This window comes from Anabas testudineus, chromosome 18 (genome assembly GCF_900324465.2).
Source record: "Anabas testudineus chromosome 18, fAnaTes1.2, whole genome shotgun sequence".
NCBI lineage: Eukaryota > Metazoa > Chordata > Actinopteri > Anabantiformes > Anabantidae > Anabas > Anabas testudineus.
The window spans coordinates 28,798,017-28,942,195 of NC_046627.1; the positions used below are offsets into that span (position 1 = coordinate 28,798,017).

Consider the following 144,179-nt stretch of genomic DNA (forward strand, 5'->3'; position numbering starts at 1 on the left):
GCAGCTGTCCATGAGCTGAGCTTTATCATCCTCCTCATCCTCCTCTATATGACTGCTTTATACTGGATATCTCATCAGCTAAACTGGGCTGGGCTGGAGCCCACTTTGCGTCCAGGGGTCATATTTACAAACATTCTTAAAAAACTCGAAGAGAGCTCCTAATTTAGCCTACAAAGTCCAAGCTGGTCCTAGTCCTATAGCCTAAGAGGGATTTATGAAACTTTGCAGTGTTATCTCAGTGAGGTGTATAATTACATTCTCTTTATGATAAAAGTTCAAATTAAAAACGTTTTGTTAAAATATATTTTTCTACTTCTTCTGTTCTACATTTTCTTTTTCTTTTCTTTTTTTTTTTTTTTTTTTTTTTTTTTTTTTTGTCTCGTCTTGTGAGGATCCAGACACTGAGCAATTAAAATCTGCACTTAACAAAAGGGGGTGCTGCTGCACTGTAAAACACACATGTAGATTTCAATAAAAATGAATAAAAGCATCACATGAATAATTCACAAAGCAATATTGAACATTGAAGATACATTTTTAGTGTATATTCACATATATCTACATGATTAGAATATAACTACAAGAAAATGAACTGTGTATATCGGGAGATGTCAACTCAAAATTCATCATGAGCTTTTCTCTCCTTGAGGAAAACTTTCCCATCAGGCTGTTCTCTCCACTTCAGGGTGACTCCACTTATTCCTTTCTCCTTCAGTCTGTCCTGGAGCTGAGGAACACAACTGGTTATTCTATAATCTCAGAGCAAATGAAACCAAAGAAAGGATTTCTGTAAAGTAAAACTTTCATCTCATCTAATAAAAGAGAAAACAGCTCTGTAATGTAGCAGCACTAGAAAAAGCTGCATATATTTTTATTAGGATTTCACTGTGAAATAGTTCAGAATTTAAATGATCACTGTCTTAATGAGTAGTTGACAGAACACTGAAAATTGAATTAAAACAACCAGTGTGTCAATGTTCACCTACCAATGGGAGACCAACCTTTTAAAGTACAGGATTTACAGACTGGATTTTGATGAGTTACCTTTGTCAGGAGGTTTAGTTTTACCACAGGATCATTCAGATCCACAGAGGAGTTCATCCTCAGCTGCAGCACTAAGACACACAGAGAGGAAAAACCCAACATTAGCTTGTTGTAGTCTTCATCCAGTGTCTCTAAACTGTAACTAAATACCTTTTTTACTCTTCAGCTGCACTTGAGTGTTTGCCTGACTGGGAACCTCAGATATGTTGTAACAGATAAATGGTAATTTCAGGTCGTTAAGCACAAATCGCCATTTTCCTGACTTCTGCAAGTTTGCAACACCGTACATGCGAGGCGCCCAGGCAGACGGGGCTTGAAGGTCGTCCCAGTATCTGAAGGAGGAGGCGCTGCCATCAGACCAGAAACTGAAAGGATATTTGTACATGCCGATCCACGCCTGGCATCCACTTGGTACAATGTTCTGCACATCAGTGGTCCATGTAGTATTCAGGGAGCTGTTCCAGGGTGGGTACAACGGGCTGGTTAGGTCTGTGAAGTTCTCTCTGCAGTACTTCCAGGCACTGAACCAATCCACTGTTTCATTCACAAAAACCAGCTGTGTTCCTGCAGGTGTTGGGGTAGGCGGGGTGGGAGGTGTGGGGTAAAGCACAGTTTTATATATGCATGTCATTATTTCACAGTAAAATGTTTTGCTGCCTGCTCACCATTATGACAAATAAAGGGATGATTTACTGGACACTGTTCATACTCAAATCCATCCTTTGAAACACTTCCACAGTAAAGATAAGGAAACAGAGGGTCATTTCTTGCTTGGGTCTCCCAGTTCAAAATGGAATCTTGGATTGCATCTGACCACGACTCTTTAAAATCACAAATCAAGCCAATCCAGACATCAGAGATGTTAAACGTAGATGACACCGTGCTGCTAATAAGGTTAATTTCTTCAGTGTTTTCAAAGGTGACCAGGTCTTTGTATTTCTGTCTGCAGAATATCTGAGCATCGCCCCAAGTTTGTAAAGAAGAAAAAGTGAAGTACTGATAGACGATGCATGTGGAGATGGTCAGCCACCCTGTGAGGAAAAAAAATATTCATTAAGCTCATAATATTAATGAACAGTGAAACGTTACCAAAGATGTCACTGACCTGTGAGATACAAGACGATCAGTAAGATCCTGGCCATCATCGTGGGGCTGTAGTCGACAGGGGAAGAAAACTCTGTACATATGATTGAATGTGTTTCTACAGCTGCTGTAAATCTGTTTGTGACAAAGTTCATAGGTGAGTTTTTCTCTTTATGCAAAACGCCTCACAATGATTTTATGAAAATGTTTGGATGGAACACATCATGCAGGTTTGACACTTTTGGCCCGGCCTCACGCTGTTTAAACAAATGTCACATTTAAAATAATGACCCACACATACTCCTTAATGACACATGGAAATATGAGGGAAGGGAAAGGATTCTGCTGTTTTTAGACACTTTGTCTACTGTGGTCCTCAGTCAGCACAATCTTTTATTTGGAAGACCACGCCATGACTAGCACAACAGTAATCTAAGAAAAAGAGAAATTGTGCTCGCTACATTAACCAATTCCATCTCACTACCAACACCTCCATGATGCCAACACACCCTGATGCAGCAAAGCAGGCCCAAATCATGATGTTTCCTCCACCATACTTTATGACTGGGATGATGTTTTCATGATTATATTTTTAGTATTAACATGACAGCATGACAATTTCTCATGCAGTACATAGAGGTGTTTATACAGCGGTGTACACTGATGGTGAAAGATCCTCATTGTTTGAACCTGTTGATAGTTCTCTCATATCGTTTGAAGTGAGCCTTTCGTAGACTCTCTGTTTATATCCAATCACTACACCCTCACCTGTTGTCACTTAACCTGCTTACTTTGGAATTACTCAGTACAATGTTACAGTGAATATTGTATAACTCACACTTTTAATCATGTTTGTACTTTGCTTTTGTTCTCATCACTGGTTTGAACAGTTATTAATGTCTACACAACACATTAAAAAAAAGAAAACTCAAGTTGGGGTGAGGGGCTCTTCTGCAGTTTACATGTATTTGAATACTGCATGTATTGTATATGTATGTGCTGCATTAATGCAAAGTAAATGTAAAGGCAATGTGTAGTTGACTAAATATACAAAAATCATTTTGTAAGTACTTGGTCAACATGTCAAGATAGTAATGGAACAATATGTTGATACAAATTAAGACACAGTGTGGGGTCTAGGAATCCATCATACAATGTAAAGCTGAATGAAAATATTTGACTGCTACATAATTGTATTTCATTCTTCTCCTTTCCTTTGCTGGCTCTAATTTGATTTCATATGTAAGAACACAAACATGATTTGTAAAGTGCAAATACATCTTTCTGAAAAATATGACTTTCTAATAACAAAATGTGAATCAGGCAATGAAACACAGTCCCCTCTGAAAGTATTCAATACGGCGTCTAGTCTATTAGTATGTTTTCTACTATTAGGTTAAAGATGAATGAACCAAAAGTTAAATTTTTTCATTTCAAGCTGTGGACCTCTGACTTCAATCTGTCATCATGAGTTACAGATCGGTCCATATATAATGGAATAATGATAAGTGAAATCAATTTGATGGCTGAACATAATAAATCTAAAATGAAACACTTAACATGTGAGCCAAGTCCAGACTTTTAGCTTAAATTTAAGGGGTTTGAAAAAAGTGCAGCACTGTCCGGAATTGTCGCTATTCTCTATACAGACCTATTTTTTGGAGGCTTATAAATAATAAATAAACTGACATAATTACAACATAATTGAAATGAGCAAATGCTAAGTTCCTTCCCTTAAGATGTTTTGCCACGTTTTACTGCAGCTGCCTTCAGTTGCTGCTTGTTTGTGGGACTTTCTGCCTTCAGTCTTCTCATCAGTACGAGTGAACAATGCCCTACTGCATTGAGAGGAGTTTTGAAGAACTTGGCTAAATCTGAGAAAGGCGAATCTCCTCATTGTGTATTTGAGTGTTACCAGTGTTGCACATTTGTGTGAAGCGTCTGTAGCACCTTTGGACTATAGACAATGACACACCTGCCTCCTCAAGAGTGTTCTTCACTTGACTAGATGTTGAGAAAGAGTTCTTCACTGTTGACAATGATCTGCGATCATCCACTGTTGTGATTAATACAGAAAACTCAGTATATATAAAATAACATCAGTGCAGACAACTCAATAAATATGTACAGAATATATGAGATGAATGAAAATGGGTTAATATTTATTGTCACGTGTAGAATAGAACGACAGTTCAACAGTTATATGACAAGAAATTGTCAGTTACCGCGCCCCTTACAGAGGGGGGGGCTCCTATGGCACTCTGTGGAGCACTTAATGTTGAATAGTCTCTGATGAGCTGAACTTGCTCATCTGTTCAGACTTTTTGTACAGTGCTGCTGAGTTCTTAGTCCAGTTTGCTGTCCAAGTAAACTCCCAGGTATTTGTACTCGGTTACAACCTCCACCTCCTAACCCTGGATAAGGATGATCTGTGTCCATCTCATTCTGTTCTGTCCTCTGTCACACCGACATCTCGCATGTCTTCTATCACTACATCCATAAACCTCCTCTTTGCCCTTCCCCCTCTTCTGTCTGGTAGCTTCATCCGCATCATTCTTCTCCTCCTCTGCCCATGGCCAAACAGTCTAGCTCTCTGACATAAGAACAGGTTATTCCAGAAGAAGGGGACGCGATAAGACACAACAATAATCAACACAACCACACCCTCGATTCTGTTGTCAGGTCTGTTCGAGCATCACCCCGACATTGGCAGGAGGTTCAAGTCTGGGTTGCATACGTCACATGGATTGTCTCAAGGGTTGGATAGGTTTTAGGGTTTCAAGTTATTTACTCCCCTCTACTTAAACCAGCTGTAATTTGGACATCCTGCATTTTCCAAATTGCTGTGGAGTGAAGTTTTTCTAGAAATCAGTAGTGGTGAGGCTGAGACTGGGGAGCCAGACACACTGTCTGCTGCTCACTGACAGCTCAGAAACTGCCTAGGAAAGGTGCACTATAATGATATTTAGTGTATATTTAATGTAACTAAGTGGATATTTTGTAGACCTAATGTAGAAATACTTGTTGTTTCTACCATTGGTCCCATTGACTCAGTTTTTTTCACCACGTTAAAAAAGAGCTGCACTGTAGCGAGAGTGAGGAAACTGAGAATTGCATATTCAAATCAGCTCCCAGGACATTTGCTAACAGAGGTGTCATGTTCCACCTTTATTTAAAACATCTGATGATCTGAATGATACAGACTAACTACTGAAGCTGCTGTAAGATCAGCTCAGCTGTTCGTAGCTTTACTGAGCTTTTTCAGCCTTTAATTCGGGTCTTGTCTGTCATGTTTGTGATTTAATCACAAATCAAGTCCTAATATTTCTCTGCTCTCATAAGAATTGCCCCATTGAAACTACCTTGCATCAGTCACACAGTCAACAAAACATGAACAAACTCCTGTACACTGTCGCTCTCAGGGTCCATTGCTGGATGTAATATTAGACCTTCTTCAGATATCTAGAGGATGCACTACAAGGTTCCATCTGTTTGCCAGGAGCCACTCACAACGTCACACCGACTCACAACACTCATGTTCATGCTGAGGTTTGCTTGTACCTTTTTTTCTGTTAGCTGACACTGAGCAGTAGAATCTGCTTTGAAACACAAGAGGGAGCTGCTGCACTTTAATTCACACAAAACATCTGAATCGCTCAGCTGACAGGTAGATTTAAAAGGAGTTTGCTTTCACCCAGTTATTCTGTTCATGTTCATGTCTTTGAGTCAAACAAAGTGGTCGCACAGTGAGTCATGACTCCCACTAATCAGCTGATCCACGCACAGTGGATCATGAGGTTCTCACAGGTCATCAGTGACAGGTTCACCTCACATCAATGGATTTTACATTTGCAACAACTAATTCTAGATTGTTGTTGTATGAACTGTTGAGTTCTTGTGAGTTTTTGTGTGGACTGTTAGAGGCTGTATGACCATGTGACACATGAACATCCATGAACAGTGACACCAGTTGACAGCCGTTCACTTTCGTAGACGTGATCTTAAGGTTTCTTCTTACTGTTGATCAACTACTCCGGGAGAGGGGATTCCATTCATCCCATTTTTGTGAAAATCTGACCAGGTTTAGTGTCATATGCATGCATCAGTCCATGCACCTTTGTAGTAGGCGAGGTTGACCCAGAAATTTCTGCTTTCATCATCCTCAACGGCCCTGTTGTCAGTACAAATGTAAAAGAACGAATTTCCATTTTGTGAGCTCTGTAACAACTTTAACCGTATTAAACCCATCATGGAGGAGAGGCTCATAATGTGTTTCCCATAACTCCATCAATAAATCCCAACGTCAGTGAGAGCTGTTTGTCAGAAAGTTTATTAATTTATGTACAAGCATGTGTGTCACCGAGGAGGAGACCGTCTGAGATACAGAACAGAAAACGTATAAGGTGCAAAAATAAACACTGATGCTGCATGAGTCCCCTGAACCCCGCCCCACGCTGCCAAGCTATATACAGCAGATTCACATTTACTGACATCAGACATCCTGCAGAGAACCAAGACTAAGTAAATACTTGTACATATACTGGAACTCTTCTACCCCCCTGTCTTCATGCTAACACGCTGGCTGCACTCTCACTCACAGAGCTGTGGATTATTCATCTGAAAGCAGGAGGGAGATAGGAAATATTTACAAGACTGACGAGCACTTGTTGCTCGTGCAGTTTGCAACACTGATTTTCAAACTGTAGCACAGTGCTGCTTCTGCCGGCTATGACAATAAAGCACCTTGTACAAAAGCAAAGTGTAGGCACTGGATCATAAAGCCACCATCAAAAAGCATCATAAATACATACGTGACAGTTGTGTGTGCATGTGTTACAGTCTGAAAATAGAAGTCACAGTCTTTGATTTAGCAGAACACACAGCAAATTGAATTTACAGCAAGTGTCCCTGTTTGAGTCAGTGTATTGTTGACATTTAGACATTCTGCCATATGACTAAATGTTGACAGGTTTGCAATGTGCCTTGGAGACATTTGAGCACACACACACACACACACACACACATACACACACACACACACATGCACAAGTCCTATCTACAGTAGACCAATGGTGGGATTAGAGAAGCCGGACTGTGGAACTAATTCCAGCTACGTCAGCTGAGGTTTTTATGCCTTCTGAGTTTGTGTGTGGCCACATTCAAGTCCACACACGAACACACACTCCGCTAGAGTCCTGCTGCAGCCTAAGGACAGACATCCTTCATCACATTAAGCGACTATTAAGAGAAGCTCAGTCACTCTGTTAGCAAAGCATGAGGGTGAATGGATGTGTAAAGAGAAGTCTCCCATTCATTCCAATGACTTCGAGATGATTCCAGAAGTCGTTCAGGGTTTGGGGTTTATGGAGCTGCACAGAAATAATGAACTACAGACAACTCCTCAAGCTAATAGAGTTCAGGTCTGGCCACTTTAGGGCTTAGGCTAATTCCTATTGTATCCCTCTACAGGTAAACAGACAGTACAGACTACCAGCTTTAATTGAAAGAGTTGCCTGTAAAGGAATTGCATCCATTTTTATTAAATAGAGCCCAAATTTAGGAGCTCAAAGGCATCGGGGTGGTTTCCTACTCAACTGTTCCATGGCCAAGTGTGAGTTATTCTCTCATTAGATCATTTACATGTAAGCAGATAAAATGGTCTAGAGTTCATTGCAAGTGTGGTCTTTTCATTTGGAATCAGCTATTAACGCTCCATATGAAGTCCAAGGAGCCGTCACCAGGCTGAAGCAATGTAAAAACCTTTTGTGTGGCCAAATTTGGTCCATTTTTAAAATGAGAGAACACAGTGGTGAGCTCAGAAACGCTGGAAGACAAGTGGAATGGAAAACAATGCTGGTGGATGACATCAGAGTTCTTTCCCTGGTGAAGAAAAATCCCTTTACAGCTGGCCACAGCAAGTGGCAGTCTACATTTTAATCACATCTTGACTGATTCATTTGTGTGCACACAGCCAAAATCACTGGAAACTAAGTCACTGTCCAAACATACTCCGACTTGAATTGAACTTTTCATAGGTTGGTTGGTAAAGATTCTATGAAATAGTCGATATGATGCCATTCAATTAAGCACGTGAGTGTATTACAGCTTCATTTTCAGTCCTCTTCAGATGAACGTATCAACATATCTGACAGCCACACACATCTGTGTTAATCTGTATTCAGATGACTAAACCCTGCTAAGACAGGAGCGGCATTGTTACTTAGTTGGTGTGTGTTACACTTTGGTTATTGGGACTTTCAAAGATGCTGATGCTGACGCCGTGAATGAGAACCATTAACATTAACAGAAATGGGATCATGTCCATAGAATACAAATCCTTTAAATACATCAACATAAATAAACAAAGGGAAGCTAGTATTTCCTTTTTAAACATTTACAAATAAATATTTGTTTTTGACTTTTGACCTTTTTGACCCAAACTGCTGGAACAGATTTGGAATGTTTAAAGAAAAAAATAAAAAAAGTGGTGTTTGCTTGAAGAGAAAGTACAGCGGACAACACAACTTAACACACTGAGCATGCTCAATAGTATAAAAGTCTAAAAAGTTGCTATGTCTGTATGCGGTGGTACTTACTAAACCCCACACAGTTGTTGTGGTGCCTGTGCATGTTATGCTTGTGTCCTCACCACTCTGACTGTATGAACAGTTTTTAATAAATATTTACACAATTTCTTCAAAAGAAAATACAAAAATAAAAGGCAGATTGACGTGAGGCGTTGAGAGCTTTATGTGCCGTTCTTCTGCTCCCACTCCTGTAAAACAAACACAGAGAGAGAGAAGACACACTGAGTCTGGCTTTTCATACAAGGTTTGCATGTATGTGCATATGCACTACGTATGTGATGTATTTTAAGAGCAGTGTGTATTGGACAAAGTGTTCAAGTCCAATGTTTCCCTCACCAGCTGCTTTGATTTGTCTGAGCGGGAGCTCGTGAGACTTTTTTAAACCTCATGATGTAAAATGATTGGGTGAAAGTCAAATCAGCTTCGTTTGTTCTCAAGTGTAGTTTAATAGAGTCTGTATCAGTATAAACAGATTTTAGTCCAACAAAATGCCTCTGCATTATAAGCTGCTGTCTCTGACCTTGGCCTTTCTGAGGACGTGTCCCCGGGCTGGTGAGGCCTTCTGTCCACTCTGCTGTCGACGGAGCAGCGAGGCGCTGTTCACTGGCAGAGAGCAGGACTCTGTGTCACTAGTGTCGCAGCTGGAGAGAGGAGAGGACTCCTGGGTCCGTCGCAATGTTACCGGGGACTAAACACAGACAGACAAAACAAGTAGACATTAATTATGGCAATTAAACTCTGATGCTATTCAGCTACAGCCAGACAAAAGTCAATCAGGAGTAACGTAAACGTAATACATAAAGCAGAAAGTCAAGGGTATTACCTGACACTCAGAAACAAAACAGCTGATTGTTGTCTACCAGTTTATGGATTATTTATAATGAGTTATTGACACCTTACATAGCTAATGAACAAAGGGTAAAAACTACTAGCTAACTTCTAATCATAACAGAGTCATGATTAGCTAGTGATTCATGTGTTCGTAATGACAAGACTGTACTGTTATGTTTTCAGGCTTCCAGCATACAGTCATTAAAAACCTTCAGATGGCTCTAAATGCTGCTGCATGACTCTGACTAAAACTAAGACATCTGAATATTTCACTTCACATATGAGCTGTTTTTGCCTTTTAAATATAGTCTTGTTTATACACTGCCTGTCCAAGTTTTTAAAGAGTTTAATATTCTGTTGGACCGCTTTTAGCTTTGATTATGAAACACATTCACTGTGGCATCCTTTCAATAGGCTTCTGCAATGGCTCAACGTTTATCATCCCAAAGATTCTCAATAGGGTTAAGGTCTGGACTCTGGTCTCACATTTTTTAAGGTTGTGTTTCTGAACTGCTATGAAGCATTAAAGCATCACAGATGAACCACAGGACATTAGAGTAGCTCTGACCTGGGGACTGGAGGAACCAGCTTTTGGTTCGATGGTGAGGCCTAAGGTGACCCCTCCACTTAGGGCCTTCTTCAAACTCTCCTTGACTTCTGTCAGCTCCAGCTCCAGGTTCACTCGCTCCTCCTCCTTCTGCCTGCAGTCATCCTCCACCTTCTTCAGTCGATCTGACAGGGAAGCGTGTGAACGTTTTCCTAGTGGTTGAAGAAAATGATGACTTTAATTAACCTAGAGTTGGAGAACTTGTTCTAGAGCCTAAGACATGTTCAAAAATGTGTCATAGTGTTTTCATACTCATCAAAACAAAAAACAGAAAACTCATTCTCTTACCAGCAGCAGCCTCCACGGCAGTGCGCAGGTCTCTCCTTTCCTTCTTCAGGTGGGTTAGATGGTTCCTGATCTCTTGCTTTTTCTTCATCAGATCTTCCTCCTTGGCCTGGAGTCGCTTGGCATCAGCCTCTACGCGGTTCTTCCCGTACTTGCATTGGTCCCCATCTGCACAGCAAAGATTAAGATTAATAAGATAATATAAGATCATAATAAAAAAAAAACTAAATGCTGTTTGACCAGTCCAACTTGTTGATGTGTGTTAATAATGATGCTGAGCCAACAATCTCTATTTTCTTTCTTAGGATGGTGAGTGGGACAGGATTCTTCCTGCCACCACTTCAGTCCACCACCAGTTCTTTGGTTTATTTGATGTTGATCTTCAAGCTGTTGTTGCACCACTCAACAAAGATCTCTCTCGGGTGGCTGTACACCTCATTGTTGTGATATATGATGCACTTAGTGACTGAGAAGTCATGAGAGAACTTGAGGAGGTGGCAGGTTCCTGAGTTTTTGAGTAGTGGAAGTGGAGTAGAGTACGTAAATGGTGCAGTCCCGCTTTATTACATAGAAATCTAAGCCCACAAACTGTGGCTGTCCAGTGAGGTAGTCTGTGATCCACAAGTACATGATTCTCAAAGAGCTGCCCTGCCTCTCCAGGTACAAGTACTGTATGCTCTGTGCAATAAGAATCTTACACCCTAGTGTTTGCCTGATTCGCAAACTAAAGGGGGTTCAGGAAGTCCAACACCCGGGACTTCAGAAGCTGCTGGACCAGTTTCTCAAATGTCTTCATGACCAAGTTGGTGTTAGTACTACATGCCTATACCTGGCAGTTACATTGAGTTCCTTTGTCATTTGCATAGGCATTGGATGGTGGAGGAAATTATGTATAAAGTTTCTGGGGCATTAGTTGAGATGCTGGTGGGAGAAGGGATGGTTTGTGTCAACTCAGAATAGTCAGTAGAATACTACTGACTATTAAAGAACAAATCTTTTAAAGAACAAATTTAGCTCATTAGCAAACTCCGGGTTTCCTTCCACAACAAGAAAACCTCTGTAGGTCTGCCACTGTAGGAAACCAGACCTATATATTTATTCCTCTTCTAATTCAGGGATTTAGATTTTGTCACTTAGTCCCATATGATTTTATATACATTACAATAGCACTACTGAAGGTAACGCTACCTTCAGTAGTGCTTTTTCTTGTAGCCAGTCATTGTTTTCATCCCGTTCCACACCTCCTTAATGTTATAATGCATAATTTTGTGCACTAATCCAATCAACACAAGCGCTGTTCTGTTCTGTCAACATGAAAACTCAAAAACTGTCACTGAAATAAAACATACTTTGTCCTCTTTATTGCCGCTCATGCTCATGCACTCTCTACCTTGCATGAACACCACTGAATCACCTCATAGAGGAAAAGAGGTACCACTGCACACTGACCACTAATAAAGGAGACACCAGAGCACACTGTGACACTACTGGGCAAAAACTCCACAATTAATCCACCTATTGTTATTGTTTTATCATCAGGACACTGCTGAGACCTGAACTGCCCAGAAATCCACTAAACTCACAGCCAGAGCCATTAATGCTTTTCCCCTACAGCCAGCCTCTGTACCATGAGCAACCAGATTAGCAAGCTGAAAATCAATCAGTGAAGTCTACCTTAAAGCAGTTGTTTATTACACAAAAATTACATCTTCTTTTATTGGAAATAGAAAGAATAATGTATGTATGTTAACTTACACAACACACTTACAGTATTAGACACTGGAAATATGAAAATTGTGTGGCATGCTCTAAATCTAACATGACACTTGTTTGTTTTTTCCATTCCAACATTTGGAGGAAAGTCAAGCTACACAAGCAGTTCTAACTCCCTATGTTCACACATTAGGCAAAAAAATACTTTTCTCAACCACAAGAATTAACACAACCACACTTCACCCTTTTTCAACCATCTGGGCCTCGATTCTGTTGTCAGGTCTGTCCGAGCATCACCCCTGACATTGGCAGGAGGCTCAAGTCTGGGTTGCATACGTCACATGGATTGTCTCAAAAGTTGGATAGGTTTTAGGGTTTCAAGTTATTTACTCCCCTCTACTTAAACCAGCTGTAATTTGGACATCCTGCATTTTCCAAATTGCTGTGGAGTGAAGTTTTTCTAGAAATCAGTAGTGGTGAGGCTGAGACTGGGGAGCCAGACACACTGTCTGCTGCTCACTGACAGCTCAGAAACTGCCTAGGAAAGGTGCACTACTGAAATGACTACTGCAATGATATTTAGTGTAGATTTAATGTAATTAAGTGGATATTATGTAGACCTAATGTAGAAATACTTGCTGTTGCTACTTACTGGAATTGTTGCGTTTCAGAGATGCTGTTCCATTGGTCCCATTAACTCCATTCTTCTTGGACTGGTTCTTGGGTTCAGTTTTCTGTTTTGATGAGACCCCATTGGCTGCTGTTCCCTTCTTTCCCTTCAGCTGATTGGACAAGAACAAGGAGGAGGAAGAACATTTAAATAACTTCATAAATATCTTACTGTACAGAAAATATCGCATAAAAGATAATCTACATAAATAGGTTATAAGAATATAATGTCCCAGTTGTTCAGCACACTTCACAGTGTATTTCACAATGCTTAATGGTGCTTAATTGGAATTAAAATGGTAAAAGATCTGCTGATTTCACAGCAGCTGGTACTTGGATTGAAATGATTAGAAGTCACACTGAAATCTGGATTTATATAGTGCAGTGTCTAAATCACTGGTAACATTAGATTTTAATTATCAAATATTTTAACATACTGTATGGACTCATTCTTTTTTTTCTACTTTTTATATCCATCTATGCACAGGCTTATTCTTTTTAAACGTATTATAGGATGTAATTTGATCTGAAACAGGTGCAGATAATGTCTAGGCTACAACACGGGTTGCACTGCCCCTAACCTGCTCTGATTGAAATGAGACATACAGAAGTGACACAACATGATTAAACATGCAACTTTAAAAAGTCATATATTAAAATGTTTTGTTCTGAAAGTCTTAAACATCCTTCTAATGGGTAATATATCCAGGAAACAGGGATGTGGAGTTAAAAATAACTTAATATACATTTTCTAAGATCTGTCTGTGCTGTCTGCAGTCTGTTTTACACCTCGCTGGATAAAAATCTACTTCTTACACTGCAGTGGTACTTTGTGGTCGTGGAGGCGATGTTAACACCCCTTGGCCACGGCCACACACAGCACACACTTCAAAAGGGTGGTGGGAAGGAGGTGGAGCTCCATACAACACCATGTGGTGACTTATGTGGCCCTGGTGGCAGAGTGGCACTTAGAGCAGGGCTGTAAAAATATAAATTACACACACAACCGACGTTCATTGTAAAGGAGAGGAAGGAAGTACATTATGTGGGACAACCACACAAGTATGAACGCACACAGCCTACATATACACACAATATAAATATACTGGTATCATACTGTTCACTTTCTACACTCTAAACAAAAGAAATAAATGGTGAACATTTCCAAAACCTGGACAAAGGAATGATTTTGGGCCCAGTCACTGTTATAATCAAATTATCATTAATAACTCCAGCAGAGGGGGACTACGATTTACAGGCTGATGGGAAACAGAGGTGGGTTTGTGGGTGGCCAACATCAACACCTTATCTGGTGAGTCAAACTCTGATCTTGCAGAAAAAATAAACAGCTTTTCTTCTTTACTTAAGCCAAACCTTTCTCTCTTACACATGTTCTCACCACATGTAAAACAGGGAATTTGATATTTATTTGAAGAGGTACACTGTAGTGATGAACCACTTGACAAAAATATCAGCTCCAGGGTTTGGGAAGAGTAGAGTCCACTGTTGTTTATTGAAAAACATTTGTACTTTCTAACATTAACAGTATAATAATAACTACTCTTCATAATAATAGTGAATCAGATGCATATAAGTAATGTGAAAGGTGCTCCTCACAGTGACAAAGAAGAAAGACAGCTCAACTCAGCTGTAGTATCCCGTAGCTTTACTAAACTAAACTACTAAACATACAACTAATACTGTATGTTGTATGTTTTATTTTGAAACGTAACACCAGGAATATTGTGATGGATTAGGATTAGGTATGTTAGCCTAGAGATTAAAGAGTAGCAAGAGTAGCCTTGATACAGTGTTTAATCCTTGTCATGCCAAATTCAGTAATTCAATCAATTAATATTTCAGTGTTTCCTTCAGAATCAAAGCACTGGAGTTTTTTCAGCAAGTTTTCTTCTGTTGAAGAGGCCAACTAGACACAAGATGACAAGTTGAAACTACAAACTTACAAAGTCAGAGTGAGACAAAGGACAGGATACTAGGAACAAAACAAATGAATTATAACATGGAGAATCTTGAAGAATAGAACAGGAAGTGTTAGAGCGAAAGAGCAGAGTGTTAGTCACCTGAGCAGTGTCTTTAGTTTTACAGTCAGCAGTGAGGAACTTAGAAGAGATTTTAAAAGCAGGAGTGTTGTAGTGACTGTTAGAGGTGGAGGAAGAGGAAGCAGAAGAAGAGGGAGGCGTGGGAGTGGCCAGCTTGGGGCAGGGCATGTTTTCATAGAGGTCAGCATTCTCATAGTGCCCCTCCTTAGTCAGCTGACGCCTCCCTGTGCTGGGACTGGAGTACTGCATCTCTGAGTCCTTGGAAAAGACCAGGCAAACATGCAAGCAGAGAGGAGACACGATATAGAACAGAAAAAAAGAGAGCAGAGAACACAGAGGAGAAATTACAGCAACACAAGTTAGTGACACTACATAACATATGTACACACTATAACAGACATTAAACTTTGAATGCTTTGTGGGAAAGTGTAGCCAAGCAAGTGAAATAAGCACAGCTATAGATTATTTACTGTGCACTTTCCTTGACTTTTAGTCTATATATGCCAGCAGTGAACGTGTGCCCTCACCATTCCATTAATAGGGACATCATCATAGTGTAGAGACATTCCAGTGGGACAGGCGTAGCCGTTGACAGGGTTGTCCAGGTAAGGGTTAGGTGAGACAGCACGCTTACTGGTGAAACTGTGAGAAGAATACAGAAAGGTTCATTAAGAAGAATCAATCAAAAAAAAAAAAACAATTCCATAGCATTAACATGTAGCATACAATATATGTTTTCTTCTTCTATCCAAAGTTTGTGATTCTACTGCATATGTCAACCGATCAGAAACCATGCATTACTAAACTGAAAGGAAATGGTTAACATGATAAAAGTGTGTTCCTCACCAGAAGGACTGCTTGGCTAGCTGGATGACGTTGGCAGTGGTTTCGACGTCGATGTAGTCGTAGTGCAGAGTGGCTGGGTCGGTAGTGGAGCCAGTTTCGGCCAATAAAACCCCCAACCAGCGACCCATCTCTTCAGAGGAGGATGCCTGGAGGAATAGGGACCCGTAATCAGTTTACAGCCAGAATGGCTGTTAATTCAATGACTGTGCTACCATTAAAAATGCATCCATTACTTATTAGGTGCATGTTTTAGTTGAGTCAGGGCATAAAACTGCTTCAACAGAGCCCAGGTCGTTTTTTTTATCTTTTGCATTAATATAATTTGAAGCTGTTTTGATTTGTAGGAACTGGCCAAATGCTCACATCCATCAAAGGCTTGCTAATGATATATTTTTACCAGGAGAAGGAGTGGAAGCAAACATCTAGCACAGGATGGCGTGCAGAGGAAATGAAATCAAAACAAAGTGGCAAATGGATGAAGATCACACACAGTAAGAACATCAAACACACCGACACAAGTTACTGTTAGGTGGAGGAGACGTGTCCCCACATGAGAGGAGCACCAAAAATAGAAAGGAAAAAAATGTGTTTGCTTATAGCAATGTGGCTGTGTTTTAACAGGACTGAAAAAGCACTCTTCACACTAATCTCACCTCCAGTACAGCCACTTCTTGGCCATTACGAAGCAGCCTGAAGGCAAAGGGGTGTTTGTGGTCGAGGCCGGGGCTGACCTCACATCCTCGGAGAGGAAGAGAGGCAATGTGGCTCTTCAGGTCATCTCGGTCCTTATGGAGGAGCAGCTGGTTATCTCTCAGGCGACACCAGCGCTCCCGCCATCGGTTATTGGACAACACGTTCAAATAGCCTGACAATAAACGTAAAATCATCAGCATAGAGCTGAGTTGTGACTTTGATAGAGAAATTTATTCGCATTGAGCTGTTGGCCATTCTCTATTTATTACTAAGACATGACTGAGACATTGAAGATGACGTCTTTAATGGCTCCATCTTACCACATGTGGGTACGTCTTCTTCTGCGGACGACGTCTGCTCATCTGTGGATGGCTTCTTCTTTCCCAGCCCTATAATTTTAGTTATCTTCTTCCCTGCACCCTTCCCCACTGTCCCAGTCTTCTGCTCTGACTTTGAGTTCTTCTTTCCTTTTCCTGAGCAACAGATACGGGTGAAGAATTTAATGTGACTTAAAATAAAGGGGAAATTAGTAAGATCACTGTGTAATGCAGAATTTATGTGCTCCACATGGGAAATGAGCAAAAGAGCTGGTACTTTATGTTGTTTCTGTGGTGCTTTTGCAGTACCTTATGAAAGAGAAGAGAAAAAGCAACACAAGTCTCTGCTATAAACAACTGCAATTTTAGAATTAGTTGCATTGGCTTTAATCAGAGCCTTGTGAGTTCAAAAGCTCTTTCTTGGTGAACTAGGTCCAGTCAAAAGCTAGTCTGAGTGTGGTGATTTGACATGGCCTAGTTTCTGTCCAAAGAAAAAGAAAAATAGAGGAGTGACAGTGCACATTCTGCTGCAAGGCTGTGTCTGAGTCCCTGCAGCTGTCTGTTTGCCTAAATGAGAAAAATAGCTTCTACTTGGCTCTCTTCCTTGATACTGTGGTCTGTGATGTGTTTAAATGTGTGTGTGGGTGTGTAAGAATCAAAGTAAGTGAAAGAAAGAAATGAAAAAAAGACGAAAAGAGAAAAAAGAAAGTAGAAGATGTGACTGTGATTTCAACACATAAGGTCAAAAAAAAAAAACATATCGATGAGAAGAACTGGAGGAGGAAAAATATAAAGCATTCCTCTTCACTGATGTCATCATGTTGGGATGGCTAACACCAAGAAGAGTCTGGAGTGATTCTACACGCAGACCTGCATGCACACTAATATACTGTGCGTAATCTCCCCAGTCGGTTTGGACACACACACACTTTCTCATAATAAAAAAAGTATACAAACACGTCACACACGATGCCGGCCTGAGGTGGAAAGCAGACGTGCAGATGTGAAAGCAATTCAAATCTTTTTAAAAAAAGAAGGAAATATATTATTTTTCCCTTCAGGAGAGGAAGAGGAGGAAAACTCTGATCAAGTCAATTTGATTCCAGTAAATCAGCTCTTTTTGTTACCAGCCATGGAAAGAATGTGGCTGATTAAGCTAAAAAGAGGGTTTAAGGGTTGAATGAGGGAATGAAGCTCGTAAGTAAGACCAAGAACTCTAGGAAGATTATTACATTTATTCCACTGATAAAGCAGTTGTACTCACTGAGAGATAATAAAGGGTAGAAGCAGTAAAGTCAATACAAGCAGCTAAGATCTGTCCACAGGCCACAGCTGCAAAGCATGCTGATGCTACTTCAAATCTACACTGGGCTGAAACTCCTCCCTGTTTTAGGTATAATATAGGTAAAATGCTAAAAACAAGTTAAAAAGTCTGCAGTATTTCAGCAAAGGTTTACCAAAATATACCACTGTTGGTGGCATCAATTGTTAATGTGTAAGAACAGACATCATTTATGTGACTTGATTTATTACATGTGTTAAAAGTAAATTAATAAAAAAGTGCTTTTACAGGAGGTTATGTGGTGGATTATTTTTAGACTATGCAGACACTTTAGGGTGCTGTTGTCACAGTTAGCTTTACAGGAAACAAGCTGAAAATGTAAGCTTTTTACACTTTGGGTTTTGCACAGAAATATAAAATTTGATATAACGCCTTAATTAAATAGATTTAATGATACAAAAGTTACCATGATACAAGCTTGTATCAGCCTGTTTCTAGTTATATGCTAAGCTAACTGGCTGAGAGTAAAAGTGGTAATCTGACATCCTAATATACTTATTTCACCATATGGGGAAATGTTTGTAGACATGTTGACATCTGGCTACGAGGTACCAGGAGTGGAACCACTGATGATTGAAAAAACTAATAATAAACTACTAATTTAATATGTAAATTAACACTAAAATTTTTCTAAGTCAACTTAGATCTGATGCAATATACTGTAGGATAATAAACATAAGCAATGGATAAAAGAAGAACTTAATTGAGTGAATTCTGAAGAACAGTAATGATGGTGGTGGTGCAGTATAAGCATATGTAGAAAAAATGACCAATATACAGACAAAAGCAAGAAAGGAACCTGATTTAGTCCCAGCATCAGTGAAGGTGTCTTTAAGCCAAGTACAAGGCATCATTATTACATTTACTAAGGAAACAACCAATTGTAATAAATGTGTACATCACAGATGACTGCTTAGTTAATGAAGCATCTGACTTTCTTGCTCCTTAGAGAGTTCTTAGAGATACTGTATGTACACTCTGAAGAATGTCTACTACTTTGTACTGAATAATGCATCTATTATACATAACCCTTATTATTACCTCTCTGGAGAATGAATCTACAGATATGTAATAAAACCGAATTAAGCTCATGTTATGATGCGATCCTAGTCATGACACACAAACATGACACAACCAAGTCTGTAAATCCCAGTTCTGTGCTAAATCCATAAACTGCGTTGAACATTTGAAATTTCAGACAGAATGTTGGAAAAATTAACCATTCTTAATGAGGAAAAAAAACTGAGTGCTAAGTTTCAGTTGACAATCCCAATAACTGAGCTGACAAGTCAAATGAAATTTCTCTCCCAGTGGAGTTTTGCCTTCTGCAAAAACAAGCAGTAAATAACCACAGACTATTTCACCCGTATCTCTTTGTTTTGGCGTGCAGTTCAGCAGGGGAAGACCATCTCTGTGTAAAAAACATGTTGAATCCAAATGCTCATTTCTCATGCTTCATGCATTATTATTAAAGGCTGACCTTTTCAGACCTCATAGCGATTCTCCTCTGAATTATGAGACAGATTAACAGGAAGGCAGTCACAACATCTCAAGATTTAAAACTGGGTCCAAGGTTCCATGAAATAATAATATTGATAATGTCTTATCCCTCATTTAACTTAACTGTTATTGTTGTATTGTGCTTTTGGGCTACAATTAATGGGGCTGCATGAATGCAGTGTTTTATGATGGGGATTTCACTCTATAAACACCTAACCATTCACAGATGCTGAAACACCACACAAACCTAGCTGGTTCTTCATCAGGTCATAGAGTTTGTTCAGTTGTCATGGAGATGGATCAGTTGACATGCAACATCAGGATCAGTTTCTGATTTTATCCAAATGGTACCTGTTGTGTTGCAATTTTGGTATTGGTATCAGAACTGTTACCAACCTAGACATTACTAGAGCCACATGTATTAGTTTCAGTCCAACCTCATAGTCACTCAGTAAAAGGCAAGAAGTTCTATACTGTTTTTCCTGTACCTTCACAAATTTCCAGGTGAAACAGGCTGTTTCTTTGTTCGTAATGTTTTCTCATAACTCTGGATTTTTCTCCATTGATAGATTTGCAGTCAGCCATGTATCAGAAAAAGTCATATAGGATTTAAATAAACAGAGCAATCAGAAAGGGAGCATGGCTAAACACAGATGATAATATTTTGCAATTAGTATCTCAGTTCTTTTTATATTAGAGCAATTTTATTTATTTCATGAAGGTGTCATAACTTCTTTGGACTGTATTTTGGGCAGTGTGGCCACCTCTGCTATAGAAACACAGCATTTTAACCTTTTTAACTTGACTTGACTTGACTGAATTTCTTTACACCATTGTCAATGAAACAGTGTGGCTGATATTCTGAGATCACTTTCTGTGTTTTTAAATGTTCCATCATACACTGTGAATATTGTACATGCCAATTACCCAGAACTTCTTTTTCTTTTTCCAAGTGAAACAGAGGTCATCTTTTCCTATGCACCAAATAGGGATTTTCCCAGGATGGCCATTTTTTGTTTACCACAAACAGACACAAATATTCTTATAACTGAATGTAAATGAACTACTTCTTGTTAGTAACTGTAGCAGATGTGGTTCATTTCCATTCCAATGTCACTGTTGCTGTGAAGCCTCACCTTGGTCCTTGCAGTCATTGTGTCCATTCTCATGGGCCACCTCACCATCTGAGCTTGGTCTGTCGCATGATGCTTTCTGGCAGTGTGGAGGCCATATGCAGAAAAAAAAGGATGCACAACAAGGTACAAATAAACAAAAGGAAGGGTCGACAAAAGTAATAACACACAAACACTGTACACTGTAAAAAAGCTTTTACTAGCCAGTGTACCACAGCACATTCAAGCCAGGATTATTAGGTCCATAGCCTCTACTTGAGATTAGAGTTGTTTTGCATTTTATCAAATGTGAATCCAGCATCAAGTCTACTTGTATGAATCCTTTTAAACCCCTTACTCCAGTTATTAAGGTTTCACTTTTCACATGTTGTGAGTTAAGTTATACTTACTAATTGATGAAACGCTCATGTGTAATAGAAAGGAGATCTATCTATGTTTTTTTAGCAGCTTTCAAGTCAATATTTTAGTTGTATACAATGCAACATTGCCATTTTATTTCACTCTCAATGTTTTTATAAGTTTTTTTTTTCAGCAGATGCAGACAGCTGTTTTTAGTGAAAATGCTTTCATGAACTTGTTGTACACTTCCTGCTCAGACAAACAAAGTTAGCAAGAAGCTGCGACATGGGTCGGTGGAGGTCAAAAAGAAGAGGTTCTCTCTTCTTTTTGATAAGACAACAACACACTGTTAAATTTTATTGTTAGTCCATTATTCAATTTTTCAGCATCTCACTATATAGGTTTACCTTTTCCAGTTCGGGCTTGTGCACTGGTGACCCAGATCCAGCTCCGTCTATGTCTACACAACCATTAGCGCACACTTCCCTCATCACCTGAAAAACATTGGGTAATATAACATTAGTTTACATGACTGCTGTTCATGTGACACAACTAAAACTATACACTTGCTGATCTATACGTTTTCGTGTCTAACTGGGCTGATGGAATGTTAGGTACCAACCATGATCATACCACATGGGCGGCTCCTGAAAAATTTTCCTCACACCATTGCCACATAATTAAGCAGCTCATTCTTTTAGCCTAGAAAGCATGCCTGGAGTAATGTGGGCCACATGTACGGTGAACTCCCTCCTCTCATATCCCACCATGCTACTAAATGGCAGCCAAGGGATTATAAGGCAAAACAGCCCATACTGTGGAGTAGCTACAGGAGGTAGAGAGCGTGCATGCATATGTGGCAGGAGATACTGGAAGGGTAGGGGTATCTGCTACACACATTAGACACCACAGGGTTTTACTACGTTCATGGAATCCTTATGCAATAAGGTCCACTAGGGGTGAATGAGATCTGCAGGGCTCTGGATGGGGCGCCAGTGTGCATTACACTGACCTCATTGGACTTCAGACCTGGCAAACAATTGTCAGATCTGGCAGACCTAGTCATGTGGCGGTGACAGGGGTGTGTGTAGATGAGCGGTGGGCAGTGGGAAATAAGATTTCAGATTAACCACTGTATGCTCAAGTCAGCTAATGCACTCTCTGACACACACATATTACGCCTCATCTTCTCCACAAGCATTCTGAACCATCTCTGGCGGTGCAGAGCTCCTCAGCTCATTGGTTTTGGCCTGGAGGGAACATAACTGGGTTTCACTGGGGAAATGACAGACTGTGGCTCCATGGGTTTGGCTCACAAAGTGGCTCAGTGGCCAGAGAGCGGGACAGACTGCAACATCATGTCTATCTTCCCTTGGAGAGGTGTTCTGCCAGACTGGGCTACTATGTAAGTCTAATAATGTGCAGTAGTGCAGTAGTTTTGGGTGACAAACTGCACTACTTTCTCCTGCAGGCTGCAGTCTTCATGCACTGAACTATGTTAACAATTTTACCATTTAACCACATCAGTAGTAGAATTCTGGTAATTCCATTATTGTACTATATTAAATATTCAGTTCATTTATCACTACTATTTATCTAGGAAAACATCAACAAGCAATAATTCAGCCTTTATACTGCAATTAACCAATATATTGAGCCTTTACTGTCTTGACAGTATATGATGGGGTTTTTGTTGGAGGAAATTCTGATCCTTTCCATAAAAAAAATAAAATAAAAAATATTCTCCATGCTCTGTCCAAGCCATTTGCCTCTGGCTACACTTACTATACACCCCTGATGCATGAAATCAATGCAGAGGAACTTTCTTTTTTACAGTAATTCTATCTGTATTTGTTTCATTTCATTAAGAATTCTGGGTACATGTGGTTTGTGCTGTAGAATGCAGAAAAGTGCAGAATAGCTGCACTATTTATTATAATTTAGAAGGGAAAGCTATTATGAGTAGCCAGAGATTATACAACCATTTCCAGAAAATGTGTGTTTCAGTATTTTAATTGACTAACTTAATTGCATTTTGTAAATATAATAAAATTCAGAGTTTAATGCTTCTGGGTGATTCCAAAATTAGCAGGTTAACTGATAACAGGTGAGCTTAGAAGCATACCACTAAAGGCTCAGTCTGTGCATTTATGGATGATTCTTCACTTTGTGAAGTTCTGTCAGTCAGCTCAAAAAGAATATTTTTCAGGGCAGGATTGCAACATATACAGATCACTATCACTATCTGCAGTAATAATATTGTGAAAAGTTTCAAGAAATCTGGGGAAATCTGAAACTATTTTGCATTGAGAAAGTCATGCATCAATTCAGCCATCAAACACTGCCAACTTCTCTGGACTCAAGCTCTTGTCAGATGAAGTGAAGGACATTAGAAACATAAACTGTGGTTAGAGTCCATGTTTCAGCTTCTTTTCATTAAAAATGGGCGTTGGATTCAAAGACGAAGAAGATTATCCAGACTGTTTCGAAAGGTGTAATAATTTGTGAAAGATTTGTGATGATGGTGACTCTAAATTTGTTTTTTTTCCAAAATACAATTATGTATGTGATGACTGTATTAGATAACCACAGAGTGGAGCTGACAGAGAATGACCAAAGCAGGCGATGCTCTAAGATGCAATAAAGGTTTTGGCCTCGGAACAAATGAGGCACACTGCAGTCCATGGACAGAACTTGTCATAAAGTTTTAGGATAATTCAGTGTGTCACTGTTTGTGTTTTGTTTGTATTTTGTTGAGGTTTTGTGTATTTTAAATACCCACTGATTCTGTGATGTGTGGGCTACAACTGTTGTAGTATGTGGTCCTGGATATTTCTATACACTTCGTCTTCGTCACACGTCTCTTTACTGTACAGATTACTGTCAAATAAACAAATACTAAGATGATGGAATGCACAGGACAATCATATACTATTTAAATACTATAAATAAATACTATACATATACATATACTATCAGACTATTTGCAGTGTTGCTTTTGTACTGGAGTTTACTGTCAAAGTGGTGTTTGAATGTACACTGTAAAAAAACACAAAAACATAAAACTTACTTTCCCCAAAGTTATTGAGCAAAAAGACAAGAAAAGTGAAGTGATAACATTAGTCAGTGAGACCAAGGACATCAGGGTAAACTATAAGCAACAGGGAAAAGAAGGAAAAAGAAGAGAAGAATATACAATTAAAAAAAGCACTGTAGGGATTTATGAGAATGAAGTAAGGACAGAATATGGACATGTGTGTTCCATAAACACATCGTTAAGCAGACAATGTCTGCGAGAGTCATTACTGTAACTAGTGGACTTTGGAAACCCTTAGGTACTCTCCTAGCTTTTCTTTCACCCTCCCTTTTTCCTCTTCATTTCAGTACTTTTCTTTTCTTCTTCCTTCCTCCTCACAGCTCATTTCCTCTTCTCTCAAACTAAATGCAAATTTGTTACTGCTGGCCATCTCATGTTGTAAGAAACTTTTACTTCCACTATCAAAATTGGTATGTTAAGCAAAAATGTCTCTTACTTTTTTGCCTGTGGGTAGAATGAACGATTTTTCATGCGCACAAAAAATAAAAATGCTGGAGAAAAAGAGGTGAGGCGAATAATGAATAAATGCTGCTGCTACTTAATACCCAGTGGTCCTAGCAACACAATATCCAAACACAGACACAAAACATGCTAATCTTTCTGGCTGGGTGCCACTCTTACACACCCTGAGGCTCAAGGGAATGTATCGTCACTCTATCCATCAATCTACTGCTAATGACTTAAATACAGCACACAGAAATCAAACCAAGAGTTTTGCAAAGGAGGGTGTGAGTACCTCAGCAAACTTACAGTGATGGCTGCTCACTGCAGCAGCATAACAGGGGTGTGTCGATTAAGCAAACAAAAACACGAGCATGATTGCGGGAGTGACAAACTGACTGCTAAAGTATTACTAGATTAACATGTTTTCAGGATCCATGTACCCAATTCAATACATCTGAAGGCCCAGTCTCTGCAAGCAGACATTGGGGCAGTCGTTTGTATATTTTCATAAGTCTGGTTGATGCTGTCTGCGGATACCTGACAAGTGTTACCTGCTCCAGTCAATCAATAAACAACAGCTAAGTACTGTAGGGAATGAGTAACTGAATGAGCAAGAAAACAATTTACTTTTGTCGGCCGATAGTCATAAACATGAAATTGTTTAAACCTCAAGAAAAACATAGAAAGTCAACACTGCAAATAATAAGACTGATGTTTCCATTAAATAGTCTGCAGGGCAGGAATGCTTATTTTTCATTTTTTAACAGGACTTCAGGTGAGGATGGAAGGAGAGGAAGTACACATCTCTGTCTAGATGGTTGGTAACCATCTGTTGGTAAAACTGCAGCTTAGGAGAACAGAGTTGATAGAGGCTAGCGGGTACAAACGATTACAAGGACACCATTGCACAAATGAAAAAGGAGAAATCTTAAAATAGTCCACATTAGGTTGTCAAGGACAAACAGGGAATTCCAGGAGATTCTCAGAAGAGCTGAGGAGAGCAGAAGTGAGAAGGAGGGGGGGCTGGGGCAGTTTCTTTCAAATCCAAAGACCAGATGAGGCCCGTCTTTCCTCCTGTGACTGAAATAGAAAGAGCCAGAGGTGCTGGTACTATGCTAACAACAAGTGGATGCAAAAAACTGGAGCCTTTGTTGATATCAATGGGGAGGGGTTTGGTTTTGCAGACTTGTCGAGCAGCCAGAGGGAAAGATGAGAGATGGAAAAAAGAGACAGAAAGAATGTGTAAGAGAGAGTGATCAGAGGGGGACTACAACCCTGACGTCTTCACAACAGAATGAAACTAACAACATGTTTATTACAAACCAGAACTCCTACAATATCAAGTTATTCTTATACTTTTATTGGTCAATGCTAGCAGCAAAATGGAAGTTAAAGTGTGTCTAATTTTACAACTGTACAAAATAAATAAGCAAAGTAGAACTAAGGATGCATGTTAACATTACCTCTGAGCTATTTTGCTAAAATCGTGTTCAAGTCAACCATCAGTTTTTAATAAAAGTGCCGAAATCAACAAGAGGTTTAACCAGGTTCTCCTAACAGCATCTCCACGGCTTATTAGTACCTAATGGTAAACTTCAAAATGATTACAACAATGAACAAAACAATCTCCTCTCACTTAAAGACTACTTCTTGAACATAGATTAATTTACTGCAAGGTTTAGTCACTTTTAGTAAGCTGACTTATACTGTAGCTCATTGTGTCAGCTGTTGTTTTCCCATTCCTGTACAGACAGCTGCATTAATGCAATATGGTAGGAGAAGTGGAAAATATGTAAAAGCGCTTTTGTGGTTCACTGTGTTACCTTGAGCCACTCTTCGGCCTGTTCCTTGCTCTGAACAGCCAACACCAGAGCATCGGCGCCCTGATGGACGATCTTCAGCTCGTGCTTCTTCTTCTTGCCATCTTTGGGGATGTGAGTGATGCTGCAGCCTGATAGGTTCAACTCCATCTGGGGAGTGTGGTCTTTGGAGGACTTGTAACACTGAAGGACAAGAAAAGGGGACAATTTAAAGAAACATCAACATGATTCTGCTGTAATAACATCCTACCTAGCTGCTCATATTCATACATTCAAGTATATAAATAAATTAAAGACATCCATTAAAATGTCCCTCACCAGCAGTTTGTTGTCCTTAATGACACAGAGGAGTTTGGTCCACTGGCCGAAGCGTTTCTTGCGTAACAGGAATGCACAGATCCGGGCATCCTTCACCAGATCCATGGACGCCTCTTCAGAAGGCCACTGGTGCCGCATCTTCTGGCCCTTACCATCTTCCTCCTCCTCGTCATACGACTCATAGGAGCTGCTCATGGCATCCGAGTCATAGTCTGAGAGTGATGTGAACACACAGTATTTTATTTCATGGTCAATTTTATGCAAGTAAACACACTAACGCTCTGCATTACATGTCTTTATGGCTAGGAGCAAATGCATAACATCAGTGACTACCAGACAGTGTATTTTAAATCAGTATGTCACTCACTGGAGGTGATGTATTCAGGAGCCTTTCCAGGACTTAAAGGAACTGCTTCCTCATAGTATCCTTCTGGTAGAGAGGAGCTGGGCAATGGAGGAGGGCCACTGTTTGGAGGCTGCAGAGAAAACAGTAGTTGCCATTGCTTATCTTAGTTTTTATTGTTTTCCTATAACAGTATCAGAAAACAGTGTGTTTAACAACGTCTTTCATGTCAATCATGTATTCATTGCAGAACTTAATAATTAATGACACATAGTATCAAAAACACTCAAATTATTGTAAACATAACTAAGAGGTTTTCTCTAGTGAGTCTTTGGTGATGGTGACAGCACAGTAATTAGAGGTCGTCAGCCTGATCACCTAATCGGGGCGACTTTTGACAAAGTGATCTTTACTAGTTTTCAACTGTAGATTTTTACACTTGATTTGTTACTGTAAGCGACTATAAAAGCCAATATATGTTTTTACTCAATTTTAACAGTTTACTGTTAAACAAATCCAAACTGTAGACAACTGTACGGAAACTGTTCTAATCTAATTTGATACATAGCTTAAAACTGAGCATATTCTTGTGGATTCTTCTGCTAGCACACTCCCACAGACACAGACCCTCCTTGTATTACGGGAAAGCTAGCTTCCCAGCAGTGAATCATGTCAGCAGTAGAGAAATAGAGAAACTCATCATTGTTTTCAAACTTTGTTTGTTTTCAAACCCAAATCTTTATGTCAGGATGTTGTGTATTTCATTGTAACGTTCCTGAAGTAAGGATTTATTAGACCGGATTACTTTCAGCTATGTGTACCTAATAAACTGCCATAATGTTCAAAAATAATCATTTATCTGACCATCTGCAATTTACCAAAAATCGGGATTGTAAGACAGGAAGCAGTTAGCTGTGAGGTGGGGTTTATGTGGTGTGGGAGTGAAGCCACTTTAAATAGTCATTCTTTTGATCAGAGCAATAAACAGGAAGTCATTACCAATCTTATTGGTGAAGAACTCAGTGTCAACTCAAAACAGGGGCAACCACTGTCTACAGATATTAGAGGCACTTCTCTCTGTTAAATCATTGCAAAGTGTGAAAAGAGGACCCTGAGAAAGAATGCTCGCATGGAAGAAAAGAAAATAATTATAAGGTATGGTTCTCTGTGATAGAGAAAACAAGTGAGAGGCCAAGAGGAGTGTTGGTTTAAGAAACCTCATCTGAAATCGTTGTTAGGGCCATTCAACACTGACTGGTAACTGCCTTCCAACATAATTTATTACACAAAATAAAGAAGCAGAGCTGTGAAACTGTTAATTCTGGACCTACAAAACTTTAGGAAGATGAAGATGCTGTTGAATGATGCATAACAATAAAAAATTTCATGCTGTGTGTTCATGGTATTTTACTGCAGAGATAAAGGCAGGGGGAGAGGTTGGAAGTATTCTCTACACAGTTCTTCAAATTCAGTTGTTAGAAATGGTGATACGTTGTACTACTTAACATGATCAGGCTGGCAATGCCCTTCTTTAAAGTATTCAAACGTTAGCCAGCTACAACATTTAGCTCAAACTGCTGTCAAATCAGGTTTTTTTCCACTAGGTCTCTTTTTTCCTCTCACATTTGAATTTTCCAGTAAGCCACGACAGAGTGATATTGTTAGGTATTTTCTTTGTCTCTACAAGGACAATTTGTGATTCAACTAATTTCAACTGGATGTTCATACAGACTGATGGAAATAAGGGCCTCTGTGGGTGTGCAGCATAACCCATTAAAAACAATGCCTCTTATGACATTTTCATTCCAAATTGCCTATACAGGCTACAAGTACATAAAATGTTGAGAAGCTTTAAAGACCTTATAAGGCCATACTCACCCTGAAAACCATGACCAAGCTGTGATGGTTGCGGGCATTTTTCCTCTTATGGAAAACCCCTCTGATTTGTCTTTTGATTATATTTACTGGTGGCAGAAGAGACTTTCCACTGCCAGGACAGTTATAAACTCTGTAATTGTTAAAAAAAAACCCTGTGTGCTATGGGCCATTGGTTATTGCTGACCCAATCAGACGTCAGCATCCATCGCCCTAGCAACGTGGAACATTCATAAGAGGGTTTGGCTGGCGTGCAGCTTCAATGGCTAACTTCTTCAAAGAGCAGAAAATATGTGTCACTGCACTGTGAATGTGGACAGTCCAACGTTACACTCATTGGCCGTAATTATGGTGTTTCTGTGATGAAAGAGACTGCTGAGTTTTGTTCTAAAAATTATTTTACACAAGATTACACACATTTTTGTATTTGTGATTAATCCTTTTTGGATGTCTTTTATTCTATCTTTCTATCTAGACCTTTTCCAACTATTTCTGCCCTTCCCATTACTGATTAAGTGGATTAGGTGTGTTTAGTCAATCGCTGTCTGTGTAATGTTCACAAATTTCCAAATTTTTCTGGAATTTTCATCTTTCATCTCACCAAAAAAATTATGCTACACATGTTAAATCAAATGTGAAACAATAACCCATTTGGTAATACAGTATTTTAGCCAACTTGGTACTATTCAATAATAAGTTGGAGTCAATCCCTAAAGCAGACAAATCCTAGAGATAAAAGATAAGTGGTGATTATTACCAGACCTGCAACACCATCTGGCCAATAGTCCACTGAAATCTTTGAATCCCCACGATCTCACTTTCTCTCATTCTGTTTTCTCACACTTTCATTCATTCATTCTTTTTCCTTTCTCTGGCCAAGCACAAGTCTTCTTCCCTCGCTCTTTATCAGTCTCTGCAATCATTCTGTTGCACAAAAAAAGAGCCATCAATTAGACTCCTGGTCTTAAAATTGTGGTTGTCTTTACACTAACTAACCAAACTAAAATGGTCTTATAGGGCTGTTGTAGCCCACTGTACAGAATGCAAAGATTGGTTTATTCTTCTGGCTCTTGTCTCAGTCAATACATCCCCTCCCCTCTTCTTATCCTCCACTTTATCCTGCCTGTTTCTCTTTTTTCATCTGTAAGTAGTGAGCCAGGCTCCTAGCAGAAACCTTATCGCATCTCCTCTGGGGGAAACTGTGGTTTGGTGAACTCATTTCTTGGCAGTAATATGCTGCCCTGCTATACTCTAGCGCCGCCAGCAATCTCCTCCCTACCCCAGCCCTACAAAGAAAGAAAATAAAATCCCCAGGAGAAGAAGACAAGAGGAAAGAAAGGCAAAGAATTGAAAAGAACAAAAGAATGTAGAATCGATAGTCAGACAATAAGACACAATATCAGGTTTGGTTGTGAAACTGAACTTGTTTGTGTGGGTGGAAGAAGAGTGTTGACATTAAGTCTGCAGCTTCATATCTCACATCACAATGACTTCCTTAAGAGAAACAATAATACCATTAATAATCATGAAGAAAGCTGAAAGCCTCCTGGAGTGCAGCAGAACACATTACAGTACACTCCAGAGAATGTGATCCCATGGCTCTGCGATGTAGTGACTCAAGGTTTAGAATCACTGGGGCTGTTTCCATACACACAGACACACACACACACACACACACACACACACACACACACACACACACACACACACAGTCAGACCTTTGCCTGTGTTCATTCCTCGAATGTATCACACAAGTGATCTGAACATCATTAACTCTGCAACACAGTCAAGCTAACAGAAGTTGCACACTGCCCTGCTGCTGACTGTAAACACACACACACACAAATGTACAGACCATTTAAGCTGAGAAACAACTGCCTGCTGCATATGAAAGCATACAAGAGCTGTGAGAGTGAACCAACCAGTAAAACTTTGCACCATACACTAAACAATTAGGTGAAACTCACTACACAATAATGCCAGAGATCATTCTCACTAGGTTCATCACTACAACTTCTTTCACAGTTGTCACCTTGTTTTCACTTTGCCATTTTAGTTACTTTAATTAGTGGGGGACCGTAGTCAATATATGATCATATAGGATATGACTATATGATAGTTTTGAGATACACTTATCACATTTCTCCTCCAGCAATCAAGAAATCTCAAAATCATGGCGGAAAAATAGTTAGAGACTGAGAATATTGTGTTTAAAAACATATTGCAACTCAGGTTGTAGCATCCTAGTTAGCTGCTCTGCAGAGAAAACAGCTGTTGTTGGCTTTATATTCAACAGAGCACCAACTACCCACTATTCGTGTTTGGTCTGAAACCACTCTAAGACAATAAAACCTATAATAATACAGACAAATACAGTGAAGTAGGATTTGCAGTTTTGCTAATTTTCAACCTCGCAATTGCCATGCACTTGGACAACAAAACAACTATTTAAAAAATGGTTAACAAATATAGTGCCTCGCAAACTTTGGGGTTTTGTTGACCATCTCAAAGAACGGCTGAGTTTCTGTAAAACTCTCAAGTTGTCTAAATTGGAGTTCTGTTGAAAAAAACTAAAGTTTAAAAAAAAATGTATGGCAGTCCATGAATGTACTATGTGTTCCGAATGCACAACATGTTGACTGTCCAGCAAAACTAGCCCTAATAAAAAATTGTGCTTGCCACAATAAATATCATGGAAGAAAATATATCAGCAGCCACAGTACACACTTAATTAGGTGCAGACATGGAACAGCTTTTGTATTCATTATGTTCTTGAGAAATGTTCAATGTTAAAGTTGTGAAGTGAAAGAAAAACTTAGCATAAAATAAAAATGCAAGATGCAGGCATCATTGCCAATAGCAACTCATCCATTTTATTTTCATGCTTTATACTTTATGGTTCCCTGAATATATAAGCTTTGATTGCATTAAATCATGCAATGCACGAGTTTCAAGGTAGTTTTCATGTCCCGCCATGGTCTACATGCTGCTCCTCCCTGACAAGAATATATTTCTAGAGAAAACATTGCCATAAGTAGAGAAGCATGCACAGGTCATGTGCATGGATTCACATTAGAAATGTCAGAATTCCACAGTCATAATGTGTAATTAGGTAGTGGTAAAGAGGTCCTGACCTTGGTTTGGATACACTACAGTGGAAGGTTTGTCTGTTGCTCTAGCTCTGGTCTGAAACTCACATCCAAACATTTATGCCAAGTATCCATTTTTTTTCTCTGTGTAGGAGGACTAGACCTGAATAAATGATTCTACAACTGTGCCAATGGGACGCTGGAATGGATAAACTGAGTGGGTACAGGAAAGCCACTCCCTTTGGAAAAGCTTTGAAAAAGGAAAACTACATTTCCCATGAATCTAGTCAAATGAGTAAAAGGTCATATTTTTAGGTGGGTATTCTAATGGCTTTGTTGGACTCTATTTTATGCAAAAGTTGCAAAATGAAACCTGTATGGTTTGTATTAAATAACATGACCATTAAGTGGAAGAAATCTTTTTGGGATTATTATTTTAAAAAATTATTTTACACTAATTTTGCACATAGATATTGCTAGGTGACTGACAGCTGGGGAACTCTTAAACTTAAATGAAAATAGTTGAATCCTTGCAGAATCATCAGTGATTAGTTCCTATCAGTTCATAATACATGATTATTAAATAAAACTGGGGAAATATTTATTTGTGTATAAATAAACATTCCCCAGTGTGTTTTGTGTGTTTCCTTTAGGAAACGGTTTTGTACAGGATGTATACACATTGAAAATGTATACACAGGTGAAATGATGTGTGGGGAATATTCGGAACCAGTGTACATTTTGGTAAAGCACAGGTTTCTGACAGTGAAAGGGAGAATGCTGGTAATTAAATGTTGTCCAGACCTTCAGTTCCTCTAAGGCAGGGGTGTCAAACTCAATTGCACAGGGGGCCAAAATCCAAAACACACTTCAGGTCGCGGGCCAAACAGGATAAACATTTATTGAACACACTAAAACTTTTAAAACTTAACTTTTTAGAACATAAACCTTAAATAACTTATAATATTTTGCTCTCTATAAAAATATATCCTGTCTTAATTATACAAGTTAGAAATAAAGAAGAAGAAGAGCTTCTCACATAGATTTGTGCTACCAAACATGCACAAGGTTCGAGCCGCATGTGGACGGAGCTGGGACATTTCTGCGGGAATGGAGTGAATAAACTGTGAGGGTCCTGCAGTGTCCTACTTTGTCTTCAGTGTTTCAGTACACTGAAGCTCAATCAGCTCAATCTGAATCTGGACACGTGCAGTTTCCACATCGACGGTAAATGGGTTGCGAAGCAACTCAAAATTCTTTTCTTGTTCATCAAAGTCACCAAAGCGCCGTGAGAACTCAGTTTATCAGCAAAGTGCGTATTTCTGAACACCGCTGTAACGATATGGTTCAACATTACTTGGCATCATGAGGACTAGCTTCGGAATAACTTTCAGCATCATAAACTAGATTTGATTAACACAGAATGTGTTCGGCAAGGCAGCTGAAGCGCTGCATTATGGGATCTGTAGTTTATTGTGTTACCAGCGCTTCATATCGCCGGGACATTAATAACAATAATATAGAAATGATCTCACTCACTCTCTAAGGTAAGGCTTGAGGCTGAAAGGCTTTTGTAAGGTTTGTGTGAAGCTGTATTTATCCACAGGAGGGGTTTGCTAATGCCTACACTGTTTTTCAGAACCACCCTGGCTCCCCATCTGGGAGCTTCACAGTGCAACCGCAGTTTTATACTGTTGGCCTCTGGTCATCTCTTGTACAGCAGGAGGTTAAGTACCTTCTGCAAGGTCACATGGATGGTAGTTATTTGAGGGAGGGGGTAGTATTACTCGTTCAGTTTCCTTGACCAGATTATTGCAGCTGGTCCCAGCAGTGCCTTAAGCCACCAACACCCATATTTAAATAAGCACATATGTTTTCAGTCTTTCTTTTTGTGAGATGACTCATGGACTGACCAAAGATTTCAGATCAGCTGTTGCTGTATGATCACACCTCCAAACACTTTTAGGTTTGTCAAACAGAACACTACAGTATTATTTTATGAAAACATGCAGAGAAAGAAAAAAGAAAAAGACAGCTGGGACAAAATGTAGACATTCATACGCACAACGTTTCGCTCCGCCTACATTCTTTTAAGCTTAAGTGTGAGGTCAAGCTAAAGCAATAAGTTATAAATTGATGCCAGACTGCAGGAGAAGATGAAAGCACAAAGAGCATCAGCCATCAGTCTTCAAGTTGACCTAGCCTGCCTTTGTCCCGGGATAACCCTGAATTTGCTAGCCTGGAAAAGATGTAAAAATTACCGACTTTACAGTTAGTATTGAACTGTGTGATGTGCCTAGAATATTCTAAAGATGGTGAAGAAGATGCACCTGCACAAGCCTAACAAATGTGAGATTTATGCTCAAATGGAAGTATTTGATGTTCCTGTGATAATATAAAACCTTCAGATGTGACGAGTTATGGTGAGTTTGGCAAGTACACTTCCATAACTTTAGTTTGACATGTTTGTTGGTGTCTGACATTACTTGTAAAAGCTTTAAATATACTGTCAAAATTATTAGTTTTAACTTCTAAAGTATATTTAAAAAACAGGTGTTTTATAATTGCCCCACAGTTGAACAAATGTCCAAATATAATTAATTTTCATCTTTTTTTTTGTTTGTTTGACTAAAGCCAAAAAGCTTGAACTTGACTTTATAAATGTACACCAGCATTTAATAGTGTTGGGACACTGTATGTGTGTATAAATCGGGGTTATCGGTTATTATTGTGATAACAACCCACAGCATTCAATATGGTGGTTGAAACAGTGGCAGCAGTCCAGCAGCATTACTGAAAGCCCCATTGTGTTGTAGAGGAACTCAGTCTGCCTGTCAGCTGATCAGCCACCACACACTCTTTACATAACAGCCCTGTTATTCACCTCACACATACAGTACAAAAAGCTAATGTGAAAAGACAAAGAAAAACAAAGGATGGACTAGACTGTGATATGTGAACACATACATTTTAAACTGTCTAAAACTCCCTTCCCTTAAGGCCTTGTCCAAGCTTTACAACCTGCCAAATCTGCGATACACATCTATGTGTTCCACTTCTCTGTTTATGCATGAACCACCCATGCTAGTGTTACCCCTGACAAAACAAAACTGTTCTCACAGCTCCAATGTTAACTCTAACTATTGCTCACTTCCCCTTCATCACTTTCACTCCTTCCTGCTTCAGGCTGGCGAGCTAAGTGCGTGTTTTGTGAAACAGGTGCATTCACCAAAGTGTTGTTACTGGTGGATTTGCCAGCATGCTGGCTAAGCTGAAAAAATAACAGGAGAGTGAGATTGGGCTGGGTACTTCCTGCATTTCTCTCACCTCACAATGAGGTGAGAGAAAGTAGGAGTCAGTAGGAGTTGGTGGTCCAGAGCTCTGGAAAAGAAGGGTGGTGTTGCAATGCTTTACCTGGAAGTGAGCCCCATAAGTCCAAATGTGAAATGGAACCAGTCTATTGTTCTAGAACTGAGTAAAAGAAACATAAAGGTATAATTTTATACTATCATTACGTCTTTTTCTGTATCAATGGGACTGAAAATGTGATCAGATTTTCACACAAGTAACTAGAACTAGACAAAAGGAACTAAATTAAACAAATAGAGACAAAATTACACTACACATTAATTTAGTTAATGTGGAAATGTATATAGTCCTAAATATTTGTGTGTGCGTGTGTATTTGTGTGGGCTCTAACGTGACCACTCCAAACGGTGGATTTTGTTTTTCTGAAACTATTATGTTGTGTGTTTTTGTTCATGTCCTGTTGGATCAACTTCTACAGAGTTTTAGCTGAAGTACAAACATTCTCAGATTATCCTGAAGAATTTTTTGATACATTTGGGAATTTATCTTCCCTCCAGTCACTGCAAACTGGCCAGGCTTTAATGCAGCAAAGCAGGCCCAAATCATGATATTTCTTCCACCATACTTGACAGTTGGGATGATGTTTTTTTTTTTTTTTGATGATATACAGTGCCCTTTTCATGCCAGATGCCAGATGCCAGTGGTCTTTCCAAATAGTTTAATCTTAGGTTTGTCAGTTCACAAAGCATTTTGTCAATACTGCTGTGGAGTGTCAATGTGCTCTTTGGTAAACTTCGGGCATGCAGCAATGTTCTTTTCAGTAAGCAGAAGCTTCTTTCATGGTGTCCTGCCATAGACACCATGCTTTTTTAATGTTTAATCTCGTGAACACAGATGTTAGCTTGAAATAATGACCTCCAATATATAATTTGACCAATTTCAGCCCATTATGTTTAATGTTGGCTCAGAAAGAACTCCCACATAATCAGTCAAAACTTTTCCCAGACTTCTATCATTTCAATTGGAAGTCTTGCTATGCAAGATTGTTTCCCACCAATAATGTGTGCAATACAGCACTCTCTATTTATACAGCTTGACTGTCAGGTTGGACAATGGAATGCATTATTCTGCTTGATTTGTGAAACAATAACAACAACAAAAACAATTAAAGTCAAAGTAGGTTTTTGCTTTCTAATACAGTTTGCATTGTCAGCTGTTAGGCTTCCTATAGAGAAGTGTGTGCATTACATTATATCCAATTAATTTAATTTACCCAGGTGGTCTCTAATCAAGGTATAGAAACATCTCAGCAACTATTAAGAGAAATGGGAGGCACTTGAGCTCAATATCATTTGTTGTATCATTAGCTTAAGTGATTACTTAAGCTAATGTGATAAATCGTTTTTTTCTTCTGCAAACATTTCTGAAATTCTGGTTTCACTTTGTCTTTTGGGGTACTGCGTGTAGATTAATGAAGACTAAATGATACTTAATACTGAAAGAATGAATTCAAACAATTGCAGTATCAGGCTGTAACATAACAAAATTGAAAAAAGTGAAAGGGGCCGTAATACAATGTGAATGCACTGTAGTTACATCACCACTGATAAATGCTCTCTGGGTAATAACTTCATAATATACTGGTGGTTCATTCATTTTGTCTATTAACTGGTTCAATATTAAACTGTAATAATTCTCTACAAGACTGCAGAAATAGCTTCAGTTGTCCCTCAGTGCTTTATTAATTCACTTCGATCACATTATGTGTGAGGGAAAAAAACACTGGCATTGTATAAACCCTTTGAAAGCAATTCAGTCAGGGAAAAAACTTGTGAAATAGGTTTTCCATCTGTGCTTGTGTTTCTCAGTGGGCACTTTTTCCAAAGAGTGTTAGCATAAATAGGCTGAAACAGCTCTGGCCCTCATGTTTAACCATGTTGTAGGCATGTGTCAATTACAGAAGTCTTACTGCTCACTTAAGTTAAGACTTAATCAATCTCCAATCTTTCACTTGTTTGGTTGCCTCAGTGACAAAGTGTGACTCCTTTGAATATGATCTGTTTAACAACCTAATTTCCTGTCTTAAGTCAATGACACAATAGAGCTGATGTCACTGAGTGCTTTACTGTGGTTGACCAAAATGCCAAGCAGGGGAACCCCACAGAGGAATTAAGTCACATATGAAAACAGATTTATCAGCACCAAATGGAGACCAAACCACGCCATGTGACAAACTCCCAAAGGCGAATTATTTCCAAAGACATACAAAAGCAGAACTGGTTCAACTAAAATTGTGTGATTGCAAGCCAACTCTTACTGTGCATGCAAACCTTAACTTAACATAGTACAGTGACACATTTACTTGCTACATGTTTCCCCTTCAGGCATGAAAACATTTGGTTTGGCAAAATACAGCAGGTCTACGTTTATTTCAAATACAAAGCTGTGGGTCTACAGCCACTAACATGGCATGACTTGCAGTGGGTAAGGAATGCTTTGAGAAAGTGGTTGTTTCAAGCATCTAAGATCACTTCCAACCACCAGTGATACCCAACAATACATAGGAGTGCATTAGGACATTTGGACAGTTTTGGATACATCTGAATACAAAGCTTCGGTCGAGACACATATTTATCTTAGAAAGCTCGGGAGGAGGAGAATTTGTTTGAGTTGAAATGAGGAGGAAATCAATTACAAATGGGACCCAGACTACTACAGTTAACGCAACACAGATTCAGTTCATACAGCATGTGCAGCACATGAACATGCTTCCATACACTTCTGCAGTGCAAGTGCAAAAGAGAAAGCAAACAAACATGCTGCATGCTGAGAATTTTTAATGCATGCATGACAAAATATGCATGATGGTGAGGATTAATTTGCGAAATAAGGAGGGGGGAGCTTTGGGGAAAGATGAGGGAGGAGAGAAAGAAGGGGAAAGGGGGAAAGGCAAAGGGTTGTGGGGTGTGGTGGAGGGTCGTGGCACCATTCTCCAACATCAACACAGATGGAAATCATTTTTCGTCTCAACAGGATGACTGGTCCACATTCTGCTTAAGCAGAGCCTCCATGGAGGCTTGCATGGCCCATAGGAGCCAATTGATGATGTGACTGGGATATTGACTGAAATGCAACTCTTATTTTGAAGAAATGGCACAAAACACAGAGGAAATGCCAGACATTTGCTGGTCTCAGCCACTTCTAAATGAGAAGACTTGCTACTTTTCTTTGGTTTGTATCATTGCAAACTGAATATCCTTGGGTTTGGATTAAACATTCAAACAAAACATGCCGTTAAAGCAGTTATCTTTGGATCAAGGAACTTGCAATCTCAGTTTTCACTATTTTTGGGCATTTTAGTTACTAAAAACTGAGTCAATTCTAAATCTAAAAATATTCACCATTGGTTGTACTCCAAGAAAGTAGGCTGGCTGACAAGTTATGAGCATGCAGAGACATTGATAGATAAACTAAACATTGTTAGAATTTAATTTGAATGCTCTCGCACACGTGATTCATGAATTTTAGTCTTAACTTAAGTCACCATAGTTCAAAGTAGTAACAAGCCTTAACTACAGCAAAATATGGTGTATGTCATGTCATCCATTCTTATGTTAATGTAAAATAATTTTAAGCTGTTCAAAATGGACACCCAAAGCCTCTGAATGTCTCTGAACACCGATGACCTACATACATTGTGATTCCGTCTCAGTTTATGAACCATTACATTCCTACTTGTGAAAAAAGATAAAATACACGTATGTTCTTTTAGTTTCTGTTTGCCATGGCTGGTATTTAAACATCTTACTATTTTCATTTCCTTGTTTTGATCTTGTGACAACAGCAATTATTAACACTGTAAAAAAAGATTCCTAACAAAGTGCAGGGGACTTATTTATTCATGACAGACACTTGTTTTAGGATGGATGGCTTCTGTGACGCAACTCCTTGCTCTATTTGTTTGCCTAAATGCAGCTTAATGGAAACACACATAATTTACATTTTATTTTTCAGGGCTTTTGTTAAAACTATTTGACAGATGGATGGAAACTGTTGATGTGGCTGAGGCAGTAAGCATGTTGATGACAGGAATGTATATTTTACCAGAGATAAAAGAGCAATGTTAGTGTAGCATAAATCTCAGATATGAAAAGAGACAGAAAGAGAAAGAGGGAGATTATTGTAGTCCTGCAAGGCTTAACTGGGATTTTGTCACACTTAGTGGTCACTATGACTTAATTAGAGACAGATCTTGTTTTTGTGTGTTTTAATATGTGTGTATGTGTTTGAGTGTGACATGTAACACATTGTAAAATGCTGCACTGATCTTCTTCCTTAGATCACCGGGAGATTTATGAGGTGAGGGGTGTGGAGAGGATCAAACTGACATGAAAAGATCCTTGTGTATACAGTATGTGTGTCTGTGTTACTGATATACACACACACTCTGTACACACAACCCTATACCCAAAAGTGAATCGTGAGGACAACAGGGGATGGCTACTTTTACTGCAGTTTAAGAATCACCATCGTCGCCTTTAAAATCCATCAATATCGTCTTAAAAAATATGTGTATGTATTAGAGTCTGCCTGGAAATAAAATATAAAAGTATAAGTTTTATGGTTAATAATGTACATATTTCTAGCCACAAAGGAAATACTGATTAAACATGTCTTCCAACTTAGTTATCAAAGAAAAATATTCTGCCAATTGGCCAACAAAGGGAAGGTTTTGTTTTTGATTTTTGTTTTTTTTTAAGGAATCATAACCAGGTGTTAGAATAATACTGATAATCAAGGTTGCCAATATGACACTTTTAATACCATGCTTTGTCAAGGCATGCACTATTTGTGTTTTTTTTTTTTTTTGCAGACGTGTTTGAGTTCCATAAAGTAGAACAAAACCACATTTTATTAGTCTATTTGATTAGAGAGCAGCCTGCTGGGACTCCTGATACATAATGACTGTACTGTGTGTGTATGAGTGTGTCCATGTTTCAACATTAAGCTACATTGTATTTCACACACATTATTTCTTTGTTTGCCTTTGCTGACTAAAGAGTGTGACACATGTGACTATCATGCCCAGCTAAAAGTTAAACGTCTTGACCTCAGCTGACTGCGCTGATGCAACTCTGTTAATAGAGGGAATGGAAATGCTTGAATAACAGGGTAAGCTGTGTTAGCTGTTACACACAGGCATCATTTATGGCTAGATTCAAATCTTAATGGCTTATGTTTTTGTTATCTGACTGATTAAATGACACACATGGTTAAAGCTACAATATGTTGCTTAAGCTAGGAACATACTTTTACTAAAAAAGTAATACTAAAATTGAATAAAATCAAAAAGTTCTATCCCGAAGCCTTTTAACTCATCCGAATTTCATTCTATACAAATGATTTCATTGTTTATTTTTTTTACTTTATATATATATATATTTTTTTTTCATTATTTAGAAAGACATCAGTTATCAATCAATATCAAATAAAAAATTAAACAGCAGAACAACATGAATATGACTAAATATGAAACACAGCAGTAATAAAGTAAACTGCCTGGACATTAGCAATCAAATGGTAAGTTATGCAGTATGAATTAAAGACAGAGGTCTACTTGTGTGTTCTATTTTGTGAGGGTAGTGGCTGTTAAAACATTACCTAGTTTTTTTCAGAGCCTGTCAGGAAGTACAGGGCGTGCAGAACAGCTCCACACTGCGCAAATGCATCACGGAAGTACATATAATTGGATTCTTTTCTCCTTTGTGTTTGACGCACAAGCAGAACATTGTGTAAACGACCACGTGCATTTAATCCATGTTCTTTTTATGTTCCAGTAATTTATGATTGGTGCAATTATAGTCACTTTGCTAAACATTTACAGTTGCAATGTAAATCCACTAAGCTACTCTAAACTAATTATGACTTATATAACAGTGAGTAATCAAAATGGCTGCCCTAGGCTGTGGGGTTGACAGAGCATTGATGTAGCTTCTAAAGCCGCAGGCTCTCAGTCTTGCAGAGATGTTGGTTTGGCTTGCACTGAGCCTTGACGGGTCACAGACAGACTGTGGCCGAGGACATCTCTTCCTCCTCCATACTCTCCCACTCTTCCACCAGATCTCCTCTGTTTATTGCACTTACTCACCCGCAGTCACTCATCACTGATGCTTTTTAAAATATTCTTTTTCTACAAATCAACTGCATTTGACCTATTAAAACACAATCGAAAAGTTTCATCTAAAGCTAAATCTTGTCTTTCTTTGTTTCTTTTACTCCCGTCCCTGTTTACTCTTTTCTGTTCTGTTTGTGGTCTCCTCCCCTCTCTCTTTCTTTTACCCAAAGGCTAAGATTTATACAACTTTGACAAACAGAGAGTAGAGAGGCAGCAGAACAAATCTCTACTCTTTGCATGGACAGCTTGTCCAGAGGTCAGTGTGGAAATGCGATGAATGTTAATTTCAGAGCAGAGCAGAGAAACAGCAAAGGAGAGACAGAGGGCTTGGAGAAAATGAAAGACAGTAGCTGAGTTACCATCCAGGGATAATTATAAGAAAGTAGAAAGTATTTTACTGTTGTGTCCTGCAGACATACAGCATGTTAGCTGTAGGGCTTGATCTCTATAAATATAAAGTATGGAAGCTTTATTTCGACTTAGCAGGTTTTATGGTTGTAATTTGTTAACTCCAGTTTATTTAAATTGCCCTGTGAGATGCAGCTGCAAGCAAAAATACTAGAAAGCGGGCATTAATGTTGAGATCATTTTGTAACACATGCACATTCGTGATGGAATGAACGTCCGTGATAAGGTACCAAAACATATTTAGACTCAACATTCCGTCATTGCTAACTTCTTTTTCCCTAAGCATGTGACAAGAAGAGATTTATTAGGTGACATTTAAGAACAAAAACAACTTTCTCAATCACTTCTTGTTCAGTTTATGAAAAACACTTCACAGAATTGTAGTAGCCCAAACAGGTTGGACATTTGTAAGAGTGTTGCTATGCATTTTACAACACTTTTAATGTTTGATACGAAGACAGCAGCAGAGAAGAAGACATGGAGTAGACACGTGGAGACATCACTCCTCCTCGCACCTCCTCTATGGTCTAGTTTTCCGGGAAAACCTCGACTGTGATTTCCAGACACACGCTGGGGTCACCGAAGGAGGCTGAAGGCTGTGGACTGGTTCTAATTACAAACTGCGCTGTAAGGCCTTGTTCCTCCGTGTGTCTTTCCGTGTGTGTGTGTGTGTGTGTGTTTGTGTGTTGGAAAGAATGTTGAACAAGGTGTTGTGGCTTATTGTTATGGCGAGAAAGCTTTGCCCGCCACCTGTTTTCCATCAGATGCAACTACTCCGGCACTAATGACACACACTCCCTGTTATTCCTCATGCTAAGTCTCTATACAGATGCAGACTCCTCATATCTGTCCCAGCATATCGCTTACACAAACACACACACAATATTGCTTTAATAGAGATGTGGCAGTCCTCAGCGACTGTTAGCATCATGCACAGCTCAGCATGATACAGGAAAACATATTGAAGCCATGACTAGTCTTCCTACTGCTTTACAAGTGACTGTAAAAACACAGCTCACATGCCGTCCACATTTCACTGTATTATTAAATTTGACATTGATGCAACTTGACAGCATTTATCTGTGTTTTCATTGGGAATTTAACCTAGTAGAGTGTGTTATATATGCTGCAAGTCCTGGTATTGATTGAAAAGTCTCCAAAACATCAAGTATCAAAAGCACTTCATTGTATATTGTAGTTTCAAACTACATTTCTGGATTTGTATGCACTGTGCAACCCCATACCATCACAGATGCTGGCTTTTGAAACTTTCTCTGTTAACAATCTTGGTGGTCTTTTTTTATTTTACCTTTGGCATGCTGTTTTTCCAAAAAAACAAACAGAAAAGTGGGCTCATCTGGCCACAAAACACATTTCCACTGTCTTTTGGTCAATCTGATATAAGCTTGAGTCCAGAGAACTTTGCTTTTTGCACAAAAATGATGTACAGCATAATTAAATTTCAAGTTGCATTTCCTGTTGCAGTGGCAGATTGTGTTAGGTAACAGTTTTCCAAAATACTCCCTAACCCATCCAGCTGTATTCATTCATTTGCCTGTGATAAGACCAATAATGACCTTATTTAATGATGGTGTTTAGCTGTCTTTAGCTGTTTAGAGTACTGGGATGACCCTTTCTCGTGCAATACTGCTTGAGGGCTTGAAGGTCACATACATTCAACAGATGTTTTTACCTTCGGTCTTTGCACACTTGGATTTCTACAAAAGAGAGCTTTTCATAATATTTCAAAATCTGTCACATCCTAGAAGCTGAAATATAGACTTAAAGCTCAGGTAAGTCTGTTTGTGTTTTCTAAATTAAACCATAAAGATATGAAAACAAACTCACCAGCAAGCAGCTTGCATTGCATTGCTCAAAATGTAATTGTCAGTGTTGCCATGACAACAAGTAAAGTTTATGTCATTCACCTGAGAGTTGTCAAAATGTTGGAGCTGCAGCAGCCTGGCTGAGCCAGAATTAGAAAGAAGGAGTCAAGACACAGCACTGGAAACAAAATGACACTGAATTGGCTGGTATTAGGAGAAACACCTGTGTTCACTCAAGACGTCCAAAGCACATGCTGAAATGGAACTTGCTCATGATGCAACACTGCAGGATACGGTTACATCCTACGAAATTGCAGATTCTATATGAGACGACACCTAAAACTGTGTTTAAAGGATTATGTTTTTTCCTGGTCAAGTTAAATGTTGCCTGCGTACTTTTACTAAGCTGTAGGTCTGAAGGACAGAGGTCTTACCAGCCAGGGATGAGGGATTTCAGGAAGAGGCATCTGAGGTGGGGCCGGTAGACCACTGTGGATCTCTGACTTAAATGAAGGCTCTGGAGAGTGGGAACAAGGGAGAGACAGTGAGAGAAAGTTTTTTCTTTTGTTTAACTAATTTCCAATGTGATATCAGCAGCCGGAGACTTCCATTTATAAAATAAACTATTGCACATAAAGCCTGGGGAAAACAACATAAGACAGACATTCATATTCATGCCCATTCTGGTGATTTGATCAGTTTTGGCCCTGACTAAAAGGGATGGTCACGCTGTTTATACATAAGCATTAATTATGTCTTTTGTAGTTCATCAATAGCTGGCAGCCATCAGAGGTTTATGTCAAAAGTACAAACACTTAGGTTACATAACAAATGAAATATCAAATTGTTAAAGGTTTTTAATAGATAAACACATTGGTGATGTAAATGTGTCTAGACAGAGTTTACATGAGAAATGCATCAGATTTGCCTGTGTTAACACCAATAATGACCCTATTTAATGATGGATGATTAGCTGCCTTTAGCTGTTTAGATGTAACTGATTCACAATAGGTTTACTTTATCAGCTCAGATACTTTCTCATTAACTGCATTTCACAAAAAATGCATGCAAATATAATAGCAATGATAGGCCTTTACTGTTAAACTTGAAGGACTGCTGTTGTTTTGCAAACACTACATTACAACACTACAACGAACATTTAATTACAGGAAGTAATCTGAATCTTATGGTCAATCTCCTTAATGAAACCTGGTATTTTATATACAGGGAGTTACACTATGTCAATGTGGCTATGGCAGCAGTAGCTCAGGTGGTAGAGCAGTCGCCTACGAACCCCAGGGTGAGTGGTTGATTCCCGGTTCCAATAAAGTATACGTTATTATTATTATGTCTTGTCTAGTTGGTGAGGCAGAAGTAGTGTATGCATAGTACAGACACACTTAAATACACTGGCAAGAAAACATTTGGAAACACCTACACACTTATGTATTCTTATTATTTTTTGTTGATTTTATTCAATGAAATGGTTATTAATGAAAAACAATTAATTATAAGCATATTTGCGCACACAATAATGAAATCAAATCACATGTGCATGTTCATTTATCCCCACAGCGATTAGGCTCTACAACACCCTGCCAACAGCAGATGATTACTTAATACTTTTACAGTCATCATCTACGAAACTACTTGAATTTCCCTTCCGGGATGAATAAAGTTTATCTTATGTTATCATATGTTAAATTTCAGCAGCAATAAGTCACTGACTAATCTGTGGCATTCTACTGAATGCCCACAGGCCTTCTGCAGCTCTTCTCAATTGTCTGTTGTGCTATTTGGGCAGTCGTCCTGAACACTTGGGCCCAGCCTTTCCCATACCAGCTCAATCGAGTTCAGATCTGGTGATTGAGCTGGCCAAGCGGAGAGTATTCTAGCAGCTACTTTGTTTATCAAGCTAAATGTATTTTCTGAGCTTAGAAAAACTATCTGTATATTCCAAAAGGTTTTCTCTTGCCATTGTTTTTATTTGAAACTGTCTACCATCTCTTCATGTAAAAATTATAATTGTAGTCAATGGTTAAATGTGGTCATGTCAACTGTGGTCATGTGATCATTAAAGAAAAAGTAAAAGTTAAATGTCACCTTTATCAGACAGGACTCTGAGGAGGATATTGGACAAGTGTATCTTCTTCTCTCGGACCCCGGCACTCAGGTACTCCCTGTCCAGCAGGTCCAGGAACAGATGAAGCTCACACACCAGCTCCTCCATGGCTGCATAATAAACACATTTTTCTTTTAGACATCAGGGACAGTTATTACAGCTTTCACATTAAGTGACAGAGGTTGCAGTTACACCAACAATTAAACCACTGTTGGTGGGCTCAGTCCCTCATTCGCTGCAGCTGAAATCTGTTTCAATATACTCTCCAACCAGAGTTTACCTTAGTTAAACTTTGACTGTGCCAACATGCACAGACTGCCAACAGAAATATGACTACACCGTGTTTGGTAATGAGGAACATCATTTTAAAAACTCCTGTTCCAGAAAAAGTTGAAACTATTTTCAGTTTTTTCACTGACCAACTTTGTAGTTTCATGTTGCATTTCTGGATGCAACGGTGGACTGTGTTATGTGACAATGATTTTCCAAACTACTTCAGAGCCTTTGTGAGTATATTCATTATGGTAGCATGACCGTTTCTCATGCATTGCTGCCTGTGGGCTCGAAGGACATTTAACAGTAGTTTCTTTGGCATTTCCCTGCAGTCCATTTTGGTCATATTCTGGGATTTGTTGGCAATATAAAAAATTCTGAATCAACATCAACAGCCTTGTTCTTCACCAAACGGTGCAAGACCATCATGACAACAGAAACTACACACAGAAACAGGTAACGTCACTTATTTGTCACTATTCAGTCTTCATTTTATGTTTTAGTAAACATTCTGCTTTGCCCAGTGTATTTTTGCCTCAAAATCCAAAATCTAAACAGACATTGAACAAATGCAAACACAGTTATATAACTGATAAGTGTGCAGCCAGGCGGAGGAATGAAAAGCAGAGCTTTCAATCATCCAACCAAACACCACAGAGACCCCGCACGCTGAGAGGTTCTCGGCAAGCATAGACCTGGAAACTGACCTGATGGACATTTCTCTGCAGAGTTATAGCTGCTGGCAGAAAATATTCCACTGCCTCTCCACACAGAGCAAAGCAATCGGAGAGAAACCAAATATAGCACAGTGCTTGAAGGTGAGGTGTGTGTGTGTCTGTGTCTGTGTGTGCACCATCACACACTATCTGAAAGCTTGTTGTGATATGGATGGCATGAGATTGAGTATATAAGCGTGACTTGGCGCTGCCACGCTTTGCACAGGCACTGAGATAAGTAGTACCCTTTTCAGACTAAGGGTTCAGGCCTAGTTTCACACAACTCATGTTTTTATAAGCATCTGATCATGTCAGAAATGATGACATAGTGTAGTGATGATATGCTTATCTTGCAAATTTCTTAAACTTTGTGGACCAAGGGGTGCTGTGTTGGGTACAGCACAGGGTATAGTCAAGGACACGTGGTTACCTATGTTGTGGAGTGGTGACAGAAGCATAAATTGGCCATAGGGTACATCTGAGTTATTATAATTGTGTTCTTTCCTTTTACTTTTGCATCAGAAAGTCACAATGCTGCACAAAATATGTGCACAGATTTCTAAATTAAGCTTCTTTCCTCGTGTTCCACAGATGAAGATGAAATGCTCACCTTCAACCAAGCTTGCTGTGAATGTTTTATGTTCTTTACATAATCTTATTAAATCAGCTCAGTCAACATTTGGGTTACAGGACATGTACTGAACTTGACTGGCCTGCAGATTCCAGATCCCCCCTCAGATCCATTCAACACCTACTACCAACTACCTGTTAGCCCGGTCAGCTTGTTGGCTATACTCACCTGTTCACATACTTTTGGCAATGACTAGACAAGCTGTACAGACATACACACGTACTAAACCAGTATTTGGACCTAAAAGTGGAAGTGAGCACACTCAAAATATGTGTCACTGCAAACAGAGTACAGCAAGCACAGTGGGTCAAACTGGTCCACAAAGTTAACCAATCAAAAGAATCTTTGGTAATTATTTGGATCGCCGATTAATCAGCAATCACTGATGTCACTGGTTCTTATTTATACATGATGGTAAATTCAACTTGTTTTTGTGTTGGTCTGTTGATTGGACAAATTTAGCATAATCCAGGAAGTGACCTTAAGCACTGGGAAGTTTTCACAGACATCTTTTAGCACGTTTTGACAGTTCATAACCAAAAAAAGTAATTGATAGTTGCAGGCGTTGGAAGCATCTCTAAGCTTTGCTGGTCACATGGAAGCACAATCAATCATCACAACCAAATCTGTCAGCCTCTATTTAAAGAGAGACAAAGCCACAAAGCAGAGAAGCACTAACATCTCTAACTACAGCCACACACACACCCTGGATCACTTTCATTGTGCTTGTTTTTATATTATAGCAAGAACAGCCAAGCACTCTTTACTGCACCATTTACTGTTTCATAGAGCTCTGTGCAATCGTGCAATACTTCTTCGTCCACGAGGGTGGTCAAACAGTTAAATATATGTAGGTGCATGTGTACGTGTGTCATTAAAAACCTAAAGTCAGCTCTCCAGATCACCTAAGCGGCCGAGGGAAAAATTCAAGTGGCGCAGAGTGAGGAGGACCACCCTCAAACAAGGCCTGAGGGCGAACAGAAAAATACCTCGTCGTGCAAACAAACCACCCACGCCCTCTCTTCAAAACTCACTCCTTTCTTTCTGCTATTGTCTGTCATTCAGCTCACTCCTTCACTTTGCCTCTGTCCACCAGGCCTCTTTTTGCTTTCCCTTTCCCCAGCTGTACCACAATTATCATTTCCACATAAATACTTTATTCCTAATTCCTGATGTGTTTGCATTTCTCACATATGTTAAAATAAAAAATACACACTTTCTTATACAAAAATATATCTTTAGCAGTATGATATACTTCTAAGCAAGTAGTGTCAACACTAGGCTTGCATGACAAATAATAGGAACTCTTTCCAAAAGAAAAAAAAGAAAAAAAAAACTATTAATCCCTACACCCACACACACAAACCCACTAAAACAAGACGAAAATGTTTTCACTCCAAAGTATTCACATTTCCCGGAGCACAGAACAAAGGGGTTTTTCCTGGGTGAGGTGTGTATGTGTGTTTGAGCAAGTCAACGGGGTCATGTGTGGGTCTCTGAGAACTTGAGACCCTGCGGCTCAGTTGTTGTTGTCAGTGCAAAAATGCTTATCCAGGTTAGAGGGTGGAGGGCTTACTGTGCTCTTCCCAGAATGCAGCTGTTATGATTGACAGCAAACTGACTGATGTCTCACTGTGTGTGTGTGTGTGTGTGAATGTGTGTGTGTGTGTGTGTGTGTGTATGTGTGTCTGCTTCAGGTGTCTGCTTCTTGTTAACAACTGTGTCTTTAACACTTCAGGGATGTGTTTAGTCTGGGTATTTGACAAGTTTTTAGGTCAAACACACACACACACACACACACACACATAAAACACACACATTGTGCGTCATAACTTGAGTATCAAACATTATTGGTTCAACATTCCCACACACACACACACACACCATTAAAATAAGTCCAGCTTCTCTCACTAGGGTTAAGACAGTGGTTTTTCCCTTGAGAAAATGTGTCCTCTTCATCCTAATTACAAACTATCATCATTACAAAGCCACCCCGCTCATGTAAATCATCATGGCCTTTCAGTCGGTTTACTTAAATAAGGGGGGTTGAGTTTTGGCCAGAATTACAAGGATTACATTTTCTAGATTTCAAGTTTGTTTCGATACAAATACCATACAAGATGTTTTGAGGCGAATCATTCCATTACAGGGTCGTTCTTTAAGATGAGAACAGGAAACTAAATCAAAAGAATTGAAATGTGACAGTAATACTTCACTTTCACAAGCAAAGGTTATCTGATCTGAAGCTCTATTACACAAAGCCACACACCAATTCTGTGCAGAAACGCCACCAAGTTCTGCACCCACAGCTTATAAGGAGGTACCATGGATGAGAGGTGTATATTAGAATTTCAGATATATACAGATATACATAATCTGAAAATACTAATACGTAATCTGCCATCAAGGCTAAAGCAGGCCTCATTCTTCATGTGTGGCTTCATATACGGTAGCTTGACTGGCCTGCCTGCAGTGTAGATCTGCCTCCTAATTAAAATACATGGCACATCACAAAGAAGAGAATCAGACAACAGCCATGCACTGTTAAGCAGCTGAAATTCTGTATCCAGCAAGAATGAACAAATATTCCACTTGTGAAACTTTTACAATTAGTATTCTCAGTTCCCATACTTTCAAAAAAGTGTCATTAAAAGAAAGGGGATGTAAAACAGACAACATAAATAATAGTTTGCCAAATTATGTTATCTCTAAGTCCTAGCTCAGAGATGACGTAACACTGCCGTAAGCATAAGTGGAGAAAGAACTGTGCAGAAACACCTAAAATGGCTACAACTAAACAACAAAACCAAGTCGGTCTGGTTGGGAAAAAACCATCTTGGGAGTTTTCCTCAGTTGTTCTCACACAAACAACCTTGAGTAGTTAACTAAATAACCTGCCCAGGTGGTTATTTTGGGAATATCCTAAGAGAACATCCTTAAAGCCACATCTAAAGACAGCTCATGGTAGTCTCTAGCACACGCCATGTCAGATGAAATCTAGCTGCCATTAAAGATGTTTGAGAAACATCTGCTATTTGCAGCCACATATGAAAAAAATCCCCTTTTTGAGCAGTGTCACCTGGTGTGCTTCTCTGCTGCAGGTGACAGATTCCTCCTGAAGGCTGAAAGGATTGCTGATGTAGCCAACAGATGCATGAGAAGCTTGAACCACTTAATGAGCCAACCGTGTACCAGCCAGTCATCTTCGGTGTGCACTTTCTGTGGTTCTGGGAAGCTTAACTGCACTGTGGCTTGAGTGTTACAGTAAGATGGTGGTTGTTGTTAACTGAGGTTGGTTTATGGTCTGGCATTGCCATGGTTACTGCCTCCTGTGAGCCACTGAGAAACGGCATGAAGGCATTCGTTCGGATAATATTCATGATTATACATGATTATATACACATTTGTAGACTTTAATCAAACCATAAATGTATTCATAATATTTATAATCATTTTTAATGACAATTATACAAATACTGATGAAGACTATGTGAAAGGACTGAAAGACTGCAAACAACTAAATAACATTAATGGATTAAAAGCCAAGAATAGTTATTTCCATGTTCATGTTAAGATAAAAGCATGTAATAGACTTTTTCTTTCTTAACATCAGAAATATTTAGAATGAAAAACCTAGCATATTATAAACAAATTCTGTTCCTGTAATGAGAAAAGGTTTTGTGCACTGTTGGTGACAATATTGCTCTAGCTGTTATGCTGTTTCATAAAAGGTCTGCAAAGCCTTGACTTGGATGAGCACCAACAAAGAGGGAGAGTTATGAACAGATCAGAGGATGGGCGATACTGCTTTAGTTTATGATGAAAGACAAGCTGTCTCGCTCTCTCCCCGTTGCGTCGCTCTGTAATTATGAGGTTTGTGTGTTTTCTTCGTTCCATTGGACATGCCAAGGGAACATCACAGAGCAGGGCTGATTGCTATCGAACAGTACAGGTGGTTTAGCCCACAAGCAGATGTTTCCCCAGCCCTCAAATACCCATCTACAAAACCCTGAACTGGAGAAGAAAGGTTTAGAGATGGAAGGATAGGGCAGTGCTGACGGAGGTTTACAGATGATATGAGACAAGAGGAGGAATAGGAATAGGGTGGGAGAAAACAGAGCTTGTCCAAAACCAAACTAAAGACAGATACTGTTGAGAATGATGATCCTCTATTTGGTATCTCTTTCAAAAATGTAATTAGAGGGTCCTCAGCTAAAAGCCACAGGCCAAGGAGAGTGAGATGCTGTAAGCGGATGGAGGGGAAGTGAGCAGAAGCTCCAGCTTTGGGATTCTATCTTCAGATGGGAATTGAAGATATGTGGTTTCCTTGATTGGACTGGTAATAGTGGCTGGCTGGGTGTGAGAAATGGGTGTCAAATTTTACAGAACATTTTGATTAGTGAGGTTATGGAAGTTTGAAACCCACTAAATCATCATGGGAACATTCATGTATCCGCTGATGACACAACCACCCAAGCCAGATAGAAGCAAGGCTACTGGATGATCAAAAACTGTGGATAACTGCAAACTGCCTGAACCCTGCGCTTTATGCCAGCAGGACTTTATCTTTAAATGCTTAAACTGTCCTAACTGTGGCTGACATCTTCAACCCTTTTCACTAAACACCATCCCTTATTATCAGGTCGACGCATCCTGACCACCATATATAGCCCAATACCACACACACCTGAACATGACACATGAAAGAATCTGTGTGAGAGTGTGTGTGTGTGTGTGTGTGTGTGTGTGTGTGTGTGTGTGTGTGTGTGTGTGTGTGTGGCTAAATAACAGTAGCTAGACGCAAAGATCCAAACACAGGTTGGGATGAAGTAGAGTGCACATAAACAGTTGGAAATTACACAAATCTATTCCTTAACCATTCGTTGCTGTTGCCTCTACTAGGGGACCTCCTTTAATCTCCTAGACCTCTGTACATTATAACTATTACATTAGTTACAGCATATCCCCCAAATGATGGCACGTCACCAATGCAGCTCTAGTCATGTAATCCTATTAACTTTGTCCAAGAAAGACAGACAGGCTAACAAGCCAACTGTCTCACACTATCCCAACAATAAGCCTATTAAAAAGGTCTGGTAACTCATCAGAAAAAATCCTCCCCTAATATACCCATATTACCGAAGCAACTTTCAATGCCAAGACTATTTCAATTGTTGGTTTTACATTCTGAGGCAGGAATACAAAGGCAAATGCTTGGTTGATGATGTTAAATCAGTAGATGGTTTGCCAGTTGCATTTAAACCACTGTGCTATTTGGCAATGCATCAGGGTCTTCAGAATTGTGCTCGAGCTTGGCTCAATATCTAGATGCTTTTCCCTGTGTTTTTCCAGATGGATACTGACATGGGGGTGAGGCCGGGAGGGCTATGATTAGTCAGCCCAAAATTAAAGTCTACTCCCGCATGCCAGCTTACTGACAGGCTGGCTTTAGAGGGAAGGACGGAGAGATTACAAGCTCATTTCTGCTCATCTCTGCTCTCTAGGGAGCCATCTTCTCCATGCCACTAAAAAGAGGAGGGGGCTCCCTCATGTGACAGATGAAGTTTTTCAAACTTCAATCATCGTTGTGCATGACGAAGGCTGTAAAGGGGAAAATGGAGAAAACAACCCCCAACTCTAAAGCAGAACCAAATGGGCCAAGCAGCACAGAACGGTGAGACCATGTTCCATGACCATTACCCACATTACACACCCCCTAATTAATCACTGTTTGTCTCACGGTTTTAGTGAGGAAAGCTGCAATAATAGGTAGCAATAAACACTTTAACGCTTTAGCACTTTTGCATTTTTGTTACTACAATGTGGCGTCCATTAAGTGGGACAACTCTGTAGCAAGAAATTACTGGAAATTGTCCATTATTCTGCTGAAGTAGGTTAACTGATTTGAGGCTGTTCGCCAACTGCAAATCATGTTGGTGGTATGAAAGTAGTCAAGTCGCAAGTACCAAGTACAAGCTTACAGGATCACAAAATTTGTAAGGATGTGCTTCTGAATTCCACTTTGCCATCCTCTGCTATTTCTTCACCTCTGATGACAATGGATGCAAGTAAAACTATGTTTATAATGATAATGTGCTGCTAAAGGTGGAAAAAATGGCCAGAGCACACTGTGAGTTTAAAACTGCTCAAACTAGACAAAATGCCAGTAATAAAGATCAAATAACAGAGGGAAGGATAATGCCTTTTCCCCAAATTTTTGAAGCATTCTTCTAAAAATGTCCTGTTAGTCAAAAGAGATGGTGTAAACTCACTAGGTATACCAGCTATTACATACCTGCATATTCATTGTCTTAAACTCACATTGGTTAAACCCTTTTCTAAATCCAAAATCAAAACATGATGTGCTATATTGTGCTGTGCCACTGAGATGTGATTATAACCCCCCTACACAATAGAATGCCTGTCAAAGCCACCAAATGCCGGGTGGAGAAGCTACCTGATACCCTGCAGCTGCTCGCAGAGGTTCTGTTATTGTAGGACTGAAGCAGGAGACATTAGTGATTTGGGACATTTGTGTTGTCATTCCAGGATTATGTTGGGAAACCTGCAGCTGCAGTCTGGCGTTACCCCAGTGTTGACCTGGACTCTGAACTATCTGACCAGGCGCTGGCAGCTTTAGCTAAGCTGAGAAATCTGATAGAAAATAAGCAAAGTGGATGAAAAGTGCTGCTTTCAATCATTTGTATTAGGAGAGCTGTTAAAGTGGATCATCTATTACCAGATGAAGGAAAATAAAAAATCCTCACCACTAGTTAAATACATGGTTATACTAATTTTTAAAATGGAGTTTCTCTCAATTCATTAACACTTAGTTGAGCCTAGATGATCAACAATGTGACAGTGTAAGTTGACCTTTCTGCTGCTGTTGGGTCCTAGCATGTCTAGAAACTCTTTCTTAATTACACAAACATAGTGTTTCTACCCTACAAGTCAGCCAATCCTACGCAGTAAAGGCTGCAGCCCTAGCAGCACCTTTGTCAGCATTATGAAAAGTAATTTAAGAACCTTTCTTACGCCCTATTTTATGTTTCAGTGGGCCATGCGACACGTGTTGTTGACATATCTGGGTCTGTTCTCTGGCAAACTTGTTTTCAAACTCACAGTGCTAGAAAACAAGGAATTCAGTTGCAGTGAGCAATGAGAAAAACAATTCAATAATAAAACAACAGCATCCATTCAATGCTAGTTGCTGCACAATAAGTCATCAGGGAGTATGACAGCATATCAGAAACAAATATGACAACTTGAAAATGAGGAAGAAAGAAAAGCATTAGTTCCGGGGTCAGCATGAACTTTATGTAGGTCTTGTGTTAATCCTATGATCATTCCACCAAATTCCACTGTGGTAAGTTGCAGCACTCAGCAGCCCGGAGAAAGACTGAAAGTTGCAACTGAATCAACTAAAGTGCTACATGAGATGCACAAATGAGAAGAAGGTCAAGTTCTTGAGTCCTGAAAGCAAAAGTCTCCTTTTGAGAACTGTGCTTTCCGTAGTCGGGACAGCCGCATTTAAATAGCGGGATGATTGAACGGAGTTTGGCGTGAAGTTCATGCTATACAGTCAGTTGACAAGCGACCACAACCCTACAGACGCTGCCAGGAGCCAACTGTCTCCCCACAGCGTCCCCTCCCTGGAATCCCTCCCTCCAGCCCGGCTCCCTGTCCCGGTCCAGAAACCAGCTGACCTTTCGTGACCTCGCTTTTCACTCTAATGTCAACACTTGCTCTTTGAGGCGCGTGCGCGACGCCGCGCGCCCACGTCGCCGAGCCGCGAGCGGAGCGGCGCTAACACGCTACAGCACCGATCCGTGCCGACGTTCACTTCTATCAGTCCTTTCCTGGAGCTGTCCCGTCCTTTACTCACGACGCATTATTCCTTTGAGGAACACGAGTCGCCACACAGCATTTTAAAGGCGCTCACACTAAAATATAAGCTAAAAAGTTCCACAGAAGCATAAATGACAACAAGCAGAAAACGTTAAAAAACCTAAGGATATGGCGACAAACTGCAACTAAGTTAGCAGCTCGTAAACCCGACTTGTATACGGTCATTATGGGAAATTAGGAGACTCCAGAAACGCGTTTTCAATGTGGGAAAACAAGTTTAAACGAATAACGGTTCGAGCAAACAGAAAGGAAGAAGGAAGGAAACAAGGAAGGAAGGATCCGTGCAGGTTGAGCACTCACCCCTGCTGGCAGTGAACAGAACAGGGTCGCTCCTCATCGTGAGCTCCAACTCATCTAATCAGCGCGCGCACAGGACGCAGGCGCGTGCCCAGCGGTAAAAATCCACGCACACCTACAGACACGCGCACACTAGGTTTGTGCCGCTGTTTTCCAGCTCCTGTTTAACCTCCTGTTTAACCTCCTGTTTAACCTCCTGTTTAACCTCCTTCTCTACCGAGCCGGCCTGGGAAACGTCTCTCGGTGTCTTTCAAACGTTTTCTGCGGAGCCTTTTCCTTTTCCTCCTCTTCCTCCTCCTCCTCCTCCTCAGTGTGCCCTCTCTCCTCCTCCCCCTGTGTGTCCAGATGTCTCTCTGCCCCGCTCGCTCTCTCTCCTGCAAACTGCCTACATGGATAGTTGTGCTGCTTTGAAATACAGTGGGAAATATGGACACTCCTTCGCCGGATAGTGCATTTACACTAAAAAACGGAATTTGTACGTTTCACATTTTGTTTTGTAATTTTGAAGGCTTATGTTTATTACTATATCAAGTAGACCTACAGCAGTTTATAATGATGGTATAATATATGTATTTAGTATAATTATTTATTACATAAAGAGATTTACACGTTGTCTTTCTTTTCAATGCTGAAAGACAGAATGTCTAATCAACTTTATTTTCCAGTGTCACAATGAGACTTAGCTGAGTGTACATGAAGGCAGCACCTTCCTCCTCTTTTCTTTTGCCATCCCTCCTCTTCCTCTCTGTCCGTATGGATAGTCAGCACCAGCATTTCTTTAATTTTAATTCTTTATCCTGTAAGTCTCTCACATTCATACCATGAGTCTTAAACAGTCCTGCAAAAAGTCTTTGACTTTGTGAGCTCCTTACTAATATCTGCTTGTAATTTTGATGGCGTACACATGAGACCCAGCTTATCAACATGAACTCCACCTCTGTAGCTGCAGATTGGTCATAACCAGCTTTAATGACACTTTGTTGAGGTTAGGCCACATACAGGAGGGAAGGAAATAAACATTTAACCCAGACAGAGGGAGACTGACTTCCCTAATTACAAGCCATTACCAGAAGATGCTGATTCTCTCCATCCCAGGGGTGAGGAGGCAGCCTGAGTTCAATATCCCATCTGCCACCAAGTGATGAGGTGGTAGAGGAGAGGGGGGAGTCAGACTGAGGCTATGCAATGGGTTTTGGTTTTGTTTGTTTTTGTTGTGCTTTTCTTTACAGGACTGCACTATTTCAAACAGTGTGAAGGGAAAATAATAATGTCCTGGCTCACCTATGAGTTCTGCTAGTTCAAGGACAACCACAGAATGGCACAGGCTGTTATTCCCTAAAGGATAATCACTGTAATGTTCCTGTAACTGACCTAGAGCTGTAGGAAATATACGTATGTGTGTGGTGCTCAGCACCATATTTTAGTTGATAGCACGCTGTTTAGCAGTGTATTCATAACAGTTTTCTGTAGAGTGCTGAGGGGCATTAGTTACTGTATGATGATATAAAGGTGCTATGAAGAGCCAGAGGTGGAAACAACACTAACTTTCTCCAACTGGCTTTTTTAAATATATTTTATTCGTATTTTGGAAATCTTTAAAAATTTAATTTTGTAGGTCTGTCAACAAACTACTGCCAGAGCTTGATTTGAATTCTTTTTCTTAATTGGGGTGGAGTCATCAAAATAAGTTGCCATAGCTAACCTGTTAGACAACACTTCATTCTTTGCCAACATTTTTGCACATGCAGCAGACACAGAGAACCATTAGCAGTCATTTGGACATTTGGTCCACCTAACAGCAGGGCTATAGTCAAGTCTACCTATGTCAAGTCCAAGACTAGTCCAAGTCCAGGCCAGATGAGTTTATGCCAAAAAAATGTGATAAAGAAGACCATTTGTTTGTCAGTGTTTTTGATCATTATAAACAACAGACCCATCTAACCAAAGAAAACATTCACTGGGCAGTTTTACTGGGTTAATGTATCTAGTACCCAAAAAGTTGCCACATGTAGAATTGTTGCTTTTTTGCAAAAACTAAAGGGGGTCACTAAATCTCATGACAAAGTTGCTCCATTATCAACATTGTCTCAGTAGATCTTCAGCTAGTAAGTACACATCTATTTTGATGCTGAGCAGGTAGCATAAAGTGGGTTTATCAGAGCTTACATGCTGAAAAGAGTCTCAGGAAATCAGTTAATGAGAACAGCATATTGAATTAAACTAAAACTAAATACAACCAAAACAATTAGCTAAATAGGCTCAAAGCTTCCACAGAGCTGAGAGGAACTGCAGAATTGGGTGAAATAATTATTTGTAGGTTATTATAAGTGAGAACTTTCACTTAAAACATGAATCCATTGTTGATAGAAAAATATTCACTTATGCCACTTTAATTCTTCATCTGTTACATTTTTGAAATGTAACTTTAGTCCTTCGCCTTGACTCTGGGTCATAGTTTGGCCACTTTCCTCAGGAAAAAAGAGCCTTGAGTTCAGCACAACAGGCAATAGAGGGCCACACACACACACACACACACACACACACACACACACAGAGATTGTGGTTGGAGACAACTGCTTCGGACATGCCTGTCAAAACAAATGGCTGGCTAATCTGAACCTAAAAACCCTCCAGATTGTATCTCTATTAAAACCCACTTTGCCGGTCTGAAAATAACAAGGCCAGATGAGCTTAAACACAAGTGGATAGGGAGGTTTGGGCTGTTTTTGTGGGCAAAGGAAGGTGGTTCTGTTCATTGTGGAGGATTGCAGGGCAGAATGCAGGCCAGATGACCCTCACGTCTTCAGTGGAGCAATCCAGCTGGAGAATTTTTAGTTGAGCTATGAAACTCTTATCAGGGGGAGTTTTGATGATGGAGAGGGAGTGTGTGTTGAACACTTGTGTGTGTTGAAATGATGAGCGATGAAAAAATGGCTGGATTACAGTGAAAAAGCATGTGTTGTAACTTTCAACAAATTCTTCACTCTGCCTGAAGTCACACATACTTTTTTTTTGTTGTGTGTGTGCGTGAGTCTGTCTGTTTGTGTGCGATCTCAGTGAAATCTCTCACTGGTTAGATGCTGGCTTGGCTCCGTTGTATAAAAGTCAACAGTGACATCAGTGTTTGGCCCCCTGACTGAGATTAAATCTAACAGAAATTGAGATACTTTAATAACGTGGGCCCTTCCCTGCCCCGGTTAGCCATCAACCTGTCATGTTGTAAAGACACCCCACTGAGAAGAAACACACACACATGCTATGATTTATCTATGATTGGTTTATCTATATATGGTTTATCTATGATTGTGAGGACACTTATTCACATACACTGCCCTAACCTTGACCATCACAACTAAATCCCTTACCCTAACCTAACCTGATTTAAACAAGACTTAACAGATAGCCAATACAAGCAAAAATATTTGCTACATTTGACTAAGCATACATGTAAATGTACAACATGCTCTGTGATGCCTTGGACATCTTTGTCGTTGACATGGCTGTCTTGAAGGTCTGTCTTTGACCCTGTCTTTTTCCCAGCCAAGTTATGTCTTGACCACAGTTAATGGACCTCGGATAATGTTCATTTCCAATGTAAATGCTGTATTTTTTATAAACTTAATTCACATCCTATTAAAGCAGCAGTACCTCTACATAATATAGATGTTTTGTTGTTATCCTATCCTGTACTATACTGAGCTCCTGCTGACAAAAGACCTCGCTGATCCAAGTGACCCAGTAACTACTGCAGTGTCATATGTCAGAAGTCTGACTTGGAATGAATAACAGTTTCTCAATGCACCCCCCTCTCCAATTTGCCTCACTGAATGAAGACACATATTTTGTATTTGAGACAAAGCAAGCCTTGTCCCCACGGTGCCAATGGTGGAGGGACTGATGGGAAACCAGAGACGCAGGGTCACACCAAACTGATGAATACATCTACTGGGACTGACAGAATGATTGTGAGTATGTGAGATCCAAAAGAATTGACAAAAAATAGGCAAGTGGTTAGCAAACAGAACCAATTACCCTCTAGGTCTTCTCAGTAACTTAAAGGAAATGGAAGTGTTTAATGCCAAGTGCTCACTGCATGACAAGATGGTCAGATGAAGAAAAGGTCTTAAAATCCATTCATCAATGGGATCATTATGAAGGGTCTCCCTGGTATGAGAGGCTAGGCGTGTCCTGCTTAAATTACCCTTCTGTGCCCCTGACCCTACCTGCGACATCTCATAATGAAAATACATGGTTAATTTATAAGTAGAAAGAAATCAAACCTTTACAGAAACAGAGGACAGCAAAACCAGATCTGTTTCAAAGACAATTTGCATGCTAAATAAAGTAGTATTGATATTTAAAGTAGCAATAGTTATTATTTTTGGCCACTTTTGCTATCTAATACAAAGATGCCACAATACGAGTCTCAACTTAGGAAACAGGATGAACATCTGTACTGGGTTCATGGGAGATTGGTAAATCTAAGATTTTACAAAACAACTGTGTGATTTGTCTGGCTCTATGTCAGCCTTGTAATAGACTGGCAGCCTGTCCAGGCTGTATCCTGCCTCTCATCCAATGACAGCTGGGATATGATCCAATACTCCTGCTACCCTTAAGAGGAAAAGTGGTTAGGATAAAACAACTGTGTGATGCTTCTGGAAACATCAATACTGCCCATAGTGAATGGACTACAACAGGAAAGATGCCATTAAATCAAAACAATGGGCTAACAAGATAATATACCTCTGAGCTGAAGGTTGGATTAAAATTCTGTTTATTCACTGTCAGTAGTGATGTTACATTCTTTTTAACGCTGTGCCCCAATTTCACTCTCACCCACTCCAAATTCATTCATCTCTTCTTTAATAAAACACTGAGAAATTACCCAGTAGAAGTTTCTGTCATATGCATTGCATACTGTAATCTGGATCAATGGACCAAATTGAATTAAAGCAAAGACACATTCATGTTGGTTGACAATGCACCATATTTAACCAAAGTTTGGTTTATGGTCACCAGCATCAATGTTAAATGAGAAGTAAAGTATCAGAAAAAATCAGAGCTAATATTTATGCTGATGTGTCTTATAATAATTATAAAAGATAGGACGTATATAAAGCAAAAATATGTTTAAAATTAAGTTTAAGGAAGCATTATTGATTTCCTAATGATTTATCCTAAATACATTGCATGGTCATATTTAATGTCACAAAGTCAATTATGCCACAGCAAACTTTGAGCAAAGTGTTAAAACATCTCAGAGCCATGAGGCTGGAATGTGGGTGAAGACAGAAAAAATTCCTCTGGATCACAGACCTTGTGGTGGCTGTGTTACAACAGGCTGCAGAGTATCAGCTCCACCTTCAAACATGCAGCTCTTCTTTGCCAACATGTCCAGTAGCAAGCTAAATCACTTGTGTGTGTTTCTTTTCAAAACTGGATTGTGTCTGTTTTCCATATGTGCCAGACACAATATAGTAACACCCATTAGTAAGGAAAAGGAAATAGTCTGTGTATTTCTATACAGTATTCTTTTTGCTGTAATGTAGTAATGCACTCTACATGGGTAAAACTATGTATGCATGTTTGCATGTATGTTTTATTTGCAGAATGTGCATTTGAATTTATATTTCTATAAATGTCTTGTGTATGTGCCTGTGCATATTAATACAACACCCACATGGTTCACATTAAGTTACTGCAGGGTTATAACATCACAGGCCATAGTTAAATGCTTTTACTTTTGTGAGGTTCAGACACTTGGAAATCTGATGGGTGCAGAGAAATCAGTCTTAACTGTGTTTCAAATCACTGGTTAGCAGTGCAAACAGTATTATTTCTCACACACATGTACATACATAGTCAAACCACAGGCTCACATTTCTTCATGGGAAGTGTGTGAGAGATGCTGACGTCAAACTATTATAAATCTCAAGTCACAGTGCGTTGCAGTTGAAAAGCGAGCCAGCTCTGATGTCCAAGTCTGGAAGTCCCATCATCATTATCATTAGCATCTTCACCAGAGTGAGTTTACTGTGAGTGCAGGAAGGCATGAGTGTGACTGTAACCATGTCTATATGGCCATGTGGATAGGTATATAATTGTGTGTCTGTGTCTGTGTGTGTGTAAAAGTACATAATGTGTATGCTTGTACAAAAGATTTTTCTGGAGCTTCTGGTTCAGGAGTGGCCAACCCTGGTCCTTAAGAGTCACAGTCCTGCTTGTTTTCCAACTATCTCTGCATTTCCTGCTTCAGATTGGCTGAACACACCTGATCCATGTAATCAGCAGAGGGTAGGGCAGAAATAGTTGGAAAATAAGCAGGGCTGAGGCTCTTGAGGACCAGGGTAGGCCACCCCTGTTCTGCTTTCTGTGGATTTTTTTATATTGGTCAGTACTGGAATGGGACACTATGTATGTACACTATTCTTCAAGAAGGGCTTCATATAAAATTTGAAATTAGGGATAGAAAGTTAAGTACAGAACCAAATTGTTGTGGTTTTAGAGTCACAAAGCAAAGCTCAGTCACAAGCTGTGGTCACAAGCTTTGGGTAATAACCAAATGGATGAGACTGCAAATTCATGCAGCCAAAATGAGCTTCCTTCCAGAACTCAGATATTTGAAGGCAGCTCAGGGAAGATTTGCTGTTCCATTCCATCAAAAGGAGCCAGTTGTTGAGGCATCTTAGTAGGATGCCTCCTGGATGCCTTCCACTAAAGGTTTTCCATGCATGTCCAATTGGGAGGAAACCTCAGAGTAAACCCAGAATAAGCTGGAGAGATTATATATCTCATCTGGCTTGGTAACGCCTCAAGATCCCATAGGTGGATTCGGAGAACGTGGCTAGGGAGAGGGAAATCTGGATTCCCTTGCTGAATCTGCTGCCATGCAACCTTATTCGGGATACATGTCAGAAAATGGATAGACATCTATGTTAGCCTAAAGTAATGTATGTGGAGAGATGGACTTCACTCTGTCTGAACAGGGCAATGGCAGTGCCAGTGATGTTTGTGTTTAACCATACTGTTTACTTTTAGGATCTGCTCTGCTGAGAAATGTGCCTATTTATATGGATGGTTGCCAGTTTGTAGTGTATCCATCCATCCACCTCCCTAACCCCATTTCCTGTTAAGGGTTGTGGGGGTACTGGAGGTAATCCCGGATGTCATTAGACAAGAGACAGGGTACACCCTGGACAGGTCTCCAGACTATCACAGGGCCAACATACAGAGACAAACATTCACACTCACATTCACACCTATTGGAAATGCAGAGTCACCAATTAACCTAACATGTCTTTGGACTGTGGAAGGAAGCTGAAGTACCCAGAGAAAACCCACTCAGACACAGAGGGAACATGCAAAATCCACACAGAAAGGCCCCCGGCTGACTCGTGAATTCAAACCCAGGTCCTTTTTGCTGTGAGGCAACAGTGCTAGTTTATAAAGAATCTGCAAGGAAGAGCCAAAAAAAATAATTGAATCAGTTTTAGTGTTTTTTAAGCAAAACTGCCAAACATTCTCAGGTTCTAGCTTTTTAAAGTTGTTGTATTTTGTATCATAGAAAATACATTTTATGCATTTGTAGAACTGTTTTCGGTACCTATTTGTAAAAGTGGTTGGGGTTTAGAAATTAACATAGCACAGATGGAAGCAATGTCCACCTCCAGCTGGAAATGTGGATTTGTACCAGTAAGCTGAGAAATCTGAAGTGCAGCCGTGTTTTTCGGTCAGCCAAAACAAAGAGTCTTAACCCAATTAGTTTGCTTCACACACTTCCTTTCCTTGCCTTTGTACCTTGCCTTTGTAGTGGAGATCTTTTCCAATCATCAGGTCATTGCCTTGATATATTATCTGTCTCTAATTATATACTATATGCAACATTTATTAAAAGTAAAAGTCCTCAAAGCATGTCAAAATAACCATGAGAAATTAGCTAAAAGACTGTGTAACACAATTAAAAGCTCTGGAAAATGATGGTAAGGAGACTTTCTTCAAGGTCAGGAAATACCACGCTTAGGATTTTTTTTTTTACCTTTATGTTAATGTCTGGTTAAGTTGTATCAATTGAGTACACTTTTCCATTACTGTTGAAATCCTAATTTCCACAGGTTGAATAGCAGGCTGTCTTTCAGGGAACCATATTTGCCAACCTTGTAACCTACAAAACAACCAGAATTGTGAGCTTCAAGGACACTGTTTGCTGTGTTCTGCCAACTTTTTGGCAGAAAGGAAATAACAAGTGCATGACTTCTGAAATTTGCTCTCTTTTTTAGGTGTGGAAGGAGGAAACACAAACAGTGCTCATGTGAATGCCAAGAGGGTGTAGCTATAATATTGTGTTGGTGGAAACTATACCAGTACAGTAACTTTCAGTTTAAAATTTTAGCTTTTCATTAACAATTTTATCTTTCAAATTGATAACACATGTGGCCCCAATTTAGCTCCATAGTGACTAAGCAAATGTTTGAAACTTGATAGCCCTCTGCTCATATTTTATGGCATAAATTTCTGTGTTCTGTAAAGCTATGTTAAATTGGCAGATTGATGAATGAAGCTTGGCACAAAGTTCTTTCCTCATACCAGAGTCAAAGATGCATGACTACCACCAGAGCCAACAGTCTCTCCACAGTCAGGTAGTGAGGGTTACAAAAAACGTAGAGACAATTCCAACAAATGTTTGAGCTCCATCCACCTGTAATTACTAGGTGACAGTGAAGGGGTTCTGCAAAACCAGCTTCCATCGCTTTCTGTCTACCTGATACAATTTATATATTTGTTAACTGACAATTTTGCAAATGCAATTCTTTATGTACCTCTTTATATTAATTCCAACATATACCTGTTGTTGATTTCCCATTTTAAATATGTTACTTCATCCTCACTGCACAGCTAGAGGTGGTGCAAGGTGCCATAAGTGTTTTGTTCGATGTCAAAGTGCACTACATAGCGGTGAAAGATCTTTGGAGCCACTGCTGTTTTTTCCTAGGTTTTACAACAGAGAAAATATCACTTTGCCCTCCTATAGCCTTGAAAATCCCTTGTTCAGCCATTCAGGACCTCTAAAAACAGAAAGCTTAACACTAGTAGTCTTTACCTTTCAACCTGCCCTCTTTTAAAGAGGTCTTCAATTCTGTAAAAGACCATATTAAAGTAACAAAATAGCCTTAAGCCCTTACACCCCCCTCAGAAGACCTTCACCTTCTATGCACCAGATCTAATTTGCTCTGAAGCTACAACTAAACTGTCAAAAAACCCTTCAACTGTTCCTAAAAACTGCCTCAAGCCTCAACATACTTCCTAAAATTCTCAACCTTAACCAGCCCTAACCTCTAACCCTTCCGCTCTCTATGACAATAACTCGTAATCTCCTACTCCATCCTCTACACTCTTGGACGAACCTTAAACTACTCCCTACCCACGTCAGATGACCTTTGATTCTCATATTCCCCCCTCAAAATTTTTTAACACCTGAATGAAAAGACCCTAAAGTCAGCACTCAAACCTTGGTTGGTAGCTTGACTTGCTGTAACAAAACATTTTATAGCTTGCTGTATTTCACCTGAGCTAATGGTGAAAACAGACAGTAAAAGGAGAAGATGGCAGTGTCTCGGGTTCACGCAGCACAGGGGGCTTCCCTCTTTAGAGTCGTCGAAGTGTATGTGTGTGCATGTAACATCAGGCCTGTAAAAAGAAGGCTGTTACCAATCAGTACACAGGAAATTTAAACAAGCCTCCTTCATTACTGCACTGATTGACCCTCTCTTCACCCCGTGCAGTGATGTTGTGTTTGTGTGTGCATGCAATCAGACAATTCTTATCCCATTAAGTATACAAAACACAAAGACTACTGACTGATGAAAGACCAATGGGGATTTTTGTCTTTACATTATATTAAGTACAGAATTTAAAGATTTCCTTTAATATTTTGTTTGTTCGGCCATTGTGGCTACTGTTGGGGGTGGCAGTTAGCTCAGTTGGTAGAGAAGTCATCTATAAACCCCAGGGTTAATGGTTTGATTCCTGGTTCCTCCTGGCTATATGTCGAGTTGTCCTTGAACAAGACAACAACATCCTACAGTAGTCCCTCCATCTAATGCAGCTGTCCAGACAACAATTTCCCCAAGATCTAATCTGGGTCCAGATCCAATGAGGCTTGTATCTGGATAGCACAGTACTTCATATTATTTTGACACACACATACAGTCAGTCAGTTGAGGGAGGTGTTTGAGCTTAGACCTAGACCAGACATTTAGTCTGAATGACCAACTTGATCTCATTCCACAGCATCTCTATTGGTTTAAGGTCTGGGCTCTGACTGCATTGCAAAAGTTGGATTTTCTTTTTTGTTTGGTCTGTCCACCGTATTTCTCGGTTGATGAAAATAAGGCAAAATTGGTCCACATACCTCCATATGGTGTAAAAAGAGAAAACTTACATGAAAACATCATCCAAAGTATGGTAGGGGGAGCATCAGAATTTAAGGCCTTTGCCTCTGGAACTGGAGAGGTTGCCATCATGGACAGGAATGTGAATGTCCCTGTTTATCAAGCTTTCCTACAAGATAATGTCATAGTGTGGGTTGGGTGATGCAGCAGGACAATAACCCTAAGCATTAAAGTAAATCTACTATAAAATGAGTTATAAAAATCTGCCTCTTGAAATGACCCAGTCACAGCCCAGGCGTCAGCACAATAGAGATACTGGGAAATAACTTCTAAAACCATGGCTGAGCTTAAGTTTCTCTGTTGTAATGTTGTACAAGTGTAACTGGCAGCTTTAGAAAGCAAGAAAGAAGCCTTAAAAAAAACTGCCAGTCAGTAGCTGATGCTAAATGGGTCTCAAACAGTTATGGTTGAGCTATCAACCAGGGTTCAATAATTGTTTTCCATCAGTACTTTGAATGTTTTAAAGGTTTGACCAGTAATAAAATGAAAGAACATAATTGTGTGTTATCAGCTCCACTGCATGGTGTTTGTCTATACTCGTGAATTAGATGAATATCAGATCACTTTTGTCCAATTAATACAGAAAACAAGGTCATTCCAAAGGGCTCACATACTTTACTTGCCAATGTAATTTGAACTGATAATTGGTAATTTAGCAGGAGCTTATATCCAAAATAACTTACAAATGAGGTCCAAAGCAAGAAAAGTATCAAGTCAAATAAAGTCAAGGAGAAAACATTAAAGTGCTATAGAAATGTTGAAATGTTTCTGTTTCATGAGGTGCAAGATCAGCTCAGTGCTTTCACAATGCTGGAACAACCTACCTTGCCTCACTCCTCATTTTCAAAAATTTGCTGTATACGGAACTATCTTGCACCTTTCACTTAAATCCTAAAAGAAAAAAAATCTTGCACTCACACCTCATGAAATGGAAACAGTTTTTCCTCGAGTACTAATGTTTTTCTCCTTAAATTAGAATTATTTGTACCTCACTTGTAAGCCACTTTGCATAAAAGCATCTGCCAAAAGACTCAATGTAAATGTAAGTTTTATTTTGATGACAATAGTGATGGCTGATAGCAACTTGCAGAGTTAAGTAAATGTTGTTGGTATATTTGAATGTACTGTAGCTGCAGCAGTAATAGCACAACAAAAGAAAATGTATTTCCTATCCAGCTCCACCTCTGCATTTACAAAACTGACAAAACAGAATGAGTCAGCTTCCTGTTACCATCCGGGCTGTTTGTCCACTTGCTCATACATTTTTAATGAGACCCATCCACACACACACACACACACACAATAACAATCTGGTGATTTGTTATGTCTTGCAGCTGCTCACACACAGTTGCACTCGCAATAATTTCTGCAGAGCCAGATGGTTCAGTGAAGAGTGACAGAAAAGTGGGTGGGATCAAGCTGTGGCTACTGAAACAGAGAGCATCCTGGGTAGCATTTCAGCTCTTCTGGTTTTGTCATTCACTTTTTTTTTTCTTGTGTAGTGTATATATTACGCACACATTGAACATAAAAAGCTTTCAGCTGCTAGAAGAACAAAAGGCTACTTCCTCCACAAACACAAAACTGAGATTGTGAGGAACATAATACATTTTTCCTTGATTCAGTACTCTCAGGATTGGTTAAGTCTGCTGTCTAACTACTATCACTAAGTCACACCAGAATGCCACAAATGACCATTTCAAGGTTGTATCACAAAAAGCTAGCATGCTTGTATTTGTTGTATCCTGCTATTTGAAAGAGTTGTTCACGTTGCCTGGTGCCAATGTTCTTATAGTGGCTGACTCAAGAGAATAATAGAAGGAAGGGAAATTCAGCACAGCATTGTCCTGTTATTGTGGCCACAGTGGCTGCTGTCAATAACAAGTTACATAATCCAACTATTAACAGGTAGAGGGGTCTCATGGGGGCCCATAGTGCATAGTTCATATGTGCCTCAGGCCCCCTAGTGGGTTAATACGACACTAGTTGCAAGAGATCAAGTTCCAAGTTCCAGATTCAACAACTGCACACACTAGTGGATCAGCATGGCCTGGTTGCTCTAGACAGAAGAAATGACATCACATCAAAGCTTTTCTTGGAAAACTAGGTAACAAAATCCCTGCATGATAAATATTAGCCCTAAAGAACTCTCAAATCAGCCAGTAGGACATATTCAATCCAGGTTCCCAATTCCCAGAACTTTATTGTCTTAAATAAAAAGTTGTTTTGCTTAAAGAAATTTAGCTTATTTGGGGGAAATTCTGTCATTAGGGTTTTTTTTCTTTTACAGTGGAGTGAGTAGGCAACAGTATTCTCTATGCACATGGAATCACATCAGTGCAACATAAAAGCCATATACTCTGCAATGTGGTGGGTGATCCCAGGGATGGAATGAAGAGAGATGACTTCATCTCTTTCCACTTAGTCCAAGAGGAATACAGAGGGTGGAGGAGGTGGGACACAGCCTGGAGTGCGGAGGATGTTTCATCATCCTTCTTCAGCTTACTGTCACATGGTATTTATAACGTACAAAGTTGCTGGGAGTCATTTGAATGTGTGTTTGTGTTGTGTTTGGTATTAAACTCACACAAACTCACAGACGCGCGCACACACACACCCCAGCCACCCGCCATGCTGGCTGATGTTTCGGTTTGGCACGCAGGTAGGAAACTGAGCACAAGCCTTATTCAGTTTGTAACCAAGTTCATCTGTGTGTGTGTATGCATGTGTGTGCGCGTAGCGCCACACATCATTGGCTCCAAAGTGGTCAGAGCGGGTTCCAACTAGCCAACCAGTGCTGAGCCAAATTCCAGCTGTCTGGAAACCAGTCTCAGCAGTTCATACATGCAACTGAACACTTTAAGCACTGGTTATTATTCCAGTTAGTTATTTTGTTTTAATAGTATTACTCACATGATAATAATATCTTGCTGCACTGTGCATATTAGTTTATATTTTTAAGTTTTAATTTTTGATGGAATGATTTCAGTATAATTATTATTTGGATTATTAATATAAACTTGAAATTAGGCTTTAATGTGTTGTTGAACCTAACTTTTAATGCCACCTGTAAAACAATCCTATGAAACTTAAAATCAGATCATGCTAAATGCTAAACTACTGTATAATGTGACAGAAGGACAAGTCTCTAAACTGACTTACTAATGTAATACTCATACCAGAAACAAACAAACAAATCCTGCGTATATTGAACTGTGCAAAGGAGGAATGTGTAATTTATTATCTCCAAAGTTATTCAGTCTCACATACAAAGAAAAGACAGCAGCTGTTTGTCTCACTAGAAGCAGGTTTTTTGGAAGCTGTCATTGTTCAGACAATGTTGATTTGGCAAATAATGACAATTATATAAAATATATTTAATAAAAAGAAAATTCCTCTGACCACCAACTTAACATGGTGGAGAAGTTTGAGTGTCTCAGCGATCCTGGGAGCTGTTTTGTTTGGGGCAAAGAGGGAAAAGACTAAAAGCAATAAATAAAAACTCAATGCATAATTCTTTGGTCTCAAGGCATCATGCCCTAAACAAGGTAAATGGGGCCCCCTGACTCCATAAGCTGGCTCTAGGGATAAGGAACAAGAGGGTCCTGTCCTGCATTTGAAGAAGGCTCTGACTCTCCACTGCCACACGGCAGTTCGGAATATCCACCCTTCCTGGAGGCTATAGATGGGGGTCTGGATAGGGCATCACCTGGGGACTTTATGTCTTTTAGGGGACCAATACTCACATGGGCAATGATGGAGAAACCTGGAGGGGAGTAACTGGGAGAAACAACCTACCTAATCTGAAGCTGAGTGGTGCTTTGTTGACTTCTGTGCTAGTTGTGGACTGGCCAAAATGTTTGACCATAGGGTTGTTCACAAATGTAAATGGTACCAGAAAACCCTAGGCATTAGATCAATAATCAATAATTTGGCAGCTCAGGTGGTCACAGAAACAAAAATGCAGTTTGGAGAGTCTATGAAGAAGGACTTTCAGTTGGCCTTAAGGAGGTTCTCGTAAACCATTAGATGACTCAGAAGGGAAAAGCCAGGGAAGGAGAATTGCTCACTCAGACTTGGGATATTATTGGGTGGTGGAAGGAACACTTTGTGGAACTTCTTAACCGGAACAGTCCTCTGAGAAATAGTCAGAGTATTGTATTGGGGAAAGCCTCGTTTATTTCCTTGGCAAGGGTCTCTGATGGAGTAACAAAGCTAACAAGGTCAAATGACCAGGCGCCAAGTTTGGACAAGATATGCCCTGAGATGCTGAAGACTTATTGTTGCGCTGTCATAGTTGACATGCCTCTTCAATGTCATATGTAGGACAAGGACAGTTCCTGCTTGAGGGATCAAGGGACCCAGTCCACATGTACTTTGTGGATTTAGAGAAGGCTTATGACCAGATTCCTTCAGGTGTCTTGTGGGGGGATAATGGAGAGTATGAGGTGATGTGGTCATTGTTATGGGCCATCCAGTCTTTGTATAACTGGAGTTAGAGTTGCGTTTCTCTTCTCAAGGCACAGCCAGGTTAGGAGAGTGTCTAGTTTAGTGCACTCAGAATTGAATCTGTGCTTACGTAGATGATGTAGTTCAGTTGGCTTTGTCAGGTTGCAGGCTGATCTTTAGCATTCAATGGAACAGCCAACAGCAGCTGGGATGAGAGTCAGAAGCTGACTGGAAACAGCTGCTGTCAGCTTCTGATTGGCTGAAAACAGACCAAGGCAGGTAATCAGCAGTGGGTAGGACAGGGGCAGTTGGAAAACAAGCCGAAGGACCAGGGTTGAACACCCCTGCCTTAGACTAGAAAAACTAGAAAAGAATATCACAGTGCAATGCACAGGTTGTTATTCAGGTTTCCAAATAAGGTTTTTTTTAGCTATGCATTAATTAAATTTATTACTACTCAGAAAAGCAGACCCCCTTTTTTCATTTAAATAATCTAACAGCCTTAAATTTAGCACCACCACCAAGACACACTATTTATTTATTTATTTCTAGTGGAATACTTTAGAAAAAAAAAAAATTGCAGTTTTATGCCCTACTATAGTAACAAATATTAATAAAGAAAGCAGTGTGTTAGTTCAATACTTGAACCATTCAGTACTGGAGAACCTGCTTTTCAGTTCCAGTGCTGGACTGCAAATTCCATTTCCACTGATCCTAGAGAATGACTTTTTCCACACTAGTCAATTAAAGTACGGAACTTAAAAAACATCAAGAAAGGAAATACATTTTTAAGGCAATCCTGATATTCAGTTCAACCACACTAACCTCATGCAGAGACTTTGCCTCCCACCCTTTCTTTGCATGCTATTGCTTTTCCTTTTTCCCTCTTCCAAGAAATACAGAAAAACAAACACTAGTTTGAAGCTGAAATTTAATCTCAAACAGTTTTCTTCCCAATGTAATATAAGTAGTGTAAATAACTACACAACTACCACACTCTAGTAAAACATCAAAGAGAGATGAAAAAACCCACATGAGAAATGGGACCATATAAGGACAAATCAGAAGTCCACATGATTCATGTTAGGAAAAAACAAACAATGTTCTGCTACGGAACACTATCTGATCAATAGTTTAAACACCTATGCGCAACTCTAACCTCAGTAAGTGTCCCTTGTGTCTATATGACAGAACAAAAACAGGTTATGTAAAGGGATTGATTAAAGAGTTACTCTAGTAACGTGAAACATGCAATGTTCTAGTAAAAACAAAACAAACAAAGAAACATTTCAGATGGTTGGCTTGATGTGGCTTCACAAGGCAAACCACAATTCAGCTATACCTATAATCCACCATTCACTGCTAAACTTTTGCCACACGGCAGTGCAACATCATTACTAAAGGTGGCTTTTCAATTTTTACTTAGCTCATTTACATCCTCACAAAAATGCAATTTTTAAATCCAACCTTAAAATCCACTATTTTCTACAGATCTGCACTTGTGCTTGAATACAACTAGTTCACAAGATAAGTCAGAAATTAAAACTATATATCTGTTTCATCCAGCAACTTAAGGTCGGAGTGCAAAGTATTTTCAGACCTGTGTAATAAAGTGGTAAACTAGGTTCATGCTAAACAAATGTGAAGTGGATATGAATTTTAAGATGGTTGATTTTAGAACGGTCACTAGGATTAGTGAATGTATCCTTGGGTAGGTTTTCTGGGCACAAACAGGTACAAAACACACCAAAGGGGTCACATTTCCTGTCTGTCCTCACCGTGGTTTTGGATTCACAAAGAGCTATACAATGTAGCCAGGAAGAACATTTAGTGTACCTTTCTTAGCCTCATGCTATCATTATCTGGACCTTGACAAATGGCAGAAAATCAATGGATTGGGTTTCAGAATGTTGTAAACAAAGCACCACTTTGATACTGTACTGTATGTGCTTTTTCAGTTTAAGTTGGACAAACTAGGATTCAATTTCTGGTGCGCTGATACTTTCAAGATGGAAGTGCATAGTGAGTATCATCTCACTAAGTAAGTATTTATGTACCAGGAAAAAAAACAGATTCCATGTACAATCAATAGTAAGGAAGGTTATAGAATAATTAGATGACAAGTTAGATCCGTTCATTATGACCACTTGGCATATTACTTTAAGTAGATAACTTCCATCCAGGGTAGCGTCATCTGAAAAGCCAGTACTAAAAAAACAAGCCACAAAATTGAAATTATTTTGTTATTTTCCTCCCTGGCAGGAATTTGAAGGGAAAACATTGTGCCAAAGGAAACACATATTTTTAAAGACACAAATTGTGCAGTAAATCCCAAGTGCTAGGTGCAGATTTACAGCCTAATGACAGGGAAAAAAGGAGTATCAGAAAGAAGATGGTGAGGTAATAAGAAGATTGTGATGAGTTTCACATGTCTGCCTAACTAATGCATATAGTACACACCAGACAAATGGAGAAAGACACAGTGCATGATAGAGTCCATGCAGCAGTTTTTACAAACCACATAATCACAAGGATGCAACATGGTAGTCTAAACAACAGCAGTGCTCATGTTGTATGAGCACTGCTGTTGTAGTGTAGTTCACCAGCTATGACCTGTGGAACAACGTGGCTAGATAAGATCATTTCACTTTTTTTTGGAAAGCTTCTTGCATTATCTATATTTAAGTTATTGATGTATGTTAATACATAAATTTACCATTAGCAAAAAAAAAAAGTTTGTTACTCACTTACTTAGTATGAATGGTTATGATGTCATGCTACAGTGGTAAACATTTAACTATTTGGTTAAATCTGAAATTTGGTAAAAGTTATTAAGCGACACCATCAAGTTAAACCTGCCGTAGTTGTTAATGTATTCGCCAACACATTATATAATCTAGTTTTGGGACCATCTTTCCTAATTCAGTTGAGTATCCTCCCAAAAATTCAGATTACATGCCTGATGTTCCTTTCAGATAATGTAGGCACTCCAGCTTTCTGTATGACAGACACTGCAATTTTCAGAGGTGTGGTGGACACTGTTCATTTCCCTTTTCCTACCAAAACTGAATACTGGTTGTAGAAGGACAAGCACATTTGAGTATCCATTTGAGTCCCTAATTTACCAAGCAGTCAAAGAATATTTAATTGCAGCTCTATGTAGACCTCATTATACTTCTACAGTGAGGTTACTGTTAGGCCTACTGTTAAATTATATAAGGTTTGGTACAATTGTGTTTTTAAATGACAAAAAAACAAAACGTGCTTACTTGCTGTATTTGCCAACCCTCACTTCACCTTAAAGAGGTGACATGACTGTGTCCTGTGTGATGGAGTAGAGTGAAACTCTATTCAAGCTTAGCTCTGCTTTCCACCCTGTTGTTAGAGCTGTTATTTACTCTAGAATGCTGCTGCACAGACACTTCATTGTGGCAGCAGACGGACACACCTACACTGCCAGTCATTCAAATTTATATAAATATAATAAATCTACCAACAAATATATGTTCAGCAATCCTATGTACACATGGAGAATGAAGAAAAAACGTTTTATGAAATTAACTTTCGGACTAGCTGTTAGCACGCAGGGCTAGAATAAATTAAATGTTGGAGAGGGGCTGCGCATGAAACACATATGTTCACACATACAGCAAGAAAAAGTATGTGAGTCTTTGGAATTTCATGGTTTTCTGCATAATCACACACACACACACACACAAACACACACACACACACACACACACACACACACACACACACACACACACACACATGCACAAGTTTCTCATTTACACCTGTGGCCCACTGAACTGACTGCACTTCTATCAGGACTACTTTTCTACTTTTTAGTACTACTTTTCCAGATGTTCTGCACTTAAAGTAAGCTGCAATAATCATCTTTTACAATAAATGGTTTAGTAATAAGATGTCATCCCTATAGAATGACTGATGTTGTGGTTTGGGCTTACTACTGATCACATTGAAGGAAGTGGGCTTTAAATATACTGAGAAAGTGTTCTGTCAGAGGTACACCAACAGCATAAATAATATACTTGGAATGTCTTGACCGTTTGAAACACTACATGTAACAAAATAATTTGAACTCCTAGGTCCACTTTAAAGCTTTTGAGGTATTTAACTGCACCCCATGCTGTTCATTCAATGAATTAAAGCTATGAAAGGTATAAGATATTAAGGTTAAAACTGCCTAAATGCAGTAGAGGGGACTGGACTGTACTGGCTAGGCTATGACTGTCCAAATGTATGGCCCAGTAATGGCTTTGTAAAAAAAGTGGATATAATCCTGTGACTTCTTCAGCCTGGGTATGAGCACATAATTTATTATTATCTCTGTAGTTCATTTTTGTGTCAACTAGTGTCTTATGCTGATTCTGTCTTTATTTCAATGTGATAAGGTCACTTTATTTTCATTCCACACATCTGATGTTCACTCCTAAGCCAGAGAAGTCTCCAATTTATGTTCTCTAATGAAAATACACATAAGTGATGATTCCCTTTATAATGACATTAACACAATGTAACTAATAATTAAGGTGGCACGATGGTGTAGTAGCACTGCTGCAGGGTGCCTTTCTGTGAATGTTTTTCCCATGTCTGCGTTGGTTTTTTCCTTAGCTATTCTGGCTTCCTCCCACAATGTAAATACATGCAGAGTTATCAGATTAACTGGTGACTTTTACTTGCTCAAAGATGTGAATGTGAACAGTTACCCTCTTGCCCATGAGTGTCCCCAGCACTCATGCAACCTGATAAAAGTCTCAGGGTGCTTCCACACCTACAGGATTTAGTTCGATTAAATCAGACTCAAGTTTGTTTTCCCTCTTGGTGCGGTTCGTTTTGTCTGGTGTGAACACAGTAATCGCACCCGAGTGTGCACCAAAACAACCCAACCAAGACCCCCAATAAGAGGTGGTCTTGATCCGCATCATCTAGCGAACTCCAGTGCGGTCCTCCTGGTGAGAAAGCGGGCCGAACCTAAATGGGACCAAATGCTATGAATTACATGATTTGAGGCAAACATGCTGTCTGATTAATCGAGGACAAACATGGAGACATGAGGAGGTGAAGTGCCTCACAGACACCAGGTCTGATGACTCTGCAGGCGTAACTTAAAAAACAATAATAAATAGGATGACCAACCTGTGTTAACATTCATTGTGAAATCACACAAACATAGAGTAGTCTCTGAGTAAGCTCATCCATTTGGACTAAAGCAAACGCACTAAGGTATGAAAGCAACCTTATTTGTTAACACTACCTGAGAAGAGAAGCAGACTTGTTTAAGCAGGCATTTGATGGAGAAAGGTTAGTACAAAAGTATAGAGACCATGTTCATGTTTATGTTTCACTAGATTTCACTAAATAAACATATGATGAGGAGAAGTCATATTCAGAGAGACAGAAAGGGAAGAACAAGGGGTGTGTGTGTGCTGACACAAAGAAATCTGATGTTGGGTGTCTTAGTCACAGTGATCATAGAAGACTTATGAGGCCTTGTCATTTTGGTTATTTTCTGTTCTCAATTTAGTCCATCAGTTACATATCTTAATGAAACTTGATAAAGATGTCTTTTTTTCTTTTGGGTAAAAAAACTCTTGCTCTTAAAAATACTTTTGTTCATGGTCATTTTCATGGAAACATTAACAGTTTTGTTTAATTTCATAATGGGGGTTAATAATTATGGACTTAAGTGTATGTAACAACACAAATGCCTGATTCAGTTGGCCGGGACATTTAACAGTTATTACCCTTTTAGCTCCATAGTACAAAGCATGAGTAATGTACTCTAACCACGCAACCTGCTCTGTTTTGATTTGCTGTAAACCAAACACCGTGCTTCTCCAGACATTGTCCAGAGTTCATATGTAAAAACAGCTTATATCAAATGCAAAACTCCCTTTGTCGGGAGTGTCATCATAAGATTATGATGGTAGTGGATAATTCCACAGTCTGTTGTTTCTCGCAGATGATGACATCACTACTCCTAGGCATTAGGAACTAATGTCTACCCATTCTAAAAACTAATAAAAAAGTAATTATGAGTACTATATTCTATTTCTGCTGATAGACTCCTCTAAATCTTACACATGGCACCTTTAAAAAGATTAAACACCATGGTCAAGGTATGTTCATTCATTTATTCTATCTGCATCATGACACAAACAGCTGTGAGACCAGGGAATACACTCATTCATTCAGATGTGTGGGGAAATGTATTGAATTACTCATTGTAGCAGGGAGTGACATGATAAAGCCATCACTCGCCATTTCCTCTCATGAGTCACCAATGGTCAGTTGGGTTAAAAATGTTCCCTTTTTTCTTCCTCCTCTTCCTTTAGTTGTCTGTCACTTTCATTTTCGTGTTAGAGTAGAAAATTCCATCATTGTTACTGAAAAGAAGCATTGGTAAAGAAACAAAATAGAATACAGTAAAGAGAAACTGTTGGAGAGTTAAATAAAGACAAAGAAACGCCATAGATAGCTGGTAGCTACACAGCAGACAGTGTGAGCTGCTTATGACACACAGTGCTGTGCAGCTGGACAACACAATTATGTAGATGTCTGTATGCGCACAAGGTCAAACATGTTGAAAAAGATGAGCTGAGAAAAGGAGAACCCAAGGTGCTTAATAGCTGTAGCTGCACACCACAATTGAGACAAGCCATTTTAGCTGGTCCTCAGAATGAGAAGGGCAGAGCAATTTTGGGGTTAAGACTAGGTTTTAGGGTTTGGGTTAAAGAGAGAGAGAGAGTGAGAGAGAGAGACAAGATGCATTCCTGCAACCTGTGGGATTTCCTGCTAAATAAAGCCTGTGTCTGTTATCTGTGGCATTTCATTTCTATAAAGTGGTCTAAGGTCTGTCAAATTCCATCCAATCAGTGCAGCCCAGGACTCAGTTTGTCTAGTTAGACTGGCATTCTGATGTGAAGGAATGCAGGCGCTAAGTAGTGGATAGGCATTTGTATGCATCCATACTGTGGTGTGTGTGTGTCTAAATGCATTCTTCTTGTCCTGAGTGTGTATCGTTTTGTCTCTCTGGATCTTACTGGGCTTATATTGCTCTATGGGGGATTGGTGTTTTCTTCTGTTGTTTTTTGCCCTGCAGACTTTTTAATAAACAGCCTTTATCTGTGATCAGACTATAACAACACGACAGACCCCAGACCTATATCCTTCACACAGGAAATGGAATTCTAGCAGCAGGGAAGTAGCGTGTTTGAGGGGGTTTAGCATTATAAGAATTCAATGAACAGATGGTAGACATATAAATGCTAATGTTGCTAATGAATGCTAATGGTGCTCTGTACTGTATATGCTTTATGTGGAAACAGGTGACTGTTTGCTAATGCATTAGCAATGCTGACTTTATGAGGTGATAATATGGCAGATGTTGTGTAATCTGATTGTTAGGGCTGGGGCAATGCAATGCAAACAGTTTGCATTTGCTAGGTTTGCATTCATACAAAATTGTGGCAACTTCCACTCAGCAGCAGCATGCTGTAAATGTGTCTCTGTGTGTTGTAAGTGTAAGTGTGGGTTTCTTTAAACAGAGACCTGATAAAATGTTTCTCTATGCCTTATAAAACTCAAATGATCTAATGTTACCACACCAGCCCAACTGCTATGCATTAGCATCTTACAACAAAACATCCAGGAGCTATCTGACCTCCAAATGGCAAGACAACAGTGTACGTAACAGTTTAATGCTATACCAGTCAGTTTTGTCTTATTGTTGGTTGGATTCAGTACCTGAAAGTCGTTCTTGCATACCCATCTGTTATATTTCAGACAAGAACTCAATCCCTCTAGAACTCTAGATTCCCTAGAGCAGATGCTAATGGATAGTATGACAACACTGCTAAGTAGTGCATTTGCAAGCAATTTGTTTATGCACATATACAGTGCATCCAGAAAGTATTTACAGCACTTAATTTTTTTCACATTGTTATGTGAAGCCTTATTCCACAATTCACTGCTTAAACTAAATATAAAAAAAAATTTTAAGCAGAGCTTAGCATCAAGTTAGTTAAACTAACTGGGATATTGATCTGGTCAGTTACAGTACGTAGCAGAGGGTGTTGTTAACTAGTTTCAACTGCTTTGGTGTTAATGAAATTAACAACAGGTGAACTAGAGAAGAAACAATGAGATGAGCCCCAAAAATGGAATGGTTTTACAGGTGGTGGCCACTGACACACATTTTTTCCATTTGTTTCCATTGAGTTTTGTATTTGGCTAGTATTAGTATCACTACTGGTAGCATGAGGCGATACCTGGACCCTACAGAGGTTGAATGGGCAGTCCAACTCCTCCAGGTTGGCACATCAGTATGTGACATTGCACATCAATATGTGCCAAGAGACAGGCAGCTACTCTAGGAGACCTGGAAAGGGCCGTAGATCCTTAATCCATCAGCAGGACCAGTATCTGCTCCTTTGTCCAACTAGGAACAAGATGGGCACTGTCAGAGCTCTACAAAATGACCTAAACAAATGATCAGAAACAGACTTCATTAGGGTGGTCTTAGTGCCTGACCTCCAGTAGGCCCTGTGCTCACTGCCCGGCACTGTGGAGCTTGAAAGGCATTTGCCATAGAACACCAGAATTGGCAGGTCCACCACTGGGCCCATAGGCTTTTCACAGATGAGAGCAGGATAAAGGAATTGATATCATTAATTGATCCCCACGCTCGCCTGACCTAAATCTAATAGAACATCATCCGTCTAATTAGGAGCATGCGCTGGGGGTCAAAAAAACTACTGAGTAACATTTTGTTAACATTGAGTTGCTGGAATTATCTTTCTGTAAAATGGACTAACCTGTTGCATATTTTTTCCACTTTGATTTTCATAGCTTCTTTAAACTCAGCATCATCTAATTTTATTTTCCATCAAACGTTATCTGTTGCTATATGCTTAGGGTTGTTATCTCCCTAGTGCGGCCCAGAGGTCCAGAGTCCTCTGGAACAGGTTTCCATCAAGGATGTCTCTGTACATTGCTGCATTCTTCTTTTCCTCAATCCTGACTAGTCTCCTAGTTTCTGCTGCTGAAAAACATCTCCAAAGCATGATGCTGCCACCACTATGCTTCACTGTAGAGATGGTATTGGTTAGGTGCTGAGTGGTGTCTGGTATCCCCCAGACATGACTCTTGGGATTCAGGTCAGAGAGTGCAATCTTTGTTTCCTCAGACCTGAGAATTTTGTTTCTCATGGTCTGTGAGTCCTTTAGATGATTTATTGCAAACTCCAGGAGGGCTGTCTTTTGCCTTTTACTAAGGAGTGGTTTCCATCTGGCTGCTCTACCATACATGCCTGATTGGTGGAGTGCTCCAATCAAGTTGTAGAAACATCAATGATGATCAGTGGAAACAGGATGCACCAGAACTCAATTTTGATTGTCATGGCAAAGACTTAAATACATGTGAGGCTAGATCTACTGCCTTGAAATGCAGAAAATGAAACTCTACATTCACAAATCTGGCTGGTAGACTCATTTCCCAGCTTGTGATACAACAAACAAAGTTTTTTATTTTATACAACTGCAGCCACCTCTTCCAAGTTTGTGTTATTTATTCTTTTGAACAGGATACAGCAAAATCTAAAGTACTAATTCTTATTACTACACTGTGTTAAAAGACAAATAATACCCTTGTTAATAAACCAGTTCGGTAGTTCAATGTCACTAGTTTATTTTTCCGACACAATTTTTTTAAAGCCGGTAGATTGATTAATTCTCTCGTTTCGACTTGATCTTGAAATAAGACTAATCAATAGATTAAATTATAAAAAAAATATTGTTTGCATAGGCATTGTCAACAGTACCGAGTATCCTACAGTGTCAAATAAGAAAGTGATTCATATAAGTATACCATTAGAATAAGAGGTCAGTCGATCAACAGGCAGGTTTCAATCAGATACAGTACTTCTTGATCTACATCACTACATCATTTTCCTTACATAGCTTTTAAACCTTTAGTAGTGCTAAAAGATAAATGTCTTCACAGAAATTATTGTTTAAGCTGTGAAAGACGCAACTCAAACTTTCTGTGTCTGCTACATACTTTCTATGCCAACACTTTATTTACAACTTTCAAACCTAGAACCAGAAGTTTTTGTTCAGTTCTTGAAGTCAGGAGAATTTTTTTACATTCTCTTTTCCAGTTAAAAGGGAGCTAAAAGCCTCGAGTGGTAGGAGGTGAAGGGAAACAGGTGTTGTTTTCAATGACCTTCTGGCTGTGGACAAGACCAGACCAGACCAGTGGTCTGACCTATATTAATGCATTAATGATGAGGGAGAAGACTGGGGAGGTGATATAAGGTCCAGATAAGACCTGGCTGTCTACTAACTTTATATTAATTCTTTGTTTTGCAGCTTGAGGGGCAACATCTGTTTGTGTGTGCGCACATTATGTGTGACTTTGTGTGGTCATGCACATGAAAGGTATTCCATGAGGGCAGGGAGACAAATGATAGTGATGAAAGAAATGTGGGATCCAACAGTCAAACAAACAATGAGCCATGCTTCATGTGCATGGGTTTGTATAGTGTGTCTTTACAGTGTGTGTGTGTGTGTGTGTGTGTGTGCGTGTGTGTGCAGTACCCACAGTCAACACCCAAGCACAAGAACAGCTGTGCATGAGGCATAGCAGGAAAAATGTGATGACACAATGTAAATCTAACACCTTCAGCATCTATTTGGCTTTCAGATTTTGACTTCAGTCTGACATTCAATGGAGCAACACATCAACGCTGAGCAGATCCTTTACTTTGCCCTCTATATGAACTCCACAGATACAACCACTACATAAAACAACTACTTTTATAGTCCACTTAGAACAACATTATAGCCGGAAGAAACTAGACTTGGCTGCTGGAGTGCAGCCAGTAGAACTACAACACCTTACACTCAAGTAATCACATTAAATGGCACAGTCCACAAAGACAACCAACTGAAGACAAATATAGTATAATTACACTCCAACCTATTAACAAAGTCCCCATAATAAAATCTGTAACTGCAGTTTATAACACCAACACAGGAGTTTGAGGGTGATATCAATTTCTTTTGCAATTTTTTTGCAGGACAGAAAAATACTTGTTAAGATTCTTATATGTTCTATTAAAAAATTTGGACAGAGATATTTAAAAACAATACAGTTGAAAAATATATGTACTTTATTATTATGTTTCTATTATGTAGTTGTTGGAAAATGCCTTGGCAATATTCAGGAAAGCAAATTATGCATTAAATCACTTGATATATAGAGTCTACCCCAAAATAAGAAACTCCAGCCAGCCAATAAATAGTTAACAAACAAACAAAATGCTGGCTGCCAATTGCTTTACAAGCGTACCAAGTAGAACAGTATCAAAACCATATACCTATTCAGAATATTGACATTCAGTGGGTCAGACTTGGGGGAAAAACAGCTTTTGAAAAAGATTTTACCTGATTTATGTTATTCCATTTCATTATTGGTAATACAAAACATTGCCATGGCGTCATGACCTGCATTTTCTCTTAGCAGGTGACGAGAACAAATATGGCCATCAGCTGGACAAACAAACATCATCTTAGTTAAGATCACATCTAACATCTTATCTTCATACTGATGGGCTACCTTATGGATTTGGGGCTTGCTTGCTGGTGCAGCTCAACATTCTCTACATAGACCATCTTTATGATAGCTTAGCATCTGTAAACCATTTAGCAATCTGCAGCTAGCTACAACTCCCATTACACTGCTCCCTTAAGGTAAATGAGGTTAAAACTCCATCCGCTTCTCTTTAAACACATCTACGTTGGACCCAACCCAAGCCACACTGCTTTTCTCTGTTTACTTTTCCTTGGATGTGGCTGAAGTGCTAATGATCCATCGCTCTTTTATCCTGTTATCTCCATCTTCTCATCCCTCACATTCAATCACTTCCATGTGGGGGACGTTTGCTGTGTATACTGTATGTGAGAGGAGTAGGCCAGATTTTGGCTGTTCCCATCTCTTCTCACCACAAGTCAGCATTGCATTTACTTCTGATAAACAAAAAAATATTAAACTTCTTATTAAAATAACAACTTCAAATAACCATCTCCACCAATTCCACTGTGTGCCTGCATATATCTGTAACTAGCTTGTCTCAACATGGCAGAGGGAACAGACTTCGACACTACACCAGCAAAGAAAGCATAAATCTTTTTCAATGGAATGTGTGTGCCAACCACAAAAAAAGAAATCAGCAGTTTTTTCAGCTATGACAGAGCCTGAAATTAATTTTTCAAAATGGGGGGAATTCCCCCGTTACATTTTTCAAATAGGGTTTTTTTGTTAAATTATATTATATATAGTAGTAATGTAAAAACAAATTGAGCATATCATTACTAACCTGAGATAGTATCATGTGTGCTCTTTATTAAAAAAGAAAGAAGAAAGAAATCTCATCCCACATAAATTAGGCTTCAGTGGTGACGTTTCCATTAGTCAGTGAATATATAAAATTTTCTCCATTGTTGTTTGAGCATCCACACTCACATCAATAACTTGTCCATTGGCAAGAATGCCAACTCTGTATCAGCCAGGTATCATTTTAACTTTTGCTGACAAGTAAAAGCCAGCCTGCTTGGTCACTTTCTCTTTTTTTTATCCGTGCTTCCACTGACATTGCCTTCTTAGGTCTCTTTGTATAAAAGTATAAAATACTAGTAGTATATTAGTATTAGGAATTATTTTCTATTTTTCCTATAAACTAGAGAGAGAGAAAGTTATAAGTGTGTTATACATAACACTGTGAGGTGCTAGGAAAGTAAACATAGCAGATATGACACAAAGTTAACTCTTACTTTAGAAAAAAAAAGATGGTTCATCACCATAAATCATATTACACATAGTCACTGATCCATTGTTTATATCAAAATATTATTATATCAGTGCAGCTATAGATTAGGTTATTTAAAAACTGTTTCTCACATGTTATAGCCTTAGCTTAGCAACATATTTATCTATCACATATATTATGTCTCAGCTTTAGATCTCATTAGCTTAGCATGTTGCTAGTGTTAAGTTTGTCAACAAACATTTTGGCAATACGATTTGTTTAATGACTAAGTTGTAGACTATAGAAGTGAAATGAATATTGGTTGCTGTCCAGCATTGTATGGTGTGGTTTTTAAATTTTAAGAAAGAAAGAAAGAAAGAAAGAAAGAAAGAGCAGAGGTAAAATATAAAGAAGTCTGTAGGGACATTTTATGGACATATTTTATTCAGTGGAAGAGAAAGACAGATGAGTGAGACAAAGACTCTCCTGTATCCCAACTTCACTGAACTGTGTATAAAGCAGTGACTACACACTCACTAGAGCACACACAAGCGGCTGCACACACGCACACACACACACACACACACACACACACCCCAATAAGCAGCTCATATACCCCCTCAGACAATGACTCACAGCACTGGGGATTCATCTGTTAAATTCCTTGACATCTTCTGCCATTAAACACACACACACACACACACACACACACACACACACACACACACACACACACACACACACAGGAGTGCAAACCTCCCCCTCACTAATGCTTTTCTTTAACCTGCTCTGACTGCACCAGAGCAGAGTCTGGAGGGTACATGACATCTTAATAGAGAAGAACTCCTACAAACCTGTTTGACTCACATACTGTATTCACTCACTGCACATTAATTTACACACTGACACACTGTTACTGGATCTAATGCTGACTTAAACATTCTTCAACATTCTATTCCTCACCCATTGAAAGCCTGACCCTCACCTTAATTTGAAACATATTTCATAAAAACCCTGTAGATTATTATGACTTTAAACAAATGAACTGCCTACTAATGACGTTTCCATCAACTATACCTACTTTGTGTTTAAGGTCTTTCAGCAAATATTAGCATGTTACAACTAAGACAGTGAACATGGATAAATATTATAACTGATGAACATCACCAAGTTAGTAGTGCAACTGCTCAGCTCATCATTACTGCTAGCAGTAGCACACTAACAATAGCATTTATTGTAAAAAACTGTTGTGTGTCTGGTGCAGGATCACAACACAAGTTCATCACAGTCTAGTGTTCTACAAAAATACAATTTAAAAGTCTGTCAAACACATGATTTAATAACAAAGACTTGATTTGAGTTGTTTTCTTTCTATTAATCTTTTTACATTCTTTTCATTCCCCTGGCCCTGGTTTTCAGGTTTTGTGTGGTCATGCTTCTGGTCCCTTAGGGGTTTAGCAGGTAAGCACTTCGATGTTAGTACATACAGGTACATGTACTACATTTGTGGGTGTGTAAGCACATGTGTATGTTTTTGAGTGTGTGAGTATAGCATCAAGCTCAAGTGTGTGTGCAGAGCATGTTTGTATTCTTAAAAGGCATTTCAAATATGACAAATATGCTTGTGTTTTGCAGTGGTGATGAACGAGCTGCATTTAGGAACAAGATAACAACATCCTGATCCTTTTCCCTTCTCGTCCTGACTCACAGATCACGGATGTTGAGACAAGAGTGAGATGTTCAAGGACAGAAACGTTACAGGCCCACTGACAACTACTTGTTTCACACACTATATTTTGTATCACTTTTGGTGACAATCTTTGAAAGAAGCCAGAGCACAAGGTAATGATGGATCCTGAACTTGTACTGACAGAGTCTAAACTATCCAAACATTAGTTTTAAGCTGCCGATGCCGGCCGTGTCCCAACTTGAAGTACAGCACCTCTGCTTCACAATACAGGCACTGCAATCGGGCATTTCGCCTCTCTCCTCACAAGCACTGACAGGCAGAAAGAGAGAGATCAGGACAGAGTGAAAGATCTGCTAATTCACCGAATGCTCTCTACAAACACACTCACTATTGAGTTTTTAGATCTTACTGCTAACCACCTCATGGACTGAGAAAGAAACTCACTTGCTTATCTAGTATTTGTTGGACTGTCAAATAACAGATAAATACATGTACACATCCATGATGGTTCCAAACAGCAGAGTTACAAAACTAACTTCTCCAACATTGCAACCTATTGGTCAGATGAAATACAGCAGCACAAATGTAGTGTATGTGTGTCAACCAATAACATATTATTACCTGCCTACCATGATACAATGCTTATATTTAAACTCCTCGGGATTTCTTCTCCATTTGTGTGTATCTTTTACTATCTCATAAATATCTCTTGAAACTAAATCTACCAAAGGCAAACTGAACAAAATCAAAATACAAGTCTTAATCATTCATTCAAGTTAGTAACTACATCCCCAAAAGTACTTAATTGCACGGATCAGTCTGGGAAGGGTTACAAAGCTATTTCTTAATCTCTGGAATGGAGGTGACAATGCTATGGGGATTCTTTTCTGCTTCACAATGAGGATTGACAGAAAGATAAATTCTGCTTACCAGAACTGGGTTGATGCAGCAAGACAATAGTCCCAGCATAAGAGGAAGTTGACATCTCAATGGCTCAAGAGGAATACTTTAAAATGTGGGAGTGATTTAATCAAAATCTGAACCTGAAGTAGCTATAAAGGTCAGGCAGTGATTATTTTTTCACACTGGTAATTCGCTGAAGTTATTGAATAGACTTTTTACTTCAAAAGTATTACTTAGATCTTGTATTTATCAGGTTACCTTTATGTTAGCTTTTGTTTGAAGATCAGAAACTGTTTATTATAAGATACACATAAAAAAAGAGGAAACCAGGAGGGGGTCCAATATTTTCTCCCAGCACTCTAAACCTTTCCCTTAAAATAAAATAGTTCAAACAGAGGTTAGTGCGCGCACACAAAATCCGAATGTGTATGCATGCACGTACATTACAATACAGACCAAATATTAAATTAGTGGGCAGAGCTCTCACTTACAGGCAAACACCTGGACCTGAGATGGTTGAGAGAGGTTTGAAGACAGTGTGAGAAAGAGAGAGAGAGAGAGAGAAATAACTGCAGACAGAGAGCAGACTGGAAAAGCTGGCCTAAAGCAAAGCACAGTGCAATTCAAATGCTAAGGAGGGAGGGGGAAGATGGAGGAGACAGAGAGAGCAAAAAGAGACAAAAGAACAAGAGCAACAAAGGGGGGAACAAAAGAAGAGTATGGTGAAGATGGGAAAGAGAGGAGAAGTCAAATGTAAGGTGAAGACAGACATTTTCAGCCATGGTGATTATTGAAATAATGCCTTAGTGGTTCATTGTGATAGAAAATCTTTTTGTATGATGCAACTCTGCAATAATTACAGTGTTTGTGGCCAAACCTGAAGGCAGCAGTTGAAGTGTAAATTATATACTAAAAAGAGACAAAAACTCACACAGTTACCACAGCATCTCAACACACACCCAGATGTCCAGTGGTGATGTCATCAGCAGAATGAAGAGTATTGACAGGTTTGGCATAATGGAGCCAGCTGTTTAGAAATCTCAAAGCTTATGTAAAGCAGTTACTGCCTATGGGGTTGAAATGGAAATAAATGTACAGTGATGAAGACTATCTTCTATAGCTGTTTAAAGGGAGATCAATACTGTCACAGCTTCTAAAATACTGTTGTTTCATGAGATACACAGGATCTCTGTTACAGCATCCTTCTAACCTCCTCAGTGTTTAATGTAAGGCTTTCTGCTCCACTCCGCTCTGTGTCTGCAGGTTACCTTGTCCTTCCCCTCTACGGGCCAACAGGATGTATACACTTGGCTGCCTGCTATTGTCCATTGTCACATAACAACTGACCGGTGCGAACCAGCCTGTTGATCCAAGCATCTGAGGAAATACCAACCCTCAGGCACAAATGTAGAGCAAAGAGTAAAAATAAAAGACAATAAGGATCTGTGTTTAAGAGTTTTTGGAATTCCACTTCAGGACAGTGCCAGGTAGAAAAGGTGAACAGTCCACAAAGTATTTCATAAAACAAGTCAGAACTCAGAAATGTTTCATGGCCACAGTCTGTTAGAGTTGAGGTATATCCTTTTTACCTAAGGCTTCAGTACGTTTCAACAGTCTAGGCTGTCAGATCTTGTTGGTGTTTGTATATATGTAATGAAACCTTTGGACAGATACCTCCTGGTTTTTTATTTTCCCAATTATAGATAATTCATTTCACTCAAACTGCTTTGCACTCCATCTGCTTTGTAAGAAAAACAGAAAAAGAAAAAATTTAAGATATGGCCAGATTAGTAATATTGAAAGGTGTGCTTCCACTTTCATTGATTTCAATGATTCTAATGTCACTTTGGCTCTTGACTACAAATGCTGCAAATCAAACACACTGGAAAAAAAAATATCAACAAACTTTGTCATGGATGTTGTTTTGCTGTAAATATTAAGAGGCTCGTGCCACATGTAAATAAAGGTAATAATTAAAGTTTAAAAGGAGACATGTAGGTTGGCCTAAATACATGAGTAATGCTTAATAAGTACAACTTATTTCCAGTGGCAGTTGATTTTTTTTATCCTATTAACAGCTTCTGGCTAATTATTCTTAATCTCCTGTGTTATCTGTCTGGTTGCTCTATTGTAATGGATTAATTGGAATTGTCCCACATCACTGAGCTGCTGGAACGCTCTCCAGTTTTCACAATCTGTTGCATGAAATTGCAAATAGAGGGCGTTGCCAGATCTGTTGATGCCAAACTATACAAAATGTAGATGTCCAATATTACTGGACCGAGCCCAAGATATCATCTTTAGGATGATTTTTGATTTTTTGAATCACAATTTCTATAATACAACATATAATATAATAATATATCTGAATTTATGAATCCAAAATCAATTTAAATGACCTTCATCTGTCTGTAAACCTGGCTGGGCTCACGCTGGGAGCTGTTGTCTGAAGGGTCACAGCACAAGGAGCTGACAGAGACCCAGGTTCCCAGCTGGTCTTCCCACATCTCCCTCCTCCCTCGGGGCTGCTGATGCTGGGAGCAGCATGCAGACTCCAGCCTCCAGCCTCCAGCCTGGGGCAGGACACAGCCACAGTCTGCCAATTAATCGCACTGTCCCCTCCTCCTCCTCTTCCTCCTCCTCCTCCTCTCCTCCTCCTCTCTTCCTTCTGTCCTGTCATGATCTCCAACCACATGCTCCTTTGTATCCCTCACAGTATAGTAAGTATAAGTAAGTAAGTAGAAAATAATGTCTGTTTCCTTCAGTGACATTTTAGCTCAAAACTTAAACATGAAACAAAAGAATACAGCGAGAAATGACCAAAAAGAAATGAAGAAATTAGCATGAATGAGGTCCTGACGCAGCATAAAAAACCCGGTAACTGCGCTTTAATGACATATTAGAGCTGCTAGTGAGAGGAATTAAAGCCCCGCAGGAGTGGAGATGGAGAAGTAAACCACTAAACGTGCCCGCAGACATATTCAGTCAACATCCAGCATTTTGACATTTCGACCCAGCGAACATCGTCCTCCATCACTTGGCTCTCTGGAAGCTGTCCAGACAGAGCCGAGCCGAGCCGAGCCGAGCTAACCTGCCGGACAATAAACCAAGCTAACAGCTAACTGGTAACACTCTGCGACCAACTTGTGAATGAAAGTCCACTGGGGTAAAGTGTTTGGAGGCAAACAGCACATTACCTTTGTCGTTCTTCTCCTTGTCCATGTTTAAAACTATTATTCCTGCCGGTGCCGGCGACAATAGCAGCGGAGACGCCCGAGGACCCCCAGCGGTGACTGACAGCAGCGTCGGCCAATCGTAGAGTCCGTCAAGGACAGGAGGGCGGGCGTTGGGTCGGTCTGAGCCATGTGAGACAACTCAGTAGACATATATATATATATATATATATACTGTATATATATATATATATATATATATATATATATATATATATATATATATATATATGTTCAAGAATAAATGCAATACAATGGACTTACATGCAGGTTTTACTTAATAAGACAAAACATTCAATATCAAACGTATATCAGTGTGAGACGATTTTTCTGCTGTCATTGTAACCAAGAGGACATTACATACATTGTGCTGTATTCAAGATTCAATTCAAGATTCGATAAACTTTATTAATCCCAGAGAAAAATTGTTTTGCCTCATTACAGTTGTTCTCAACACAGACAGAAATAAAGGAAACCACAACCAGAAAAGATCCACACCGACATAAATACACAATAACATCAATACAGAGAACTCAACATATACACAGAATGTGTGAGATGGATGAAACTGGGTCTATGTACTGTAAATACCATTACGGAAGCAGTGATTTCAAGCCTAACCCTGACATTTTTACTAACCCATATGTCTTTTTGCCTAAACCAAATCAAACCAAACCACTAGTTAGTACATTTCCAGTATTTGTGTAAAACCAGTAGCACTTTTTCTGGGGCCAATAGAATAAAAAGTAAGTCATTTCATCAAACACCTGCTGCCATGGTGGCGTGCTTTCCACACATCCTTATTGAGTCCAACATTTAGGTTGGAGGACTTTTTGTTCCCTGTTGAGCTGCAGGGTAAAGACAGTGACAATGTCCTAAAAAGGCTTCAACATTGGAAGATATCCAGAAACTGATTTCAATCCTTTTATTGTCTTCAGAGTTTGGTCCTCATCACGTACGCCTGTACACAGGAAGCATCTTCGGAGGGACCTTTTAAAGACCTGTATTGACATGGAGAATGATAACAACAACAGCAACAAAAACCTTTTCTGTGTTCATACAATCAGCCGACTGTTTAAGCTATACTTCAAAAGTTGTAAACCTTTCTTTCCCTTATCATTATTTTAAAAACAATACAACAAGAGCTCACATAACAATCACAACAGTGAATTTAATGTTTATTATAGGATGGACATCAGAGAGCTTTTGAAAATGTCCAAAACCAACAAGTAAGTCAAGCAAAGAGATTCACCGTCAGCAGACCAGCGTTTATAAGAACTCATTCATTATCAGATACACTGTGGTTTGTTCTTGACTGAAATCTTTACAAAAGTGAACATGAAGATAAACCATAAGTGTGAAAAAAGACTTTAATTGAACTGGTTCTGTGACAGGTGACTTAATTCTTCTACAGTTAGGATTAACATCTTCAGTCCAGCACACTCCCTTCATGAAGGCCTAAATATATGGTACCTCGCATATGAAGAAAACACAAACTGCTAATGGCTGCTAAATACTGTGACTCTGAAACCAGTCTCTGAATAATGTGTGCATGTCCTCACTGTTATTTCCTCTGGGTCAGAGGTATGTTTGCCTAAAGGCGCAGACAGACTGTGTTTTCAACAATCTTATAAGTTTATTACATCCACACTGTGACGCTGATAAACGAGAATACAACATCAACTTATATCTAGTCCGTACAATAAGGACACCTACTGATCATAGGCTACGATAAGACAAGTCAAACTTTTGCAGCATGTGTGATCTGCAGCTGTCATTTGCAAATCGCTCCTCTATTCAATCGTTCCCTATACTTCTGTATATAGTGCACTGCATAGTGTGGTCGCCCCTTTTGCAGTAGTGTCTGAATGTTCCACAATCCTACAAAGCATTACTCACTATTGAGCAGACTACTGAGTACACAGTTTCTTCCTTTAAAGGGAGTTTTCCTCTCCACTTTGGCCTAGTGCTACAGAAGGGGCGTTAGTATAGAGCAGGGGTGTCAAACCGGAACCGGCCAGCCAAGGGGTTCAGTCTGGCCCGCGGGATAAATCTGAAAGTGAACAAATGCAATGAGACATAAAGTAGGATTTCTGAAAAATAAACTACTCCTAAATTGTTCGCTAGGGGCGCAAGGGTGTTTCAGACATGGAGTAGCTGAAAGAAGAAGAAGAAAAAGACGAAACAATTCTGAGATAGACACAGCTAATGTTCAGTGATGACTACGATACATCTACTTACTACATCTACTTACTTTTGTACTTGCCTTCGCACCCTCATTAGCCAAAATGTCACTACAAAAGAGTTTGGTCATAAAGCTTATGTATGTATGTTTTATGTGTGTTTCATGTATAAATCTTATATTTACAGGCCAGGTGATTACTTTCTATCTTATACATTTAAAATGGCCACCACTTAAGTTTGTAAGATGTGGGGGGTCAATTTAAGTTTTGAGAATTATTACACATGTAGAGTAAAAATAATTCCTATATGTTAAGTTAATTTAATGTTGAAGTGCAATAGGCTACCATATTTTTCAAATCTAAATACCTGTGACTTTTGTGTTTTGTGCCTTGTGTGCAATCACTGTGATCAGTTGTAATGCACACATGTAAATGATAAACTGAAGCAAACTGCACGTTTTTCTTGGGAAATCGGACTTTCTTCATAATGTGTTTTAAATAAAAAAAATATCCTAATGTAATTGTACTTCTTTCCACTAAAACAAAGGGGAAAACATGAATGATTTATTGTTATTTATAGCTATGATGAGCTTTACCTCGATTTTAATGGTCCGGCCCATTTGACATCAAATTATACTGTATGTGGCCCCTGAACTAAAATGAGTTTGACACCCCTGGTATAGAGTATAGAGTTGTATTGTGATATTCTGTAAGGTCTTAAACCTTGTCCAACATTGTAAAGTGACTTCACCTTCACTGTGATTTGGTGCTATACAAATAAACTGAATTGAACTGAGTCAATAATGTGATTTCAGACATAGCCTGGTCTTAACTCACGTTCATCATTGCATTATTTCAGTGGTTGTTTAGCAGACGTAGATCGTAGCAGCACTTTCTGATACTCAGATTTTTTTACATGGATGTGTTCGGTGGGTGCAGAATGTGTTATTTGCTGACATTAGTGGGAACTGTAAAGTCAGGTTGGATTTTCCCTGGTTTATTAGCTTGGCATTCCCGAAGCATGTCCCTACTTGTAGTATAAAACTACACAGAAGTGTTGCAAATGTTCATCTGACAAATCTAAACATGTTTGTAAGTGTTCAAATTGTGTCTACAAAAGGTTCAACCTGCTAAACCTCAGTAAATAAATGGCTGCAAACCAAGGTACTGCTACTGTATTTATCGAACTGTTAAAAGTGCATGTCAGAAGGTTTCACAGCAGTTTTACGTACATCACCATGACGTCCAGCTACACTGAGTGGGTACTACCTGTCTTTTTGTGATGGAAGTACCACGTACTAAAAGCGAAGCGAGACGGGTGGAGCTGAGGCGATACCATGCGGTGGAAAAGTGCTATTAGCCTCTCTGATTTAAATGTAACATTCACATGAGAAAGTCACACACTCCAGTCCACAGTGACTGTGTATTTTGGATAAAGCACTTTAATAGCAGATGAATATTAGAAAGACGACATGACACTTTATGATGACAACAGTTAGTGTGTTACTTACAGGAGCACAAATTTGTTTTCACACTCAGAACAAACTTAAAATTTGATGTTTCTCTTCATAAGCTCGCTATTCATTTGACACTACAACCCTAAGGTATTCAAAATAAAATCCCATCCTTCACATTGCAATAAGAATAAAAAATAAAACACAAGTTAATGTATGCAGCTGACCTGGGCACTTCATCTGACGCTGTTTAACTAGAAAATAATCAGTCACTCAAACCACATTGATGATAATGTTTTCATACATTTCTAATCTGAGGTCAGTGGACAAACCCCATTTCCTCATCCTCATGCATGCCTGAAGAGTTATACACCATGGCTTGGATACAGACAAATATATCTGGTATATGTCCAGTATATGTTCACATACATTTTAGAGTATGTTAGTTGGCAACTTGATCAACTTATGGTTGAATAGATCAAGCAAAGCTGACAGACTTCAGCTTAAATACATAGCTTTTACTGTACGCAACAATGCTTTCAAACAACAAACATATAGAGTTCAATCTCTGTCTGAGAAGATATAACACAGTTAAAGTATTGAGCTTTAAATCAAGCAAGACCGTACTTGTTCTGCTTAAGTGCTGCTGCAGGTCTGTGAAGCTTAACAAAGTCTGCATGAGCTGTTTTTCTTGTAACAAAATCATGAATTCTCTCACTTGCGACTCATGATTGGTGTAATGATCCTTTCCAGAAGTCAAAAATAGCTTATAAAAATAATTTTATTTTTATTTGTTTTTTTTTATGAGTGCATGTCAGTCTGGCCATGCTGCATTTTGACACCTTTGTACACCCTGAAACTTTTTGTACTGGACTCCCCCTTCTTTATTCATCCCTCAATCTGTGATTCACTGTCATCTTGTGGCCCCTATCCAGCCCTGGCTCTCCTAATCTGTGCTTGTTTAAGAGAACCTTGAGTTAGATATGGGTCCGCGTTCAACCATATCAGGGCACGCATATGAACACCACCCAACCAGTCTTTTCCAACCACTCTGATTGAACAAAAGATGAAGAAAAACTTAAAACAAAAGCACATGTTAAGGTGCTTCTTGACGGTTTTTGAAGCAAAAGATCAGAGAGGCTGGAGTATAGTTTCTTATCCCTGTCTTTGGCCTCGACATGCTTGAGCAGCGACTGAGAACAAATCTGCGATGTCTTCACTGTCCCAATGTAGTGGCAGGGGTGTAAAAATAAACTGTCTTGACAATGTAACAGTCGTTCAGTGTGCGCAGAACAACTTCCAATGATTGAGAGACTGCGAGAGAGAAAAGGCAGAGCAGCAAATAGATGATATGCAGGGGCAGACAAGATGATAAACCATTGCAAAGTGAAAACAAACTAGCTGCAGATGAAAAGCTCAGAATAAAAACAGGGAGATAAGTCAAGATTGACAAAGTAGAAGAAGGCGCACATAAAACACTCGAATCCCACAGAAATCTGGATGAAGGCCTGCAGGAGAATTAGAAAAAGCTGCTATTTGTTGCCAGGGTGTATGAAAGCGTTGGGATGGGAGGGAGAGGGGGAGGGTACAGGAACCACATGGGAGGCGAGGAGCATCAACAAGGCCATGCAAACGCAGCTCCTCGTCCTCTTGTGCAAGGTTGTCGGTCAAACATTCGGACCACATCGCATACGAAAAGCTATAGATGCTGCCTCAATGTTGTGAAAATGTTTCAGCACAGAGTGCATCTCCGTGGCATCACAGGCAGAGGGCATGGCGTTTTACAGGTGGAAGGCAGGGGGGCGTCATGGCGGTGCATATATAGATATTTTAGATGAATTGGTTTTATTTTTGCTTCCTTCCAGGCAGGACAGATGCTTGTTGAGATGTTGCTCCATGTTTTTTTTTTTTTTTTCTCAGTCTAAAAAAGGCGTGCATTCTTCTTCAGGTCGTTCTTCTTCCAGAGGGCCAGGCGCTCGAACTGCTCCAAGGTCATGCCGAAAACCTGCTTGAAATCCTCAGGAGATAGGTGTCTCTGGAGAAGCGAAATATAGACAAAATATGCTTACTTAGTGCGAAAGATCAATGTCGTTCATAATTTAAAAGAGTACATCTTTAAATTAGCATTGGTTGTTTGTGCCATTGGCTTCAACAACATTAAAATAAAAACTGAGTCGGAAAAATGTGGTTCTTCGGTTCAATTAATTCAAATATAAACTTCAATTAATTCAGATTTAAACCTCAGCTGATGAGACCATGTCGGCCTTCAGGCCAGCTCAGCTTTTCACACCCGCTTCTGTGCTACGGTAAATCAGTAGCAGCTTCACGCTCACACACTGGACTTACTTATAAGCCATTCATTCGCTCTTAAGATCATGTTTGTGTTCACCACATAAGCAGGCATTACATTGCCTTCTGTATTGGGGTTTAACACATCAGATTCAATTCAGCACCTCAGATGTTCATCCAAACTGAACCGCTATCCAAAACCCAGCCTTGGCTCTTACTGCAAACACTCACTAACTCCTCTGTAAATGTCAGAAATATACCATGGAAGAAAAACATGCATGGCATTGATTTAGACCCAGAACAAAAACATAAGCTGCTTTATTGTAGAAACGTTGGCTGCACCGTGCTCCGCAGTTGTGCTTAGGGATAGTAAATTAAAGGCAGCCTGTTGCTGTGTGATAGCCAATCACCTGGTTTCCATGACAACCAACAGAGGGAGGAATGCAAAGGGATAGGTTTTAACCTTTAGGCCAAAACATCCAGGTCTCCAGATGAATTTCTCACCTGCTGCGCTGACAGCTTAATAACTTGATGGTAGAAGGACAGAGAGTACAGTCTCTATTATGTGGAAAATGTTTTTCCACAAACGTTCAAAACATGCTACTCAATAAAGATGTTTAAACTAGTAGGATACTACTGGTTCTGTTTATTGTCTACATCATCAGCACTTTTCAACAATATACACAACAGCCTGGTGACAGACTAGAAACGTGTCCGAGGTGTACTCTGTCTCTTGGCCAACGATCAGCACCTACAGTTACTAAAAAGAAGAGCAGTTAGGATAATACATGGATTGATGAACCTGAACCTGATTATATGACTTGAACCCCAGAAACCTTTATTGGAACTTTAGGCCTGCGAAATCTTACTAAAGTTCAGGATCAATGCCCACAGTTTCTGTCTAGCTCTGGTGGCCCAGAACTATTGGTACATAGGAATTTATTCAGACTAAAGAAATTTGTTAATAACCAACTACATGTGGATGTTATTGTGTTGTTGTGCACAGTAATTACCTCTCAGACTAAGATGTTCTTATATGTTCTATTAGGTTAATTTGCCTGGTCATCACAGTTTTTCAGTTTTAATGGATAATCAAACGTTTTATAATAACAACGTAGTTCCCAATGAACTAACAAGTAAGTTAGGTCTAACTTGTTGAGTTTCTGGGACTCCTTCATTCCTGTGATTATTAAGACCTACCAGTGTGACAGTGTTTAGTCTGCTTTTCTCTCCACTTCCTACTCACCCACCATGAGCCTGGTTCTGCTGGACCTTTCTTCTGTTAAAGGTCCAGAGTTTTTCTTCTCTACTGGTGTGTAGTGCTGCTCACTGGGGATTCTTTAGGTTTACACTTTAGATCTTAAAACCTTGTTGTAATGTTTTGGTAAAAACAGTTAGACTTAAAGTTAAAACTATACATATAGACTGTTTATAAAACCAATATATTTTAAAAGCTTTCCATGTTTTTTCTTGACACTGTATGTCAACTATCTCTAAATAGGTCTGGATCTCAAAGCAGGTTTAATAGGAGTTTAACGACATTCCACTGTTAAAAAAACGATACCAAACTTGATAGTTTTACCTCCTGTGAAAGTGTGTCCATCTCAGCTGTGAGTCTGAGAGTTAATAGCTTGGTTTAGCTGCTGATTAGTTTGGCTGAAGCAGCAGCTCTTTGGGGTTAAGGATCAGGAACATTGGTGGGTAAAATAAAGATTTAGACTATTTCTCTCTCACACACACATGCACAATAATGACAACATAACTCCAGTATAGTGTTTCCAACCACAGAAAGGGGATCTCTTGCATCAGAAACACCTTGATATTGCGACGGTCTGACTCCTCTGGGCACAGCGTTTCCATAACACTAAGGTTCACAGGGAGTTCTCATGTTTGACTTACTAAAGGTTTGAATGGTTTAAATGGGGTGTTGCTAGAAAAAAACCTATAATAAAACCTCTTCTCAGGACAGGAGAATCATCAGTGTGGCACCACAAGCCAACAACAATTAAAACACTTTAAACGCTTTACTTTAGTGACTAAAACCTTTCCTGTGTTTGACTGTGAAACGGGTAGGGTAAGAATAACAGCTGCAGGAAATTAGTTATTCCGGCATAAGTCCAATTACGCTTCATTTTTGATTACAAAATAGGCTTGTGGGTTAAACTTGCAATGATCCAGGGCAAGAGCAAGTAACCCTACAACCAATTATACTCGCATTTCTCAATAAAAACCCACAATTTATGGAATTTCTTTTTGCATTTCACAGCTTTCTTGCAGAAAACTAAACTTCTGGTCAAAAGTGTGTAGATAAAGAAACATTACAGCCTGTATATGCCTGCTGAACACTTTTCCCAAACCACAGGCTTAATTGTGTTGATTTCACAACCTCCACTCTTCTGGTTTCAGATTTTCCACCACATTTCTGAATCTGGCTGCAGGGATTTGTCCCTGTTCAGGCACAAGAGTACAGTTGCTGACTGAAAGCCAGTCTTTATCACCCAATGTGTTGGGGTTGAGGTTCACTCAAATTCTACCACACCAAACCAGGAAACCTATTTCTTTAAACATCGTCTGTGGAATTATGATTTCCCCTAAATTAAATTGAAGGCTCCAACACGTGAACCCCTAACAAATAGCAACACTTAAAGTAAAGATAAAAATCATTAACATATCAAGAAATATTTCATCAGTTACCACTTTATTAGCTACAGCTATGTGAAATTAATGTCCCCTGACAAAGTATTTCCACCTCTCTGCTCAAGACTAGCTGTTCTTTGTGTGTTTACGGCATAGTCGGTAGTTTTATTTTCCGTGCTTTCTCTCCAAAGAAAAAATGTAAGCCTAGCCTAGAATAAAAATATGAACCTGAAATTTAGCGTCACGCGGTATGTACCTTTTTTATTCTAACTTTTCCTCCTCGTTGCTCCAGATCAAAAGCATACAGCGCACACTCCCGTCCAAATACTTTTGGTCACATTTGCAATCTTTTCTCCACCCTTGCAAAATGAAATATGGCACTTCTTTAAGCTTTGGCTGATACTTTAATCCCACCTCGCTTGTCTGCCTGTCTGCACGATGCCACAATGCCCGATTCTGACTTCATGCTTTGAGCCACAATTTCACATTCTCACGTTTTTTAATGACCTGTACAGGGAAGAGGGGAAACGACAGCACAGGGAGAGGAAGATTAGAGCTCACCTCCAGTCTGGTGCGATCTACGTCTCTGGGAAGCTTCACTTTCACTCTATGCGTCACTGCCAGCATTTCATAAGGGTAGACCTGGCACACACAAAGTAAGCATTGTGGGGTATTTATTAAGGAATACAATAACTTGTATAATCTAATGTCCAAACCAAACCATCTGCCAAGAATATGAAACTGTATTTGCAAAGTATTAACAAATTCTTACCTTGTATTCTGTGAGGAAAAAGAGAATGAGAAAGTGGATTAATCTGATGGAACAAAGAGTTTTTATTTGAACTGCAAAGCTATTATGAAAAGTGCCATAACACAGCCAGCCTGACCCCGGGCCCAAATCTTCTTAATAATATTGGGTTTCAAAGGCGTCAAAAGAATTTTAAACGGCAGATTTGCGCGTGCACACACACACACACACACACACACACACACACACACACACACACACACTGTTATGAGGTTGGCGTCCTGTCAACTCACCCTCTGCCCATGATATAGCCAGGACACACACACACACACACACACACGTAAACACACCACAATAATTCTGCAGCTGGAAAAATGACATCACCTCCCCACGCTGTTACCTCCAGTCACTGATGTGGAGCCAGAGCTGCAGGGCTGTGCTTGATCACAGTGTAATCAGACCATATGAACTGATCTTAGATCAGATTTATAGAAAAGCTGATATGACCCTTTTCCTCATTTTATAGGTGAAGCTACATTATATATTACATATTTAAAAACATTCTTTGACTCTTAATGACTTTCAGGCTTTTCAGCAGACTTCAAATTCAGTAGTGAGGGGTGGATAATGCCAAGTGGAAGCTAAAGACTCTGCTTTGTCTGTTTTGTAGGTCACTAACTGAAGATGAACAGCTTCAAAATAATTTTTCACTCTCACCTCTCATGCCTCCCCAGCTCTGGGAGTCTGGGTCCACTTCATCCTCCACCATCTCAGCAGCCTGCCGGAACACACACACACACACACACACAGACAGTGTTTAGTTAATAGTGGATGGTTTTAAGGTCTTTTAAGGTTTAAGAAGTAACAGATAATTATCAAGTAACATTGACGACGGGCATTCTGAAACAAGCAAATGAGAACAGTTTGCTTATTATCTTACATTCAAAAAGGTGTAATAATAAGGGAGAAAATGAGGTCTGTTAGAACAAGACAAAAATGTTCAGGTACTGGGGTTGTTTCGCTGTTAAACTATTCATGACATGATTTGTATTCAAGTCCAGTTTTATACACTGTGTTGACTATGTTAGAGATTACTGTTACAGCTTCATCACAGTTTAAGTGATTAGACCTGACACTACGCGGGAAAACTGGGGAGAAGGTGATCAGGTTTTTTTGACAAAACCCAACCAGCTGTGTATTTCTATGGTTAACTAGACGCCGCTCTTTACAGAAGAAACCTGCAGGAGAACCAGCAGAACCAGGCTCAGGGTGGGCGGCCAGAAGAGACAATAGAAAAGCAGGCAACAAAAGAACAATAAAAAGCAGCAGAAACACTGAGGGGAGGGCCAGTAACTGCACTCTGGAAATATAATGAGATACTTTACTGATCCCCTAGGGGAAATTTGATTGGACAGCTGCCAGACAGTACATACATATCAGCTCCAAGGCCAAGGATACTCATGTAGTACTTGATGCACAAGTCAACTGTGTTTGAGTCCAAATCATTAAAATTATTATTATTATTGTTTATATCCTGCAGCATTATAAAGTATATTTTGATTCAACTTAGATTATGGTTTTGTGTAAGTTTGTGCTTCCACAAGATGTAAGCACAAACTGTGCAGCATAGTGTTTCATGAACATATTTAATAAAAAACACACTAAATCCACCATGTCAACCCACACACGTCAGCAAGAGACTCCTGAGCTTTCATTTCCTTCTCTGCTCTGTTTTGTCTGCCTATTCTCTGTCCATCAACAAGCATAAATGGAGGGCAACAGTATCACAGCATCAGTAGATGACTGACTAAATACCCCCGTTGTCCTAATAATAAACTGGAGTCCTGCCTGTGTGGAGTGAATGGTTCTGATTAACATGTGTAATCTGATAGCAAAGCTGTGAAAGAAACCCTGGTTGCTTTTTAAAACAGAGGACACATTTTAAATGGTCTTCAGTGCTTTGAGGTTTCCTGTTTTGATCAGTAGAGAGTGGCAGGCTTTGTGGGGGATGGACGTGTTGATTTGATAAACCCTTGGTGTAAACACACAAAGATGGAGGCCTATTGGACTATTGTAAGGTCCTAGAGCTTAGTCAATGCATAACTGGTTCAGCATTGGGCACTTATGAAACACATGATGGCTTTTATTATTAACCAGTCAAAGCCAACGCAAGCTTTTGATTGTGATAGATCATAAAAATATGTTAACAAACCCAGAATTGTATGCATCTGCATCTGAAAATGAATGATTCCTGACTATAAATGAATCTGTTGTTATCAGATTACAGCCATGTGCCTTTCATCTGTCTCTGTGACTACAGCAACATTGTGCTATGACTACCATTGGTCCATGTTTGAATAAGCCCTACAGTACTTTTGTACCACGTTGTGTGTTGACATACAAATTTGGCAGCTGACCTTGTAGATGCCATTCCTTCCATATCCAGGTAAAGAAGCAGACTTATTGTAGGGGAAATCTGCAGAGGAGAGCAGCAGAAGATTGATATGGTTTCATATTAATATCACTCACACCAATGCTCAGGTTGGGACTGGCCACTCACTTGGCTGAGAGGTGTCAGTGGGTAGACTGCAAGTAGACTTGCGTGGGTCAAGGTCTTCTGGACCCAGCTGTCCATCAATGTCACTCTTCAACATCATCCAACTGGTCCTCTACAGAGAAAGAGTGAGAGATCCAGAGAGACAGAGACAGAAAGATGGAAAGAAGTGATGGATGATGATGGCAAAGTATGAGTTAGTAAATTAGTAGATGGATGCACAGTATTCACAGATTTTAAGAAAATGACTTGAAAAGAGTCGTGGACAGACAGATAGAGGCACATATGTTCACACTGACCCACCTTGCTATCTTCCCCATCCTGCCAAGATGTTCTAGAAGCTGTAAAACAGTCACATGTTACAGGAGGTCATGGATCATCTGCCACTCAGCTCCACTGTATTGTACTATTAACTCTAGTGTAAATCACTCTGCACAATGACATCATCAGCTGCAGACAGCATCTATAGCAGGGAAGTTGGGAGTTTGGTCCATTGGTCATCATCAGCACAACCTATCTCAACAACTAGCCCAATGGCGACTACAATATCTTGTGTGGATAGTCATGTACTGAATGAACGACCAGATTTCCACAGTTTGACCTGTGAATGATCATTGTCTTTATGTTTCTGTGACCCTGTGCAGTGTCAACTTATGTAACTTTAGGAACTAAAGGTTGTTGTACATAGCTACGCAGGAAACCAGAGTGTAAGCAATAAGTTAGCAGCATATTCTATTATTCACGTTCAAAACTGTTCTTCTTAAATGTTTGGTTACACAGTAGTGATGCTAATCGAACATTGCACGGTTTTAAGTAAACTGTGTTTTTAGGTTATCAGGGCAGGGTACATTTAGTATTAAATGAGTCTCTTGGATTTAATGCTTTTCCTAAATATTGGACATAGTGACAAACATGTCAGCCTTTGACATATGGTCAGCATACCTAATAAATTAGTAACCATATACTGTTTCTTTTAGGACAGTAATGCATTAGTATGTCTTCTAGGCAGATGTCACCAGATGATTTTGGTAACATGACCAATGGGCCAAATTCCCATAAAGTAATTGTAGCCTATTCAAAAGTAATGTACGCAGCTCCAAAGTTGAATTGCTAGAGAGAGAGCTGTACTGAAAATGACCTGCACGTGCCCCTTGACCCCCTCTGTTTGTTACATGTTTGTCCATGACTTCACATCTAACAGCAAGATCATACATCTGTAGGATTATGCAATATGCAGCTGATTTCCTTGTCATATTTGGCAAAGATAAATATATATTTATATATACAAAGAAATAATTTGCTTGTGTGATAGAGGTGAAGGGACCTCTGTGTATAGTCAATGTCATCTGAGTGACCCTATTATGTCCACATATCCTGAAGCTTGAGGGCAAGTACCATGAACACATAGTTTAACAACACACACAAACAATAGTTAGGGGTGATTGAAACAATGATTGGTACAACACTAATGAGACTGTACACTACAAACTGATTCATGTACCCATTCATTCACAGTGTACATACAATCACATCATTACCAACAAAACGAGCAAATGGGCTGGTGAGATGAGTGCAGACATGCATGTATAGGAGAAGCAAAGTAACAACCGATGAGCTCAAGCCTAATCAGTCCCAAATGGGTTAGATAATCACTGTGCTGCAGAGTCAAAGTAGACTGTGAATTCTGGGGCAATGTTTATATAATGGGCAAAACCCAACTCTGCAGATTTTGTTTCCACATTAAATCAGCAAACAGTCAGTGTCAGGAACACAATATTACCTCTAGACCCTGGTCAAAGAACTTGCTCTGCAGTTTATTTTCCGTGTCTTCAGCTGCAACGCCCTCTAGAGGCTGAAGATCAATCTTGGTTAACGACTGGCTACATCCTGATCAGTGACGTCACAGGAGATGTCTTTCATTTGACATATGTAAAACACCTGTTGTGACTTTGTACCAATTAGGCTGTTCCCATATTTGGAGCAAAGGTGATGACAGAGTACTGTCACCCTTGTTTCTCAAATATATGACAATTTGACCAAAGTATCTGGAACAAAGTAGAGAGAGCTTGAGAAAGAATTCCCAACTCTAGACAAATGACATGGATTATTGGATGACTGGGCATTTCATCCTATGTTCTTTGACAATCCAACAATCCTTCAGAGTGTTGGTGCCAACACCATTGAGATTTTTCTAGGAACAGGGTCTTAGGTACAGCCATAGAGCCTCTCCTCTGCATATTTAATGTTTTTTTGTAATAATATTACCAATGGACACCACATACAATACAATGGGTGCTGTACTCTCACACAAACCCTATGGAGTAGGTCCATGTTGTCTACTAGAAGAGTGCAGGCCTTAGAGAAAAGGGAGGAGAACTGGGATAAACGGATGACTAGATGACAGACAGGCAACATGCAACACATCGTGCAGAGACCAGACCAGAGAAGGTGGTGTTATAGAGGAAGTGGACTGTACCATGCTGTCTGTAGATGGGGGGTTTTCTATATATATTATCTTTGACCATAGTCTCTGAAGATGGGCACAGACGTAGAGGAAAGGAAATGGAAGAAGCCAACATGGGAGGGAGGGAGAGAAAGAAAGAGAGAATGGAGAAAAGAAGCATGAGTTAGCAGTTAGAGGGATGAGATATTTTGAAGAAGCAAAGGGAGGTGCAGTATAGCTTAATTCAACACAATTGTCATTTTTATCATTGCACATCAGAAACATCATCACTTTGAATATTATTCATGCGGGATATGCAAAATACGTATTTACTGGTGTTTGTCAAAGCGAAATGAGTGTTTGTTTATGCAAAACAATTCAATGACAATCAAAGAATAATAGAGAAACCACACATGGTCACCAGGCATCAGTCTATTTGTATTAGCAGCCTTTAAAGAATATCAAATTAAATTATGAAGTCAATAATATAAACATCACAACAATAGAAAAACATTTATTTAGGTCTGGTTCTATTAACTGTGCTGTTGAATGTGGAGCCTTTGGAGGATAATGGGGACAGTATGTTTCCCCCTTAAGTCTGATCTAATTCATCTTAAGTGTCAGTAGACCAACGCAGGCCTCTGACAGAGATGCTTAGTAACAACTGTCGCACATTAAGCCACAGCAGAAACATGACTCACAATAAAACATGTGTGGGTCATCTCTCTGACTTGTTTCAGTGCCTGCCAGCATCTGAAACAATATCCATATAAAAGCAATGAGGACGATGACTATGAAAGCCAGTAAGCAGATAATCGCTGGCTGTTTTTTCCACTTAACTTGCTTCCAACATGGGAGGTTTTTTTTTTATCTCTGCAAGACTGACAGTGTAATTGTCAATGGGAACAATATGTTGGATCAAACAGATATCCCTCTGTAAGAGACTCAAAGTAATGAAGGATACACTGTTTAATGTCAACTCCCTTTCAAATATATTGTAAATGTAATTCTAAGTGATTCAGTCTCATGTGGGATCATTGCTGTGCCAGAGAAACTGTGCTGAAACTAATGGACAGTAGGGACACTGGTAATAAATGTCCCAGAGAAATACAGAATACAACTCATAAGCCAAACGCCACGAGTCTGACACACTATAAAGTGAACACTACAGACATAGAGCCTCATGCAAGAAACACTCTGGTCCTGAACAAATTCACAGTAGGCCAGACCTGTCACAGAAGACACGTACAGTACAGAAAGGGCATCTTTCTCCAAAGATGTAAAAATGTAAAAACAAACAAACAAAAACATAAGAACTGTAATGACATTTTACATAAAGTAGATCACAACTAAACTGCATGAAAATCTATTCCCACTTAAAGTTTCCTACCACCCACGCACTGCAACTATGATGCAATCATTACATTCCCTCCATACACTTGTACATAGACATACAATATAAAAAGATTATATTCATTCCATATTTTACATGTATATTTTATATGTTTTTAAATGAAGCGCATAGCTCAGTCTGTGTTAAAATGGGCTGTTTCAATGTGTTTTTCTTCTTCATTAGGACATAAATTAGGTTTGTTGAGATGTTGGATTTAAATAAAGGTTTAACCCTGTGCAGGAATTTGATTCTATTCCATCATATAACTAGCATTCATCAAGTTGAAGTTGTTAAAGCAAGTCATGACATAGTCATTTAAGCTTAATCTGACTTAGAACACCCACACAAACACACCACACAGAGAGTCCAGTGTAACCAGCTTGGTGCTGTATATCCCATATATGTAGAACTTCATCTGAGTGCACCTGAGTGAAAGTCTAGCCAAGTCTAAAATATTATCATTAATTCAAGAAGTAGTAAGTAGCTTTATATCAACTCCAGTGGTTGAAGATTGAAGCTGCAATGCTCTAGTAGTCTAGAAGACTGCAAGCAACACTGTTGGGTGATAGGTAGGTGCAACAGACTTTAGACTAGACCTTCCTCAACCTTTGTATCAAATGATTGTTTACCTGTTCTATTTCTATAATAATTCCAGTATCTAGTGGCTTAAACTGTATTTTACTTCTACCTCTCTAATGACAGTCTGAGTAAAGATGTAGCAAAATTAAAAGTTGAGTTGCGAGCCAAGCACTGCAGTTATGGCCTACCTGGTATGTGGAAATGCCGGGGAGCAGCCACGTATGTAGACGTAGATGAGGGGGATTTGCCATCAGAATAGGTGGATAAGCTGGGGGTACTCCGACCACTTTCACTACCTCCAGTTGGGGATGGAGGTGGGTGGGCATTGGATATGAAAGGCATAAGGGAAAGGGTTTTGGAGAGAACAAAGGGCATTGGGGGAGGGGGGGGGGGGGGCAAGAAAGCAGCATTATGGTAAGCATTTTGAAGCTGTAATTATTACAATAATGCAGGTGACTTGATGACCCAGCCGTCCTGAATTTGTGGGAGCACATTCATCTGGTTTGATAATCTGTTAAGCGATGAGACATACAGTAAAAATCATCACATAGAAATCGGAATACTACCACTTCATACAACATAGATATGCAACCCTTAGCTCAAATTGAATTTTTTCCATCAGTGTCGTGCAGAATCTCATGAAGATCCCAAAGCAGCAAGGTCTAGAACCCTTGGAACAGCTCTACAGGAAGGCACTGGAGCTTGGTGCCTGAATAGACCTAATACACCCTTAATGATCCACTTCATGCAATGACAGCAATACACCTCTTCAAGTACCAAAACAATCCAACACTCCATTTCTCCTAGACACCATTAGCCTACCATTACCTGTGGTAATTCTTCTATGTGGACTATTGTATCTTGTTTGTGCAGAGGTTAACACCTGCACAACCTGACAGATGGGGACTTTCTTAGTAGAGTTTTACGAGACACTAAATTGTCTGTGGGTTATCTATCTGGATTGTGATGAATACTTTGTCTCTTGGCTAGTGTGAAGTGAGATGAGTTCTTGAAACCTAGCCTGTCCTCACACCTTGACACATCTGACCAGCTGCTGGTGCGCAAGGTGCAGGTTTCGACTGCTGGTTTTGGAAATTTCACAGACATGTTGAAGAGAGGTTGTTCTACACAGCTCTTCAGTTTAATTCTAAAACAACTCTTGGCCCCAAAAATGAATCTCTGCGTAGTGATTCACCTGATGAAGTGGATCTGAAGGGATGATCTGACATTAACAGTTACCAAAACAAAATCAGACAAATGTAGGAATTGGTGTAATTTAAATGCAATTGTGGATCCCAGAAGAACAGACCTGAAAATATGTGACTAGTAATGATAACTGTCATTATGAATATAACATACTTTTAGACATTTAGCTGAGTGCAAGCATGTGTGTTTGTTGTTTATCTAGTGTCCACACAACTGTCTTACATCATAAGCAGGCTGGGTGATGGAGTCACTGACACCCTTTAGGCCAAAGGTAATAATCACTCTACATCCAGAGATTTGAGGAAGAAACACAGAGATTGGGAGTGTGTGTGTGTGTGTGTGTGTGTGTGTGTGTGTGTGTGTGTGTGTGTGTGTGTGTGTGTGTGTGTGTTAGAGAGAGTGTCAGCTGATTGAACACACACGCTTCTCCCCTCAGACAGGGAGGAACTCTCGACAGCGATCTGGATGCAAGTGGATGAGATCACTGACACACACTGCAGCGCCGTTAGTGCTGGTCTGAGTGATCTCCTTCAGATACACACAAACACACACACATGCCTGCAAACACACACACACATACAGTACATACAGTACACATTAGAGTCCTATTAGTGTAAGTCTAAATGTGGAGCAGATCCTCTGATAAACATCAGGAGTGAAGGTAGGAGGGTTAGGGGGTAGGAGATGTGTTCTAATTAACCTGGACTGCACGTCTGGCACAAAGTAGAGGCCTTTCAAACACACAATAACCAGATTTAGAAGATGGTTTTTGGGATCATCATATCAGGGAGAAAAAAAAAGCATGCATTATTCATCCTTGCAAGGCCCTCCCCCTAACTCTCCTTCTGTCTGCGCAGCAGACAGCACATGTGAATAGTGTGAAGGTCTTACAACCACAGTAACATCTGTGTCTGAACCTGATAGCTCATTAAAACACGAGCCTGCTGCATGAAAACAAACAGCCCTCTTTCACGGCGTGTTAGGAACCACTAGGGCACGAACACGGCCAGCGGCGCACTGCATTACACGCCCCTGCGACTGGCGACCAGACCCCAAATTACAGCTCAGCCTGCTTGGGCCGCTTCATTCCTGTGTTCCCCCTCCTCTCTTTCATCTTCCCCATCAGAGAACTCCCCTCTCAGCATTTCCACCCTATCAAGGCAGGAACCACCAAACTGTAACCTCTGTCCTCCTTTTAATCAGCAAAGATCCAAGCACACGAACTCAAAGAAGCATGTTCCAAGTCCTTCTGTACTCCACCAAAATAAATTCCTGTTCAAACTGCGTCTACATGGCGCTGTAGCAACCATTTATACAAGGGCTGTAACTGTTTTATCCCAAATAGTTTTTAACATTCAAGCATGCTTAAATAATTAAATATTGGATCTGTAGTTATTAGGGATGGAAAGATTAATCAGTTCATTTCAATACAGGAGCTGCCATCGGTAGAGCAGCTGGGAATAGATAGAATCTTTGAAAGAAATCTTTATTCATCAGTTGTTACACCACTGAATTGCAGTAGGTTTTGAATCATATTGTGTTGAATCTTGTCACATCATGGTTGGGCTGCATACTGTAGCTTTAGGTACAAACTCTGCTCACATACAGACTTTAGTATGTGTCTTTTGGAAAAATGTCACATAATTTAAACATGCTACATCATTTTCAAGTCAAACTTGATTTAAAGAGTTACCACATACTATGAGAACCACTCCCCTTTATCTGCTTTGCAACATTTTAAGGAAAAACATCTGTGCATTTGTAATATTTAGGGGTAGAACTGTTTTTCAAATCGGATCCACATCTTCCAGAACCTCATATGGATGTTTGTATTCTGGTTTTGGTCTCAGTTTCAGAATTGTTACACCCCCAGTGTCATTGCTAATAATCCCTTTTTGCACTGGAATGTTAAGTACGGTAGGTTAATGTTGAACCAGAAAGTTGGGCTGGTGTGCTGGAAGCTGTATCATCACCCTAATATAAATAAATGAACAAAAACTGTACGAGAAGCTATGGAAACAAAACCTAAGCTGTAATCAGCTCTAATGGTCATGGTGTATTCCTAATGACTGACCTAACAGTCTACAGAACATTTGCAGATAGCATGCTCGATGTAATCTCAGTATTGCAGTTTCCAAAGAAACTGGAAACGAATCCGTCTATCTTATCTCCATGACTAGCAGTTAGAACATTTCAATATTCATCCTCTCTTTGGTTAGGGGAGTTGTTTCCAAGGAATGCATTTACTGATAACATTTAGTTTTATATTTGTTCCTGTCAAAAACTAGAACTTTACCAATCATTCATCAAGTCATCAAAACCTGCACTCTCTTCTGGATTCACATCAAGGACAAATGCAAGTAACATTAAGGGTATAGGGTCTAACACAGGACAATGAACAAGCAATCATTCAGTTAAAACACTAAGGTAGCTCACACGTTAAAGGCAGGCAAACAACCAGGTCAACAATCTGAACAAACAAGCACAAAAAATGAAATCATTGTTAACTTTCCTCTAAAAACACAATACCAAGGGTCATATCTCAGGTCTACATGAAGTTATTCATGCACAACAACAACCACGTCCACAGACACAAGTCCACTGGGCAAGCAGAATGAGAAAACTGAGTGGTCCGACACTCTTGATGCACCCCATGAAACCCAACCACATCACGATACCGGACAACAACATCACAAAACCTGCTAACCATTCCACTAGGGAAGGGAAGACACAGAAAAGAAAAGACTTCTGGTGTTTTTACCGTTAGGAGGAGGTAAACTGAGATGCAAGGAAGTCCTAGGTTTAGGGTCAGGTAGGGGCTCCTGTTTGAACCCTGGGGCTAAGGGAGATCAAGGAATTGGAAGAAGATGAAGTAAAGGGAGGAGGTTTGATAAGCCTCTCTGCAGGGGTTAGAGCATGCAGGGGGGTATGTGTTCAGAACGGGTTTGTGATGTTAAAGAGGCATGTGGTATCATGAACAGCATTAGCAGTTTCATGGTTTTATTTCAACAATTTGAACACTCAAACAGTGGTTACAGACCCAAGTGGAGCACACGCCAGTCAGGCATTCTGTTTCTCATTATGAGTCATTGGTCTATGGTGAACTGAAAGACCCGGAGTGAAAGTTTTCAACACATGGTTAATTTGGTGCTTAACCACAACTCATGCCAGGTGAAGCCAGTTCCATGGTAGTATCACAGCACTCCATTCTTAAAGACGGCTGATCTCAGACAAATGCAGAGAAGAGCAGTACCTTGCTGTTGTTGTGAACCCCATCTCATTACATTTTTTCATAAGTTCTCTGCTTTTAATCATAAATATAAGGGTTGATGTACTCATATTGGTTGGTGACACCTCGTTCTGGAAAAGAGGCGAGTTCTAATTTCTGTCTGGGGTTTGACAGCAGCAATGATTCCAGCAACTTGTCTACTGTCTGCATTGGACCAGGTCTTTGTCTTAGTGTGCTTTGATACCTCTGAAGAAGGGGATGTAGTTGTGCTGCTGCAGCATGGCCAAGGTGGTGGGGTTTAAGTGTAAAGACAAGCTTCCACTGCCACCTACTGGTGTGGGCGAGTACGTGCCACCACCACCACCACCGCCACCGCTCCATTCAGCCCCACCAGAGTAGCACATAGGGAGGGAGGAGTCCCTGGTCCAGGTGGACGGGTATTTAATGCCACCAATGACGTTTGGGGGCAAAGCAAGAGAACTGGATTCACGGGACTGGCTGCTGTATCTACCACCAAGGTATACCTCTGGTCCTGAATATTCAACCACATCACAGGAAAAGGATGAAAGTGCATTAAGAGCGGGACTTGTTGTGCGTGAGTTGTTTTTGTCAGGACCTAATCTAGCAGTGAAGTTGTAAAGTACTACTGGCAAAACTGGGGTCGGGCCCTGTATTAGGAATTTGCAACTACAATTATATTCCTGTCACAGCAGCTTTGACAGTGCATGTAGACAATTACAGATAAATATTAAAATAGTAATAAAATATTAGGGCAGATTTGGTACAGAGTAGCTGCTGCAAAATGAAAATGTCATCAGAAAATACAAAAGCAGCTTGACATCTCCTAACGGGGCGTCAGATTTTATTGATAGCTCAGGTCATATCACAGTATTACATGGACTGTATGTGTGTATAAGGTCTTTCAAATACCTGGCCGGCTGTAATTCTGAGGGGAACGAGACGGGGTGTAACGTCCGTAGCCCAGAGAGCTGTTAGAGCTGGGACTGGAGGGCCTCCTCTGACGGGGTGACTTCTCTCCATCGCCCTGGATGAATAAAGTCAGAAGTTAAAACACACAGGTATATTCTGTGCGTTCTGCTGAGGAATACACACTGACTCAGTCCTTCATTACAGCACCAGACAGGAATGTGGACAAGTAACTCCATCTGATTTATACTTAAGCATATATGTCATGTTGCACTAGGTTTGCAAAGAACACAGGAAAATATAACATCAAGGTTAAGTGGACTGAGGGTCAACACATGTAAACAAATTAGTCATAGTGTCAGAAATGTCACTTCTTCACATCATAAAAGCTTTTTAAACGTCTGTTCCACCTTTTTGGTGATTTGTAAAAAGACTTCATTTCATTACTATACTTGGGATGAAAGTCAAAGGATTTGAAGTTAAATATTACCTTATGCTGTGGCTAAATTATCCTTCTATAAAAAGCGTGTTTACCCAAACTATAAAACAACTCAAAAGTCTCTGGTTGCTTTCATGGTCTTATTTGAACTGTTGTCCATCTGCACAGTTAAGCACAGTCCAATGAGTCCAGAGTTATAAAAGCTAATAAACTGCTGGCCAAAGCTAATTATTCAATTATCTCACAAAAGCCTTTCTCACGTATATTAATTCAACTCCTTTGTGCCCACACTCACACACACACACACACACACACACACACACAAAGGAAAGCATGTTACACAGATGGAGAGTGTGTGACAGCCACAGCAAGACACAGTGCGTCATATTACCTCTGTAGGAGTAGGAGAAAGCAGCTGGGGGGACTGCAAATGAAGAGGGGAGAAAGCCAATGATTAGGATGAACTCATATGTGAGGTTAGTATATGAGTTAGCCATCCAACCATGACAGAGATCATTCAGTGTGAGTGAATAATGACGTCCTGTTGAGTTTGCACGCTCAGGGCTCTGACTGCACTGCAAACGAACACGTGTTTGAGACAGAGAAGGGAGCAGGGCGTCGATGAAGAGCTGTTACTGACTGCACACGATGGAGGGACAACAAAGTGGAAAAACAAAGTCACAAGGAAGTGTCTGCGAAAGGATGTGTACTCAGTCAAATCAGGTGTTTTCACCACAGTGAAAGTGTTTTCACCACATACTGCATATTCAAATTAAATCACTGACATTGTACATATTTAAATCCTACTTATTCAAATGGCAAGAAATGACATTACAGAAATACCACAAATATACAAGGTTAATGAGAAACAGTCTGTTGACTGTATCTACTGCACTCTGGGTATAAAATGCAGAAAATGTATAGGATGCCACACTCAGTGTATGTGTTCGCCATCCATTGAAATTCATATATCAATTTATATTGCCTCAAGACTTTTAATAACAAATGCATAAAATGGGACTTTATAGGGTGCCCAATAAACTATTTATTAATGCTTTATAGATCAGTTATAGACCAGTAATAACCTGCGTTGTCAGATTCTGAAACTGTCAAAGTGTTTAGTGTCATGCTAGAACATAATAAACACCAGATAGAGCGTTTTCGCACACTGGCAACCTAGAACCTGTTATTGGCTTTTACCTGATCTACGATGCTTTAGTAAATGATTAAGTCATAAAAACTATTTGTTACAACTTCTGTTAACAGGAGTATTTGAATTCTTTACTTAATAAATACCACTCAGAAATGATTTACAGTTACATTTACTCATTTGGCAGACGCTTTTATCCAAAATGACTTACAAGTGAGGTAGAAGGTACAAGGCAAAGACAGGGTAGGTGTAAGGATGTCTTGCCTAAGGGAGGAAGGCTGCAGCTGGGATTCGAACCATGGAGGGTGGCGATCTTTCACTCATCGGTAAATTATTGTATTACTGTACCATACTGTACTGTATATGCTCACTACAAGTTTTATATATATATATATATATATATATATATATATATATATATATATATATATATATATATATATATATATATATATATATATATATATGTTTCTTTTAAATATATGTAGTGGAGTCGAAGGTACAGTCTCTTAGTCTCTGGACTGGATTAAAGTTAGAAGATCAAATACAGGGCTGTGAGAGACTAGTGTACCTCTCCATAGTGCCTCTCCTCAGATTGGTAGCTCACGTAGGGGGAGTAGGACAGCATGTCAGGCCTGTCTATGTTATAGATGGCCTTGGTCTTTGGGAGGGCTGCCAGGTCTTTGTAGTCCAGCATCTCCTCCCCTAGTTTGGCCTGTAAACAGACAGAAGAACCCGTTTGTATGCCTTAGTTATTCAAAATTTCCCTGGAGTTAGGATGCATGAAGCTGAACGGTGAGCAGCTGCGACCCCTGCTGGTGAGTAGCTGTAGTACAGTCTTACATAGATGATTCTGCTGGGAGAACCTGAGGCGCTGGAGGCTGGGACTGAAGTGATGCTCTCAGATGAAGTCCGGGTCACCTGCAACACACACACACACACACACACACACACACACACACACACACACACACACACATAAATATAAACATACCCACTTATATTTAAATATACAGAACACACAACTTAAGAGAAGTGACAGTGAAAAGTATGACAGTAGGTATTTTTACTGTTCAGAGTTCCGATTGTTTAGTCTAGTAGTTTAGTCATCACAATTTCTCAAACCAGTGATCTCTTCAGATTGATTGTTTTGTTTATATCTTTATATTTATATGATGTGTCTATTCCACATCATATCACCTTCAGTTTACAATGATTTCAATTTTAGTGAAATGAAATCAGTCGATGAATGAATTACTGAGACCTCATTCATTTAAATTTCTATTATTTATTTATTTATTTTAACCGTGTCCCTTCCGTGTTCTGAGCAGAGTTTTCTCTTCTTCTTTGTAGATAGAAGAAACAAACACTGCAGAAATTTGCAGATGATCTTTAATTTATTTTAGATTAAGCCATGATTGTGTCTTTGTGTAGCAATAAAAAGAACAGTAATTATGCAAGATAAGTAATGATATCATAGAAAATGAATGAATGAATTATGTTGCAAAAATGATTAAGCAGAAACATCTGTGCACCAATGCTAGTTCTGCACTGTAAGACGTCACATGTCCGTAAAAAAGATACACATGCATTTTGGAACATATTGCTGGAACTTAATAAGATTAAAATATTTATTACATATTGTAGAATATACTGAATTATATAAAAATGCAAACCCATTAAACTAAAGCTTAAACAGAAACTATTCACTTACCCTTAAATTAAAGTTATTATACTACTTAATTATTATAGAAACTTGTACTTAGTAAAAATGTTTTTTCTGACATTGCTGAATACAAGCAATCCTATAGCTCTTAAGGCAAACACTCACAAACGCACATACAGTGGCTCAATTAGTGAAGCCATGTCAAGTGGGGTGATGAGCAAGTATCAATTATTGTTAAAGCACACACACAGAAGAGAGCAGGTGAACGTCCTCGCAGAGCAAATTACACGTACCAGTTTGGTGTATATCACCTTGCATAACACTGTTTCTGCTCAAGTTGTGTGTTCACCCTTACAGATAAACACAGTGCATCCAACAGATGCAAGTACTGAGGTATCAGTCATCTCTGCTTGCTCACTAAACCATCCCTGTACATGCACAAACTCATCATCAGCATCATCAAGTCTGTAAAACCAGACTCTGTACGTAACGACTCATACAAAACTGGACTGCAGCAGCATGAGTCTTTGTGGCTGCTGTTCAACATGAAGCAAATATAGCAGTAGGTGTCAGGAGTTATGATCAGCCCATGCTGCAGATGATTGTGGAGGGGGTATGGGTTGGGAGCAGGGAGGTACAGGTGCACCAACCTGTTGGTCAGGAGCGTCATTTAGCTGTATCCGGACCTGCTTCTGGGAAGGAGAGGGGTTATAATGAAGAATGAGGATGGGAGATGGAAGATGGGACAATATATGGGATGTGAGGCTGCGGGGCAGTTGATGCAAAAGTAAATCAATGGCATTAAGCCTATGTTACATTTTCTTATGAGTGGTGACTTGATACTGATAAGCCCTGTAATTCTCTTTGTAGAAGTTAAACTCAGCTGCAGCCTGCACAGTGTCCTCAAAAGAGCTTACAATTAATTTTATACTGTGTTGAACCCTGAAAGTGAGGGTGAGAAGATTATTATTAACAGAGAACCTAAAACAGTAAAGATTAATTGGAGAGAGGCAATACTAACACAAAATGTCAATTCTTTGCCTACCACCTCATTAAATAACATTTCAGTTTTCATTTAGTTTCTTAGATTATGGGAATATGTTATGATACAAAGTTATATAAGAGCCATTATCAAAGACAAAAACAGAGACAAATGACCAACTCATGTATCTAACGCTGATCTATTTCGGTTCTTTTGGGGATTTGTGAAGTGACAGTTCCTATCTCTTGTTAAAAAAGCACATGTGGTTCCATGGTCTTCTTCACCCACCTTACTCTTCTCCTCCTGCTTGGCTGCTTGTCTGCATGGTGGATGCCAGATAGAAGATCCTGATGAGACAAAGACAACAACTGTCATTAATAACATTTAACAAGTGTTGGCATACTAACGGAGCACGTTAGTATGCCTAAATTGACATTTTCTTTTTGCAGGCGACCTATTTTATTTGAGATAATATCTTATAAATAATAAATAAATCAATAAAAAATCAGTGCATGTAAACAATTTTAATATTGCACCTCAGGGCCAATATACATTAGCAGACAAAACACAGGCTGACAATTTACATAAGATGAAGCTAGAAAATCTAAATCTTTCTTTTGAATGAGATGATCAGGACTTCGTCATCAGTTGCAGTGACATATTTTATGATTGTGGTGTCAGAGAGCTATTTCCTCTTTGAAATCAATACACTTCGAAATAACAAGTAGTAGTTCGATAACGAGTCGACATAAATGAACCCAAGGAAAAGCACCAGCTGTTCCTTATGATTAATGCCACACAGGCAGTGAGTAACATCTCTGTGAGTGTGAGGACCTATAATACATTGAGCTTATGCTAATATAGTTCTGTTGGCAGAAAATAGACAGAACCAAAGAGACTATGTTACCATAGGACTTAGCTTTGGTCTTTCTTACTGTTTTAAAAATAGATGCATTTCAGGTTGAAATCCTTTGTGGTTAGACAGGAATGTTTGAGGTTACAATAAAAAATTCCTTGAATATACAAGTTTGAAGGTTTTTGAAGTCCCTAAAACTAATTTTACCTTGCAGATACATTTCTTCCCCCTCTGCAAACATCTGCTCACAGCGAGCACAGCGGGCACATGTGGGGTGGTAATGCTTCTCTCCAGCCTGTGTCGAGTAAGAAATGATAACAGGTTAGAATAACACAGCATATTAAGTGTGGTTGCTTTGGCCTCTTTAAGGAATAGTTAAAAGACATTCATTTCCTATTACACAATAGGACAACATATTACTGTCATACATTGCATTGTTTGTTGATACAGTACATAAGTACACATGCAAAACCAAACAATCAAATACATACAAACACATTTGTATGAATATATCATTTTGATCCGTGCTTTTTTGACGCCACACTTTATTAGGACATTTCTAATTAGCTTGATAAAAATACTGATGTCACATGAACAGGCAGAGCTAACTGTAATCCAGAAAGAAAAAAAGTGCCACAAGCTACAAATGACAACAAAGAAAAGTTGTTAACCACACGGTGGAGCACTCGTGTTACACAGAGAGAGTTACGGTTGCAGAGAACTAAGACTTGCACAGGTTTGACTCATCAAAAATAATAAATACCAAAAAGGAATGTGCAACAAAAGTTATAAAAAACTTCAGTGTCAATAGGGAAAACTCATTTAACGTAAGTTAACGTGAAGAATGTTCATTCTTAATTAACCTGCACACTGAGTCTGATCCATTTCTCTTCTCCTGTGTGATAAGCATGCAGTTGCTATTGCATGGTTTGACATTTAGATGACAGTGGACGTCATAGTATGTCCAGAGGCTGATAAAGACTCCACAGGGCAGCGGGAGGTGCACGATGTATCACGCACTTGTCTGTGATATTGCACTGATGAACTGACATAGGACCACTGAGATCTTGAGGTCGTCAGAAGTCCACTTACTCACTATTATTAATATTATGGCCAGTGTTGGTTTTCTCTTATATTATTATGAACTACACTATTTACATATAATTATTGATGGGTCTACTGGGAACCATCCATCAAAGGGCGCATTAGAATAAGCTGCTGCTGAGTTATTCTTTTTCTTGATCATATTTTAGAAGCTTGTTTGGAGACTGAAATTAACTATAGTCCAAAACCTACTTTTATGACCCCTAAAACATTTATTTTAATAAATCTAATAATAATAGATCTACTGGGTAATCCAAACACCATCCCACTTGCCTAGTGGCTATTGTCTCACTACTAATACCTTGCAATCAATTAGCATTATTTCACTGTGTTGGCAAAATTCAAAACCTGTTTGATTTATGGGCTCAATAATAAACTAAATGTTTCAAAGTGATGATATCATTCTTCTTTGCAGAACCTTCAACTAATAACAGATCTTGCCCAAAGGCACCTCATCTTATGACGTGCTACAATCCCTCTGAGGTCTCTCCACTTTGCTGTGTCATCTCAATATGGAACAACACCAGAAAATGGGATGTCAACACCCTTATTCTTGGATGACACCCTGCCTAATGCTTATCTGGACCAAATGAATAGCAGATGGAGAAAGGGAACAACCAGACACATGTAATGACCAAAAATGAGCAGGGAGGCCAGGTCCTGGTACCACTAGGGAAAAAATACTGGCAGCACATTGTGGATGCCATTCCAAAGACTGTCTATCTGAGAGAGATAAAAACAAAAACCTTGAGAAAAGAGGAAGTTGACTTAGAAACATTGAAGCCTGGAGATAAAAGACTGGAACTGGATTGAAATTCTAACTAGGAAAGTTTGACAGGGCCGGAAATGAGATAGCACTGCAATCAAATCCTTCCTTTGCCTGAAGCCGAGGCTGCATGACTGGAAAATTATCATATTCAATGTCCTGCCTGTCTGATAAGCCAAGGAAGAGGATGGGTAGAGGTTAACTTGGACTGGGTCAGCCAGGGTTGAGGTTTGTGGTTGAGACTCCTGCAGAGATCAGGAGTTTTGAAACAGCTGCACGGAAAATACCTGGGAGAGATCAAGGCAACCAAGTGGTGGAAGGACAGATAAGGTCATGAGGAGCTAGCAAACCTTTGCTATCTTTGCTTTTACCCAAATATGTCCAACCTATCTGCTTCTTCAAAGTGATCCTTTCTCTAATGCCCTCATCTCACAATAGCACGAACCAGTTAGACGAGGGAAGCGGTACATTTAGCTGCAGCTCGCTGCAGGAGTCCAAATGACCTATGTGTCGACCCATCACTTCTAATGGGAAAAAGAGTTTGAAATGGTGACAACTGAAGTCCAGGCAAAACGAGAAACCTTCCTGGCTGGATAACTGGACTGGCCAGCAGCTAGAAACATTAGAGAATCATTAAACGTTACTCTTGAAAACTGGTTCTAGACATTGTTGGACAATCTGACCAGCATACTACATGTCATCAGCAGCAGAATCATTCTGCACAAGCATGAGCCAAATATGTTCTGGTGGTGAAAGTGTGCAGTGGTGGATGAACCCCCAAACTCTTTTTATATGAAAAGACAACAGTTGTGGGGAAGGAACAATAACAGTATCTACTCACATTCACAACATTTGACTGACACTTCACATTCTGCATGAAGCAATAAACGCCGCAGCAATGAGCAATGACCAGCACAGATGAAAGCAATAACAAAAAACAATAAATAAGGTTTCAATCCTGCTTCTTCTGCTGCCAGCTCCAGTTACTGAGTCAATACGTCCCCACAGACGGACTTTTTGATCTCCAAATGTCATGACATTTTGACGGCTTCATCTCTCAGTTCTCATTTGAAAGCTCAGGCCAGCACGCCTAGACTGGCCAGATAAGACAACTGTGTGTGTTGGTGTTTGATTTAATATAACTGGAGAATCTGTCAGAGGAATTACACTACAGAAGGTAGAATTGAATCTTTTATTAGCTTGTATGAAATATAGTGTTTACTATCATATAATAGTAACTCACCCCTCTGTGCTGCTGAGCTATGTGTGGACGTGATAGTCTAGTTACCTGTTAGACAGGTATTTCAGTGGAAGATAGTTAGTTTAGATTTTAATACCATGACACAGGATCTTTGTAAACATATTTATATGTATTGATCCACATCAAATATAACAACAAACTAAAACATTTCCTGATTTCAATCTATTCATTAAGGTCTTAACTGGTGATCATCATGTGTGTGTGTGTGTGTTTATTTATTATATAATAATGATGTGCATTTATATGCAGTCTAAGTTTCAGACATAATTTCTACAGGTGGTAATTAGTCCAGATTTCCGGAACCTTACTGGAAGATCGTGGACATTTGTACAGCAGTGCTGCTAGTACACCTACTTTCAACCTGTTCCATTTTCACAGTTTTTGAAACTGTGAATGTGATTCACAAACCAAACACACCTTCATTAATTCCAGTGTTTCAGTAAGGATTTTGGTTATAGATATTTACATACACATGCAGATCAGCTACTCCACTCACCGATGGGATGAGGTCTAAAAATCTGAACAATTTATCTAATTTGTGTGTGCAGGGAGCCAACAGGAAGTCACAGATGTGTGTGCCTTCTCTCTGTTCTCATGTAGAATGAACAATGGGTCCACAACAGTGTGAAGAAGCCCACTCAGGGATTTGTGGGGTACAGTTTGTATGTACCCAGCAAACACCTTTCAAGTTAATGAATGGAACGCCATCTCTGAATTCAGTATCCTGTTCTTTTACTACATCGTTTAGGTGCCACTGATGCATGTTGGTCACACAATAGAGTTGTGTTCTGTTGTGCTCTCATGTGTTTCTCTTCTCCAATCACTGGACAATATTATGTACACACACACACACACACACACACACACACACACACACACACACACACACACACACACACACACACACACACACAGCGAGGAAGGCAGAAGCGTGTTTTGTTTCCATTTCTTGTGTTTCCGCTGCCGTTCAGATACCGGAACCTGATAGATGTTTATGAAAGCAGAGAATGTGGAAGTCTGTCATGTGGCGAAAGAAAAGAGAGAAAATGATAGAGGAGAATTGTTGTTTCTCCCCATAATGCTGCTCTGTTGTTCTGAGGTCATGGTGGGAGCTTCCAAGACCCCTCATCTAAAAGCTTTCTTCCTCTCCACCTCCTCCTCTCGTCTATCTCTCCGCCCAAGGAGGGTATCCCATGTCCATTCCCTCCATCACTGCAGAACAACAGGCTGCTTCACTAAACCTACATTCCACTGCAGTGACTTCTCCCTGCCTCTCTTTCTACCTGACTCTTTCTCTCTTTCATGCAGCTCTGTCAGTCTCTCTCTCTCAGACTATTCTTTTGTTTTTTCCTATTCACTGAACATGGACTGCAGCAAAGCAATGTTGGATTGGTTTCCGCTTTAGTTACATAAATGATTCTTGGAGGTGGAACAGCTGGAGATGGAGAAACATTATCTCACCTAAAAACTGGCAATGAAGTGAAGGGTTGTGCTAATTATTTTGGAGCTACCATGTTTTAGTCAACTGGTGCCCCAGTTGATATAAAAAGGTTGGACATAGACAGTACTGTTCTTATTTAATGTACTTTATAGTTGTAGAAGGCTCCTATCCTACCACTTCAGGTTAGTTTACCTAAGATTTTATGAGATATGGATGTACAGTGGTGATTTTGAACATCCACAAGGCCTTAAAAGAGAGGGATACAAAAAAAAAGCTGGTAGTGGTAGAAGTTGGACGTCTGAAGATCCATCCATAAGAACTGTGGATAGAATATTCTATTCATTCCTAGAATGGTAGTACACTTCATTAAGAGTAAACTGATCCTCATGTATGACATTTGTTTAGAAGATTGTAGAGCATTCAGATAACTTCTATGTCCAGAATTGAGAAAAATGTGTTTTTGGACTATACACAGCTTAAAAAGGTTCATTGACCTTAACTATTGGGTTCTAATTCTCTTTAATATGCCCATAGTTACAAAATGTATCTACGATAAAACTTATTTTTTCTCTTCGCTACACAGCATGGGGTCACACACATACACACACACACACACACAGTACAATGACACACACATGACTTCATCACAGTGACAACCTGGGGGCGATGCGTCTGCTCTTTCTAATGCTCTCACTCTTGCCTGTAGAGGCAGCCAGGTAGCTGAGAGTTAGCAAGAATGGAAGGTTGTCCTGACCGAAGGGGAGAGCACGAACAGCAATAAAGTTAAGAGTGTGCAGAAAAAGCTATTTACCCAGGGTGAAGAAAGGGAACAGAGAGAAAGACTGTGCTGAATCGTCAACAACAACACTAACAACAACAACAACAACAACAACAGGGAAGATCTTGGCTGGATCTTTATTCCACAAGGACCCACACACAGCGGCCTGCAGAGGCACTAATGCATAGTACATCTCTGCAGAAATGAGCACAGTAGCTTCTGGAAGCTTCCCGTTCATTCTATTAATGATGCTTGAAAACTACAGTTGAAAGGAGGCTGGAGACCTGCTACATGTACACACTCGTGTAGCATTAGCAGTGGACTCTGTATAATCTCATGAATATGTAATGATCATTTCAGGGAATGGGCTGTCAGCGCAGAAGTATTTATTGATTGATTGGTTTTATTTTATTATTTTGATGTATTAATTGATTTAGTATTTGACTTCCATATATTTAGGGGACTCACAAGACACAGTTTAAAGAAAGATGGGTGAAATCAACAAAGGCCTTTGCTACAAAAGTAGCAGTAGGGCAATATATTTGTCCCATTTATGGGTCAAGCTCCACGATTGCTGGATCCAACACTTCCCATGCAGCTGAATAGCATTTATCTTGCATGTACATCTGTCCAAGCCCATTTCCCATTCATTCCCCTTCGCTTGTCTGTGTATTCCACTAAATCCCTTCATTTATTCATACATCTTTAATTATTTATAAAATTAATTAATTATTAGTTATTCACGTATTTGCTTCTTTCACTTTCGATCCCTAATCTCCCTTGGACACTTTTTGTGTGCATGTGTGACTACATGCTGCATGCTAACAGCTAACATCATCACTTCTGTAATCTTACCTCCAGTACTTTTCCAGTGATGTACTTCTTGCAGCTCTCACACTGAATGCCAAACATGGCGTGGTAGTCCATCTCACAGTAGGGGATCCCGTCCCTGACAGGACAACACAAGATGAGACACAGATCAGACGCAGCACAGGGAATCAGAATCCTCCACACACCTCATCTGGGCTGACAGCATTCAGCAGGTGATTAGAGACGGTGTTCAGGTGACAGGTGCAGCTCCTGTTACAGCCTATACAGCACAACTGTGATGATTATACTATTGATGTTCTCCTCCACCAAATATCACAATACGACTTCTTATTAGTGCCATTACTTACATTTTAAGGCAGCATATTATTGCAATATCAGTCTCAGGTTGGTATTATAGTGACCCTAGCTAGACAATTTGTGCTCCAGATATTGCTCTTGCTCTGCACCATTATTTTCTAGAAAATGTTACTTACACTTTTTGTATGCTACACAGGTTACAGTTCAAAACAACCCTACAGTGATAACTCACAAAAATTTTATGAACATTTTTTCAAGTTAGGTTTGTGTAAAAAAAGTCATCACATACACATAAATACTGTATCTGTGCATCTGTAGGTGCATAATGTTATTTCAAAATAAAAGTATGCATTTCAGTTCTTTTCTTTCTGTACTGAATATACGTTACAGTAGAGATGTGTACCACTGGCCACTGGTCACTACAGTGGAGTGTATTTCCAGGAATATCACAGGTCAGACATTATCTAATTTTCACAAACTGAGAGAGTTCAATTCTTTAGTGTTAGTAGTGTACTTCCACATGACTTACTTGCTGATATACTCTGCATTGAGCACTTTGTTGCAGACTTTACATTTGAAGCAGCCCAGGTGCCAGTGTTTGTCTAGTGCTACCAGGGACTGTTCATTCTTAAACTCCTTCCCACAGCCACAGCAATCTGCAGACATGACAGAGAGATGAAGGTAAATGAGGGGATGAGTGATATTAAAGTTAACATACCCTCTATTGTTTAAACTGAACGAAATGGCTAAAAGGGCAGTTGAGTTTTTGAGACAGGAAAGACTCAACCTCATTTAAGAAAGTGTCAATTTAAGGGATGGAACAGAAAATTATGCTGTAACAAGCTGTATAACAAATCATATTCTGCTACTGGGAAAAGTTTACTTTTGGCATGACTTGTGCTAAGACAGGAAAAGATAGAGACATAAACAGAGAACTGACTGTGGACAGCTTGAATGGGTGCTGGGCTGTTGGCAGGGAGAGGCTGGGTACACTTCTGGCAGATACACTCCTTCCCATTAAATGTCACTCGATCACCGGCTGGGAACGGCTGTCTGCAAACAACAGAAAACAGATATCACATCAGGCGAGGGTTTTGACTAAATGCTTTTAGTACACCAAATCCTTAGAAATGGATTCTAACCCTCTCCAATAAGACTCTTTGCACATCAAATTTTGTAAGCTTATATAATGTTAGGCAGCTGTTTACAACACGATGGGACAGGTGTGATTGCAAAATGATGAGTAATATCCTTCCACAACTGAATTTGTCTCTTAATTTATCTGATCTGATGACCAGCAGCTGTCAGGGAGGATCCTCTTATGACTTTACATTTGCTGGACATTTTTAGGAAAAGCTCAGATTCTATTAATTCCACTGAGATAGGCGTAGGATAGGAGTGATACTGTAGTAGGTAACAGATGAAAGGTCAGATTGTTTTTTTTTTTTGCCACTTTTCAGGGTATTTAAGGGTTTCTGTTCTGAATGCCGTTCAAATCTGATTGTATATAACAAGAACATTAATATAAACAGTTAAATGAATGGCCCTAATACTGAACCCGGGGGTACACCACTTTGACAAGCAGCTGTTAAGCTTTTCTTGGTAATTAGTGATTTAAATAGTGCTACACAATGATGCCAACCACAGCAGTTTCCTAAATATTCCTTTACTCTAAACATAGCCCAAGACTAGGGAATCACTGCCAGATTTCCTGTATTGCTAGAAGTCTTGATTTGTGTTCAGATATCACACATGCTCAGAGACAAAGAAACAACTTGGGCTGTTTCTTCAGAAGAACTGGTGGGAAATGTTAAAATTAATCAAATGATTTATAGTATATTAATTCACTGGACAATGTCTTGTTAGAGACAAACGCCATCAGACTGCTTAAGAGACATTACAAACATAATAAAACAATGTTAATGTGTCCTGGCTGGGTGCTCTGCTTTAACACAGCTGCTGTCACTGAGTCAAGTACAGAAGAAATGATGATTCCTTGGCAGAGAAGAGCTCTGACTGGCTGCCACGTGCGGTTTCTTACATCTCAGAAATGTGATATTAGAGCTGCTGTCACACTGTCACAGCCAGCTAGTGAAGGAGGAATGCATTCAGAGAGATTGGGGAAGGACTGGGGGAGGTTGAAATTGTAGGTTACTCGTATAAACACTCAGAAAGTTTCCTTTTTAGAGCTAACATGTTGACCCTTCCTTGTTTAAAGGTTTATATAATTTGGCGTGCCCATCTTTAAATACCTATGCTTTACTTGAACCTAACTTTACTTGAATTCATGCTAGTCTCATGCTAGATCATGTCTTTCAACGGAGTTTCATTTAATTTTGCTTAATTTCTTGTTTTATTTATTTTGAATTATCTTAATTACATGAAGAGCAGTCATCCATCAATCAAGAGGCCGATGGTGTGATTTCCAGCCCCTTTGGTCAGATGTCGAAGTGTCTTTGGGCAAGACATCGAACCCCAAGTTGTCCCCAATAGGACAGGCCAGCTGCGTGTGAATGTTTGTGAATAGCTGAATGAGTGTCTATGTAAATGTGATAGACGAACGGTATATAACAGCAGACCATCTAACAAGTTTCATCCCATCAGCTTTCCTTTAGTTTTTTCTTTTATGTTAAACTATGTATGTATTAATTATGGACTTAAGAATCAAGTAATGAATTTAAGTGGTTCTCACGTGTTCAACTCAGTTAAGATTTCTTGGTTCTTGCTAAACTGAGATCAAGATAACTGAAACTGAGATTCTCCAAGAATGAAAGGAACAAAACAAAAGAAGTCAGTTACAGATCAATACAAACTGGCCTTCATTGAATTATTTTTTTCTGCAATTAAGAAAAAACATTTTAATTTACAATTTCTCAGCAATATCTTTGTTTCTAAAAGTTAATTGTCTACTGATGAAAATCCAGCTGAAAGCATTTAAACGATCAAAGCTCTGATTTCTTTAAGTGTTTGCTTGAAAGTTAGTTAGTTTGGAAAGATGATTGTGATAGATGAAGATGATAATGATGCAATAATGAAACTAGATTTAGAGAGGTAGACTGACACATTGGAGGTGATTTGTTGTAGAACGTGCTCGCACATGGATGAAAAAAACACAGAAACACACAAAGAAAAATGGAGAGAAAATTAAATTATGGAAGATGAATGCAATGGTGCTGTCGCCTTCATTGTGAGTGTGATGCCTCATCTCAAGCTGCATTTGCACACTCTCTCAGTTTCTCTCTCTCACAGCCCTATTTTTATATTCCTCACAATAAGCCTGTGTGTTTTGCCACAAAAGCGATATCTGTTATAAGAGGAGCACAGAAGTTTGATGATCACATTACAAACCTCAAATGCCACACTGGAACATTCTGATCTCAGGTTCAGCATAAGGCTCACCATGGTATGATAGGACAAACACACTCACACTCACACATAGACCATTCCCATAGCTAGTGTTAAGTGTCTTTTGAACTGGGGGTGGGTTTCCTAAGTGGCCACACTGGAGTGACCACACACTTAAAATTCCTGCCTGATAGAGGCTACCATTACCTTTCTAGGCCTGAGAGACAACACTAGGCATGCACACACAGTCAGTAGAAGCATGCATATGGTTGGGAACAGGTGAAGATGACAGTATGACTTACAGTAACACGTGACTTCATATGCTTTCTTGGGTTTAGACATGTCTAAGTATGATATGGCTTTATGTACTTGTAAATGGCAACTATCCTAAAAGCGTCATGCTGTTGAGAGTATGTGTAAAAAACATAGTTCTGGGGTAATATCTCCTCAAAATATCTTTTTGTATTTCAAATATGAGATCTTCTTCTTGTCAGTTGGAAAATACATGAAGGTGTCAGGAAACCAAGTCATGTGAAAATACATTAGATTTGCTTTAAAGTAAATCTACTGAGTATGTTAATGTATCCACATATTTGAATTTTACATATACAGTATAGCATTTCAATGTTAAGGCCTTACATGACCTTCATAGTGGTTTAAGACGTCCCATTTCTTACTTGCAGGAGGCGCAGACGAAACAGCGGGGGTGGTAGGTTTTGCCCAGGGCAGACACCACTTCCCCCTCAATGAAATCCTGGCAGCTGAAGCAGCGAGTCCCGTACATCCGCTGGTAGTCCAGAGTGCACATGTATTCACCCTGACGCACGAAGAAGCCTCCCTGGGCAAGTTCACAACCACATACTGGTTGGTAAGGTAGGTCGAAGAATATAGGAAAGACAATGAGAAGAGATGTAGGAAGAGGGGCAAGAGAAGGAAGAGAGTTGAAAGAGGGTGGGATGGAAAGAACAAGAGTCCATGAGACAAGGGACAAAAAAAGAAAACAGAAATAAATTAGACCAAACTGGTGGAACACTCAGTAGCTTTCATAATAAAGTAATGATGAACAATGGAAACTCTGGACTACATTAAGGATCAAAGTCATAATATTAAAAATGGCAAAAGTTTGTTTATTTCTCTAAATACTTTAATTCAAACTACTACTACTACTACTACAAAACCTAGGTGCTAGACTGGTGCTGGTGCTGGTTCAGAGTTGGTTTTACTTGCAAACCTTAATTACAATACATTTCCAGTTTAACAGCTAGTACCAAGAACAACAACAGGCACTAGTCTACAGTGTTTCCTGTTATGTGAGCTAAACACAACTGGTCCAATGCATTTGAGATGCTTGTTGTGCTTGTTATGGACTGCAATCACCCTTGATGGGAAATGTAATTATTTTTATCATATTAACAAGACAAGTTTGATATAATTTAGTTTGGTACAAAAAATCTCAGAGACACTATGTCTAATCACATTCTTACCATTGATGACTTAGTATTGGCCTCAAGTAACACTGTGAGTTATCTTTGATCAGGATATCTCCTTTACTTCATACATCGAAGAATTCTCTAGAACTGCCTTTTTTCACCTGAGAAACATTGTTAAAATTAGGAGCATCCTGTCCCAAAGTGATACTGAAAAACTAGTCCATGCATTTGTTACTTCCAGACTGGAGTATTGTAATTCATTATTAATAGTTTGTCCCAATAACTCATTAAAAAGCCTCCAGTTAATCCAAAATGCTGCAGCCAGAGTTCTGACTGGAATTAGCAAGAGAGATCATATTTCTCCTACGTTAGCTTCTCTCCATTGGCTCCCTGTAAAATCCAGAATTGAATTTAAAATTCTTCTCCTCACTTATAAATCCCTTACTAATCAGGCTCCATCTTATCTTAAAGAACTCATAGTTCCATATTTTCCAAGCAGAACTCTCCGTTCTCAGGCTGCAGGTTTACTTGTGGTTCCTAGAGTTTCCAAATGTAGAATGGGAGGCAGAGCCTTTAGCTTTCAAGCCGCTTTCCTGTGGAACCAGCTCCCACTTCAGGTTCGGGAGGCAGACACCGTCTCTACATTTAAGACTAGACTTAAAACTTGTCTTTTTTATAAAGCTTATAGTTAGAGATGGATCAGGTGACTCTGAACCATCTCTTAGTTATGCTGATATAGGTTAGTCTGCTGGGGGACCTCTACTGATAAACTGAGCTCCTCTCCTCTCTCCTTTCTCCTCTATTCATTCATATTCTACCATTGCATGTCATTAACTTTGTGTCTTCTATCTTTCATAGTTCTGCTTCCTCCTCTCTGTCTCCCTCTCTCTGTACTATATATTTCCAGTCCAGTTACTGATCCTACCAACCTGCCCAATGTTCTTGATGCTTGTTGTTGTCTTTTTTGCCTGCTGTTCTTTTCTCTCTCCTCTTTCCGCTCACCCCAACCGGTCGAGGCAGATGGCCGCCCACCCTGAGCCTGGTTGTGCTGGAGGTTTCTTTCTCTAAAGGGAGTTTTTCCTCTCCACTGATGCCTAGTTCTTGTTGAAGTGGGAGTGTTGAGTTCTCAATATAATTCTTTATACAATTATACTTTGTAAGGTCTTAAACCTTAAACACTGTGAAGTTCCTTGAGATGACTTCTGTTGTGTTGTGGTGCCATACTGCTCTTGAGGTGTTTGGAAAGACACTAAAACCTTGTAACATGTAACTGTACAAAATTTCCCCAAATAAAATTTCATTAATTTAGAATGAATTCAATGTTCATTTTTATGTTTGTCATTTAGCTATCTGTGGTATAACACTGGACTTAAACAAACCTACAGTAAAAATGATAAACTGATTTTTATCCTTAAAAAAAAAAAACAAAAGACAAGTTTTTATTTATTTTTTGGTCAAAATAATTCCAGCTGCTTAGGTAAGTGGATCTTGGTTCTAGACTACCAAAGAGCTGCCACTGGTGTTTCCATGAATGAGAGATAGATCTTTGAATGGGAAATCGCAAAGAACTGGTTCAGAATTAAGCACTGGCTCCAACTCAGGCCTGGAAGTGGCTTGTTGGAGAAGGGGTATTAGTCTATTTCTAAAGAACGCTGTCATATAATTTGTTTTTGTCTCTTTTGCCTAGTTAAACAATTGGAGAAATCTGCTTATTCAGTTTCTGCCAAAGAGTTGGATGAGAAGATCCCTACCTACAGCTGGGAAATGGCTGGCTTAGCTTAGCAAAAGTAACAAACCCTAACAAACCCCTAAAGTAACAAACCTACACACATCCTTAAATCATAATAATGTACACATGAGGTCAGGTTATGCATGTTATATAATACAAGCAAAAGCTACTTATTGATAGACAAGTCTACGTCTTAGTCTAGTCTAAGTTTACCATCAATCTATTAACAAACAATTATGAAAGACCTTTTCAAATTCTCAACAAGCGAGTAGACATCATTTTCAAACTGTATAAATCACACTTTAGTATGACTTCGCTACTCGCATTATAACAGACTTTACTCTATGTGTAGAATTATAGACACAGTTTACTATTATCTTACTATTATCTGTTCATAGGCTTTTAAAACCACAGCAACATAAACAAGCACGTATTAACAGAGTGCCAATAACAGTGTTGACAGCATGTGTGCATGTGTGTGTATAGACAACAGAGTGTATAATTGTGCAGCATTAACAATGCATGACAGGAACTCCACTTCACCGTCTCATGAGCACATGCAATACGATTACACACGGTAACCATAGCAACAGCATGACATCACAGGGCAGCCACGCCCTCAGGGGAAGCCTCGCTCTATTTTTCCACTCCTTCACCAAAAACAATACCCCTCCTTTCTCTTCCCTCCATTCTTTTGCTGTGGCAAAAACAACAGGAAAGATAAATGAGTTGATGTCACACCCTGGGATTGCTCTGTGAACTTTTAGCATGCACACACACATGCACGCAGCCCCAAACTTGCAGGGACGTGTAAAGGCATCAGATATGACACTTTTACAGAATGTGAGTAAGATCTCACGCATAGCCCTAGTTTTATTTTGTTTCTAAAGGAAATTCATGCTTGCAGGAATGTGAGAAGGTATGAAGTATAAAGTGCGAACAAAATGCACAATGTGCAATACTTGAGCCTGAGCAAGTGAGTTTCCCAGCTTTCATTAAAGTCTGAGTGCAAACTTATGTCCATGTCAATGGAATACATCTGAAAGTATTAGAGGTCCATGCATCAGCACAATCTTCTTCTAAATCTATTTCTACTAAACCATTTAGAACCTATGTAGGTTAGTACACATATATCTACCAGGTTACATTAGAACTATCACTCACCTACTCACTCATGGGTAGCCATGCAAACAGCATTGATACTAAAACATTTAACACATTCAATAAACTGTACCTCAGTCTGGCTAGCTGCTTTGTGAAGATCCACTAATATACAATGGTGCTTTCAACAGAATACTAATGCCAGCACAGCAACCCACTGCTCCATCCCCTCCAAATCCACTATAGTATATATTGCTAGCATTATAATTGTGTATGCAAATGATTTCGCAATGATAAGGGCTTTTCCTGCCTTATACTTGTGTGGTACAGCTTCTTATGAGGTCTGGATTGCCTTCAGGTTCACCTTGCTAACCTCCTCCACCCTATCCTTAAAAAAAAAAAAAACTCCTCCGTCTATTTGTGGCACAGGTGATATATTATAATTAGCATTTGAATCACACTTGAATCATTCACAGTAAAAGCCAGCCTGAGGCGTGTTGGGTGTATTTGTGGGAGTTTGGTTTAGCTTCTGTAGTTTGAGGCTTCATTGGTCTTGGTTCCAACAGTCACTTTCACTTTGAAGTACTTCGAGTGCCTAACTCGAAGTACTGCCTCCATGAGCCGTGAGTCACAGCCACTGTTGCTACTACAAGTGCTGTGTACTAATGTTTTCAGAAATCAGGCTGGTTGTTTTTACTGCCAGGACTTTTTACACAAATTAGAACTGAATATGAACAACAGAACATCATATAATGTAGTTCTCGGTCATTACAAACCTATTGTTAGTTGCAACTGTTGTTGTTGAATGAACTTATTTCAGTTAGAGTTTTGTTTGGGAATGTTGCAGCAAACCTTTGCAATGGTTTGAAGCTTTTCATTTGCTCTAGTGGTGCAGGAAGTTTCATGCTGTTAGGATGTGACTAAATGCATCTGTGATGAGCAGGTCTAATCCCTTGTACACTAAACTGAAACTTCAACACTTCACATTTTCCTAAACATTACATAACAATCCAGCTTCCCCACCCTTTTATTCTCTCTTAACACAAATGATTGATATGTTGAACAACCTTTGTCTAACATTTGCACTATTTCACTTTATCAAGCCCTGCCAGGGGTTAGAGGTTGCTAATAAAACAACCACAACAATACAAGCAGGAATGTTTTCTCAGGAAGCGAACGGCATAGTTTCCAGCGGCTGCTACCAGCTTCCCTACGTCCAGTTCAGATGTCTGGCAACCTGAAAGAGATAATGCTCTAAGCTAATGGAGTAAACACCAGCAGAGTGGAAAGTTAAGTGCATGGATGGATGAATGAGCTACACCCAGAAAACAGGGCAATCCCCAAGGGTTCTTTTTTCATGGTCTGATATAAAGTGAGAAATAAAAAATTAAAGGTTCAATTCAAGGTCTTTTTAGTTCTAGAGCACTTCTTAAAGCTCTAACTTTCCAATGAGGAACTACTTCAGAATTACTTATAAATATACATTATTTCTAATAGTTTTTACTACTGTATATTTACTTTACTTTATTTTGCTATGTGGAAAGGTGTTAGTGGTGTATTAGCAGGGTCACAGTTTTTAGTTGTGGGACTTGGTATTAAGTCAAAGTAAGTAAGGGCTTGAGCTTGAAACTAAAGACTTGGCATGAAGCTGTAACAGAAGAAGTTCAGAATAATATATAATGACATGATATCTCAAATGAGACTTGTTGCGAAAGACTTCAAAGTCTCAATTGTCCCTGGAAATGACTTCAGAATTGACTGACTTCTAACTTGAGCTGGACTCTTCATGTCAAACGTCTCTGAAGACATTTCTTTAGACTTTCTTGAAGTTGACTTCCAAATGACTTGAGCAAATTGTGTAAAGACTTGTCCTGATTGACTTGAGTGCAACCTTGTAACCGCTTTTATTTAAGACATGTTCTTTTAAAAAGCCTGGTAAGGATTGTCAGTCATCTAGGTGAAGTTCTTCAGTCTGAAGAAGCTACTTGGTTGAGTAGTGAAATGTTTAGTCCTAACAAGAAGGAAGTCCAGTTACCATGACTCAATATCTACATGTTCTTTCAAACTTGACATGGACTTGTTTTAGATAACTTTGAGACTCATCTTAGACCTGCTTTAGGCAATTTCACACTTGACAAGAATTGATTTAAACACCTTGACATTTGTTTAGGACTTATTTCAGATGGCTTAAAATTGAACTGACTTAACTTCAGCTGACTGGAGACTTAACTAGGACTAATATGTGAGACTCGATCCGAGAGAAAACATATCTTGCAATGAAAAATATAAGTCTAGAAGAGATGGAGACAGAAATCCTCACTCAGAGCCTTGAGTACAGTTCTCTTCAGCTCATCTTGCAATCCTTGTATATTTATACCTTCACTACCAGTTTGGTACATAGACTCCTTTCCTTACTGTATAGTTAGTCCCTTATGCAACTGAGCTCATATGAGCTCAAGTTGGAGCTCATTCATCATTAATAGAGCTAATACTACCTGGAAGCATTACATGCTTTAGAAAGTGACAGCAAACCTAACTTTTATATTATTCATTTTTATTGCAGTACAGCAGCACGATACATACACTGTGTTAAACCAGTAACGCAGAAAAATAAGTGTCTGAGTGTATTACATAAGCGAGCAGACGACAGGAGATGTTCTTTCAGTCTTTCCCTCATCACTAATGGACTGTTAAAGCTGTCTTCCTCTCATCACTTTACTGTAGCTTTCATCTCTTCTATCTTTTGTTCCCCTAGTCCCTCATTCATGTTAAAAGGCAGGGAGAGGTTAAAGAATAAAGAAAGAGCAGGATGTGAAGGTCTGGAAATTGGATTTAGTGCTGACTGAAGTTCACAAATATTGCTCCATTGCAATAATGCATTATTTACTTAGAATAACTTTTTATTTACGTTACTTTACTTATTTACTGCATTCTAGTTTTGTCTATTGAAATAAAGTATAACTAAGTAAAGTTAATCTAAACTGAGAAATAATACACGGGCAATAAACTAGAGTGATTTTAATGTTAGCATCTGCTTACTTCCGTTTGTCTAAGCCTTGATTCAAGTACTGAAGTTAAAAGACTGCCTGTTGCTGTGAGCTCTAATAGTCTGGTTATTTGCCCGAACCACAGAAGGACCTACACAGTACTGAAATACAAAATGGGACGAACTGTTTTGGTCACACTTGTGTTCATAAGGGGAAATTGTCCTACTGAGAATGTAACATTGACTTGTACTGCTTCAATCAGCATGATGATTAGCAGCATTAGAACAAAAAACACCCTGATATTAGAAAACACTGGTTCTTCAATTAAATTCAATATTAACTTAAGAATCCCAAAATGCATGTTGCCACCTTAAAATCTGCAAGTTAAAGCAACAACATGCTACATTTTGGGAGTCAAACTTGTTGCATGAGACCAAAACAAATCCACCCAAATACTGCTGCTGTGTTAAAACCATACATCCACAGTCAAATCAACTTGTTCCTGTTTCCAGATTTCAAGAATTTTCATGTTTCAATGCCATCTCTACATCTGAACAAGATGTAGTTGTTCAATCAACACTGACTTCTTATAGTTTTACTTAGCAAGAACAAATGGTAAATGGTCTTTTCTACCTAACTGGTACTCAAAGCACTTTTACACTGTTTCTCATTCACCCATTTGCACACAAACATGCACACACTGATGCCAGTGCTGCCATGCAGCTGGTCTGACTCACTTGGGACAATTTGGGGTTCAGTATCTTGCCCGAGGACACTTATAACAGAAGGATTAAAGAATCAAACCTCGGATCCAATGATTGGAGGGTCATGCTCTACCTCCTGAGTCACAACTGCCCACAAAAACAAGGTATAGACTCTTTCTGTATTTGCCATTTACTGCAAATGTGTTAGAATCCACCTAAAACCTTGACACAAACGCAACTAAATGTTATGTTATATTATTTTGAAACCATTATATTTCCATGACAACAGAGGGTGTGTGTTCACCCTGAGCATGGGCCTCAGTGTATGAGATCACGCAGCTGGTAATTAGTCTTTTATTCCCAAGAGTTGAGGAGAAGTAAATGTGTTGGGCTCCATGGCTGCAACAAGATAAAACTTCCATGAATGACTAATAGATTGATAGTTTGGGGGTCATTTATTTAATTAACAACAAGAGCCAGTGGCACAAAGATGTAACTTTAGAAAAAGAAAATTATTACTAAATAGTCACAGTCAAAAGCAGTGCTAATGGCAACAACAGCGCCTCTCTGCTTGCCAGTATGTAGTAGGTATAAAGGTTAGAATGTAGTAGGTACATGATTAAGACACTTTTCCAATGTTGAAATACAGAAGATTTCACAGGAAACTGATTACTTCCATCTCTGAAGGCTTATCTCATGCACTGGGAAGCCACTTACATAATATGATTGCACTCAGAGGCACTTAGAGGAATTTAGTGTGTTGTTGAATCTGTTTCCTCTGCACTGGAGAATCTTGTAAGTCCCTTCTGCCTTTCCTTAAATTCAACATGTAGACTTGAACACGCTTAAAATAATTATGGTGTGTCTGTTTTACGTCATGTACAAACAAGGCCTTAGTCAGTGTTTGGAAATGATCCAAGTAATCTAGGTGTAAGTGAGTAAATGTCAAACCTAAATCCATGGTAGGAACCCATAGGAGTTATATACAAAACTGAAAAATGTCAAAAGCTGGCATTTGAGATTTGTACTATTGTTAATTTTTTTATTAAATCTGCACTGACCAACGTTTAACATGCAGAATTAATCAAATGAATGTGTAACGTGAAAAAGGTTGGTTTTGATGATAAACCTGCAAAAATAATTCTGCACAACATTTTGGTCCAGATCAGCTTTTAAGCCCAGTTTAGTATTTTTCTTCTCAATGTTTTGGTTTTACAGCACACAACTCTGTGGTTCTGGTTTACTTTCACTGTTTTCTATATCTCATTGTCAACAACATCGGAAAAGAGCTATGATAAACGCAATGTACACTCCATACATACTGTTAAATTTAGTGACTACATGGTCAAGAATATGCCACATTTAGCACACATTATTCCACACAGTTAAAAGGACACTGGATATTAAACTTATATTTAGTGGTCTGCCAGAAGCATGACTCCAAAGCTAATGTTGCTGCTAATGTCTAGCAATGTTGTTGATCTGTTGAATGTGTAACTAGGTAATAGTGCTAATTATCAACTTTACAAGGCTGTAATAAAATAAATTTTACAATGGCGTGGAGTTGTTCTCTATCAATGTAGATTTGATTTTAAAAAATTTGCATTCTTTAGTGTGGCCCTGAGAGCTCAGTGCACTGTGACACACAGCTGCATACAAATTAATTCAATTTGCATGTGGACAAATGTAATTTAGCTTAATCCAACAGATCAGCCAAGAGCCTATTCTTTATAAAATACAGGGTCAGATCTGAGGAAGTCTGTTCAGTGTGTGTTTGTCAGTGTGCATAGAAAATACTGTGTCTTTTTGAACAAACTACAACCCCAGAGATTTTATTTAGCGACACAACACAGTGTCATATATAATGTATACTGTATGTGTTGTGTCCTTTCATGTGTATGACCTTGACTCTACCTCATGTTTCATAATGTCCCTCGCTGTGCAAGTGTGTGAGTGTGGGCATGAATATGGCTAAATATACATGTGCTATGTGCTTTCTGTGACCTTGAGTGCAGCTCTTGTTTTATGTACAATGATCTGTCATTCGTGTGTATGTGTGTGAGGAGGGGGTGTTGTCATTCCCCAGTCAGTGACCTTGACTGTTCAGTTTCAGCCTGCTGGCATCAATTTGACCACTTATGAGACAAAAAAAAATCAAGGTCGATCCCTCTGACAAATGGATATACTGTGGTCCAGGTTCTACAATGGAATGAATTGCAAACAGACATATAATGAGGCAATATGCAAAATAGGTGTAAGTCACAATAAAGCTTACAGAAAATTGTTGTTGACCTTATTAACTCAAGATGTTCAGGTATACAGCCATAGAGGGGTGTGGCTGTAAAATTATTGAAAGGTCCAGTATTGCGGAAAATTGATCTTTGAGATGGATTAAGTGATGGCGGGGGTATTCCTGTACTGTACGATCTTTTGTCTTTAGTCTTTTTAGTGATAAATGTGTGAAATCAGATATGCAATTCCACATTAAAGTTTGTTGATCTCTTTCAAGTTTTACAGTACAGATGTTCATGTCCAGTTCACTGATGTGATGCTGTCTGCTCATTCAGAGTTGGTTATCAGCATGTCTGTGTTGCCCTGCCTGTAAAACCTAACCCAGCTGACGTGTGTGAAATAGCAATGCCAAATTAAAGCCAGACAAAGAAAAAGTGAAAAATCAGGCAATTTGCACACTATTTTCCCATATGCTCATTATGACATGTACTCTACGTAACTCCTTTCAAGTGTAAACATATGCGCTCCTTTCCCCCAATGCATGTGTGGATGAGGTCAGCACCCCTGGCTCAGTGACGAACACACATCCTCCCCCCTGACCCTGTTCTGGTCAGCCTGCTTCCAAGAAAGAGACAATCCAATAGCCAACACCCTACTAAGAACATCACAACCATCTGCTTTGGTAACACCACTGATCAGAACCTCAACATGTGGCCGAGCACAGTCTATTTACCAAGCTGACTTCCAGGAAGAAGCACTGTCAAGCTGGGAGGTTCTACAAAAACGATGCAATTCATAAATCTGTCAAAACCTCAGAGGAAGCCCGGCTGTAGAAAATAGAGTCATTGACTTTGCTTAAGAATCTAAAAGAACAATAGAATAGTAGATCAGTTTCCCTCCTTCTTGATTTTGTGAACAATAGGAACTTCAACTCAAGTCCGACTTATTCGTCTGGTCTGTTGCTTTCAAACATATCACATTGATTTTATCAGTGTACTCATAAAACCGAAGAGGTTTAAACTTTCTATCATTTTTTGGCAGCGCTAGCAAGCATTCCAAAAATATGCTCGGATGGACACGATCACGCTGTCCAAGATTTCGACAGTCAGACCAACTACTATAAACATAGAGATAGATATGATATGGGAAAAAAAGTTTGAAACAAGCAAGAATGATGGAGCTACTCTAGACTGTACAGCAGTTAACCTCACAAGTCTGATTGTTCCACAAAGAGGTTACATGGTAGGTACCATTCATGTACGCTATTACTGAGCAGGAGCATCAGCAGAAAATTCCTATTTGGGTGCTCTTGGAGTGGCCAGTGGTTCTTAAGATAGTGTCACACATCTTTGACCTTCTATAATAACATTTCTAATAATTGATACGTGATAATTCCTATTGAGGAATTCTTGTGGACAGGCAGCTGCATTTAAGGACCTCTTAATGGCTTTTTAGAACATCTTACAGTCTTTATTCAGTCCTGGTTCAAGGCTGGTCTTCAGCATCTCATGTGATTCACTCTATCTACCATCTACCTCTACTGCACTGCTTGAAGTACTTATATCCTAGCTAGTTCATTTAGTAAAGAATGAAACTCTTTATTTCAGGGTTGTGGGTTTGAGCCCCACATTGGGCAATGTGTTTTTGTTTGGCCTGTTTGTAGAGCAGTCATCCATAAACCCCAGGGTTGGTAGTTTGATTAAACATCCTGTTTAGACTTCTTGCTGTTTAACCATTGTAAGTGTTTCCTGTGGCTCTAAATTGTGCTTTGACAAACCTCTCTTCTTCCTGAGATCAAGCAGTGACACATTTGTTGAATGAGGATCTTGACAAGGAGGATCTTGAAATGAAAATCTTTTCCCCTTTTATGATTTTTTAAATATCAAGAATTTAGAGATGTAAATGTTCCCTGAAATCCTACGTAATATGCCAAGGCAGAGATTAACCATATTTTAAAGTGGAAAGCTTGTATATTTTTATTGTTTTTCCCAAAAGAACTGGATGTGGTATTGAGAGACATTCTGGCTTTGCAGATCTATTCCATGAATAAACTGTTCTCGTGGCTTTATGCAGAGGCAGCTGGGAGTGTGATAAAAGATACCACTCCTTCATTTGTGACTTTGGTGTGTGTATGACAAAAAAGGAGAGTGTGTGTGACACTGTTCTAGCTTTTACACTCTACATTTATCAAGTTTCATGCTGGCTTACTGACATTAAGGTGTGGCTGCATATTTTCACATTTCGATAATTCCCCGCTGTATTCAAATGCTATTTGGATGATGTGACGGATATTCGTGAAAGCAAAAACAAATTAACCAGGCCATTTTGTCTGTAGCTCTCTGCTATTGATGGTGTCTCAGTGTCAGTTTAAAGGCGTCTGAAAAGCAGACATAACAGGATATACAGAGACAGGCACAGTTGGTACCTAAATAAAACACACTTCCTCAACCACACAGCTCAGTGCTGACGGCAGCTACCATGAAAACACCAATTAGTGCTCATCAAATGCTCCAGTGCTTGAAGTTGCAGGGTGGGATTGTTTTGGACTGTTGGAAATGGAAGACAACTGGACAAACGCCGTCTGCTAATGAAGTCCATGTATTATGATTTAAAGTTCTAGAGCAGAGCCTGTGGTGAGACTGTTGAAAATAGTTGAACATGCAATAATTTGAGTAAATGTTGACATTTGAACCTACGTGATAAGGCTCTAAAGAGTGCCAAAAATATCTGTTCATCTATCTCTTGACTTATGAGATATTTCTGTAAAAAAACAAAACAATTCTGAATGTTTTTAATAGCAAAATGACACCCTTTTCTTTTCTGTAAAAACAATTAAATATTAGTGATGAGTTATTTTGAACGCATGCATCTAATGCATTTTGGGAGAACTAACTAACTCATCTCATCGGATGAAGTACAACCACACTTGATAGCTTACGTGTGTCAAAGCATCTTTAGATAAATTACCTAAGGCACAGGGGGCTGGAGGGGCACTGCATTTTATTTTCTACTGTTATTAGTCCACAACCAGCTTTAAATGGGGACAGTTACAGAAGCTAACAGTAATTCATATCCATCCAGTGCTCCTGTGTGCGTGGTGTTACACATGACTAGCTGAGTGTTGATGGTTCCACACTCCTGACCTGGCGCTGTTCGCTTACTGGCCAACACCCAGGCTGGTTGTAATTGGCATTAATACAACAATACACTCAGAGGTCGTGGGCTAGATTCTCTTCCAAGCTTATCTCGATAGCCTTGACAGAGAAAAGACAGACATTGGGGGAGCATGTGTTTCCTGTTTATTAATCTAACAGGAAGATTTTATACCTGATTCTATCATCGTCTGACATCCATAAAGAATGAGCTCAAAGAATCATTTCTATGTGAGCACTATGTTGAACTTGGCTGCTGACATTGCATCTTCTTTTTTCCTTTGATGTTCAGTTTTGACCTGGAGCTACAGTAACCTGATCCCCACTCACTTTGCTATGGTTTATTTTATTTCCATGCCTGAGACTGACTTTCAGATTCCTGTCAGTTCACATCTAGGCGTTTTAACAGCAAACTGTCCAACCCAACTCTCCACCCGGCCCTTGCAATGCTAGTTAATCAGTGCATTTAATAACCCCTATTAGTCCAATCCAATTAAAGGCGCCATTCTCTGAATTTATGGACAGCACGAATGGCCAGGCGTTTCTGTGTGAACTGGGTAGAGTGAGCAGCAACATAGCTCTCTGACTGTGGTATTAATACATCACATGAATGGTATTAACTTAGCTAGCCCCACATGTGGTAATTAAGGTCTTTTGAAAGCAAGCCAAACTACTTCCCCAGTCAACAAAACATGCTCTCCGCTCCTAATCATGACCTCAAGTAATATGTAAGTAAATGCAAAATAATGACTGATGATATTGAGCATTAACATCTGATGAATTTGTCAGTATGCATAACCTGAGGCATTTAATCACCACAATATCTTTTTAAGTTAAACATAAATGGAACCAACTCAGCTTAGTTCAAAAGGCACGAGAGACTCATTCCTCAATAGCTGAAGTAGTAGTAAATTCCTGTTTCTTAATAATTCCTTTAATAATTTCTATTTTTAATGCTGCTATTGACAAGGACACTAGTCATACATTTTCAAATTGTATGTATACCTATACTGTACTTTAAGTGAAATCTGTACCACAATTCCAAAAACACTGTTTGGATGAGCTTTGACTTTTGTTTTACAGTTGGCCAATTGATCACAAATTACAAGCAATAGTGTAGCTATTATGTTACAGTAGTTTTTCAAAGGCAAGTAACATTCTGCATTATCTTGGAAAAGCCTAATAGATGCAGATTAATGCTACTCGTGGAGAAGTATTAACGTAACATTATGATTATTATTAAGCTGTTGTAGTATCAGCATGATTTTAATAGGTTAATGCTGCTCCTGGGGCATGCACGGTGTTCAACAAGCATTTATCATGTCACCTAAATCCTGGTCTAGTATATTTAGTAACGTTGCTCTCAATGCTGTAAACAGGGGAAGGGCTGATTCAATATACTAACTACTACTTAGTAGTTGGGACTATTTAGTGTTTAAAAGATCAAAACATTTTACCAATGATCCTTATTCTTGACTCAAATAGTAGTTTGACTAAAAAGAGAAGACTTGGGTCAATGTACTTGCTTTTCCAAAGCTTTTAACAACACTTTGTGGTTAAAATGTCCAGCGTAAGCAAGTTACTGCAAAAGTAATTTGTCAACACAAAACATTAAATTTTAATTTTAGATCACTATGATTTGTCTAGCTTCTTCACAGACAAATCATAAGTACAGGTACAGTGAGTAAAACCCTTTACAATTATGAGTAAAGGGCCTTAAAGTTGTAATCAGGCATAGTAAATGGGTACATGTACAAAACATCTCATCACTGGGGATGGCTATACATAAGCAATACTGGGCAGGGATCAGCATGGGAAAGATGCAACCACATTCTCAGTGCCTGCACCATTAACTTAGAGCGTTATTGTTACTGTTAGAAATAACAACGCCAAAACTCTCAAAGTAAGGTCCAAGTTGCAATAAAGTATAATTATCCTTAAGGCTCAAATAAGCTGTTTCCAGTTGAGGTATCGCCCACTTTTTAACACATCACAAGACTGCACACACTGTTTCATCCATTGCTCACAGAGTTAAAGATGGAGGAGGAAGAGGATCGGTGTGCAGGCAGAGAGTTTGAGGGTCAGTGTGAGATCACAGACAATAAACTCCATGAAGCTGTCGAGTCAACACCGGAGAGACCCCACTGGTAGCCTAGCAACCAGATTGTGTGTTCACATCAACAATGGTGTGACTCAGGGCACATGCTGAAAGTTTGGGCTGGGAGGGGTACAAACACACCCTCCTATAAAGTGCAGTCACATGCGAAGAAGTTAGAAAAAAAGAAAACACCCACAAACATAGAACACACTCAGATTTCAAGAATCTAACACGTCTAGCCCCTCAGCCAGGAATAAACACACACTAACCCCCTCTCACACACAATGTAACACTCAATGTAATTGGTTAGATCTGACCAACCCATCACTATTGGCTTTCCTCCTGCTGCTGAATGATCAGTAACAACTTAATTACAGATGACTTAACAATAATAGAGCCTCAATCCTGGTAACAAAGGTATGTTAAAGTGATCCCAGCTTCTTGTTGGAAACAGCAGAGAGGCATGGTTACCCAAGAAACTGACAAAGCGAACTTCTTCTGAACACCCTTGAAAAAATAGATGATGCTAGCATTTTGATAATATTGCCAGTTTGCAAACTACTGTATTAAGTACTAATATGCTGGCTAGCTGGGAACATCATTCACATTAACTTTCAATACCCTTTACTTACTGTGACTAATTTGGAAGGTTGAAGCCAAGTCTTCCTTTAAATTTTTCAATATGCTTTTTTTTTTACAGAGGATGGCGAATTTTTTTGCTGCTTACAATGAAATCATCTCTTGGAGGGATCTCTCAAAGGCCTATTCTGACAAGAGGAATAATTGCACCAAGTAAAAAATCTTTCAGTGTTCATGTGGACACCTCTCTCCTCTCATCTCTGTGTTTCAGCTCATTTTTCCTTAACTTAATGGTTCTGACTTTGGTAATGCGGACATAAGTATTGCGTATTGCTTATAAGTATCTAAGCAATACATTTGGTTGTCCAATGTATATGTGATGCCCATATTAAATAAAACAATTCTGATTCTGATATGCTAAAATCTATTCACTAACATCTCTGTATTATACATTCCTTTTTTGACTTCTACAGGACCAAAGTAGTCTCTTGTGTATTATTTATTATGTTTATTTTTATGTGATATGTTTGCCTATCCATTGAATTCACAAAGAGTACTTGTAGGGTGACAGTGCAAAGGGTAGAGGTGAGATCTGAATGTTACATACCTTTACAGACAAAGCACTTGATATGGAAGTGTTTGTTCTGAACTCGGAGTGCCTCCCCCTTGCAGGGCTTCCCACAGTTCTGACAGGGGATTGGTCCCCCTCCTCCTTGCTTCTGTTTCTGCTGCTCCAGAGAGCTGTGGACAGCCTGCTGCTGAAACACTGCCGGAAACAGACATAGACAGGGACAAAACTATTTTAGATTTTCTTCTGGTACATATGGAAAAGTAGTGGATACTGTGTAGGCATAGACAAGAATGCACTCTAGCAATAATCAATATAAGTCTGGCGAGTACTGTATCTACCAAACAACTTTTGATACCACCTGTATTGTTTCCATCGTGTGTTTGGTTGCGTGCAAGTCATATCCCACAGCCCATCCCACTTTACTGTACCACAACCCCTAATATTTCTTAAGGGCTCAGGGCTTAGAGTGAAGCTGACACATTCTAAATGGACAGTTGCATTAGTAATATCTGAACACCATGCAACCCACAAAAAAAGAGTATCACAGGTAAAGTGTACAGGCATTTGCCATTAAAATGATATAAATTATTTTAAAAACAGCTTGTAGGAAGCTTTAATCCAAAAATATCTGCATCAGTTCAGCAACACTTTCATTCACTATAAAGGTATGTCTAATGTGTCACTATTGTAAAAAAGCATGGCTTTAATCCAAAAATAACCAATAATCATTCAGAGTGTCACATCAAAAAAAACAGTATTCTTGTTTTGTTTTTTGGGGTGTTTTTTTGTTGTTGACTGGCACAAATACTTGATTCTAAGACCCTGGATTTTCTTATATTCAGTCATATTCCTTAATATGGCCCCTAACTTTACACTTAAACACACTGTAAACCTACACTGTAAAATTGATAAGCTTGTCCCTGTAAGGTAGGGAGTCCACACAATGTCAGTATGAAACTGAAGTAATGATGTAACTTTGAAGGTTCCCAATTAATTAAAAAACACCTTCCTTTGTTCCACACATGAAGGAAGCAGAGTGCCATCTCTCCATCCTACACCTAACACCTTTTCATCATAACCCTGGCAGAGTATGCTCAAATAGTGATAGGCCTTTAAGCATTGACTGGGACATCAGCTGAATAAATGGTCCTTTGTGTTGTCAGGAAACCTTCGTGTTGTCAGACCGGTTTCATCAGGCCTCCATGGTTACTGGTAATTGGGCTTAGAAAGGGGAGTTCATCAAATGAATTGATTTAGAGAAAGAGACAGAGGGAAGAAGGAAGTGCAGGGATAATAGCAATGAGCTAAACTGTGGTGTTTTTGGAAACCTATCCAAAATCATTTGGCAGTCGTTATCTGTCTTTTATTGGGTGTTTTCTTGACACAGTGTTTTGACTTAGATTAAGCTAAAGCAACAATGTTTTTTGTTTGTCTCTACGCCATAATGTGGAAAGGTGCACACCTACCCCCCCTAACACTTTCCTGCCTATAAAGAAAACCTTGTTTTTAACTGGAGGGACTTCCCTGTTTCCTAGGCTGACCACGCCAACTGCTAAAGTATATTTACTGTAGATAGAACTTATCAAAAGCAGAGACTAAGAAGAACTTTACAGTGAACAATTTCTTGGTAAATATGTTTATACAAATGCCTACATTAACAAAAAATGGCTGGAAGCTGCTTATAAAGGCAATTATACAAAGGAGTTGAAGCAATAATAGTCATTATTTTAATAATGTGCTTTTGTAGTTTGTTCTTGACCAGCCTTGCTGGACTTAACAT

At 39.3% G+C, this 144,179-nt stretch overlaps 2 protein-coding genes across 13 annotated transcripts in view; both read right to left on the minus strand.

Moving 5' to 3' along the window:
• Positions 1 to 6,448: 6,448 nt before the first annotated feature.
• On the minus strand, positions 6,449 to 89,277 carry afap1 (actin filament associated protein 1). 4 transcript variants are annotated; one of them, XM_026352842.1, is made up of 18 exons: positions 55,704 to 56,005; positions 45,857 to 45,985; positions 44,188 to 44,270; positions 27,096 to 27,204; positions 26,729 to 26,940; positions 26,414 to 26,593; positions 21,457 to 21,543; positions 20,714 to 20,789; positions 16,739 to 16,891; positions 16,379 to 16,590; positions 15,726 to 15,871; positions 15,407 to 15,521; positions 14,901 to 15,137; positions 12,803 to 12,932; positions 10,441 to 10,605; positions 10,114 to 10,304; positions 9,235 to 9,402; positions 6,449 to 8,902 (listed from the first exon to the last, which is right to left on the minus strand). In XM_026352842.1, the coding sequence occupies exons 1-18, from the start codon at positions 55,738 to 55,740 to the stop codon at positions 8,876 to 8,878; spliced, it is 2,457 nt and encodes an 818-aa protein (XP_026208627.1). In that variant the 5' UTR covers positions 55,741 to 56,005; the 3' UTR covers positions 6,449 to 8,875. The 4 variants fall into 4 exon arrangements, 3 of the variants coding, with proteins under 3 accessions (XP_026208627.1, XP_026208626.1, XP_026208625.1); XM_026352841.1 differs by lacking the exons at positions 14,901 to 15,137; positions 55,704 to 56,005 and adding an exon at positions 89,223 to 89,277; XM_026352840.1 differs by lacking the exon at positions 14,901 to 15,137 and having other exon boundaries at positions 55,704 to 56,004.
• A 3,580-nt stretch (positions 89,278 to 92,857) lies between these two features.
• Positions 92,858 to 144,179, minus strand: part of ablim2 (actin binding LIM protein family, member 2) — a 74,412-nt gene continuing 23,090 nt past the window's right edge. For 2 of the 9 annotated variants that reach the window (XM_026352815.2, XM_026352814.2), the window contains exons 2-23: positions 142,436 to 142,594; positions 126,494 to 126,677; positions 123,412 to 123,524; positions 123,001 to 123,127; positions 122,199 to 122,292; positions 116,201 to 116,288; positions 115,426 to 115,484; positions 114,806 to 114,847; positions 113,333 to 113,410; positions 113,061 to 113,204; positions 111,731 to 111,763; positions 110,904 to 111,018; positions 110,218 to 110,505; positions 105,727 to 105,834; positions 103,600 to 103,653; positions 101,427 to 101,464; positions 101,130 to 101,238; positions 100,987 to 101,045; positions 99,287 to 99,347; positions 98,594 to 98,601; positions 98,383 to 98,463; positions 92,858 to 94,930 (exon numbers count right to left, since the gene is read on the minus strand). In XM_026352815.2, the coding sequence (XP_026208600.1) occupies positions 94,817 to 94,930; positions 98,383 to 98,463; positions 98,594 to 98,601; positions 99,287 to 99,347; positions 100,987 to 101,045; positions 101,130 to 101,238; positions 101,427 to 101,464; positions 103,600 to 103,653; positions 105,727 to 105,834; positions 110,218 to 110,505; positions 110,904 to 111,018; positions 111,731 to 111,763; positions 113,061 to 113,204; positions 113,333 to 113,410; positions 114,806 to 114,847; positions 115,426 to 115,484; positions 116,201 to 116,288; positions 122,199 to 122,292; positions 123,001 to 123,127; positions 123,412 to 123,524; positions 126,494 to 126,677; positions 142,436 to 142,594 (2,156 nt within the window). In that variant the 3' untranslated portion in view covers positions 92,858 to 94,816. The remainder of the gene's footprint in view (positions 94,931 to 98,382; positions 98,464 to 98,593; positions 98,602 to 99,286; positions 99,348 to 100,986; positions 101,046 to 101,129; positions 101,239 to 101,426; positions 101,465 to 103,599; positions 103,654 to 105,726; positions 105,835 to 110,217; positions 110,506 to 110,903; positions 111,019 to 111,730; positions 111,764 to 113,060; positions 113,205 to 113,332; positions 113,411 to 114,805; positions 114,848 to 115,425; positions 115,485 to 116,200; positions 116,289 to 122,198; positions 122,293 to 123,000; positions 123,128 to 123,411; positions 123,525 to 126,493; positions 126,678 to 142,435; positions 142,595 to 144,179) is intronic. The other 7 variants (XM_026352817.2, XM_026352816.2, XM_026352820.2 and 4 more) reach the window with 7 other exon arrangements.

Bases quoted from the DNA above. Each gene is read 5' to 3' on its own strand.
- afap1 (XM_026352842.1), bottom strand. From the start codon at position 55,740: ATGAGGAGCGACCCTGTTCTGTTCACTGCCAGCAGGG. The intron at 20,790-21,456 runs GTAAACCTATAT...CCACACTGCCAG, and splicing joins ACAAGCCCGAACTGGAAAAG to AAAGCATCATGCGACAGACC. The intron at 15,522-15,725 runs GTGAGGAACACA...TTCTTCTCACAG, and splicing joins CTAGCCAAGCAGTCCTTCTG to TTTCACCAGTAAGCGTGCTG.